This window comes from Phodopus roborovskii, unplaced genomic scaffold (assembly GCF_943737965.1).
Source record: "Phodopus roborovskii unplaced genomic scaffold, PHOROB, whole genome shotgun sequence".
Lineage (NCBI taxonomy): Eukaryota > Metazoa > Chordata > Mammalia > Rodentia > Cricetidae > Phodopus > Phodopus roborovskii.
In genome coordinates this window covers 5485188-5608762 of record NW_026126546.1, presented here as the reverse complement: position 1 = coordinate 5608762, position 123575 = coordinate 5485188, and the positions used below count along the sequence as shown (strand labels likewise).

Sequence of the window (123575 nt, the reverse complement as noted above, 5' to 3'; positions counted from 1 at the left end):
TTAAAGGGCCATGCCCACCTTCCATCCATCTCTCTCTATATATACATATCTTTCTCTATCTCTGTCTATCTCTGTCTCCCTGTCTCTGTCTGTCTCTCTCTGCCTCCTTCCTCTTCCCTGCCGGTCCTGTCTCTGGAGGCCGATCTTGCCCTCCTCCTTCCCCATTTTTACAACCCTTTCCCCCAATAAAAATCTCTGCCACGCCTGCATGGCCAGAGCACCGAGCTGGTGGAGGGTGTCGGGATTGAAACACTTAACAGACCACCACGAGAAGTGAAGAGGAAGCTGCCACCTTTTATTACAGAGAGTAATGGGCTTATATACCCAAGCCAGGGGATGGGCTACGCATAGGAGGAAATCATGCACCACCCACACCTGGGGTCAAGGTACCGGCACTGCACACCGGAAAGTTCTGAGAACAACCTTGTTTGATCAACCTTGAGAGCACAGAGGTTCTACAGCTGGGTGGGGAGGAAGAGAGCTGTAAGGGATAAGTACTTAAATTTCCCAACAATTCTCTGCTTGAACTCTGTTGCATGGTGTCTTTCTCTCTCGAGCAACTTTTCTTAATGACAACACCCTGGACCCATAGGTGGGCTTCTGGGCTGTGCAATGATTGACACAGCTCAGCTCACAGCTGGGACTGCTAAGGAGCTGGGCCACGGAGGACAAAATTGCTCAGTGACTCTCCAAGCTATTCTCCAGAGCCAGGAGAATGCTGTGCATTTCTGTAAGGAGCCACACTTCTCTCCAACCAAGTCAGCTTGGGGTTAAAGAACAGAAAGGCACCCTTGCAAACTGAGGCAGCAGCCTTCCTCTACAGTTCCACAGAGGCTGTATAGGAACCGGCCAGACCAACTTGGCTTCCGGCGAAAGATCCTTATCCAAGTGGCTGTTCATATGAGGGAGAGGCATTGCAGGACTCTGTGACAGTCCAGGGCCTACTTGGGGTTTGCTGTGGATCTCCTGGGCACTCAAGCAGCCCAGCTACTGACTTCAAAGTCTGTTAGCCAGGACTCAAGGTAGCTTGGGTCCCAGCAAGTGCCTGACTGTATAAGGGTCAGCTTACAGGGGCACAGGTCCCACGCTGGGAAGGAGGTTCTGTTCCCACCACACTTCTGTGCATGGGGCTGTGTATCAGCTCCGTAGAAAACTGGAATTTGACCACCCCCTGCCTCCTGAGCAGCTGTGGCCTCCTATCGTGAGCTGAGTGTGGAGTCACGTGGGCAGCTGTCTCTTAGGCCAGTCATCCCCATGCTTAGTGTCCCCAACTACCCTCTGAGCTGCCGTGCCCTGCATGGTCTCCAGAATGCGGGTGAGCTTCTGGTTTTAAAGGGATGAAGGGATTATGGAGAGGAGTTGAGGCTCTGCAACACGTGGCTGGGCTAGAGAGGCTATTGGCGAAGGTGCAGCCCAGATGAGGAGGAGACGCTGGCATTTCGGAGGTGCCAGGACCATGGGACAACCACCGAGGACAGTAGCATGTGTGTGGTGGAGACCGCCTGAGCCCAGGAGACCAGCATGTGTGCTGTGCAGAGCCAGGTAAGTGGAGCCAACCAGGCTCTTCGGAGTCCACAGGAGTGAATGGGTTCCAGACATCTCATGCTGAACTGTTTACTATGCTGAACTTTGGTTTGTTTTGTTCTGATTGTGACTGTGTCCTGGCTCTTCCCTCTTGGAGTAAGGAAGAATTTAACTTGGGTTTTTTTTTTCCTTTCTCTCTTTTATGAGCACCCACCCTCCAGTCCACAGTTAAGAGATGTTGGAGCTTTAGAGACTGGAGATTCTAAAGAAACTTTGGATAGTTTTTAATTAATTAATTTTATATCCTGACCACAGCCTCCCCTCCTTCCTCTCTTCCCACTCCCTTCCAGCCTCCTCCCTTCCAGCCTCCCTCAATCTAACCCTCTTCTGTATTCGCACAGAAAGGAACAGGCCTCCCCTGGGCATCAGCAAAGCATGTCATATCAAGCTCGCATGATATCAAGCAACCCCACCCCCTCTATTCAGGCTGGGCAAGGCAATCCAGCATGAGGAATAGGTTCTCAAGAGCCAGTCAAATCACAGGGACAGCTCCTGCTACCATTGCCAGCAATCCCACAGACAGACCAAGCTACTCAGCTGTCACATATATGCAGAGGGCCTAGGTTGGCCTAGTCCCATGCAGACTCCCTGGTTGTTGGTTCAGACTCTGAGTTCCCATGATCTAGGCTAGCCATTTCTGTGGGTTTTCCTGAGATGTGTACCCTTTGTCCCTGGCTCCTAAAATCCCTCACTTCCTTCCTAAGCATGACCTTGGATATTTTAAAGAGACTAAGGATGGTGGGACTTTTGAAAAACAGATTTATATTGTTTTATATTGTGATACTAATATTAGCATGCCATCTTGTGTACAAATGGGAAAGGAAAGGTTGCAGTTGAGTAATGGTGTGTTTGTGTGTCAAGTTGACAATGTGTTTGTGTGCCAAGATGGCAAGGGGTCAGTTGTGCTGGCTGGTTGTGTTTGTTTGCTTTTCCAATATGGATGCCAGCTGGAGTCATCTGAGAAGAGGGGATCTTAATTGAGACATGCCTCCATAAGACTGGACTGTAGTCAAATCTATAGGACATTTTCTTGGTGATTGATGGGGAAGGGCCCAGCTTAGTGGGGGTGGGGCAACCCCAGGCAGGCGGTCCTGACTGTTATAAAAAAGCAGGCTGAGCAAGCCATGAGGAGAAAACCAGTAAGCAGAAAGCCAGTAAGCATTCTGCCAAGGCCTCTGATTCAGTTCTTATGTTTAGGGTTCCTGCCTTGAGTTTCAACTCTTAGTGATGGACTGGGGCATAGAAGTGCAAGCTGAAATAAACCCTTTCTTCCCTGGGTTGCTTTTGGTCTAGATGTTTTTACCACACAATAGGAACCCTCAGAAACCCTGCTTCCCTGGTCAGTCTTGGTGATGGAGGAAGCGAGGGATGTGATTTTTATTTGCCACATTTCACACCATCAAACCAGAGGACTTAGGTGACAATAGTGATCCCTATGCAAGCAGTTTTCTGGAATTCTGCATGAAGGAAACCAGAGCTTTTCCATATTCCTTGGGTGACATGCTTCATTTGAGCCACCAGAGGGCACTGTGGACTCATGCTGAAAACCTCATTCTGGGCAGGCTGGGAGTTGTTGAAGCTGATTATCTCAGTCCTTAAAGTGCTTGGCTTCTAAGCATTGGGATCTGCTGGCCAGGTAGTCTCTCTTAACTGGTCAATAAGAAGTCTGCCCACCTCCCCCAAAAGTGGATAGAACTAGAGGAACTATACTGGAGGTTGTCCTCTGGCCTCCAAATGCATGTGCGCGCGCGCGTGCGCACACACACACACACACACACACACACACACACACACACACACACACACACACACTCAGAGGGCATGGCTGCTTTTCATGAGGGCCACCTTTCTAACTAGCCGGTTCTAATTTATAGTTTAAGAACCTAAAATTCCCAGATAGTCCAGAAGATCCCTGAGAAGGACCTCTGAGTCACAGAAGCCAGTATGTTCTAGAAATTTATGGTAATGTGTGGCTTTGCAGTGCTGGGCTTGCCCCAGGGAGGCACACACTGACCTATCACTGAGAAACACCAGAGATGAATAGTTGTGTCAGTTGACATCTACTGTTGGTGCCGTTGTCTTACAATGCACAGGAAAGCCTGGGTCTCCACAGGCCTGAAAGAATAAGGACAACTCCTGGCTTAGAGTGTTTATTCAGAATGAGCTAGGGACGGCTCATGTGCAAGGAGGTTAAGGCAAGGGGAGCTGGGAAGGGAAGAAAAGAAGAAGGAAGGTGGGATACTGTGTCACCCAAGTCTTCAGGCAGAAACTCTCCTGGCCTCCGGCATCGCTTTCGGGCACACTGGTGTCCCGTGGGGGTGGGGCGTCCGAAGCAGGGTTTCCACTAAGTGGCAGTTCCCATCTCAAATGCACAGTGTGCACCATTCACAACCTCCTGGCTTCACATGGACCTGAGTCTGACATGAGAGACTGCATCTTTGGCATCAGCGCTTCCACACCCAAACAAAGAGTGATCACACCCACAATGTTGGCAGTGATGGCTGGGAATCCCTGATGCTGATGGGAGAGGTGGTCTCCTGAGTGGGAAAGGCCTCTGGCCTGTGGGCCGCGTGGGTCTAGTTTGGAAGCTTATGTCAGTTCTCACCATCCTTCAGGAGGAGTAGGTGACCTGTGAACCTCTCCTCAGGGGAGGGGAGGGATTGCTGGCTGGTGGAAGGTTTCCCCTTCTTAGTGAAGCCTGAGGGTAGGGACAGCCTCCTTCTTGCCTTCCATGCCCAAAGAGGAGATCTTGTGGCACATGACAGGCACACATGGTCCCCAAGGTTCAAGTGGTTCAGAACAGGCCTTGGCTGTGCCAAGGACATTGACTCTGAGACTCAGACATCCTTGAGTGACCAGGTACCAGGGCTATCTGAGCCCAAAGAGAAATACCAAGGCCAAAAGTTGGTCCTGGTTGGGACACTGGCAGCCAATGCCAGGGACAGGAGATGACTGTGGAGCATTGAAGGCCGAGACAGTGGCTTCAGGCTCAGAAAATACCAGCGATGCTGAGACCCTGACAGGCAGGACTTCATGGAGATGCTGGGAATCAGAGGCCATTGGGCAGCACCAGGACTCTGTGAGGCTGCAGGGCAGGGTAGAGGGACTTCCTGAGGGAGGAAGTAATCAAGAAAAGTGTACCATGGCAGAAGCTGAGGCTCTCCAAGGCATGTCTCCATCACCTCCAGTCACCCCAGGCACTTGGTGCTACTGTCTTCACTAAGGCAGATGACATCCCCCTCTCTCAAGACTGGCCTCCGGCGTCTGTCCCCAAAACACATAGCCTCAGCCACGGATGTAGTGAGGTGCACATCAGGTCCATCTCAGCAGGGCTCCAACTACAGATTGCTTCGTTTCTGCAACATATTCCTTGAGTTCTCTCCATCACCAGCTTCGCTGCTCTGCTGACCCAGCCTTCTGGTGCTGTGGACATGGATGGGAGGTGATGAAAGTTGCACTATGGATGCAGGACCATCCAGCTGGAAGAAGTGAAACTTCCAGGTGGATGTGATATGTAAATGCCAGGCAGAAGACACCCAGCACCAGAGGAGAAGACCCAGTAGCCCCAGAGCTGATCCACATGAGAGTTCCCAGCAACGCAGGCCTGTTATGGTCCCTCCCTGCCCACCGTTGTCAAACTATATTCCCAGTATTTCCTGGGCCTCATGTGAGTACCCTGAGAAAGGTCACTCCCAGACTTCAGGCACTTGCTAGAAAGATAGGAGGAAGGCAGTGGGCTGGGACCCTTCACACCTGAGTGGTCCTTTGGCATGGTCTGTCAAGGCCGGTGATCATTGTTGGGTGGCCCCAGGTCCTCTCTCTCCCGAGGTGGGGGCTTCTTTCTTTTGGTCCTTACTGGCTTCTCTAAAAGACAGACAGGCCCAGGATGACTGTGGTTTCAGATGGTGCTTCCTGCCTCCATGATTTATAAGCAACCTTGGTGGGCAGGTGGGCTTTGTACCCATCTTACCCACATCACTTCTAAACAAGCGGAACATCATGGAGTGAAGTGTTTCCCACAGCCCACAGCCTCTAGAGCTGGGATGGAACTGGGCACACCAGGCTCTGTTTCTGCTTTACCCATAGCATGCAGGATACAGAAAACAGGAGAGGTAGAGGACAGAGAGCAGGCACTGGCCTGAGATTATGTGTGCAACACCTGTCAATCACTGCCAGAACCAGATGACACCAGCTTATGCTGTTCCTAACATATCTCTGGCAGGGGAAGAGGTGTCATTTCCCATTTTACAGATGGGAAAGAAGAGATGAGACTAAGATGAGGCCATTGAGTAGTGGAGCCAGGAACTGGGATGGTGGCATGCTCAGTTACAGAGAGTAGGGAAGCCCAGAGAAGCCATGCAGAACACCCAAGGCTACAGAAGAGTGGGGTCGCATCCACTCTTCTAGATTCAGAGCCCGTCCCGCTACAGCACTACAGTGCAGAAACTTACCTGGAAGTCCTCGCTTGTTGGAGAAGGACTTGCTATCAGTAAGGGGCACTCGGGCCAGTGTTGCCAGCTCTGAGATAAAGGTCTGCTCAGCTTCCTGATAGACAAATGGAAGAGGGTCAGTGTGCCTCCCTGCCCCTCACCTCTGAGCCCCCCCCACACACACACTGAGTTCAAGCTTTACACTGTGGGGGATGGCTGGTGACTACATCCCACATCCCAGTGTGGAAGAAGACTTTCCAAGTAGGTCAGGACCAGAACAGAGGCATGGAGAAGGGTGCTCCTCTAGACACCTGGGTCCTCTCTCCTGTCTCATAGCCCTGTCCGCAAACAAGGACACTTTGGGGCTCAGTCCCTGCCAAGTGCCAGCTCTGCCCCACTCCAGTGTACAGCTGCCAGGAGACCCAGAAGCCATGCTTTTCTAGCCTCAGCCTCCCTATCTGTAGTGAGGAGCATAGCAGCCACCCCCTCGGTTGTTCTGAGAGCATGTTGAGAGCTCTCAGGCCAGCTACCATCAGCAATGGACCCCTGGGAACAAAAGCTCATCATTTACAGGACCCCTGGTCTGATAGACACGGAAAAGGCCAAATCACCGTCACATGCCTTCATTCTGAAGTTTTGATTTTGTTCTTTTATATTTTATTTCTCTGTTTGTAATAGTAGTAGTAGGGGTGTGTGTGTGTGTGTGTGTGTGTGTGTGTGTGTGTGTGTGTGTGTGCATGCTACACTGCACACATGGTGGTCACAGGACAGCTTCTGGAAGTCAGCTCTTTCCCTCCACCATGTGTTCTGGGGATGGGGTGCAGGTCCAGGCGTGAGCAGCAAGCCCTTTGTACCTACTGAGCCATCCTGTCATGCTTTGATTTTGTTTTAAGTCATCTGCCACCCCCTGATATTTTTAAGGAAGATACTTTGGGGTACAATCACACCTCATAGTCCTCCAGGCTGGGACGTGTGTGTGTGTGTGTGTGTGTGTGTGTGTGCTTAAGTGTCCACTTTATACCTGAGAGCAGAGTTTCCCTGAATGCTCTACCTGTAGTGTGAGCCTTAGTTACCATCAGAGGTAGAGATGGCAGCGCCAACACCCTTTACTACTGCCCAGAACCCTTTACTACTTCCAAAGCCATGGGCAGGTGGGCTGCTCCGCTGTGCCCTGCTGTCCCCAAGGAGCTCATGCTTCCCTCAGGAAGGCACACCATGATGGTCGATGGAACTCAGGGAGCCAGAGTTGCCATGGACAGAGAGAGGTGCAGAGGTGGAGGTCTGGAGTGGGGCAAGGGCTTTTCCCCAGTGGCCTGGGCGGCTGGCTGTAAGCCCAGGTATGGCCGCTTCCTTGTACACTATGCCATTGCCTCTAGTAACGCATCTCCCAAACTACCTGCAGCTGGGTCTCAAGCTGGGCTTCGAGCTGGTCGAACTCTTGTGCCTTCTGCTTTTGAGAGTTCAGGCGGCCCTGCTGGTGCTGGGTGAACTGGGCCAGGAACTTCTTCTGCTGCGACAGCATCCTGGTGGTGTGAAGGGATGGGTCAACACCATTGGAATCCTAGGCCAGTAGGTCCCTACAGGACCCTTCTGAAAGAATGCGACACCCAGGACTTGTGGCCCTCCTTTGCACTTGTGCCCCGGAGTCTGGAGAGGAGCCAGGAAAACGTGTGACTTACCACAGCCACACTGTCCTGATAGTCCAGCTCTGACGCCGAGACTACATGCCCATAAAGCATGGGGAAGGTTAAGGAATCTGCGTAGCACTGGACTTAGATTCCTAGGAAAGCTTAGAGACATCAGCAGGACAGAAGCAAAGTCAGAAGATGGCTAGGTGGGGACTTGGAGATGTACACTGGCATCTTCTCATGAGCAGACACTCTTACCTAAGGAGAGAGGTCCCCATGAAAGGACCAGCGGCCACTAAGGAGGCTCATTTCCTGGGGACAGTGTCTGAGAAAACCTTAATAAACCTTAATGTGGCAGCCTATTCATTCTGAGAAGTAGGAAGAGGGGTTGGGCAGAGGCCAGGTCCCTCACTGAGAGCACTCACTGCCTTCTCTCTTGGGGGTAGACCCCTTCCCTCTCTCCCTCTTCAGCAGACCATGCCCTGGCCCTCTGCAAACAGTGACATCTATTCCTGGCCTGTACTCCAAGACTGCTATTTTCCTCCTTTCCATCTTTGGGGGCAATTTTCAGAAAGGCTGACTAGATCCAAAGGCAGAAGTCACTTTTAGCATCAATAGGCAGCTGTCTTGGGGTACATAAGGCATAAGAACATCACCTCGCCTCTGCTTCATGCTCTCTAGGCTGCTGGAATACCTTTCCTTGCTTCATTGCATTTGGCCTGTACATTTCTAGTCATCCTATAAGACAAAATCATCCATCCATGATCCATCTATCCATCCATCCTTCCACTTATCCATCTCCACCTACCCATGATCTATCTAATAAGCCATGGTCCATCAACCCATCTATGACCCATTTATCATCTATCTATCCATGATCCATTTTTCCTATTCATCTCCATTCTGTCCATCAACCCCTCCATATACATCCATCCACGATCCTAACCAGCCATGGTCTATCAACCCATCCATGATCCTTCATCCATTTATCCATTATTCATCTATCCATCTATCCATGTTCCAGCCACTCATGATCTATCTACCCACCCATTATCCATCTATTTATTCTTTTTTTTTTCTTACTAAAGTACTTCTGGCCAGACAGTTACTGATCTAACTTAACATAGTGATCACTTGTAAATGACATGCCATGTCATTTAAAGGGTCAATGATACTTGTTCATGTATACTTATCTCTATTCATCACATTTGCTTCACCCATTTATCCACTGATGGACCTCCGGGCTGATTTTTTACCATGTGCACTGTGGACAGTGTTCTAGTAAGTATAGGTGTGTGAGTACCTCTGCTAAATTTCAAGGTGGGGGGGTGAAGGTATGGAACCTCTACATTTAACAGCAAAGCCAACTATACCTTTGTAACCTGAAATCTAAGAACTGCTGGGCCATGGTCTAATGACTTCAGGAAGGATGGGGCAAGCCTGGACCTCGAAGCTTAGCAGTGGTTACCTGCTGATGGCTGCCAACCCTCAGGCAGGGGACTCTAAGTAGGGCATGGGATTTGGTTCAGTAGGGCTATGGTCCTTGTTGACTCAGATAGCCTACTAAGGCTGGGACCAACTCTGTTATGTGTGAGTGATCCCTCTCCAATGTGACTGCTGGGTTATGTTGCTCTCAGTGGTAGAAGCTCTGGCCATGCCCGGGCTTCTCTGCAGTTGAAGGTGCCATTTCCCAACACAGTAGCATGTGTTTTACAGCCTACTCCGAAGACTCACTTCAAGACAGGCAAGAAGTGTCCCAGGCACAGCTTGTGGCCAGGCACAGAGCAGGTGCCCCCAGGGCCACTTCAGCCCGGCCTCAGCAGCAACTTGGCCCACCTGGATTTAGATGACCTTTGCTGTCAGGAAACCTGGGAGCCACACTCCGCATGGCCCTGCAGGAACAGTCCGGCTGAGTGGCCACTGACTCTAGCCCTGCAGCACTGACAGCAGCCAGATAAGCTAACCCGACTCTGACCCACCGGTCAGCAAGACAGCAGGCGAATGAAGGCTGCTGAGCCTGTGGAAGTGGAGATGGGCATTGCCACAAAATAAGCCTCTCGCACACTCTTCCCCTTCAATCCCCAGGTTAACAACATATAACTGGGGCTGGGGGGTTGGCTCGGTCGGTTAAGTGCTAGCATGAGAGCTTGAGTTTGAGCCTTAAACTCCACATTACGATAAATAAATAAATACAAGGCGGCCTGGTGGTGGTGGTGGTGCATGCCTTAAATCCCAGCACTTGGGAGGTGGAGGCAGGGAGATCTCTGCGGGTTCAAGGCCACCTGCTCTACAGAGGGAGTTTCTTGGAAAACAATGAATGAATAAACGAGTAAATATAAAAGTCGAGTGTGATGGGGCATGCTTGAAATCCCAGTGATGAGGAGGAGAAAGGCGCATCTCTAGGGTTCCCTGGCCAGTTAGCTTCCTTGGCAGGCTCCAGGCCAGTGGGATGCTGGTAAAATCTTGTTCCCGAGGAACAAGAGTTGAGGTTATCCCTGGATTGGCACACATACCTGCACTTACACATACACATACACACATAAACCTCTCTCTCTCTCTCTCTCTCTCTCTCTCTCTCTCTCTCTCTCTCTCTCTCTCTCTCCATCAGTTTCACACAAATTCTCACCTCAAGGCTGGCTCCTAGGGAGCCCAAGATATGAACGAGAGGATTCAGAGCTGTCTGTGAGGCAGAAGACATCTGCATCAACAGGCAAACCATGCAGGATCCCAAGCCCAGCATGTAGAGTGCAGTGCACCCGTGCAGGGACCCCACAGATAACCCTGAGCCCCCCACCTCTGCTGCACGGCCTGGGTTGCTCCATGGGTGTCTGCTGCCTGGCTCCTCGGTGATGCTGTCTGGCTCCCTGATGGTGGTGGGCCATTGAACTCTTGTTTTTTCCACAGCTTGTAAGCGTTGACTCTCTCATCTGGAACCACAGACACAAAGCAATCAAGGTTTGCTTTTGGAAGGTGGACTCTTCTAGGCCTGGGGTGAAGCTGGGGGTCCGGGCAAGGGGTTAGCATGACACACCTGCTCTCATAGCCTGTCCTGAGCACCAGAGCTGGGAAAGCCGATACACAAACACCCATGGCTCCCCTCTAGTCCCCTGTCAGGAGCAAGGAAAAATGGCAAGCAAGCTTCTACAGGAAGAGGGGGCCACAGAGTCAGAGGCACACAGCGGGAGAAAGGCTGGGTGAGCTGAGCTGGGGCTATGTGGGTCTCGGACGCTAGTGTGAGCACTTTTAGGAACGGGCATCTGGCCTTGGTCTCACACTCACTGCCAGCAATTCTTTCTTATTTGCAGAGTTACCTACTCAGAAAAACTGTAACATTATTTATTATTATTATTTAAAGTAAAATGCTGGGCTGCCCCTGGCTGAGAGTGTTGTCTGTTGCATAATTACTATAGTGCCGCTTTTACTTGGGAATCCATGTTTGACCACAGATGACAGGCAACCCTCTTGGAGGTGCCCCTCTGTTAAATAGCCTAACACTCAGGGAGTAGTTTTAGGGGACACAGGTTTCTGCACTTTGCTGGTGGTGTGGTGCCCAGCAGCTGCTGACCTGGCTGGGCCTGAGCTGCCACCATGCACAGAGGGGAATTTATCAGCAAAGCACGAACAGGTTTCCTGCTCCCTGGTCCTTAGGGAAGCAGTCCTTTCCAAAGAGAGGGCTTGCCACAGTGTATAAGAGAAGCCCATGTCCCATTCCCACAGCAAAGCTGAGAGCAGAACGGGCTGCCAGAGCTCAGAGGATAGGAAGAGGGCGAGTCCAGTCCTACCCTGCAGACGGCAAGCCCAGGCCTGGTGTGGGGAGATGACAAGCCCTGGTACTAAGTGCCCTGCAGGGATGTGCAAGCGTCTCCTTCTGAGCAAGCTTCAATCTCTCTGATAAACTGTGATGGGGAACCTACAGCCACTGGTAGATTCCTGAGTCATGCCAGAGAGGGTACTCCAGGACCCTCCTCCCGTTCCTCCACCTGGGGCTCAATCCCAGGCCATCCAGGGGGAATGCAGTAAAGTGTGCGAGCTGACCCTTGTACAAGGAGGCAGGAAATTAGGAAAACCCTGTCGGGGCTTCAGGTGTTATTTAGTGTTGTTGTGGGAAGGGCGGCTGGCAGCCACTGCACCACAGGTGTGGTGGGAGGTGATTAGCTATAGGAGCCCCGAGATGAAAATTCTCGGGGTCTCAGGAGCTCTGCCAGGCATCTGTTACTCATGGTTACCATATCTCTTTGGCTAGCAGGAAGCTCAAAGAGGGATCAACTTCCGTTTCTCAGCAGGCCCTGTAAGCATCCATCTCAGATACTTCCCAGAAACCATTTAGACTTACTGTCTTGTATACACATGATCTTTCAGCACTCTTTACAAAGGCTTTTGAGTCAAAAGGGGAAACATACACATTCACACATGCTCGTGCACATGCACGCGTGCGCACGCGCGTGTATACACACACGCACTCACATACACGTGTGAAAGCGAATTTTAGATTCCTCCAGGTGGGCCACACAGACTCTACTCTTGCAAAGCCAGCACTGGCCTCTAGCTGGGGAGACACCTACCTTGCAGGGTCTTCAGACGCTGCAGTACTTGCTCCTCATGGACTTGCAGAAGCTTCCCGATACGCTGGTAATATGCCTGCACGAGGCGGCTGGCACTGGTGCTGGTCACATACACGCTCTCTACCACCGTCTCCACTAGCGTCCTCTGTGGTAAGCAGGAGAGACGGGGACACCCGAGAAGTCACAGGTAGAGCACCTGCCTGCATCATAGTCCCCACCCTCTCCCAAACACGGAGTGGCCAGGACACAGGCAGGTTGAGCATGGCCAGTTTAAGCCGGTCATGATAATCTTCCTTTCCTTTGACAAGGATGGCCAAGATGATGGCTTTGATCTAGTCCTGGTCAATAAGATGTGACGTCAGCGAAGCCTGCTGGGGTTTGGGTTATTTCCTTCCTGAACATTAGCACAAAGTCTTAATGGGTGAGACACTCTATCACTTCCATCATCCTGCCAGGCTGTACATTGTGTTTGCTGGGCCACAGACACCATGGTCCTCTGCCTCAGTCAGACCTCTCTCACCTCATGGATCCAGTGAGTAATCAAGGATGTATAGGGTGGGCAACTGAGATGAGCTGAGACATGGCTCCAGGTTAATTCCTGCCACTCACTACCCACCATGCTTTTTGTGTGTCTTTTGAACAATAAGAAATCAGGTCTTCCCATCTGTACAACGGGAAAGGGGATCCAGCCTGGGCCGTGTGAAATCTGAGGGAGAAGGCCAGATGTACCATACTCACATGGCTGCTCTCACTATTTTGACCACTGACATTTAGCCTTGGCAACAGAAACAGCAAACTACTGCCAACATAACCAAGTTGAGCTCTGTGGATCAGGAGGCCATCGGGGTCTGTCCACAAAGCCTCATGGAAAGCCACACCTCTCAGCTGGGATCTGGCTTTGCTGTGCAGTGGGCAGTGTCCAGAGAAGCCAGCCAGGTGTGCCTTGGGCTGCCACAGAACCAGGACACAGCTCGGGGCCTCTGTGGTGGGCTGGTTGATTCTTGGCTGGAAGCTCAAAGGGAGGCAGGAAAAACACCATTCTTCCTGCCCCTTGGTGTCAAGGGACAGGGCCTGGCTCTCACCTTGAAGTCTTCCTTGTCCCTGCTCCGGCCCTTGCTGGCCATATTCCTTGCGTGAACCAGCAATGCCTGTCCAATGGCTCGCTCTGAGTGCAACTGTAGCAGCTGCCCTGCTTCCCGAGCCTCTGCAAGCAGCTGCTGCTGGAGTCGCAGGCCCGTCTGCTGTGCCTCATCTTCCAGTCTGGCCACCTCCTCCAGGACCCGTGCCTCCTATAGGGACAGACATGCTACCCCTGTCCAGAATGGCTGGGCCTTGTGCTGGCCTGAGGGTTGGGGAAACTTAAGTGTGGGCAGATTCTAGACTTGAAACACTAGCCCTGAGGATGAGCCTAGGTGTCTGCCCATAGTTCCCGCGCTCATCCAAAGACATTTAATGAGCACCAGCCGGGTGCTCGGTGTGAGCCACAGACCCTCACATGAGGAGGGCCTTGTTCATTCTTCTCAAACACAGTGAGGCCTGAGTACTAGGACTGACAAGGTCTCAGAGGCTCAGAGAAATTGAGGGCTTTCTAAAAGATAAACAGCAGAGCCAGGACGAGATCAGATCCAACCATGGGGACATTATAGAAGCTGTGTCAGGGCACATGGGGCCAGGGACAGAGAGATGGGATCAGGTGAGGGGATCAGGAACTTGGGGCTGTCTCTGCTTAGGGCAGAGAGATGGGGGAGCTGGGAACTGGAGCTAGAGAAGTAACCGGCTTGTTCCCTTTAAGGAGGAGCTAGAGACTGAGGCCGTGTCTCCGGCAGGATGGAAGCCATCGCAGCTCCTGTAGCTTAGGGCTTAGGAGATCCATGAAGGAGATTCATGAAGGGATTCAGCTCTGCTGATTGTCAACTACTCCAACTTGTTCAAATCTCCACAGAGCAAGGACTTCTTCCCACCGCCCATGTGCCGCCTGCCCCGTCCTCCCTGAGACTTCACTCAGATCCCTGGTGGAATCTCCTCCCTGTCACCTTCCCTGGAATCCCTTACATATGTGTGCTTCCTCAGAGTCACTTATGTTCCTGCCTTTATGAGCTGGGCCATGTCCCCTCAATTTAATTTCCAATCTCAAGATTTCAGCATTGAACAGCATGGACATGGGGCACCAGAGATTAATGTAGAAGGCTTGGGAGCTTGGGTTCCCCTCCAGGGTACCTGAAGTCATCCTCAAATGAGGTGAGGATCTGAATACACACAGACAGATGACCATTGTGAGCATACAAGAGTAAATGTGTTTGTAAGCCAAGGGACAAAGTCTTGGGGGAGGCCTGCCCTGCCCTACCTTGACCTCAGCCCTCGGGTTCCCATCCTGGGAGGCAATGAGGCCCTGGGAGTCAGTCCCAAACTGTGCCTCCTGTCACACTCCTCTGTAAACTCCTGGAGTGTTGGGATCCTAATGTGACAAGCAGGACTAATGGAACACTTCTGGGTAGTGTTTTGTGGGGACCACACTGTGTTCTCACCAGGGCTCTGAGCAGCTGCCACTGATGCTCCTCCAGGCACGGGGATGCTCCCTGCTCCAGAGCCAGCTGCTCGCGCAGCTCCTGCAGGAGCCTCTTCTTCCCAGACAGCCTCATATGAGCCAGGACAGTGAGGGTGATACCTCGGAGGGCCAGCCTGCGCAGAGCAGAGTACAGCAGCAGCTCATGGCCCTGCAGGATGCCTCGCGTGGACCTGTGGGAGACAGCAAGGCTGGTCAGAGCTCCAGGACGCCCTGGGCCAGTGAAACACTGAGGGGTCACACCTATAGGAAGAATGGGACGTAATCATCCCACCACCCGCCTGGTGACATCCAACCACATCCTTCACATGCCCTGTTCTTTTTCATACATGAATCCTGAACACATTTAAAGCTTGAGTCCCCACGCCAGTGGGTCAAACACAACCCAAAGCCAGGCAAAGGGGCTGATGCTTTGTTTATAATGTACAGCAGACACACCTGTCCACAAAAACCACATGCCTGCGGCCATGACACATGCTGCCAGAGCCACCCACTTCCTGTACCAAACACTGTCAAAGCCACATACCTGCTCCTGTTCCATCTACCACAACAGCCACACACCTGCAGCCATGCCAACCCACGCTTCTGTGCCCACATCTACCACAGCCACACCCCTGCCTCTGTATCCACCTCTACTATGGCCGAACACCTAATACCTACATAACTCATTTTCTTGGGAAAGGATGGGTAACTAAAAAAAGAATATCTGTCTCTTTTCCCCCAGAAAACAAGGAAAAAAATATTTTCTCCAAACAGAAAAATGGTGCAGCATGGACAATAGAAGTGTGCACAAGGATATACAGTTGATTGATAAACAGTGACTGTAAAAGTACACAAGGGATCTCTGTGATGACAGACGTTTCCAACATCTGGACTGTGTGCAGTCACAGAAATAAAACTGCAAACTTAACCCTACATCTGGAATTGTACTCAAACCCAATGCATATAAATTCACTTCACAAGAGCTATTCCAAAAAGTCCCTACCAAACAGAATGCTGTGAAACAGGTTTCATTGGCACCGCTTTCCAGAGAAGGAAACTGAAATGGTACATTTTTACTATCAAGGGAAGGCAGGGGCCAGCCGGCGCGCCCACGTTGTAGGTTAACACACTGAGGTTAGCCCAGAGTCTCACACAGACAGGGCCCATCCTTCAGGGCTCACACTCACTCTTCAGAGAGGCCAGTGAAGCGGCTCAGGACCTCGTGGATGATGCTCCCCTGGTGATCCTGCAGCTGCCTCTGCAGCACCGTGGACAGCACACACTCCTCCAGCCACACCTGTGCTCAGAGGGCCAGAAACGCAGGAAGCTGCTACACCCCGTTTATTTGTTTTACCAAGTCCCTTTTCTTCCCCATCCTCTTAACATCTTTGCTTGTGCCCACAGTCCTCCTAGGTAATTTCATGTGATCAGAAGGAAGGCTTTCATCTCGGCCAGCAAGACCGTGCTGCAACAAGACCTCCTCCGTCATTAAGAGTCCTTTCTCGGTCTCCTGAATTTTAACAAGCTGTCTCCACCAGCCTGGAGCCTTCAGAGCCTGTACTTAGGGTGCCACCAGATGGAGCACAGGTCTTAACAGAGGCCCTGCAGCTCAGACTTCCATCCCCCTGGCCTGTGATTCGTTGCTTGCTCCAGCTTCCAAAGGCTGCTGTGTGCTCAGGCTCCCCAGCCCACCATTCCAACCTCTGCTCACGCTGTCTACCAGTCTCCTTTAACTCCAGCCCTCCTGCTTCTCCCAGCCCCTCCCTGTTTCTGCAGCCACAGTGCTGCGCTGTCTCCTGTCCTCTGCTTCACTGCCTTCCACCTCATACCTTCCTGACCCTGTGACTGTTGGGGAAGCTTGGCAGTCATGACTTTGTTTCCTTGGGGCACTGGGTATCACCCTGGGGCCTTGAGCATGCTCAGCAAGCACTCTAGCACTGGAAGCATCATCAGATGTTTGAAGCACATCCCTGTAGTGTCTCTAAGAGGTCTGAAACCCCTCACCCTAAGTCTCAAATGCCCAGCACAGCAGGACCCAGGTGACACACCCGCCTGTCCTGTTCCAAGAGGTCACATAGGAGTTCCCATTGCCGTCTGCGAAATCGGTCCACCTGCCCCAGCTGCCTCGCTGCCTGCTCCTGAACCTGTCGCTGCAGAGCCTCACATTCTGCCACAGGGAGACGGCTCACTTCTGGGAGCGTCTTCAGGAACAGAGTGTCCACAAACTTTTGGAAGGTTTCCATGGTGCCACAGTACAGTTCCTGAAATGAAAAGCACACAGGGGTCATGGGTCAGGTTCCACATCCCACACTGCTGGGGTCTAAGGCTGCAGCCCTGAAACAGAGCACACGGGTCTCAGCAAGACAGGCAACAGGAAGAGAACACACACACACATAGCAGGTATCACAAGCAAACCATATGCACTCCACAGTGGTTATAAGAAACGGACCTTAAGTAGTGGCGGCTGCTCTGCTCATGGTGTTATAAGCGACGCTTACACAAGATAAGCAAAGAGCTGCAATGATAAATAGTGTTGCTTAGTTTTAAAGGAACCAACGGGATGTTTTAGAATCCAAACGTTCTAAGAACTCAATGTACTGTTTTAAGGCACCATCATCTAGAAGCGGGTGAAGAGAGACCCAGTGCATTGGAAGGTAAATCAGAAGAAACCCGGGACAAAGCAAGGCGGCTACAGGATGGGTACCATGGAGAAGATGAAGGCACCGGAGAGACCAAGAGGCCCGGCAGGGGTCACTGTTGTCCCCAAGGATGGGTGGCAAGAGTTGGGGTAGAAGTGGTATTTGGAGAAATAACCAACATTTCCAAAAGGAATAAAAGAAGTTTACAGGTAAGGCCACTGAGGCAGCAGAACCGAAGACGCCGATTCGATCCTGGACAGCACGGGTCAGAATGGCTGTGCTTTCCGTCTTGGCACATTCTTTGTAACTCTGGAATCTGGAATGCCCAGTTCTGGTCCACTCAGGGACACTTCCTTTAGACTGACACTTGCCTTTGAGTTCACCTTCACCCTGCACCTCCGTGGGCCACTCACTCTCCTCTCTGTGCTAATGAGTAAGGGCTTGGTGATGGAGTCAATATGGATTGGGGTGTCCCCAGTACCATATGAAGGATGACTGATGTCCTACTACATAGACGGAGAAACAGGGCTAGAAGGACCAGGTAGGTGAGCCAGAGCCTGACGCTGAGCTGGGCACCTGAGCCACCTCTCCCAACAATGCTGCCTAGCGCTGAGGTGTGTGTTACATCTTTCCCTTCCAGCATCTTTCTTTACCCCTTGCTCATCCTCAGCCTGGGCTCAGCTCTTCTCACCAGCGTGCGCTGCGGGCCCTGCACCCGGGTGTCTTCGTGCACATCTTCCTCTCTCCTCAAAGCCAGCTGTGAGGAGCAAAGGGCAGCACCTCTGCCTTGCCAGTGCACAGATTAAAGCCTCCCTGTTTCCAACATGGATTTGAGGAACCCATGGCAGAGAGGCGGTCTGTGGATCCCTCAGGTAGCAAGGAAAATCCCACCTGGCTAGTGTCCCAGCCCAGAGGATAGGAGGGTCGGGCAGTTCTCTCACACATGCAGAGCAGAGCTTTGCTCTGCTGTCTGGCTAAGCCGCTGTGGTTTTCACTGTCAGCTTGACAGGCTTGGAGTTACCTGGGAGACACACCTACGAGTGAGTCTGTGTGGATGCTTAACCGAAGCGGGGAATCGTTCACCCTGAACATGAGCAGTCCCATCCCACGCACAGAGATCCCAGATGGACTAAAGGGAGGCAAGCTGAGCACCAGCATGCACGTTTCTCTGCACCTTGACTGCAGAAAGATGCAACGTGACCAGCCGCTGCAGCGTCTGATGCTGTGCCTCCCCCACCATAACAATGGACTGAGAGCCAGCACCAACCCTCTCTTAACCCATTTTTCTCAGGTATTCTGTCGCAGCAACACAATCACGTACTTGACAGAGTGCAGCCATGGCCTCAGTGACCCTGATGTCCTCCTTCTCCTCCTGGTCACTCCATGTCAGCCGCTGCCTCTCCAGGACCTCATGTAAAGCCTGTAGTTAAAACAGGAACTGAGTCCAGAAAATTGCACTCTTTGGTTTTTCTGCAAATACTCCCCGCCCCCCCCCCACCCCAGAGGACCGACTGACATCTCTATGGGAGTGATGTTCACCCCACTATAATTGTGAGAAAACTGAGTCATAGAGCAGCCACATGGCTCCAGTGGCTTGAAGACTATGCCTGAGGCCATGACTTCAAATCCAACTCCCAGAAAGCCAGTCTGGGCTTCTGTTATAGTGACGTGAGGAGTGTCCACCAGGCCACCCTTGTTAGCTCTCCTATGCCCTGTCACCAGACAACACTTCCTTTGATGGTGACCTACCACACCCAGTGGATCCTACCTGGGGACCTAGGGTAAAGCAGGCAGGTGACTAGAGACATGCTTATCAAGAATCAACCAGGTTCTGACATCCAGAAGTTGGACCTGACCTCTAGGGAGTCAGCAGAATATGCTGGACATGGAGCAGATCAGCAGGTCATCAGAGGTTTCTACATAGCCAGAGGGTAGAGCAGGACACAAGGGCAGAGAGTGGCCTTTTATGGTAAGGGGGAGGTACAGGGGCCACCCTATCCAGAGAAATGTCTAGATAGTCCATGAAAACGAAGAGAGTCAGGGTCAGCCATGCTTGAGCAGCAGCTGCCACACTGGATGCTAAAGAGCCTTCTCTCTGCCTATAGGATGCTGTGGAGCAGGCGTGAGATGTGAATGGAGGGAAGGGGCTAGAAATGGGGTACTGAAGGTGGGGGGTGGCTTGGTGTTCCCTCATTCACCCATTCATCCATTCGTGTGCTTACTCATTCCTTCATTCACCTGGTCCCGTTATCTCTGTCCCCTGGCCACCAGCCATGTTGCCTGGTCTAAACGGGACCTTGGGACACAGTTGCCTGTCATTTCCCCATGTTTGGGGCTCAGGTTGAGCAGAGAGTTATCCGAGGGGTGACATATAAAGAGCTGAGTTCTACCTTCCTCTAACTGTAGTCAATCTTCTCACTCAGAGTAAGTCCCACCCCTTTAGGGCACATTCCTGAGCCCCGAGCATGGCCCTAGCTAGAGCTCATGTGGAGTGGAAAGTGTAACAGGCCTCCGGGTCTGTGAGTCTGCGTGTGCTGTGGGGGCGGGTCCTCGCCCTCACTTGCCTTACTGTGCTGTCCGCCACTGCACTGTCCCCGTGGTCCTGAGCCTGTGCTGTGGGCCCAGCCTACCCCACTGGTTGCCACCTGCTCCTCATCACTTCTTGCCCTCCCACAGGTCCCCTGTCCTCTTCCTATTGAGACCCAGGGTGTTTTCTAGTAGGGCCACCTCCCTGGTCCTGACCATTTGCCCTGCCAAAGTCGAGGGCTGCTCTCCTCCCATGGCGTGGGCCTTACACACTGTGTGCCATAAGTCGTTATTCTGGGATGTTTGCTATAGATTCCCTGCTTTCTCCCAGCAGCCCAGCTTGGGATGCGCGGCACTGACACAGGAAGAGCAAATCAGGAACACAGAGGCTGAAGAACCTGGCTATGGTCACGTTCCTGGCACGGGGAGGCCTGAATTGAAGTCTGGTCTGAGGGAACAGGCTCAACTGGCAAGGGCAAAGTACTGGGGCTAGAACAGGGGGAGAGTCACCTTGAGGAACTCCCCCGGGTCTGAGGTCAGCTGGGAATCAGTCAGGAAACTTTTCCGCTCTTCTTCTTGGATTCGTGTGAGCTCTGATGTCACCTCCGCCTGACGAGCCAGAGAGGCCTGGACCAGGTCTTTGCCCCGCTGCATGAATTCTGGGATTGGAAAGAACCACAGAACAGGAGGTGACTCTCTAGCAGGCCCATGGTGAATTGCTTCTGTGACCTACCAGGCAGTCCCTTCTGTGCAGGTCACAGACCTGCTTTCCTGTGCATGCCTCACTGATGGTGACCCCAAGGATCTTAGTTTACCTCCAGCTGAACCTGTTTAGCTTTCTTCCACCCATGGTGAATGACTCACCCTCACCAGATAGCCCTTTAGCTGGGCCTGGCTGGGGCTGCATGTGGTTAGCACAGATCACCCCTGGGCATTTCTATGTCCATCCTGGTTGACACCCTCTCCCTTCCTCTGCTCCTTTGAATTCCAGGTGGTCCTGCCTTGAGATTAGGGTCTGGCCAGCCTGAGTCACTGAGAACAGACAATGGCCCTGATCTCACACAGACTCCGGTCGCTCTGCTCTACAAGGAGGAAGGCTGGGCAGCAGCAGCCATCCCCAGGACCGGAGGGGAAGGCAGCCGCATACTAGGTCTCTAACTCAGGTTCACTAGCTCACCCCTGCCAAAGCACTCTGCCTCCTCCCAGAAGGCCTTGTGCTGCTGGGTCAGAAGTTCCTCCTTCTGTCTCCCAGACAGTTGTCCCTGGACAGTCAGCAGCTCCAGGCCATGGGAGATGGCAGCTAGCCGACACTTGGTCTCCTCCTGGATCTGGGTCCTCAGGAACTCTACCATTCTTGCCATGTGGGCTCGACCCATTGTTCTCTCAAGGGCATCCTATAAGGAGACATGTGACAATGACTGGTCATCAGGGCTCTGCCTTTGTGGAGAAGGGTAGTGGCTCCAGTTCCACACTCCATTCCAAACATAGTGAGCTCCCTCCCTCCCCATATGCATCTTAGGCAGGGATGGAAGCCTCTCGGTGATTTCAGAGTTTGGGATAAACCACAGGACACTTAGCACCAGTATGCCTGCTTCATTACGGGGTTACTTCAGAGCCCAGCCCTGTCCTGGCCCCAAACCCTTCAACCACTGCCCTTTACCCAAACCCAGATTCTGGGACTGTCTCCCACTCCTCTGCTCCTGGGTGTCAGCATAAGCCTGACCACTGGATGGGAATCCGCCAGGGCCCAAGCATTGGTCTTTGAAGCTCCCCAGAAAGTATCTATGTGCAACCATCATTGAGAATCCTGATCTGATCTGCACCTCCACCATGCGAAGGTGGGTGATGGATGGGTGGGTGTTAAAACAGGCAGATGGCTAGAGAGATGGCTCAGCAGTTAAGAACATGTACAGTTCTCCCAGAAGACTTGAGTTTGATTCCCACCACCCACATCAGGGAGCTAACAACGGCCTGTAACTCTGGCTTGAGGGGGACCCAACACATATGGTCTCTGTAGCCATCTACACTTACATGTACACACACATACACACACACACACACACACACACACACACCAGCATGCACATATACATGTAATTAACAAGGGGCTAGAGAGATGGCTCAGTGGTTAGGAGTACTTGTTGCTCTTGCAAAGGACCATCTGGCTTTGGTTTCCAGTACCCACTTGGTGGTTCACAATCATCCATAACTCCATCTGGCACTCTCTTCTGATCTCCTTAGGTACCGGGTATGTACCTGGTATATATACACACACTCAGGGACAACAGTTGTACACATAGATTTTTTTTAAAGGGTACATGATGGATGGTTGCGTGATACATGGATGACTGATAGTAGGTAGATGGAGCAGATGAGGATAGATGATGGATGGATGGAAGATGGATAGGTGGGGGATGGACAGACAGAGGATGGATGGATGGTAGGTAGATTCACTGCCCTTTTCTGGGGCGCTAATGCCCCTCTACAATATGAAAGTGTTTGATCTCCTGATCCCTAAGGCGTCTGAGTGTCTCCCCCCCTTTCTCAGGCCCTGTGTTACCAGGGCCTGCAGGTCCTGAGAATCACGCAGCATTCCTTCGGCGTCAATCATTCGCCCTGTCAAAGTCATCATGAGTTGCCGTGCCTTGGAGCTGGAACATTTAAACTGGTCCATGAGAATGGGCTGGATGCTTTCCATCTGCTTCCAGAAAGCTCCCATCTGTGAAATGAGCACGAGAAGCAGGCAATGGGGGAATCTTATTCAAGAAAGAGTTCTGGCCAGTGTCTGGGAGTCTTAGCTCATCCCTTACTACCACCAGATTCACAACCCTTCTGCAATTGAAGTGGGTTTATCTTGGCAGTGATTACGCTGGCGGTAGGCCCTCCACTCAGCCCCAGCTACTGTGGCATATTACAGAGGTGTTTTCAGCAAACACAGGGCACCACTGCCAATAAGAAGTTAGGAGCACAGCTCAAGGATTCCAGATAGGTCATGACTACTCCTTCGGAACATGAGAAGTTAGACCATGAGATCCTGTGAGTTACAGGATCTCTCCAAGGGATTAAATATAGACTAAAAATAAAAACTCAGGAGGCCACTAACTATTAGTCATCGTTCCAGAAGTACAAAACAGCCAAATGGCAGAGAAGATGCTGACTGTGAAATCATTCTGCTTTTGAAATCCAGCTTCCCACACCACATCTTATCAGGACCAGAGTCAGTGCATGGCTTGGGATGTTGGGGGCTTCAAAGTGTGATAGCACGGCCTATCTAAACTTCAGCATCACATCAAGGCTGCCAGGGAGTCTGGTGGCTGTCCTTCCTGGCATGCAGGCTGTGTGTCATCTGCATGCCTTTCTTGCTTACTTCTGAGTAGAACATGCCCTGAGGCAGAGTGAAGGAACTAGTCAGAACCCAGATGTCACAGAACACCACTGCTATTGGCTGTATTTAATACATATCCCTTTAGGTCCACACTGATCCTGAATGTGGTATCACCATCCTGTGGGCTGATGTTCCAGAGTCAATAAAAAGGAGAAAGAGGGGAGCTCCAACATTAACTGTTAATACAATGTATCTAGAAGCTTCACTCTCTTGCAATCACACTTTTCCCACTATGGACAATTGGTATCCTTCTGGATTGTAAGCGCCTTAAGGTACTTGGCAGGTATTTGGTCACCAAGACGAGAAAAGTAACTGTGCCCCTTGAATGAATGTCCCCCATAGCCTCAGGAATTTAAACGTTGGGTTCCCAGTTGGCACTGTTTGGGGGAGGCTTAGGAAAGGTATGAACTTGTACTGGAGGAGGGCTTTGAGAGTTTAAAGACTTGTGCCATTTTTAGTTCTCTATCTCTGCTCCATCTTGGGGTTCAGGATGTGATCCCTCAGTTTCCTGCGCCTGCAGCCATGCCTTCGCTTTACCATCAAGGACTCTGACCCTATGAGGCTGGAAGCCCAAATAAACACTTCCTTCTTTAGCCTTCTAGACTCCCAGGTTTCATTGGCTTGTGTCTGCTCACATATGGGTCAACATCCCTTCTCACTGGCCTCTCTATGGCCCTCTAAGGAGCCTTTTCAGATCCTGAAGGGAAAGGATCATGCCCCTCGATCATTCTCAGCCTCCCCTAGCAACTTCCCATAGCAGCACGGGAGCCACGTGGTCCTCCTTGCTCCCTGTAGCTCTCCCCAATTCTCTTGGGCAAGGCCATGCTCAAGCAAACTTCAATCCCCACTGCCCAACACAGGCGGTGTCAAGGACACATCTGCTTCCCACAGATGCATGGCCAGGAGGCCATGGAGTCAAAAAGAGAAATGAGTGTTCTGCGGGAGTCCATTTCTGTGGCATGAGAGGCATGTTTCCTGACGCTGAGGGTTGGAGACACTCAGAAACCACTCTACAGTGGAGTGGTAGCGACACTGAGGATTTATAAGAAGCATTGCTTTCAGTGATAAAAACAGCCAGCTGAAAATGTCAATGGATAAAATCTTCCTTCTGTAAATCTCCACTCTAACTAGACCTTCTCTGCCACTGAACATCAAAAACTGGGTCTCTGCCTAGGGATGGGACAATGACAGTGTCACCTCTTTAGTCTCTCCAATGTCACTGTTGCAGAAACCAAGATTCCCCATGGGAAGAGAGGGCGACACCCACATTGTCTATGAGTTGCTCCGAGAGCTCTCTCTCCTTCCTCTCCACATCTGCCAGGGAGACGTAGCCAGAGTCACCGGTGCCCAGCATTTCTGTGTTCGCCAATCTGGCCTGAAGTCCCTTTTCTAACTCCTCCAAATCCTAGGGTGAGGGAGGAGAATGAATAAACAAAGAAAAAGGCATAAAACTCAAATTCTAGAATAAAGTTTCTTACATTTTTGACAAATATGTTATAAAAATGTATCTTAACAATAATGAGAAGTTCTGGGCACAACCTTATGGTTTAATGCTGGACCAGAGAGATGGCTCTGTGAGGGTAAGCTAGACATCTGAGTTTCTTCACCCACAGGCACACCGTGCATTCATACACATAGAGTTAAAATGCACTTAAGGTGTAAGAGTAAAAATACTTTTACTTTATTAAACATTGGACATCAAGGATGCAGGTTGATTTTCTTCTATATCCTCTGTCTTCCTGAAACTATAGTTAGTACTTAGCAAACAATCAAATCCTGTCTTTCAGCCATTAAAAACTGTTAGAGAATGTTGTGTGTTCTAGGGGCTGGGTGGGAATATTCCCTCTTCACACGGAGAAGGATTAGACACTACACCACAAGGAGGAATTGGCATTTGGTGGGTTCAAGAGTAGGACTTGCAGCTTAGCTTGTCGAGCTTCTTTCTCTCTGGGACACCATCTTCAGGGGAAGCCATTGGTCCAGTGTGGTCTCAGCACCGTGAACAGGTAGCACAGGCCTGTGGGGAGTCTCATGTGGTTCAGCTCTTCTTGTGATGAGATGTGCCAGTTCTTAGATTCAGGGTTAGGAAGCAACATCCTCCAGGCTGGTGGCATTTCTAGATCTCCAGCTCACTCCACATGTAGGAAGGATTGTGGGGTACTTTGTGTGGTTCCTCCAAACCCCAATGTGGAGAGGAAGAATGGTTCTTGCTTCTCTGGAGCTGTATTCCCAGGTAACCAAGCTGTGGGGCCAGCTTCTTCAGGAGATGGTTATAATGCTGCTGAGACTACTCATCTACAGGCATCTCCTACAGAGACTACCAACCTCCCCTCCTCTGCAGTACTCAATAAATATGCTGAGCTTCCAGGCTGCTGGAGGTAGTAGGTGTCCTCCATTTGAGTAAGCATACTCTCATCTGGTCCCAGCTTTCCTGTATGTGTGTCTGTCCTTTCCTCATCCCATCTGCTGGCCTTAGCCAGGGTTCTGGGACCCAAGCTGCAGGTCACTGCAAGTGTCCTTTTTACATATGCACATACATTTTCACATGAGATCAAACTGTGTTCAAATGTCTATCATAAAAAAACATTTTATGCATGGAAGGACACCATTTTGTGCATGCCATGATATGCTTTATTTTAAACAATGTATTGGATTAACGTGAGATACGGGTTAAAGACTTACATGCTCTTGTTTTGAAAGGATCTTCTGGTATAATTCATCATCAGGCTTCTTTTTAGGAAAAAGGTCCAGGAGGCATGCCCTAAGAATCTGAATGAACATCTGTTGGCAGAAGGGAAGTGGTAAGAGAAACATCTGCTCTGAGAAGCGCCCCCTTGCTCTGACAGTTATTGCTGAAGGAAAGGTTCCATACATAAAAAGACTATATATCATGGCAATGGCCTGTCCTGGACCAGGCTTTAGGAAGCGTCTAAAGAATGTTTCCCATCTTCCTTTCTTCCTTCCTTCTCCCCAATTTTCTACCTTCCTGTCTTTCTTCTTTCTCCACTGACCCTCCTGTCCTTACACGATTTCCTCTGTGCCTACACTGTGTAGAGCCCTTCATGACCCCTATTCCCACATGGAGACTTGCTTCCTTGAAAGAGAGTTAGAGATACCTCTAAGGAATTGGGATGTGTGGAGCCCCCCAAGACTCCTGCCTCCACAGAAGGAGATGCTCCATAAACCAAGGAGGGCCCTTCCAGAATTGGGGATTCCCAGGGAATCCTAGAGGGTAGTATCTCCATGGTGTCTAGCCACAACACTACAGGAGTTTATTAGCCAGGTATCATCACGGACCCCAATGTGGTGAACATTCACACAGAGGCTGGTGTCAACATGGTCTCTCTGGGAAGAGCCACTGGTCCTCTGAGCATCATCACAGGCTTGGTTTTCTAGGAAGCAGTCATACAGTTTTCTACTCCCTCGTTGTTGTGTGCAGTGTCTGGCCTCCACACAGCCTCAGCTTGTGTTCTGCTGCTGTTAACGGTAGCTACTGACTTAGTGTCTTTCCCTCACACAGTGTTCTCTATACCCTGTGTCTCAGCAGATGCGTCCTGAGCATGAGCTCATCTCTACATGGCTCCTGCCCCAGAGACGTGAAAGGCCATGTCCTATCAGCGGCAATGGACGCTGCACCACACCCAGTGCCCAGACCTCACCTCCATCACTCCCCTGTTTTTCCACCTGGGTCTGTGCCCTTCACACATCTGAGGCTCTGTGCACACAGGGAGTCCCATAACCCCATCTGGTCCCCAGGTCAGGAAGAGAAAGCAAATGACTCCACCTACCAGGTGCCTCTCCTGCCTCAGCGCTGTGTCCAAATGAAGCAGGTCTTTCAGGTGAAGGCTGCAAACACATAGGTCAACGTCCGCACTGAACCACCAGAGAGAAGCAGACGGGTCGAAGGGTAAGAAGTCAGGATGAGGAAAGGACACTGATCTCAGCTTGGTCTTCGTGGTGTCTCTTTCCCCTAATTCATACGCTCCTCACATACACTCAGGGTTAGAGAAATCTACACTGTTGCTGGAAGCCTCAGCTGAGGGAATAGGGAGTTTAAGGGCCCAGCTCCCAGGGACCCTGGAGACAAATGCATCCAGAGAGAGAAAGCCGAAGAGGCAGGCTCAGCACAGACGATGGGTAAGGAGGTGATTCTGAGAGCAGAGGGCCAGAGCTATCGAGCGCAGACACAGGTAAACTTGAGGACCTTTTTCTTTCTCACAGACAAATGCATTTGAATGAAAATGCCCATCCACACAATTCTGAAGTCTACAAGTGCAAATCCAAGAATGTGGTTCATGCTAGTCTTCCTCAACCCAGGGACATCTCCCTTGGCAACAGGCTCCAAGTCCCTCCTTCATGGGCCAGGGCTGCCCCCTGTTGTGGTGGTTTGTATGAGAATCGCTCTCATAGGCTCACAAGAGAATTTGGACCCCAGCTGGTGGAACTGTTTGTGAAGGATTAGAAGGCGTGGCCTTGTTGGGGGAGGTGTGACGCCAGGTGCACACTTTGAGTTTTCAAAAGCCCACATCACTCTGAGTTACTTCTCTCTCTGCCTCCTACCTGCAGATAAAGGATGCAGACCTCTTGTTCCAGTTGCCATATCTGCCCGGCATGATCCCAACCATAGTGGTCATGGACTTTAACCCTCTGGAACTGTAAGCTCCAATGAACTCTCTCTTCTCTAAGATGCCCTGATCATGTATCACTGAATAATAATAGAAAAGCAACAGCAGCATGCAGAGAATCCTGGAACTTCAGGGCACAGAGACCTGAGGACAGCTGCCAGAGGACCACACAGTGGTCAGAGGACCACACAGTGAGGCTGGTGACAAAGCACCAGAACTTCAGAGATAAGGTGGCTTATCACCCAAACATGGCTTATCACTCACTGTGCTATGAACTTGGGCAAGTTACTCATCCTCTCTGTGTCTTTTTACAAAGTATGGGAAATATTGCCTGATATTTATGGGTCACCAAACCTGATCCAGTACCCTTTGCCATGCCACAGAGCTACAGCAATGAGCAACAGGGATCAGGCCCTCAAGTTCCTTGGACAATTTTTGCAGGAGCTTTGCCCAAACTCCCAGGCTGTTGGCTGCACTATAATTCTCCCTTGCCACCCTTCTCCAGGGCTCAGGCTTGACTCTGTAACCCCAATATTGAGCCACGCCTTGTGGCCAACGGTAAAAGTACCTGGCCCCCAGCTCTGACACTATGCTTCTGTGTGTCCATGGCTGAGTCATTAGACTTTTTCTGGACCTGTTTCCTCATTTGCAACACCCACTGCAGCTTCAGTGTCCCGCGATTGCTCCTTACCTCTCACAGGCCAGAACCTCGGGGAAGCTGCCCACCCTGAGGAAGGCACAGTGAAGGAGCCTGTCGTCACTGTAGGCTGAGTGCATGCTGGAGCAGGAGCTGCTGTCCTCCTTGCCAGCCTGGCTCAGGCTGCCCAAGCTGCTGGCCGCTGAGGCCTCTGCTGGCTGGTGGGGCAGGATGGCTGTAGCCTGGGTCAGGTTTTCATGCAGCGATGGGTGTGAGGATCCATCAGCCAGAGGCTGGGAACAGAAGGAGACCACTGGAGTTGAGTATGCACAGACCAAGCTTCTGCCCCCAGGGCCAAGGTCAAAGCCACACCTGAGGGACTGAATCATGACTCATCTGTTCCCACACTTGTTTCCATGAGGCCAGCCCTCTGTAGCAGACTCCTACTCTAGAGCCACTAGAATCTGTCCCTCCATACTCAGTGCTCCCATCCCTCTAGCCCATGATGACTGCTGGATGCCCTTCCTCCTTTGCGTCTTCTATGGCTGGCTCAGCTCCAGGAGCCCCTTTGACTATGTGTGCTAAGCACCTGCCCCGATGAAGGCCATTCTTGTCACAAGCCGTGATGGCTCCCGCTGTCCTCTCATAGCCCTGTGCCACCTAACTAAGCCCACTGTGACACTGTGACAATTGGAAGTGCTCAGCTCTCCATCGAGCCCTGTCACCTGCTGCCGAGCTTACAGAGACTGAGCTGGCCCCTGCACCAGACCTCCTCATGTCCTGCTTCTGGGCCTTTCTACATTGAACTGTCCTGTTGGGATCTGCCTTTGCTGAGGCTTGTCTTCCTCGAGGTCTGCTGGGTTCCTGAGGTCCCTGGCCATTTCTCTGTGGCTGGCTGCCTGACCATGGGGGCATGGGGGCCGGGGAACCTATAGCAACTCAGCAGCACCTTGGGCTGCTCAGCTGACCGCAGCCATATTGGCATACATGTGCCTTCTATCTACCTGACAGACAACAAGGAGCTGAGTAAGCTTTTCACAATGTGCTGGGGAACAGGCCAGTCAGCCATGATTGCAACTGGCCTAGCAGAGGTTTAGAATCCTCCTAATCCTGTGTGTGTGTGTGTGTCCATGCACACATGCGTGAGAGAGAGAGAAACAAAGAGAGAGAGAGAGAGAGAGAGAGAGAGAGAGAGAGGGAGGGAGAGGGAGAGACTCTCTTTACTTCTCTTCCCAGTGTGACCACGTTGACTATATCTCCTTTCTCTGTTTTTTACCACTGTTGTCTCTTTAACTGGCTTCTTGAGAATGGGTAAGCTCAGTTGTTGGCCTACTAGGGCCCAGGCTCTGACCCTAACAACTCCAGCAGCACAACCAGATGCTGCTCATTATAAGGCTTCCGCAGGGAGAGTCTGGGAACACCCTCTGGTGCAGGAAGTTGCTGACTGAGCAAACCATGGTTCTGAGCCCTGCCACACTGTCTTGCCTGAAACCCAAACAGTTGGTGAGGCAGAAACCCAAACCCCCCTCATCCCCCATTTCACAGCACAGCAAGAAAGAGCCATGCAGGAAAGGCTGAGTCAGGAGTCAGAATGGCACCCGAGACTCAGAGCATATCTTCCTGGGTGTCAGTTTGCTGGTCCTTTCCCAATCACTCTTGGCCAGGACCCTGTCCACGGGACACCTCATGGGTTCAGCTCTTCTCACCGTTATGGCTGCTTTCTACATAGAGACTCCAGTCAATGGTCCCTGCTCCACATGGCCTTGAACAGTCCATTCACCTTCTGGGAATGCCACAAAGTAGAAATGCCAACTATGTGACAATCCCTCAGCCCTGTATAAGTGTCTATGAAGTAATAAGTGTAGCATCTGGCACTAGCTCTGAGCCATATGGATAGAGATAGAAGTTGGGGCCTGAGGCTCCCAGAGGGAGGATAGCATCCGGCTGTCTGGTAGCTGTCATACTTGCAGATCAAGCAGCTGTAATTCCTGACCTTTTTGTGGTCCCCGTGTGCCCACACAGAATGGGTCAGCTTTCATGTTATGATCTATCACACACCAAAGTTTCAGATAGGGTAGAAACCCACATCTGATCCCTGCTCTCCCAGGGAACACAGCACCTTTAGAGTAAACGTCATTGCTAAGATGGAACTTGGAATGCTCACCCGGAACTTCTGGTTGATGGGATAGACAACCCTGGCTTTCAGCGCAAAGGCCGTGATGTTGCCGCTCAAGGATGGCTCACACTCCTGCAAAGAGAAGAGAGTGAGTTTTTGCCACTTTAAGGACAGATGGTCACGAGTCTCCAAAATGTCACATTCCACCTGCAACAGTGGCCACAGGGAAGAAGCAAGACAGGCTGGTTTGGATCCTTGCAAGAAGGATGGATGGGTAGGTGGGTGGACTGGTAAATGGTGGATGCAAGAATTAAGAGAAGAACTGAGGAATGGATGGGTATATGGATGGCTGAATATAATGAAGGATCTACCAGTGGGCAGGCAGAAAATAGGTGAATGAACGGATGGGTGGGTTGACGGAGAACGGATGAATGAAGGTGTGTATGTACATAATGTATGAATTACTGATGAAGAGAGACATGAATATATGTATGTATATATGTGTCATAGTTATTTTTCTTTTACCTCAATGAATGCCATGACCAAAGCAACTTGGAGAGGAAAGGGTCAATTTCACCTCAAATATTACAGCCCATCATTGAGAGAAGTCAGGAAAAGAACTGATGCAGAGGCCACAAAGGATCACTACGTACTGCCTTGCTTTACAAGGCTTGCTCATTCTGCTGCTTTCTCATACACCCCAGGGCCCTGCCAGGATTATTACCACCTGCAATGGGCTTGCCCTCCCACATCAATTACCAATAAAGAAAATGCCCCACAGGCTTGCTCACTGGCCAGTCTGGTAGGGGCATTTTCTCAATGGAGGTTCTAGCTTGTGTCAGGCTAATATAAAACTAGCCAGCATAGTATTTATAGGTAGGTAGGTAAGTGGATGGAGCACAGACTTATGTATAAATATGTGGAGTATGGATGGATGACTAGATGGAATAATTTAATGAATGGATGAATGAGAAGATTTGTAGATGGGTGGATTCATGAAGAGATGAATGAATGAATGAATGGGTGAGTGGGTAAATGGATGTGTGGATGGATGGGCAGATGGACAGACTGATAGATGGGTGGCTGTATATATGTATGTATGTATGTATGCATGCATATATGTGTGGTGGGTGGGTAGATGAACAAATAGATGGATACATAGAAAATGCTTGGACAGACAGACACTGTCATTTAATTCTGATTCTTCAGTTTTGACATAATCAGGCTTTTAATAACTTGAGACAGATTAACAAGCGAGAAGGGCTATGGCCCACTTTCAATGGGAAAAACAACCCCACAAAGTATCCCAGCTTTGAGGAATTAGACCTCACATTTCACAGTGCAGCAGGGTCTCTGTAGCTGACAATTCCTATATTTCAACGCAACTGGATGTGTCTGAACTTTCCCAACTCACAAAGGTGATGACGTGACAGTACCCACACCACATGTTACATGTATATCACACACCATTCCACTGAAGAAGAACATTATATGTGCTCATTAAAATGTTTAAGTGTGGCACTGTAGGGCAAAACACACAGGCAATATTCATACGGGGTTTTGGAATAGAACCTTAAACAACAAGGAATGGCTGGATCAGCCTCAGTCTGTCCATATTACCAACAGATGGAGGGTATAATATTCAAGGATAGCAGGCATGAAGCTTCCAGCTGACTTCCTGGGACTGAGAAGACACTAGAGACTGGACAGCATTAGTGCTGGTGTTCACCAGCCATTCCGAGCCTGGTGGGCATCGGCTCCCTGAGAAGCCACCTCTGATGCAGTGGGAGGGGCCTAAACATTGCCCACTCTGTTCCCTAGCATGCTCCTCACTTCTTCTGAGTGTTTTGCTACGTTGTGCAGGCTGGCCTTGAACTTATGATCCACCTCAGCCTCCAAGCAGTTGGGATAATAGAGCACGCCAGGTCTGGTGGTCCTCTGCAGTTTCAAGCTTCTTGTTACACGAAGGAGGGAAAGGAGGTGGGAGGAAAGGAGAGGAAAGGGGCAAAATGAGAGGAAGGCATGGTTTCTCTACCCAGCAGAAGGCAAACACACAGTACTGAAGCATGAAAGACAATGAAAGGGACACATACGCCTTTCAGGAGCAGGCGAAATTGGGGTGCCTGGGGAGGCAGGCATGATTGCAAAGCCTGGAGTGGGACTGAATAGCCCTGGCTGTGTGAAGCTCTACTTACAAGGATGCCAGTGTGGCCGCCTGTATCCTGCAAGGGTTGACGGAGGCCTGCCCTGCTTTGGCTGAGAGATAGAGGACACGGGAGCCCTTGGTGTGTGGAGGCAAGGGCAGGCAGCTCCTGCCACCTGGGCAGGATCCTGAGACCTCAGCTTTTCATAGCTCTCCTCACTTGGGTCTAGATGCTCCCAATCTGATGGTTCCCCTCAGGAGATACAGTGATCCAGGAAATGGGTTGCTGTGCGAAGTTACAAGGTAGAACTTCAGCCATAAACAAGGCAGTCGTTCAGAAGATTGGTGAAGATCATTGTAGGGAGAGGAAAGAAAGCTGTCTCCCCTCATTCCTAAGGTGTGCTTTTTGGTCCTGCATGGTCTCCTCCATGGGCCACATCCCTCCTCTTCATTAGCAAAGTCAAAAGCAGAAGATGTAGGCTATGGGGCAGCAGGCCTCTGAAACCTGGAAATTTCTGTGTGTTTTAACCAACAGGAGCTATTCATTAAACAGAGATCATCTAAGTAGCAGCAGGACGAGGCTGAGGTTCTCTGTGCACAGAAAGACTCACCAGGCAGAAACATGGCAGCACAGGCAGATATTTAACTCAGCTCTGGACAATCATTAGCCTGGTAATGGGCACCTGCCAGGCACTGAGGGAGGTAGCAGGCTAAACCTCACTAGGCTGAAGAGAAATGAGGTAATCTCCCACCACTGCAGCACTGATGGAGTGCCTTCTGAGGCAGGGGTGCTGGCACCATCCTGGGGACCCTGTGGGGGACCTCGGTGACACTCCCATAGTGAGGCACTGAGGCTCAGACAGGTTATGTTTCCTGCCCAATCCCACACAGCAAATGTACATCGGATCGGAGCTGGGATTGGTCTACACTGGGCCCCAAGGCTAGTGCCGTTTGCATGGGATCCAAAGCCACCTTACATGTGAGTGAGGGTTTTGTTTGTTTTTTAAAACAGTTTTATTGCTCTGAAAGATATTAATTGTATAATATGTATTCTACCGTCTTCAGTGTTTCCTCAATGTCTGAAGTATCACATAGGCAATTTCAGAATGGCTCCTTGCAGCAGAGAAGCCCTGTGCTCTATGATTTCCCACCTGCCTCTTCCATGGCAATCACTCAGCTACTTCCTGTCCACATAAACTTCCCATGCATGGGATCCTACTTGGCTGTGCATGACTGGGTTCCATCACTTTGGGTAACAATGGCCAGGCTTACAGTGCATATCAATACCTCGCTCCTTTTCACAACAAATAGCATTCAGCACAGACAGATCCCTCTTCTCCGTTTATGCTTAGTTTGAGTCTTGGTTTTTCAATATGTAACACAGGTCAGGCTCAAATTCATAATCCTCCTGCCTCAGCCTCAGAGATTATAGGCAGAGCCCATGGTGCCTGGCTGACAGACAACGTTCTGTCCATGCATTTCTTGGGTTGATGGTCATTTATGTTGTTTCCGATCTGGCTGTTGTGGACCGAGCTGGACATCTGTGTACAAGCATTTGTGTGGACATAATTTTCCTGTCTGTGAGTGGAATTTTAATGGTATGTAGGGAGGCACAGAGACACAAACACATGCAGAGATACAGAGAAGCAGAGACATGAGGGCAAGGCTTAGAGATACAGCCTTGTGGAGGAGAGTGCAGCTCCTGGGTCCACAAGCCCTTCAACATCCTGGAATCCCAGCAGGCTTCTCTGTTCACCTCCACAGCCTCCCTGAAACCCCGAGGCTCAGGCTCTGCAGGCTAGGCCCTCCCCCAGGAAAGTAGTGTGGTCACTGGAATCTTTGGGAGCTAGGGGCAGCTTGGGACAACCAGCTGCTACTCTACTTTGTGAACCGAACACGTATGTATGTATGTATGTATGTATGTATGTATGTATGTATGTATATATGTATGTACGTACGTATGCACACGCACGCACACGCGCACACACACACACACACACACACACACAAACACACAAACACACTGGGTTGTGAGCCTAGCCTTTAATGGCTGAGCCATTTCTCCAGCCCAAAACATAGGGTTTTTTGAGACAGGTTTTCTCTGTATTGTTTTGGAGCCTGTCCTGGAACTAGCTCTGTAGACTAGGCTGGCTTTGAACTCACAGAGATCTGCCTGCCTCTGCCTCCCGAGTGCTGGGATTAAAGGCGTGTGCCACCGTTGCCAGACTGCTACTCTGCTTTGTTCCTAGCCTTTGGAGAGGTTTGTGTCCAACCCAAGCACTCCGCCCGGCCAGTGGGGGATCCCAAACAGGGAGGAGCCTGAGGGGCAAGGACAGGTAGAGTCGGGGAGGGCAGCATCACTTGCTCTGCTGGGAGCCAGACAGACCTAGGAACACATCTGAACTTGGCCACTCCCCAGTTTTAGGACTCAGAAAGGACCTGTCTTTGATCCTCAGTTTCCTCATCAGAGTATGAGAACAAAATGGAAAGAGAGAATTAGGAGGACACAAATCCACTAGACCAACGACTCTGACTCTGTCTCGACTTAAAGTATGAAGTATTTCCTGGGGCACAAGGGAATGCCAAGTGATGACCCTGTGTCTCTACTCACCCTAGCCATGCTCTGTGGGCCAACTGAAGCTGGACAGAGAAGACCCTGGAGAATTAATGCTCTAGGATTGGTGCCATGTTCCAAGCTTTCCCTTGGCTGCCTATTTACTTAGAGCAATAAAGTTTAGTGAGAGAATAGAACCGGGACTCGATTGATAGCAGCTGGACCCTGTTAACACTCAGTTCACCAGCCAAACGCTCAGAAAGTGCTGAGTGGCTATCAGTGCTGTGCTCATATTGACTGCCCCACTGGCTGGGACAAAGGAACCGGGTGTGGCTATGCAAATGTTGGTAGCAGGGTGTTGTGGGAACTGAGATACACTAAACTCCAGTCACCCCATGGTCATGAAAACCCTACCAGGGTAGCTTCTTGAATAAGTGTTACCATAGATGATCATTAGAGGGATTTTAATTAAGAGGGAGGGTCCCATACCTCTGTCAAAAACGCATCCACTGCCTTTTACTATTCATACATGACAATCCTGGGGAAATAAGTCAGACAGTGTCTTGGAGCTTGACACCTTGGCTTCCTGGAAGACAGTCCCACACCTAGCATGTGTCCACGAAGCACACAGACCCAGACTAACCTCAGGAGCATCCTCATCCCGGGAGGTTGTCATTTCTCTCTGGCGCCTCCTGACCCGGGAGCCAGTATCTGGCAGGCTCTGTGCAGTGGGCTCTGAACTCCTGAGCAGACGATGAGTGTCATCTTTCTGAAATCCCAAAGGGATGGAGAGAAGCCAGATGCTGAAGTCAGTTAGCCTTGTCCCTCTTCCTGAACTTTAGCCACCAAATCCCCACCCCAAAGTCACCTCGGCTCACCATGTGCCCTTCCTTCACCCATCAGGCATCCTTTACATCCCCTAAGTTGCATGTCTCAGTTGTCCCCAAGTGGAGTCTTGTCCCAGGAGTGGGCACACTGGGAGAAAAGCTTGCATTGCTTGCACTGTTTCTCAGTTTCTGTTCTACGTTCATTTCTGTAGCTGTGATGAGATTCTTGACAGAAGCAACTGCCCCTACATGCATTCATTTCTCTCTGCTCTTAATTGTCAAATGGCTAGCTGCCTCAGGTTCCGGCCTTGACTCCTGCACAGTGTGGGACTGGCCTGGAGTTGTAAGCTAAAATGAGCCTCTTTCTCCTTAAGTTGCTTGCTGTTAGGTTTATCTCATCACAGCAACAGGCATGAAACCAGAAACTGCAGTCCCCAAGGGGCCATCCCTTTGCAGGAGATGTGCAAGTAGTATTTTCCCTCAGTTCTCAGTGATTTTTTAAAAAAAATCTGGGTGATTTTTTTAAAATAATGATCTTGGTTACCTTCAACAGAGGGGTGATTTCTACTATGGACACAACAGTCCGTAGACGTGCAATTTGCAACTCCATCAATTGGCAGATGTCAACATTGATATTCACGTGGTTCATAGCTCTTCATGGACGTGTGAGCAGTGGAAGGCACCCACATGATTATCTGGGTGGATGTGGGCACAGAGAAGCCCACTTTACCCTTCCTACTCTCCTTGTCAAGTCACTTCCCTGTTGTAGCTGTGTGCCCAACTTCATCCAGTTTTGCTTCCTGTATGGGGGGGGGAGGTTGTGGTCCTGAAGTCCTGCCTAGAATTCTGAGGTACTGTAGGGCCATAGTGTACCCAACAGAGGCGAACATGGTTGAGAGAGGACCTGTCTCCGGTTGGAATTCTGAGTCTCTTTGCGGTGAGTCCACAGACAGGATTGACAATATGTAGCCAGTGAGGCTTTTAAACAAACACAGGCCACTCTTGAAGGTGGACTGATAGGAACAAAGGCTCAAGGGGATCCAGGCAGTGTCCTCCAGGCAAAGGGTTAGTGCTCACCGGTTCAGGGCAGGCATGAGGACACAGGTGAATTCCCGGAACCATGTCAAAAAGACAGGGATGCGGATGTACACTTTCATCCCCAGTGCAGGGAGGGAGGACACAGGTGGCCAGCCAGCCTAGCCTACTTGCTAAGTCCTAGGCCAGTAAGAGACCCTAGCACCAAAACACAAGGTGAATAGTGGCTTAGGAATGACACCAAGGTTGACCCCTGGCCTTGACATAAGCACACACATGTGCAAAGACACCTGCATAATACATGTACCTGAGCACACAGTAACATTTACACAAACCACACAGGGACTAGCATGATGGTTCAGTGAGTAAAGGCAGTTGCCACCAAGGTTAATAACCTAAGGACAGTCTTCTGAGCCCACATGGTAGAAGAGGAGAACGGATTTGGGCAAACTGTCCTCTGATCTCTACAGGCATGCTGTGGCATGTGTACATGCTCAAGAATATTACCCTCCTCCACACACAGAAAATAATTGTATTTATGCACTGGTGATCCGTTTATGCACTAAGTTAGACAGGGCTATGATTCAGCATCCACTGGGTACCTAGCGTTGTTCCAGATCCCGGAGAGCAGCCTCTTAGACAAAGTTTATTTGAAAAGAAACTTAAATGGTCTTGGGAGAAAGCATCTGCAAAGGGCTTGTTGCAGACACAGGTATGGCAATGTCAAGATGTCCAGAAGTTCATGTGTCTGGAGCAGGGATAGGTCTCTGGGAAGAAAGGACAGACAATATAGCCCGAAGTTTCAGATGCTTTTTCCCCCCTGATTATTGCTGACTATTTGAGGAGGGACTACCCAGTTAGACTCACTAAAGTCCTTGGGAGAAAACCCACCCACCCCACAGAGGCAGAAGCAGCTTTCTACTTCCATACTTAGATGTAGCCAGGAGGCCAAAGGTCAAAAGAGATCTGAGGACAAACTCTAACAAGAAGGCCAAACCCCAAAACAAAAGGAATGTCTTTGAGAGGGGGGAGTTGGGGTGGTGGGGGGTGGGTGGGTGAGGAAACAAAACCCAGGCAACAGAAGATTACAATGTCTTCAGGAAGTGGAGAGGCATTCTACTCACAAACAGGCAGTTTAGGATAAGAACAGAGGACTTGGGGACAAGAAAAGAACTCTCCAAAATGAAAATATAAAACACTGATTCACAAGACTAAAGCTGAGCAAAGCCCCCCAGCTTCATATGTGTTAACACACATGTATATGTGTGTAACACCCCCCCCCATATCCATCTAACAGTTCAGGACTGCTCACAATCATAGCTGACTAGCACAGAGGGTTATAGGAAAAGAGACTTGACAATGGAGAGAAAGATGATAAGCAGGGGCAGAAATCAATCCAGACATTGATTTCCTTGAAAGAAGTGAGGGACTGAGAAAAATAATCCTTAACCAAAAATGTTTCTAGATGGAGAGAGCCAAATGCCTGGCACAACAGAGGAGATCTGGAAGAAGTCAAAGCTACTAGAGCCCAGAGTGCCCAATGGGTCTCAGTATTGCTAATAAGATGCCTATTCCTCTGTGCCAGGGGTCTCCCCAAAAATCCCACATCATTGAAATAGTTGTCAGGCAGTGTGCCTTAGCCATTCCTGGACATTAGATCATACACTTGCTGCATTGCCAGGCTGCTTAATCCCTTTCCCTGCTTTTCACCTCACAAAAATTCAAAGCTGTTTGGAGAGTTCAGAGCCTGAGAGGGCCCAGTTCAGTGCCTGGAACGGACAGCTCTCTAGAAATGCTAGCCTGATTCTACTCGACCACAGCACCCATCATGTGGGGTTATGACCAAATGAGAACTGGAATTGTGTCTTTCCTGCTTACCCATGTGGCATTCAAGGCTCAGTGTGACCCCTGGCAGAATGTCCTCAGTATATTCCCAGAGGAGGTCCCACAGCTCCACCGCAAGGTAGAGGGATTGGGCATCCGGGTGCGAACACTACCCACCCCTCCCCCATACCGAGCTGGGAGCATCTGCTGGGATTATGCCCAAACTTCTAACTGCACCCGAGGGCACTGAGGCTCAGGACTTGGGAGAGACAGTCTTTCTGAGGACTCCAGGCAAGTGCCTTTAGGTCACTCATTCCATGCCCTTTCTCAGCAAGCTCTGACCCTGGTTTTTCTGGAGCAGTAGGCTGAGCGCAATCGCACTCAGAAGATGCAAAACTGGGATTCAGACCCTACTAGAGGAGGAGGGCGCTCGATCCTCTCCTTGGTACCCACCTGGAGCCGCGCACGCAGGCGGCTGGCGCGGCAGCCTAGCCACAGGCCGAGGCCCAGACCTAGTGCGGCGCCCAGTAGCACCGCGGGGACCAGCAGCGTGGGCGCCGCCTGCAGCGCTTCCCGGCCCAGCTGCAGTCGTGCATCGCTTGTGCAGGCCATGGGGGCTCGGGCGGGTGACCCACCGCATCCCGCCGACCGCCAGCTTTGTGCCTCCGCGCCCTTCCCTGCAGCGCCCAAGCCGGGGGAGGAGCCTGGACCCGCGGCCCCAAACTTTCAGCCATTCCGGGCCATCCCTACCGCACATTGAGCATGCGCAGCTGAGGAGCGCCTTCCAGCTAGAGGACCCAAATGCAGGAGGAAGGGAGCATCCCTCCTCTGATTCCTCGGAGCAGCAACTACTCTGTGGTCACAGAGCACCTAGGCTGCCCCAAACCCTGGCCGGGCAACCACATTAAGCCCAGCAGCAGTTCCTGGGTTGCTGTTGGCCTGTGCCGACCAACTCCCACGCTGTTCCTTGGGACAAGCAGCTACTGCCTCCACACCTGATTGCTTGACTATTCCTTTTAATTCCTTATTTCCCGGAGAAAGATTCTTCTCTAGGAGGATGTGTGGAGTCAGTGTCACATTCGGGTCTCTCTAGAACCCAGATGTCTCTTCATTTTGTCATTCACGGCTCCAGGTGGGCAGGATGGGAGCCAATACTTGGGCCTCTTCAAGGACAGAAATGGACAGGGGAGGTGACTTATCCAAGGTCTGACAGCTCAGAACAAGTTGTTAGTGCCTGTCTGCTCACACCTATAGCTTTAGGTCACACACCTGCTAAGAAACCTTCCTGTTTCCTTGGGGTATCCCTGGGAACGTCCTCCAGGCAATAACCTCATGCTGCAACTCTATGTTTATATGGATGCTCAGGCCTGAGCTTTAAAAACGTAGGAGGCCATGCAGCAGCTATGATCCATGGACCACTCAAACTATATAGTAGGCAGAGGCAAACTGGCTTAAAAAAAAAAAAATAGATGCATTAAAAGCGAATGCTGCTTGTGTTTTGCCCTCTAAAACACTGCTCCCAGCATGCCTGGCAGTTCTCAAGGGTGCAGTACTCGGTGTGAGAGGCATGGCTAGGACACTCTCAAACCTGCAAATTCGTGGCCTTGTCCAGGTCGGGTCAAGAAAGGGGCGTGCGTGTCACTGGATTTGTGGAGAAGCTGGTGCAGGGCTTCCTGGCAGCTGCCCAGCAGTGGGGAAGGCAGGTCACCAGAAAGCCAGAAGACCCACTACTCTCCCAGCTCCTCCCTCTCAGGATACAGCAAAGCTCTATGTCTAGGGGCTTTCACCCCTAGCTTTCTCATTGGCCAAGTGATAGCTTCAGTGTTGAAGGGGAGGCTGGGTAGGTCCAGGGAGATTCCCCCAAGATTCGGAAAATGAGTGCTCCCTGAGACTTAGTTGGATCCCACTGGAGGCGAGGGCCACCCTTTCTTCTTTGCTCCCATCTCTGTTCCTCTGCCCCCTGCGCTGTCTGTCTTGTGGCCTTGGCTTTCTAATGCCTCTCAGGTTTCTAAAGCCGCTGCAGTGTTCGGAAGAGACGGGGAATTCAATGAGCCATCTCTGGGAATTAATGCAGAGACTGAGCTGAGATCTAGAGAGCCAGTGGGCATTGGTGGGGACCCTTGTCACCCTCAGGGAGGGAGAGTTGCGGGTGAACTGGGGGTGGGACGCTAAGGCGCTGCACGGCTCCCTCCCACGCGACTTCAAACTCCAGATGCCAGTGTTCCAGAAAACTTTCCAGGCGGCTCACACTGAGCATGCTCCGTGGCGGGGCGGGCCCGGGGTCCGGAAGCTCGGGGCTCCGCGGGGCCTGTGTGGGGTCTGCGGCCACCAGATGGGGGCGACCGGTCCCACGGGCGCTCGGGGACGAGCCACGTGGGTGCTGGCTGGGGGCGTCCTGGCTTCGGCCCTGGTGCTGGGCGCGGTTCCCCGTGCTTTCTCACCCACTTTCCCGGCACTGGGCCCAGGGTCTCCGTACAGGCCGAGCCCCGCTGGACCCCATCCAAGCTCGCAGGTAAGAAGGCAGGCGCCTGCGTCTGTCTACATCCATTGGGAGAGTCCTGCCCTGTGGGGCACAAGATCAGGTGGAAGGAGAGGCTGGACCCCTGACTGGTGCTGCCTCTAGGTGCATTCTGCATGTACCATGGAACTGAAACTTCCAGACCGGTGGAGCCTCAGGCTCTTAGATAGGGGTTCAAATCCAGATCTGCATCCCAGCAGTTAGGTATCTGAGGGCAAATCACATCAAATGTCTCCCTTTCTCAGGCTACTAGGATCCAGATCATCAGAAGTCACCCCGCATCAGATTAGTTCGTGTATATAGGGGTGCCAGTGTGCTAAGAAAGCTGGCAAGATGGGCTGGGTTTTTACCTGCTTTAGCTTCTGGATAGAGAAGACCACTGGCCCTGTTCGTGGTTTCCAGAATTGGAAAAGCACAGAGTCCTCACTGCCCCATAAGCCCCTCTCCCCAAGCTGGTCCCAAACTGTCCTGCTTTCTGCTCAGAACCACCCCCCCCCCACCCAAATCCGGCCCTTTGCCTCAGCCTATCACCTCTGACTCTTGGCCACTTTTCCCTTGGGTCTCTACCTATTGCCCTATCTTCTGCTGGTCAGCTTTACTTGTCAACCTGACACAACCCAAAATGATCTGGGAAGGCTGTTTTAATGAGGGACTGGTTAGATTAAGCTGGTCTCTGGACATGACCTGTGTTAGAGGTGGAGGGTTATCTTGATAAGGGAAGACCTAGCCCACTGTAGGAAGTGCCATTCCCTGGGGAGGGGGACTTGACCTCAGTAAGATTAGAGAAAGCAAGCTGCATGCTCAGCCTGCATGCATTTATTGCCCTCTGCTCTTGACTGTGGCTGTGATGTGACCAGTTGCTTCAAGCTCTTGGTTTCGAGGCGAGAATAACTTCAACTCAGAATCGCAAGCAGGAACAGACCCCCTTTCCCTGTAAGCTGCTTTTTGTCAGGGTATCTATCATATTCCCTGAAGATCCCTGAGGGATCATCTGCATCTGCGCTCACCATCTCCCTGCCTCCCCAACCACAGCCCAGAGAGCAAATCTAGCTTCGGTCCCCAGGAGGGTCCTGGCCAGTGGTGTGGCCCATTGGCACCGACTCTAGCATCACCTGCCCCACTCTCCCTTCTAGACCCAAGGATTCTCACAAGGCCACTCTTGCTGCAGAGGCTACGGCTTTAAGGGCTATTCTGTTCCCTTTCTGTCACTTGCAGTCTTCGGTTGTCTCTGTATAGGCTGTGGATTGGGCTTTAGGCCCAGTGACTGACATTTTCATTAAGTCCTTTCCCTTACTCCTCCTGGGGGATGTGAGATTCAAGTGGCTTATTTGCAGAGGACAAAATCAAGGCCCGTGAAAGCTGCCGAGACCCTGGCCTGTGCCTTCACTGTGGCCCCCACATCCAGAGCCCAGGTCTTTGCACATCTTGCCCGGGAAGCAGAATGTTCTGGTAGACACTTGACTCTGTCAGGATCAGGTGTGGAGTCGGGAGGAGGGTGACTATTTCAGAGCCAGGGCACTTCACTGTCACAGGTCACTCTGTCCTTGTTGGAGCCTGGAAGGAGCACCTGTCCAGGAGGCCTTGGTGCTCCAAGTGATTGGGTTGCCTGGGGACTGTCTGGAGAGTCAGCACTTTTTCACCATTCTGGGCCATTGCAGACAGTCCTTCTGTGAGCTGAGCCCTGGCTGTTCCTGCCTTGGCCTCTTATCTCTGTGAGGCCTGGGTCTGCACACAGCCCTCAGGGCTGTAAGGTCACTCACTCCCTGACACCCTACTCAGGGTGAGTCTCAGATGCTCCCTCTGTGGTTGTCACAGCCATCACTGGTGCCCCTCTCTGCTTCCTCCTCTCAATATGCACATCTAAGAGCTGTGTTCTGTACAGGGGTTGCAGAGATACATTCCCGATTGCCTGACGATTAAGCACTTTGGAGGGGATGGGGGGGCCTGTGAGGGCTGCTAGAGGAGGAGAGACACTCAGATGGAGAGGCCATGGAGTGAAGACGTTTGGGAGGATAAGTAGAAAGGGCCTTATGGGAAGAGTCCTGGTGGGTGGGGACCTAGGTGGGGAGGGCTCTCTTTGACTTGTCTTTGGCTCAATAGCACCTACACATCCTAGGTCACACCTTTACTTCCTGGTGTGTGTTTCTTGGCTGTCTCCTGGGTGGAAGTTATCTACTGGGCAGGTGCCGTCTTTCATCCCTTCACTGGATGCTCACTAAGGTTAGGTTGCCAATGGTTCTTAAGAGTGGGCTCCAGGAACCCTGGGTTACTGGGTCTTTCCAGGGTCCACAGAGTCAGGGCTATTTTTATGGTGTTCCCGAAGCAGCTTTTCCGTTCCGTTCTGAGAAGTGACATGACATGGGACATTGGGGAAGAATTCACATAGAGGCAGATCTGAGGATTCATGTGCATCTATTAATTCAGACACAGGTGACTTGGCAAAAGTTTAAAACTTTTAATTTGAAAAAGCTAGTGATTTTCATAAAATCTCGTAGTTATGTGGCTATAGGATTCTTATTCCTATTTTAAACATGGATACTTGACTATTCTGCTCTCTTTTAAATACAGTCTTTCTGTAGTGCAGGATAAGTACAGTAAATACTGACAAACAGAATCCATTCAAACCCAGTTCTTCAGTCCTTTCTAACTGTGTGTAAAGAATCACGAAGCCAACACGTTTGGGAGTCACTGTTCCCTTGCAATCCCTGTCTGGTTCCCTAGGGTTTGGGGATGAAACAAGCCAGTTCCTTTTTTAAAGTTAAGTGTGTTTTAGAAGGAGGCCTACTTCTCATATTCATGGTATTACTTGAATATGAAACGATGATTCGGATTGGCTGGAATGATAAACTGGATGTACTGGGTGTGTCTGGGGGGGAGGAGAGAGAAGAGAAAGGGAGAAGAAATGGTAGGAGAAAGAATGAGGCAGAGAGGGGAGAGGGAGGGAGAGATCCAGTAGCAGCCAGACATCATCTGTTAGTCTTTTCTGTGTCTTTGTTGTTACCCTGTATCTTTGTTGTCTTACACGATATCTATGTTCTTATTACACTGTATCTTTGTTGTTTGGTACACTGTATCTTTCATTCTTGTTACACTATCTTTTTTTAATTGTATCTTGATTGTTATCGCATTGTATCTTTGTATTGTTATACTTTATGTTGTGTTACACTTTATCGTTGTTGATACACTATGGCTTTGTTATTGCTACACTGTATCTTTGTTGTTGCACTGAATCTTAGAGTTACTATTGATGTGGTAAAAACACCTTGGCCAAAAGCAACTTTGGGAAGAAAGGGTTTATTTGGCTTATGCTTCCACATCATAATTGTAAGGATTCAGGCATTATGCTGGCCTGCCCCTGTCACCTGGCAGAATGCACTCAGGCAGCCCATGAGTTCTAGTCTGCAGGCAGGTGTAAAGGACCCTTTAAAAGCCAGACCTCTGCCCATGTAAGCTCTCTTTTGTTCTCTCTCTCTCTCCAGCTTTCAGTTGGCCACCAGCTACCCCCCTCTTCTCTCCCCCTCTCTCCTCTTCTGTTCCCAGTGCCTCTGTCTCTTCCCTTCCCCCTCACTCCCCTCTCTAAATAAACTCCTCATTCAAGCTCTGTCTGCCTGGCGTGTTATTCCCTCCGCCTCGCCGCCTCGGTCACCCTCACCTGCTATGGAACCTGCTATGCTCTCCCACGTGCTCCCTGACCTTGGGACCCCACTCACTTGGGACCCTCACTCGGGACCACCCCTCCCCCTTCTCTAGCGTTTATTCTTATAACTGTAACTAAAGAACAACAATAATCCCTCACAGAAAGAAGTCAGGGCAGGAATTCAAGCAGGGCAGGGACCTGGAGGCAGGTGCTGCTGCAGAGTCTATAGAGGGATGCTGCTTACTGGCTTGCTCATCATGGCTTGCTCTGCTTGCTTTTGTTGTCCCCAGGTTATAGTGAATTCAAGTTCAGCCTGGGCTACATAAGCCCCTGTCTCAATTTTTTTTTTTCCTATTCTGTCCTGTCATTCTTTACTCCTCTCCCCACCTGTGCTGGTTAGTTTTAACTATCAACTTGCCAACTCTTTGAGTCACCTGAGGAGGGAGTGAGTCTCAGTTGAGGAATTAACTACATCAGGGTGGCCCTAAGGGCATCTGAGGGGGATTGTCTTAGTTAACATGGGAAGACCCATGAATACGAATATAAGCAGCACTGTTCTGTGGGCTGGCCACTAAGCTGTGTAAGAGTGAAGAGAGTAAGCTGAGTGGCGGCAGCTGCAGCAGCAGCAGCAGCAGCTGCAGCAGGAGGGAGGCCACACTACAGCTGCACTTTGGCTCCGGATTATTTCTAAAGGTCTATGTATTGAAGGCCCGCTCCCAGATCTGTGGCACCATTGGCAGGGGAGGTGAACTGTTCAAAGCTTCCAGACCTCAGCCTATATCCTCAGAAGGGATCTGTTTGCTGTCTTCTTTCTTTCAGTTCCATACCATAATAAGCTAAGCTGTTCCACGTCACCACACACCGCTATCATGCTATGTCACCCAATGCAACAGGTCCTGAAACATCTAGAACTCTGAGCCAAAATGAACCTCTCCCCTTTATAAGACACTTAGCTCATATTTTGTACCAGTAATGGGAATATAGTAACACATCAATGACCAACATGCTTACACATTGGTGGCCATGCCTAACTATTCCATGATTATCCTTTTGAGACTGACAACAATCTACCTTTGTCTTTGTGCAGCACAGCTCAGAATTATCCGTTCATCTTTCTGACCAGCAGTAACTCTGGTCAACTGGGTCGGGGGCCACAAGCATACTCACTTTTCTATGCTCCTAACTGTGATGTACTGTGGCTACTGCTTGGGGCCCTGTTTTTACTTTCCTGAAGTGATGTATTGTAACCTAGAGTTCATTGTAAGCCAGATTTGTCAGGGTGTTTATTGCAGCAACAGAAAAGAAACTAGGAAATCCCGTCTATATAGTGTAGGTTCCAAGTAGTGTATTGTATATGCAGGGTACAAAATATGTATAAGTAATATAATATAAACAATGCTGTTGATAAAATGTGATGGAAATGGCTTTATGATGTTTATGTTACTGTAGTTAACAGAACAAAAGAAAGTCCTAAATCAAGGCAGTTTTCAAATACATTACTGGGAACATCTGACTGGCAGGTTATAGCAAAGAGGGGGACTCTTGTGCTATCTGATGACCTTCTTAGGTTTTGGGTTTCGAAAGCTTGAGGTCTGCTAAGTTAGAACATTCCAGAGGGTTTTACCTGAGAATGCTAGGTCAGATAGAGGTGGGAGATTAAATGGCTGCTAAAGGGAGTAATGGTGGCTCCAGAGCATTTGGTTCTGAACCTGCACTATTCCAACTCTCCACAACCATGGACCTGCAGATAGATCAGTCAGAGGCTAGTTTTTTTTTCCCTGCTGGGAACTTCAGTGCCACGACACTGGAGAGTGAATGCATGGGCGGGGGGGGGGGGGGGAGGCTGTCCCAATGAAGTCCTAGACAGAAAGGAACAAGTAATGTGAACTGGAGGAAAGACCATCCATATTCAGAAGTGGCAAAGAATTGTGTTGCTTTTGATGGTGCTACTCAAGTAATCCCGGAGAAGACTCCATCCCAGTATTCCCTCCACTTCATCTCTGAGCTCATTGCAGCCCAGTTGGTACCCATTACTCAGTCCAAAGGCAACCTGAAGCTTTCATGGATTCATTGTAGCATCTTACACTGGCTCCTTCTTGATAAGTCACCTAGACCCAGGCATTCTGTTACAGTAGCAATCTGGCAACTACCAGAACCAGACCCTGCCTTGGGTGCACCTAGGTCTGGTATATTCCCTTCTTCTCTAGTGCATAGCAAGCAACCAATGAGCAGTGTGTGTGTGTGTGTGTGTGTGTGTGTGTGTGTGTGTGTGTGTGTGTGGCACAGATCAGGATCACTACCAGGCACAAAGGACCTATAAAGTTTGAGGCGAGGTCCTGATTACCCTGGTCTAGGAGCCCTGGGTTCATGGAAGAGAGGGTCAATGTGAAGTCTGCTTGGATCATCACTTGGTGTATGTGGTACCCAGCCTGGCACACTGAAGGGATCCATCCAGCATTGCTGTACATCATCATTATTACCACCAACATCACCAGCACCACCACTTGGTGGGAAGACTGGAACTTTCTAGGGCCCAGTGGAGTACATGGGTTCAACTGGACTCAGCCAGGACCAGATTTCTCCCCTAATTTCTCCTTAGCAAGCTTCCAGTAAGTTTTGAGATGGTCAGTTTTTAGAGAGGGACTTGAGGCTTGGAGAGGCTGGGCGACCTGTCTAAGGATACACAGTGAATGGATGTCTGGTTTTATCTCCCAGGCTGATAACTGGCTGGATCTGCCCAGACTGGGAATGAGCTGTGATTCATGTGCCACCTCTTTCCTCAGAGGCTTGGATTCATGACCCTTCGGCGCTTTTTAAATGAAATATTCAAGTTCCTGAAAACCGGGATCAGCAGAAATGTTCCCCCTGGCATCCTTTAGAGAGTTTCCATCTGACATTTACATCAGACACTTGGTTTTTCTCATGTTCTAATGAGTTTTGTGTTTTATTGTAGTACAGAGATACTTCGAGAGAAGCCCAAGGTCCCTCAGAGAATGGAGTGATATTTCAGAAATGCTCACTGGTAAGTTTCCAGGGGAGAAAATAACTGGAGTTTTCCCAAATCTCTGAAGTCATCATGTATTTAGGAACTATCAAAGAGTGTGCCTGTGTGTTCACTCTGAGACCCGGGCAATGAAGAGAACAAGAAACCTGAGCTCATGTGGATGTGCTAGGTTTGCTGGGGTTATTTCATTATGTCATTGTTAGGAAAAACCTAGTAGTCCTTTAGAGAAGGGTTAGAAGTGTGGTATGTTTATCCCACATCTACAGTGACATGGTACTTGATGTTTTTTAAAAAATGTGTATGGGCCAGCAAGATGGTAAGGATACTCAATGCCCAGTCTGACAACCTAAGTTTGACATCTGGGACCCTCAAGGTGGAAGGAGAGAACCAACTCCTGCGAGTTGCCCTCTGATGTCCATATGCACACTGAGAAATGAGTGCGCTCCTCCCCTTAATTTAAAAAAATGTGAAAAAAGTTTTTAATTTGTCGAATGCTCTATAGCTATTTGACCTTCTCAACGGCCTGGGGTGGTGGCCATTATCACCCGTGTGATGGGCTCCCAGCATCACCTTTAGCTCCAGTGGCTGCTGGAAGGGCTCACAGGACCCAGAAGGATGGTGCTCACATTTACAGGTGATTACTGTGGAAGGTGGAGAGAGGGGGAAGCAAGGTGAACGTGGCGGAGGCGGGGAGGGAGCAAGTCAGAGGAGCAGGAGCGAGCTCCCGGGTGTGTGGACATCTCACCCAGCAGAGTGCGTAGAGAGAGCCAGCTCTCTGGCATCTGGGCAGGGACATCCTGCACTGACATCTGGTCCAGCTGTGGCATCAGTGTTACCCTCAGGGCTCTCATCTAGGTGTGGAGCACTTGAGACTGTCAGCTTTATAAGGAGAGACTTTTTTTTTCCTCTTCACAACTCTATTTCGGTCTGCAGCTGGTTAGTTCTATTGCTCTGGCCTGTTAGTGTGTCACAGCTGGGGCTGTGCCAGGAAAGGCCTGGTCAACTCATGGTGGCCAGAAAGTGAACAAAGGAAGAAGAGAAAGACACGCTGGTCCTGAAATCCCCCCTTCCAGGCCTTGTCGCCTAGTGATGTAAAACTGCAAAACTTCCCATCAGGCTGTATAGCTTAAAGTTTACAGTGCTCCCCACTCCTCCTCCTCCTTGGTGTGCGTGCGTGCGTGCGTGCGTGCGTGCGTGCGTGTGTGTGTGTGTGTGTGTGTGTGTGTGTGTGTGTGTAGGTGTTTGCACATAGAGGCTGAGCGGATATCAGAGGCCATCATTAATCATTCCCCACACTCGTCTGTTGATAGAGCCTCATCACTTGAACCAGACTCATCAGGGCAGCTAGCTGGCTAACTAGTTTGCTCCAGGCATCTGGTCTCTTCTTGGTATCTTACATGGGTTCTAAGGATTTACATTTGCACATCTAGCGTTTGACCCACTGAGGAGCCATCTTCCCGGTCCAGGTGATACTACTGTCAAACAATGCTATGAACTGGGCCAGATTCAAACATGGCATGTCACTTATGGTGAGGCAGAATTGGGGTGGAGAAGACCAGCCAGGAAGAGGGGATCTGCTGGAAGGCAAATGTCCCTCAGAGATCTGACTGTCCCTAAGCCACGGCTTCACAAGTGAGGGTCAGCCCCTCCCCTCAACTCTCATATGAGGAGCCTCTGGAGCCTCAGGCTTGTGGGTGACCATGGGAAGCCTGGCCGACAGGCTTTGCCCTCACTCCCTTTCCTCCTGTCCTAGGTGTCTGGGCAGAGCGAATCCCAGGCCATGCACGTGCAGCTGTCAGTGAACAACACCAGGACTCCCTTGTCAGCCAACCTTTCGGACCTGCTTGTGCTAGACGAGATCACTAGCCTCACTGTGAAGGAGTCCCCTGGAAATAAGACTCGGGACGGAATCCAGACTTTCAGAAAGAGCTTTCTGCAAGGTAACCACAGACGTTGCAGGCCACTGTGGGACATGTGTTAGAATGCCTTCCCGTGTTCACTTAGGGAGGGCCACAGCGGAGCTTGCTTACCGTGGCAAGCCGGGAGCCCCCAGGAACCTCCAGTGTCTGCCATTAAAACCCTGGGTTTTCTGCTTGCTTTAGACAGAGGTGGGGTTGGTTAAGAAGTGCCACATGTTTTTAAAATACAGTCCCAGTTTTATTTTCGTCAGCTTCAGTTGGATACAATGGTAGATCTGTGAATTATAGCGAACCAATGACATATGTAGTTTAATGAATTAATGACATATGTAGTTTATAGTGAATCAACGACACGTAGGTAGCATATAGTGACCCCCTGACCCTGTTGACCAGAGTTACTGCTGGTCAGGAAGATGGACGGATATTTTTGAGTTGTGCTTCACAAAGACAAAGGTGGATTGTTGTCAGTCTCAGAAGGACCATTATGAAATGTTTAGGCATGGCCACCAATGTGTAAGCATGTTGTTCATGTGTTACTAAGCATGTTGGTGCCTCAGAGCACAGCTACAGCGGGATGAGTGAGGTCATGTGACATGGTCCTTGGTCTGATCAGGGCCTGGTTTTGCCGGTTCCCTTTCAACGCCCTTCCCAGCTGTTCCCAGCCGTGGGCCCGGCTCCCTTTTCTTTCTAGTATCTTTCATGGCTCTCACTCCTGTTGGATCATGCCTGTCTCAACCCCGTTCCTTGGCTGGTGCTGAGAGGCCCCTCTGTCATACTCAGAACATACACATCCCTGAGGAGTGGTCTCAGTCTTGCCTTTTCAGGAATTCTAACCTGATTCCCAACTCTGAGCCCTCCTCCTCCCTCCAAGTGCCCATGGGGCCATCTCCTGAATATCTCTGCTCATGCCATGCTTCACTCTAGGTACTCACTAAATTCTGCCCCCCCCCCACAAGGTACACTCTCCTTGCCTGTACCAAGCATGCCACTGGGTGAGGTCAAGGCCATAGTGATGTGAGAGGGTACCAACACCGCCCAGCACAGGCCTGTGGGAAGTGCCCTGGGTTGGAGCTATTTTACCCTGCTTACATCAGGCCTTCGCTCCATCCAAGAGGCGGAGTTTTCTGAGGACATAATCCAAGTAACCTGTTCCTGACCCTACCACACCGGCCCACAACGGTGGCTCTCAAGTTAAGAGACAGGCTACCCCTCACCCAATGAATGATTCTAAAAATCAAATGGCCAATCATATGCTGCTTTCCTGCCTCTCTGACCCATGACCCTATCATCATCATCATCGTTTGCCACCTCCCATTGAAAACAAATGTGTAAGATGGAGGCCTGAGACCTGAGTGGTTTTTATTTACCACCTGGCTAATCCTATCTATCCCCACAGTGCAGTGTCTGGGCTCTCTGTAGATGAGAATGGCTTCTTTATGTTAAACCTCAGCATCCTCTTGTGGGTGTGTGCAAGGATGATCAGGGTGTGGGGACTGTGGTCTTGGGAGGTGGCTGTGAACGCCTTCCCCTTCTCACCCCTTTTGTCCTTGTAAGACAGCAAAGGGGGTACGCTGATTTTTCTAGACAAACTGGTTCCCAGGCTGCATCTTCCCTGCTTTCTACACAGCGTTCTTACTGGCTCTAGGTGTAGTGTCTCAGCTCTGTCTCATCCACCTGCTGGACTGGACTCCTGCAGGAGCTGAGGGTCCTGTTTTCTGTGGGTGGAGTTCCTGTGAGGACCCAGACTAGTGTGCTACAGAGGGATGAAGGGGCCAAGAGACCAGCCCTGTTTCCAGCAGGGTGTGCCTGCTTCTGGCAAGGAGACTTAGAGCAAATTCTAATGTATTCTCCCCACTGGACCACTCCCAGAATCCCCTGGAGTGAATGAAACACACTCCCAGAATCCCCTGGGGTGAATGAAACCCAGATGTTTTTTTGCTGTGGGCCTGTATTGGTGCACAGCTGTGGTAGGTAGAAGGTTGCAGGGGCCAGGGATGTGGCTAGGCCAGGGACAGGGGCTACTTAGGGGCGTGGCTTAGTGTGAGGAGGCCTGCCCCCTTCTTGACCTATGCTTGTTCTCTCCGAGCAGTGGGAGAGTGTTACTCTGTCAGCTACATGGCCTCGCTGGACCCCACAGCTCTTGGGATAGGAGAGAGCCTGGACCTTCCAGCCTTGCTCGTCTTTCAGAGCTCCTCACAGGTAACCAACCCTGTCACTTTCACTTGGGACCTGTCACTGCCCTGGATGGGTGCTTGGGAATAATGACCCCAAGGGCACAGGTGCCATCCTTCCTCCTGCCCTCCCTCCCTCCTCCCTCCCTCCCTCCTTCCCCCTTCTACCCTCCCTCCTCCCTCCTTCCCCCTCCCTTCTTCTCTCCCTTCCCCTATTTTCTTTCTTTTTTCTCCCTCCCTTCCTCCCTCCCTGCCTCCCCCTCCTTCCCCCTCCCTTCTTCTCTCCCTTCCCCTATTTTCTTTCTTTTTTCTCCCTCCCTCCCTCCCTCCCTCCCTTCTTTCTTCTTTGCTTCCTCCCTTCCCTGGGAGATGTCACCTACTGACAAGGACAGCTTCCCTCTTGAAAGCCTCCTCTCCCTCCCTTCTCTGCCATGTTCCATGTTAGTCTTATTCCCCAGTCACCTTTAAGTTCAACAAGGCTCCCATTTCACAGATGAGACAGCTGCGTCACATGGAATGAATGAACACCTTGCCTAAGTTTAGCCAGGCAAGTTCATCACAGAGAGCTGTGTCCCTTCCTAGCCCTCAGGACATGGGGTTTGGGTTTCCAACAGTCTCCATCCCCACTGTTTCCTGAAGAGGGTTTAGGAGTTGGACAAACCCTGCGCTACCCAGCAGCCAGGGGCTAGTTCCCAGGTGTGTGTGTTAGACATAGAGCCAGATGCTCCCTGTGGGTCAGACTCCATTGACTGAAGCATTTCTTTTCTCTCTCTTCCAGAACAGAACCCGGCTAAAAGCCCACTTTACCGTCGCAGTGGAAGAAAAGATAACGGTAAGATGATGTTCAGACACATCCCATACTCATGATCCCCTAGGCCCGTGCTATACCACCACTGGGTGGCCTGAGCTCAGAGCCAAGGGGAGGTGCTGGCCACTGGCCTTGACATACCTGATGCGCATGGTCTTAGGCCCTGGTTCTCTTGGTGACCTTCTGTGATGGTTGATTTTGAGCGCCAACCTGATGGAACTTTGAATCGCCATGGAAACTGGCATATAGAAGGAAGAATTCATTTGGTCTTACTGTTTCAGAGGCATGAGAGTCCATCATTGCAGGAAGGCCTGGCTGCAGAAACAGGAAGCTGAATAGAGACAGGCTCAAAGCTCAACCGCACTATGTGCTTCCTCCAGGAAGGTCATACCCCCTAAAGGTTCCATAACGTTGATCAAACGCACCATTTGACTGGGGACCAAATGCTCAAAAACAAGAACCTGTGAGGAAAATTCTTATTCACACTGCCACAGAAATAAGCCTCGGGGCATGTCTGTGAGGAAGTTTCTAGACTGAGTTAACTGAGGTGAAAAAAACAAATCCATTTTAAATGTGGGCACCGTCCCATGGCTGGGGTGTGGAGCAGACTCTAAAGGAGGAAGTTGCTGAACATCAGTAGTCACCTCTCTCTGCTCCCAGACTGTGGGTAGAGTGTGAGCATCCACTTCACACTCCTGAGGCCATGCCTTTCCCACCACAATAGACTGAACCCCGAACAGGCACCCTCTACCCTGTGAGCTGAAATAAACCATTCCTAAGTGTCTTGTCAGGTGTTTGGTCATGGAAGCAAGGAAAGTGAGCGCTGCCTTCTCTCCCTGAGCAGGATGTGGCAGCCATTGTCTGGCAGGCTGAAATACCACTCTCCACAAATGCTGCTGGTCTTCTGCAGTGGGGCTTTCTTTGGACTTCCAGCTCCTGAATAATGACAACGGAGACCTTTTTTTTTTTTTTTTTTTTTTTTTTTTTTTTAATTATGAAAGCTTGGCCTTAGCTTAGGCTTGTTCCCAACTAGCTCTTTAAACTTAAATTAACCCGTTTATATTAATATACATTTTGCCACATGGCTCGTTACTTCTGCTCAGTACTGGGTGTTCCACTTCCTCTGTATCTGGCTGCCGAATCCCTGTTTCTTTCTGATTCTTTCCCCGAGTTCCTGTCTCTCCCCAGAAGTCCCGCCTATCCTCCCCTGCCTAGCTATTGGCCACCCAGCTGTTTATTAAATCAATCAGGAGGCGCCTCAGGTAGGTGAGGTAAGCGGAGACGTTGTCACACAGTGTGATCAAATATCCTGCAACAGTCATCCCTTTCTTTCCTGTCCTCAAGGTTGCCACCTGGCCCAGCTGCTGGGGGTGGGTTTTATTCTCAGATTACACCTGGACACTGGCTCTGAAGGCAGTGTCGCTGCGTCTACTGTTCACCGGGACTCTGTTTCCCTTTTTGTTTGGCAGTGAGGTTCTTCCTAGCACACACACTCACTTTCCTGTGTCTAACAAGTGTGACTCACTCTGTGAGGGGGGCAGGGAGTCAGTCTGTAGTGTGTACTGGCTCACATAGTGAGGCGGGCCAAGACGTTTCTGCATACCAGCCCTGTGGCGTGGTCCAGGTTGGAAGTCCTTGGGCCTGGGATACTGATGGTGTGACTCATCTGAGGATGGAAGTCTGAGAACCTAGGCCTACAGTCTTAGGCAGAGGAGTCTTGGATTCTGTGACTCATGAACCAGACAAGAGGAATGTGTCCCTGCACTAGGAAGACAGACACATTCATCTTGCCCCTGGATTGGTTCCATTTTGATCCAGCCAAAGATGTGGCATCAGCACATACTCACATGGAATGAATCTGGTGTTGTTCAAGTGCACCCATAGGTATGGTGGGTCTGGGCTACCTGTCTACGTTCACGTTCTGAGTAAGTTTTTTTCCTTGGTCTGTTCGGCTCACCTGCTGATCTTTAATAGGCAAACCCAAAGTCAGGATTTCCCCTGGTGTCCCTTAACTCCATCAAGCTGACTCTTGCATGTGACCAAACCCTGCCACAATGCTCCACACTCCCTCCGAATCTCAGGGGCCAGATCTCCCGAGCAACTCACAACTTCCCAGTCATGTCGTCTTTGACACAGATGGGTGTGAGAGATTCCATTATTAGATCACCTTCATTTCACAGATGGGAAAACCAAGGTCCAGTAGTTTGCCCAATATTCAATGGCTAGAATGGCATGGCCTCTGAGGATCCCTGCCCCCCCCCCCCAGAGCTGGTGACCTCAGAGGCTAGCAGTGGTTCTCATGGCTGACTGAACTAGTGAAGGATTGCTTGAATGTCAACTTGTTAGGACCTAGCATCACTTAAAAGACACCCTCCTGGGCATGTCCAAGAGGTCATGTCCCGAGAGGTGTAACTAACTGAGGGCTGAATACCTACCCTGAATATAGCTGGGGCCTTAGACTGAATAAAAAGGAGGAGGCAAGCCGAATAGCAGTGCTCTCCACTTCCTGACTGGGCGTGATGTGAGCTGCTGCCTCGCGCTCCTGCTGTGTCTTCCCTGCTGTGATTGACTATAACCTGGAGGAAACCTGCCCTCCCTTAAGTTGCTTTCATCCGGTGTTTTGTCATAGCAAGGAGGAAGTCTGGAGAGAGCCCCCTGTGACCTTCAGGTCCTCTCCCAGGGGACTCCCCTGCAGTGCGTCAGAGGAGCATCTGTGAATGTCCTTTAGGGAATGGATGTCACACAGGTATCCTCTGCTTGGCTCACACCAATTTCTGACTCCAAGAGGAGGTAGATGTTCAGTGGCTGTTTCTACAAGATAAGTGAATGGTGGGCTCCCTTCCAGATGTCGGTCCCCAGATGCTGGCCAAGGCCTAGCTCACAGGCTGGCCTTTAGAGAACAGTAGGGAACAAAGCCAGGCATGTTAACTCTTGCTTGCAGGTCTAGCAGGCAGTTGTTTGGCCTTTGATCCCACCCCGCAGCTATGTGAGTGAGACTCAGCATATTGTAGGTGCCAAGGCCCTCAACAAGAGAGATGGGAAGAAAGCCGGGCCCGGCTTTTAGCAAGCCTGCAGTCAGGGAGACGGTCCAAGTCGTGCATCACCATTGTCTTTGTTGGTCCAAAGGAAGTAGCCTGATCTGGTTCATTCTGCGTTCCTTTTCCTCCCTCACCCGGTAGGTGACAATCAGTCAGTAAATATCCCTTGATTGAGCTCATTGTCACCAGTGATGATTGCCAGTCAGCTGAGGAGGTGGCAGGTAGCTTTGTGATTGAGACGGCCCCATTCTCTTAATAGATGTGCCCTGCCTCCCACAAGGATGGCAAGGGGCCTTCTCCAGGGCTCAGGCTGCCTCTCACCTACACACTGTGTCTGGGAGAGCAGGAAGAGGGGCTGTGCAGGATGCAGGCCATCCCTCACCACATACCCTCTGCATAAGGATCCCTAATAGGGGAGACAAGAGGCATGTGAATACAAGAGGCTCCACGGTGTTGCGGGTGTAGCAGGCTCTAAGATCACATGCCCCACTTTGAATCCTGACCATGTGTGAACTTTAGCATGTCCTAGCCTGTCTGGACCTCACGTTTCCTAGACATCAAACGAGAACCATGATGTCACGGGTGTCTATCCAGGCAAACGAGTGAGTCTGCACAGGGCTGTGTGGTTCTTAAAGTCTCTGTGCACATCAGCACCTGTAGCTGGTGTCATCTTTACGTAGGAGGAACGCAACACCAACCTGCCAGTGTTCTGTGATCAGTGCGGATGACCATCATTATGGTATTAGGCTCAGATATCCTGAGGAGCCACTATGGCACTAGGAACATATGTGAGGCCCAGTACAGTATTCTTGGGGGCTGGAGTCTGCTGTGCATAGCTTCGGGGTTAAGCTGATGCTGACTGTAGGATGGACATAACCCCAGGTGTCGTGAGGGGAGATCCATGCCAGTGAGGCTGGACCCTTGGCAGTGGGTATGTTCGGCAGGTCTAACCTGGGCACTTGAAGAAGTCACAGGGTTATATTGGTGTGAGAGTGGTGGCTGGAGGAATTGTTGCCAGACGGAACCGTGACATGCATCCACGTGCTGTGTGGCTGGCATGCCCGAGCATGTGCAAACTACCCCAGTGCCTCTTTAATTTTCCGCCTCAAGCTAACAAGCCAGTTAAGGAAAACAAGGCCTTAAGGAGTTTCCTCTCATTTTACCGCCCATGTCCCAGTCATTGTCTGCCCTTCTGGTGAAGAGCGTCTCAGAGTGTCCCATAGTGCCAGACACGGACTGGAGGTCTCAGATTCCTCCAGATCCACCTGCTGCCTGTGGATTGGGCACTTCTGGCTGGCAAGCACCAGGATGGCAGGTTGTGATGCTCTCTAGGGAGGGTCCCAGGGCCCATGAAGATAGACAGAGAATTCTACCCATGGTCTCAGTAGTCATAATCATCCACTGCCAGCAGTCCTACCAGAGAGATAGAGAGCTTATGTGTATGTGTCCATGCAGTAAAGTGGTTTATTAAATGGGGAGAAGAGGGTGTCCCGTGTGAATTAGGGCTAATGACAGGATCTCTTGAAAGAACGGCAGAGGTAAATGTTCTAATCGGACCAAATCTAAATAGGAAAAGCAATGTATAGAAAGTTAATGTGAGTAATAATCTGGAGAATTAAACGGTCAGACGTTTTACTTTTAAACCCCATAGCAGGAAGGATAACTGAGAAGCTTGAAGAGGTATACATAGCCCACTGTGGAAAGAGCATGTGTTAACCAACAGGAGGAATGCCATACCAGACGCCTAGCTATGAGGTCAGAATTCTCCAACGCATGGCTTTACAGAGAAGCCTTTGAGGCCCGCTGGATGTAACATTACTAGCGAAGCCATGAGCCTCTGAGTTGAGGTGGTGGTGTGCAGGTGATGATGTCATCACTGTTTGCTTTTTCTGCCACACCGCTCTCCAGCCCGCTGACCATTATCCTGACCTCAGCTCCCGAGTGTCCCTCCTGCCTCTAGTACTCTTCAACAACTTAACACAGGACTTTAATGGTCTTCCTTAGAACACAGCCCTTCCTGCATTCCTTCCGTAGGGGCTTCTATTGATGTTTCCTCAGAAAAGTTAACCCCCTTGGCTCCCCCAGGGGCCACTGGGACCCTCTGTTTTCCACGTGGTACCACAGCCTTTTTGTCTTTTTGTCAAGTATCCCTCAGACCAGCATCTCTGCCTGTGGTTACCCTGTACTCCCCAGGCCGGCTGTTTGCCCCCTGCTGGAGGGTCCATGCTACTGCAGCATCAGGCTTACTCCTGGATGGCACTTGACATTTGTTGACGTGAGAGACTGCCTGGGAGAGGCCTTAAGACAATCTGGCCCCATGTGTGTTCATTTTATTGGGAAAGAAGTGGGTGCAGAGGTGCTGGGAACTGATCACATGAACACAATGCTGTACACCACCATGGCTGTGAGGAGTCTTCTGTGATGTGTTCCCTGAGCCAAGCTCTGCCCTGTTGGTGAATTAGCAAGTGTATTAGTCAGGGTTCTCTGGACCAATAAAATGAATTTGTTTGAAGGGGCTTCTTAGATGGGTTCACACAAGATGGTCTAGCTCAGTGGTTCTTAACTTTCCTAATGCTACAACCCTCTAATATAGTTCCTCATGTTGTGGGGACCCCTAGCCATAAAACTATATTCATTACTACTTCATGACAGTAATTTTGCTACTGATATGAATTGTAATGTAAATGTCTGATTGCAGGCTATATGATATGCGACCCCTGTGAAAGGGTGATTTGACCCCCACAGGGTCTTGGTCCACAGGTTGAGAACTGCTTGTCCAGATAGCCCAGCAGCAGTCATCTTCACACAGGAGAGGCTGGGAAACCAGTAGCTTCTCTGCCCACCAAACTGGGTCCCCCAGTCATTCCGGAGTAGCTGCAAAGGCCTAGCGGATTCCTGGAGAGCCTCTGGTCCTCAGCCCACCCTGGAAGGCAGAAAAAGCTGGGCTCCGGGTCAGTGGCGTGTGAAGGTAGCAGCAGCATCAGGGCCAGCAGCAGCAGCAGCAGCAGGGTGGGTGAGCTTTCAGAGTAATAAACTCACCATCAAGAAGGGGGAGAGTGAAGCTTCCTGCACCGCATCTCCTTCTATCTGGGCCGCCACTGGAAGGGACCAACCATACTTATCCTGGGCCTTCCCATCCAAATGACCTGATCAAGAAAATCCCTCAAGGCTGTGCCCAGCACCTATCTCCTAGATGATTCCAGATCTAGTCAAGTTGACAACTAAGATGAGCCGTCATTTCGAGGCTTCATCAGGACGTGTGATGTAGGATTGATGCTTGCTTCAGTCAATCCGAACATTCACTCTTCAGCTGGAGGTCAAGAGTCTTTTTACTGTCGCCACCACTCCTCCAGGCCACCATCCTCCTTGCTCCTTGGATATGGAGCGTCAAGAGAAAGATTTCAACAAAACCTGCTGAAACCTCTTCTGGGAAAGTTGTGTGTGTGTGTGTGTGAGTGTGTGTGTCCCCTTTTCCCGTGTTGGGGGGAGTGGGTGAGCATGGAAAGTCAGTGTGTGTGTGTTCTTTCCTGTGTTCGGGAGGGTGAGCGAGTATGGAAAGTCATCATGTGTGTGTGTGTGTGTGTGTGTGTGTGTGTGTGTGTGTGTATGTGTGTGTGTGTGTGTGTGTATGTGTGTGCCTGTGTGCATGTGTATGTTCTTTACTGTGTTTGGGAGGGTGAGTGAGTATGGAAAGTCATCATGTGTATCCCCCTTTTCCTGAGTTTGGGAGAGTAGGTGGGCAGGATTACTATGTGGCTACTGGGCATGCTGAGATTCCCTCTGCACCAGCCTCTTCACACACAGAAAAGCTGAACAATGACAGCAGTCCCACCACCCGGGAAAACTACTGCTAGCGTGTTAGCTCCCTGCCTTCCAAGCCTTATACATATATTTATCACATAATTGAAACCGAACTTTCTAAACAAGCCTTCATTGTGTCTTTGTAACCCAGTATTGAATTCCTATCTTTTCAAGTCTTCTTTGAAAGGCCTTTTTGTGCGGTATCACTCCTCACAAATGCTGTGAAGAATCTATCAAAGGCGAGGTTGCAGTGAATGTGTGATTAAAGGGATGGGCACGATGAGCGATGATTCTTTGCAAGAGGCAGGGAGGGAAGTCAGTGTGTCCTGGGGGTGGAGGCCACCGCAGCCTCCTCCTTTGCTTTCTGCCTGGATCACAGCATAGGTTCCCTTGTGTACCAGCATCTCTGCTGACAGAGGTTAGCGGTGGAATCTGGCTCTGCCGTCTGTGGGGACGTTTATGGATGAGGACTTGAGGCTGGACCTGATACTGTAACAGCCCCAGTTTTGGTTCCTGCCTCCCTAGTGGAGGGGTGTCACTGGTCTAGTCACCAAGCAGGTCAGCCAAGGCCACTGTCAGCTTTTGTTTCCTCACACTCATTCTGTCATTCAGTCCTACATCCACTTTCTGTTGCCCAAGTTTTCCTCTATCCCTAGCCCTTCTCTGCTTGCAGTAGTAATGGAAGCTCGGGTGTCTTGAGATGCTCTGCAGGTAAGAGCACTGCCCGCCCTTCCAGAGGACCCGGGTTCAATTTCCAGTACCTACACGGTAGGTAGCTCACAACTGTCTGTAATTCCAATTCCAGGGCACTTGACACCCTCACTCAGACATACATGCAATGCACCTGAAATAAAATTAAACCAGGTTACTAAAACGAAATCTAAAACAGATGACCTGACACATGGTGATATGCTTCAGCTTTTGTAATGTGGATGGTGTGTGTGTGTGTGTGTGTGTGCATGTGAATGTGTATGTATGTATGTGCCTATGTGTGTGTGTGAATGTGTGTATACGTACATGTGTGTGCATATTCGCGTATGTGTGTACACGTAATAACAAAATAGGAAGTTTATTGCATTGACATTGTGTGAATTAAGTATTGTGCGCCCATTACTGCTACATAGTTCCCAAACATTCACATCACTCCCAGGGGAAATTCAGTACCTATAAGCCATCGCTCTCGTCCATTCCCTCCCAGCCTGGCAGCCACTCCCCTGCCTTCAGTCTCTGAGGTTTGTAGACTCTGGGTATTTCTCAGCACCTGTCTTTTGTGTTTGTCTTATGCTACCTTGGGTCACCTACCTGACTGGGAATCACAGCGATTAGCATGAGGAAACCTCAAAGTCCCTTCTCTCCATGCAGGTCCTGCCTAACCATGGTCTCCATGCACTAGGCTTCTTCACGGCCTTCCTCATCGCTCTCGTGCTGACCCTCGTGGCCCTGTTCTTCCTGGCGAAGGGTCGGTGTCTGCAGGGAAGTGTGCTGGCCAGATGCTGGGTAAGTCTCCTTCCTGGGGATGCTTTAGTAGGCAGTGGTGTAAGGTGGGCATTCAATCCTGATGCGCCTCAACTCTGGACCATGTCAGACCCACTGGAGATCTAAAGATAGATACTCAGGTCTGCCTTTTCTGTGACAGAACCCTATCCTTAACCCTGGGGCTGGGGATGCATCTCAGTGGTAGAGCAGTTGCCTAGCCTGTGCCCAGGACAATCCACAGCATTGTCAGTAAATAAGGGAATTCATTCATTCATTCATTCATTCATTCATTAAGCAAAAGTTCCTCGGATGATTCCTTAAAATTTTTATTCTTAATTAACACACAGCTGTGTGGATTTACCAGGTAGAATGTGATAGGTTGACACAGTGTGTCGTGATCACTTGAGCACGGCACACCAGGCACCTCAGGCGTTCGTCATTTCCTTTTGTGAGGAAATGTTCAGACTGTCTTCCAGCTAGTGTAAAATACATGGCACCTTCTTGGTGATCAGGCTGCTGCCCTGTACAATGGAACTGTCCAGCGTTTCCCTTCTGCCTACTCTAGCCAGCTTCCCCCCCCCCCCCCGTCTCCTTCCCTGTACCCTCCCCAACCCTGCTAACCATCACTATGCCCAACCTCTAAGGGATCGCCTTTTTCAGATTCTGCTTGTGATGGAAATCAGTGCTTGGCTCATTCCAGATGTAACATCCTCCAGGTCCACACATGTTTTGGCAGTGTGGTGCTTTGAATGAGAATGGTCCTGTTAGGCTCATATATTTGAATATTAGGTCTCTCTCTCTCCCTTCCTCCCTCCCTCCCTCCCTCGCTCGCTCCCTCCATCCCTCCCTCCCTCCCTTTCTCTCTCTCTCTCTCTCTCTCTCTCTCTCTCTCTCTCTCTCTCTCTCTCTCTCTCTCTCTCCCCCCTGTGGATCAGGTTGTAAAGTTCTCAGCTACTTCTCCAGCACCATGCTTATCCTTTTGTATAATGATGATTGTGGACTACCCTTCTCAAATTGTAAGCAAGCTCCCAATTTTATACTTTATTTTTAAGAGCTGCTTTGGTCATGGTGTCTCTTCACAGCAATAGAACAATAACTAAGGCAGACAGGATGGTACCTTTTTAATGGCTAAATAACATTCTCTCATGTGTTTATGTGTGATGGACACTTACGTTGATTTCATATTTGGCTGACGGGTGATTTAAATGTTGTCAGGTGTAAGAATCTTAACATTTTAGCGCTCCACGTGTAGGGCGGGTGTATTCTTGCTACTCCCAATTCATGCTCTAGTCTATACCACCTGCTGAGGCACTTTGGGAGGTTCACTGTTCTGGGGGTGGATCCAGACCCCTTGATCTGGCTTGTGAGTCCCCCATGACCCAACTTTTGCCTGATTTCCTCCCACTCCTCACCTCACCCTCCGGATGTGCCCAGTGACTGGCTTTCCTTGGGCAGCTGAGCTCTTCTTGCTCACACTATTGGGCTTTTCCAGTCCCTTCCTCCATCTTCCCCTCGTGTGTCTCCATCCTCTTTTTAAAATATAAACCAAGCATCCACTTGTCCAGGAATCTTTGTGGGTACTTTCTGGTAGTCTGGGGTCTTGCTGGATTCTCCACTTGCTTTGAGACAAACACCATCTGGACCTTTTAGATCTTTTAGCTCCCGGTCTCCATTTCCACTGGCGTACACCCTGAAGCCAGACTCAAAGTCACTCCATTCAGTAAATAATGCTTCCAGGGCATGGCAGGAGGAGAGGGTCATCAACAATGTCAGGTGTGTCCTTAAGTGCCACCAGAGACACCTGTAGCCAACATGGCTGAGATACTGGAGATGGCAAAACCAGCCTCTGAGCCTGCCCTCCGCCTCACATGCCTGTGTGCTCCTCAGGAAGCAGCCACGACGTCGCGCCCAGGTTTCCCTCTGATGGAGGGTGATGATGAAGGATTTTAAAAGCTATTTCTCAGGCATTTTAAATATATATTTTATTAATTCTTTGGGGATTTCACATAATGTATTTCGATCATATCCATCCCCCAGTCCTCCTCCTAACTTTTCACGAGTCCATCCCCGACTTAAAAAAAAAAAAAATCCACCTTGTCAGGTTTGTGCTTCCAGTACACTCCTAGGTGTGGGAGCATTCACTGGGGCAGAGTCAGCCTATCAGAAAGAAACTGCCTCCCCCAACACCATCAACTGTCAGTAATGCCTTAGTTAGGGGTTAGGGCTCATGAGCCCCTCCCTCCTCTATGGTGAAATGGTCACCAGCTTGATCTTGTGAGGGTCTTGTATAGGTAGCATAGTTGCTGTAAATATATGAATGCATGGATCCTGTCATTTCCAGAAAAAACTGTTTCGCTGTGGTCCTCCTTGACCTCTGCTGGTGTGTGTGTGTGTGTGTGTGTGTGTGTGTGTGTGTGTGTGTGTGTATGCAGTTCATACACTCACTTGTTCATGTGTTCTTCCTAGGTGCCTCCCACCTTGCTTTTTGACACAGGGTCTCTCATTAACCTAGAACTCACCAGTTAGTCTGGCTGGCTAGCTGGCTGTGAGACCCTGTGAGACCCAGGGGTTTGCCTTTCTCTGCCTCTGTGCCCAGCTTTCTAAAACTGTGGGTTTTAGGGCTCCAACTCAGGTACCTCACATTTTTTGTGGCAAGCACTTTTCTGAGTTGTCCCCCAGTCTCAGTAGCAGAGTACTTAGGGCACTTGTGTGAGCTGTTGAAATTGGCATCATTTTCATGTGGTAGAATGGGGGCTGGTCTGAGGCGGGAGGAGGTCCGCCCCTCTGACTGCGCAGCCCTGCCTACCCTTCTAGCATGCAATGTTCCCAGCAGTCCAACTCAGCTGTCTCTCTGCTTCTATAGGTTCAGCACCCTGAGAACAAGCTGGAGCTCTCGCCCTTCACCTCTGCTAATGGTGTGAGCCAGGATCTTTCCTTCAATGACCAAGTGATTGACATCCTGACCTCTGAGGACCCTGGGACCATGCTTCAAGCCTTAGAAGAGTAAGGATTCTCAGTCTTTTCTGCTCTCAGGAGGAGATGGGGTGGGGGCAGCAGGCACGGAGTATCCTTGTGTTCACTTGGTCATCTGTTCACCACTTGGTGGTCAGAACCAAAGTGCTGCTAGGCACTGAATACTATTGCGCCGGCTGGATGCAGAAGAAGGAGGAGCTCCTGGAGCCCTGGAAATGGAGGTGGTATCATCACTCCTGTTTGATGCTGAGATGGAAGAGTCTAAGTGGAGTAAGGGGAAGTACTTCAGGCAGAAGGAAGGGAGGGAGACATAAGGAAGGAGCAGGGGGCATTTGTGAAGTTATGCTGAGTGTGCTGGGTGTTTGTTTACTGAGTACAGACAGCCGGGAAGAAACATCTGTGTGAAAAAGAGACCAGCACCGTGCCCGCTGTGGTTTGCCAGGTGGAACTCTGTTTTGTTGATAAAGACTTAATGGTGTTGTGTGCACAACAGAACATCCTGCCAAACCCCGGATAAAAACGATGCAGACTAACCCAGGTCTTCAGAAACACCTCAGGAGTGGGGTGGCATAGGGTGGGCAGGGGGAGTGGTGTTTTCCACTCACATGAGGACTTGGAGGTTAGGAAGCCTTTCCAGGGACACAGCTGGTCAGCAGTCAATAGGGTTCCAGCTGTTTTAACCCCAGAACCAGGGAGGTGGGGACAGACAGATCTCTAAAGCTCAGTGGCCAGCCAGCCTAGCCTAAGCAGTGTGAGCTTCAGGCTAAGGAGAAAGCCCGTCTCTTAAAGCAACGTAGATGGCTCCTGTGAAATGACACTCGATGTCCTCGGTGTGCACACACACACTCTCTGTTCTACTCTCTCTCCCTCGCTCCCTCTCTCTCCCTCGCTCCCTCTCTCTCCGTCCCCCCCTCAGAAATAGCACTGAGCAGGGGAGGGCCTAGAAGCAGAGCCAACCAAGCACTGCCAGGCCTGTGTCCCTGGGTTTAAGAACGTGCATCCCATGGCACATAGAGTGAGTCTAAGGTAGAGAGCAGTTCAGTTATAACTCCTCCTAGGTCAAAAGCTGTACTGAGTGTGACTCATGGTCCTTTGTGATCTACTTCTTGTCCTTGGCAATGGGGACTCTGCCCTACTTGAAGGACGTTGCTCTCTTGTTCAGTAGCTCTGTGAGCAGCCAGGCCAGGAGCCTTGGGTACACAGGATCAACCTCACACAGTGGTGGGGCTCAGGTCTCTGTCTATTTCTGGCTTCCAGGGTAGTGTGCATGGTTTGGGTAATTAGGCTTTGCACAGCTGTTCACAAGCCCGTCTTCATTTTTGCTCAATTCTCTAATTGGAATGCCAAGGATGGCAATTAAAATTTGTCACCCTGTCTTAGGAAGGCAGCGATTGGGTGGGCAGATGCGAAGCAAGCGCCTGGCAGGAACTCAAGAATACCACCTCGTATATTGTGATATGAACACTGGCAATTATCAAAGCATTTCCTAGCCAGAAATCAGACCCTGCCCCCAATATGAGAATGAAGAGTTGAGTAGGGTGATTTGATTTGAGTAGTTGTTTAATTTGCACATACACATGACTCTGCTTGCTCCTGACTCGGTGAAGTAGTCCTCTTAAGCAGGAGCGAGGCCCCTTCTGCATCTGCTTTTGATTCCAGATGTGAAGGCTGTAAGGAGCCCAGCGCTCCTCCATCCCTGTCACAGGAAACTCTCCAGGGTGTTGCAACTTGCTAATTCTGCTGTAGGGGTGTTGACATTCTGAGTGACTCTCCGGCTCTGGAAGTGTCTTTTCGTTTCTCTTTGGCTGCTGATCTTATTTCATCTGAAGGGTGCTTCACATCGATTAGCAAGCATGGCTTGTGAGAGCTCACCCTAAGAGTGGAACCCATCTGTCCTCTTGGCACCTCACCTTCCTGCCCAGCTCAGTTGTGAAAATTACTTTAGCATTATGGGTGTTCTGCCGGCATGTATGTCTGAGCAGCATGCATGTGTCTGGTGCCCACAGAGGCCGGAAGAAGATGTTGAATCCCATGCGATGGAGTTACATGGCTGTGAGTGAGCTGCTATGTGGGTGCTGGGAATTGGATCCAAGTCCTCTAGAAGAGCAGGCTTAACCTCTCTTCATCCCCACTCCCAGTGCACTCTTAAAATTTATTGACACAACTGTGTTTCAGACTTAGTGGTTGGATACTGGTTTGGGTATCTACCTAGTCTTCCTGCCTGCCTGCCTGCCTGCCTAGAGCTGTCAGTTACCTTTCAGCTTTCTATGTTGACCTCTCAAGGTTTAGGAGCTCCCACATGGAAACGGCAGGGGCTCAGTTTGTATGGAAGTCAGTCTCTCATGGTCTCTTTACTAAGAATAGTCCTTTTCTCTGGTAAGTCATTTGTCCTGCTTGTAATTCTCACTGGAGGGTTAGCTGGGCTTCTCACCCAGCAAGCGGGCAGCTTGATTGCTGCCACATTTCCAGTGCCAGGCAGCACTGTGCCCTTTTCTCCATGCTGACTTATTCCTGAAAGGCTTGCCTATGTGTTCAGCTTTGCATCACAGACCACGTTTCACTAAGAGGGTTGGAGAGGGGTTTGTGTCCTTTGGTTTTGATCAGTTTCCCCGGAAGTGGACTTGGTACCAACGCATGCTGGGACCTGCTATGAGGGAGGAGAAACTGGGTAGGATTGGCTCACCACAGAAGGTTCTAGAAGCATGGTGCACTTCCAGTAATTTAGTTCTACCCTAGCCAGAAACCTGCTCACGCTAAGCATCTGGCATCATACGAAATTTTCATGGGCACTCAGTTTTCAGCCCAGGGAGCTGCCATTCAGAGAGGCTCACTGGCTTGCCTGAGATCAAAGTGGGTGGTGGGGGACTTGCACACAGGCTAGAGCCCTTTCACATGCACTGTGTGACTGAAGAACAGTCTTTTATGAATACTGAGTGCAGATGGTCCAGAGACAAGAGAGCATACAGGAAGAAGTTCAGAGCTGTGCTACTTTCTCTGGTATTTCCCTTACTGCCAGCTCTGAGCCAGCTCTATGCTGTCTGCAAATTATTCTGTATATAGTAGGCGTGTAGGGAGCATTTGTTGTGTTGAAGTTGTAAATACACATATTGAGTATTTACATACTTCTTTCTTGCTAACCATATGGTATGTTTGTTTTTACAGATCCCATCTTTATTTTTAGTCTTTCCAAACATGCTGCAAAGTAGCTAAGTGCTCCTCCTCTGTAAAAGTCCACAGCGCGGGAAGATGGAGCTGTTCACGGGCTTCTTTGGGTCATTTATTCTCTGGGGTTGCTTCTTCATACTTGGAACACTTTAAAATTAATTAGTTGATGGGTGTTTTGGCAGATCCTGGCTGAGGTCCAATGCTGTGCCCAGCATAGCGGTGGTCACTGCCTGACTCCTGGGTTTTCTCTTTGTACTCTATACAGGGGCAGAACATGAATGCCTCGGTGTGGGGACTCAAGGCTCCTCATCCTGATTATCGTCCTCCTCCTCCCTATCCTCCTCCTCCTCTTAGAGACTGGGTCTCATGTAACCCAGGCTAGCCTCAGAATTTGCTAGGTGACCATAGAGGAACTTGAACTACTGATCCTCCAGCCTCCATAACCACAGTGCAGGGGTTATGGGCATGGCGCCATTACTCCTGGCCCGGGAGTTCTGAGAGAAGACTCACTGAGTGGTGTGGCAGCACACATAGGGGTGGGGTGGGTTATGCGGATCTGAGAGTCAGAAAGGGTAGGTAGGTCAAAGTAGCAGCTACATGAGCACAGGGGATTGGAGAGTCACGCAGACCTAGGCAAAAGGCTCTCCACAGCAGCAGCACCTCCGTCTTGTATCCTCAAACTGCTTTTCTTCACATTCTCTGGCTGCTAGAAGGGACTGACTGACTCCACATACAGGATGGGGCTGTGTTACGAGTAAGGTTTTTCTGCCAGCCCTGGTCCCAGAACCTCACCAGCCCCAAATAACACACAGAGACGCTGTATTTGATATAAATGCTGTTGGCCAGTTACTTGTTTCTTATCAGCTAGCTCTATCTTAATTAGTAACCCATTTCTATTAATCTAAGTACTTCCACGTGGTCTCATCTTACCGGAGAGAGGGGATGGCGTTCTACCCTGTAGTCCTCCATCTTGAATCTCCTCCTTACTACTTCCTCTCTCCTCCTTGTTTCCTAGTCCCGCCTATCTTGCTTTCCTATTGGCTAACAGTGCTTTATTCATTAACCAATAAGAGAAACGTATTTACAGAATGACATCTCCCATCAGGGCTGGGTATTGTACTCTGTCTTACCCACTTAGGCAGGAAGTTACTGAGTGCAGGGGCATTCTGCTTTGTTCCTAGGGTTTCCCTCCATGCCTCAGCATGGAAAGAGTGAACATTTCCATGTACAGAGGCCCAAATACTCAGTGAAAGAGGGTCCAGGAGAAAAGATGCTAAGGACCCACCCTGTGGCTTTTGCTGTATTTAGCTTCATAACAAGCCGCTGAGTCAAAGGAAATGTTGGTTTTCTGATACTTCCCTCACATGCTGTGGCTCCCACTTAGTGAAGATTCTCGGGATGTTTCGCCCATTCCTCACTGCCCAGTCCCCATGTTGACAGGGTACAAGTATGATGTTTGGCCCCTACATGGAATCTTGCAATATTATTTCAATGGAAATTGGCTTCTGTTGAGGACCACTTCTCTTTCTAATACCGAGCTGTGTTTTGTGGGTCAGTGGTTACATTAGCTGACTTGAAGATACCAGACATATTCTAAAAGAGGTGGAGACTGCTCAGATTCCTTCTGAATTACTGTTCCTCGTGTTGCTTTATGAGTACTTCCCCCCATTCAGAAAAATGTTCGCTGCTGCGTGTATCAATTGCATATTCTGACTTTATTCTGTTACCTTGCCTCATTGTGTGGTCAGAATGGTTAATTTTTGAAAGAACTAAATAAGAAAGAAGGCCTGGATATCGTTCTCATTTTTATCATCAGTAGCCTATCAAAGTATTAATTGTAATTGGCTCTTGGAAATTCTAAACAGTGGTGTTTCTGAGATGTTACGGCAGAAGTACCAGTTCAGGGAGCAGTACAGGAGTTACAGCGGCAGAACCTCATCCCGTTTGGCCCCAAGTGCCTGTCTTCTTGATGTCATGAAGGATTTCCCAGGGATAATGAAGACATATGTGCAGTTTATTGTTCTGTAAATGATTACAGGTAAATAAAAGGTGACGGGAGTGTGTCCCTTCCCAGTGGGCCTAATGCTATGCATGAGTGAGGAATTTGTCCTATTTATCTTTTTCTGAAGCCATTGGTCAATTGACAATGAGAGTTAATGTTATTAATAGCTTGGAGATTTAACTGATTTAAAGGTACTCTTTTTTTTGACAGTTTTTTCTTGTTGCCACTTCTGACAGTCTATTAAGCGCTCGCGGTGAAAAGGCTACAACCAAAGTGTCTCTGAGCTAGGTGCCTGTTAAGCGATCTGCTCTAACCCCCCAGCAGATAGTATCCCTAGGGAAGGAGGAGCCACAGAGGGGCGAGCAAAGTATTCAGGGCCAACAAGATGCTAGGAAATTGTGCTGTGAACAAAAAAAAAAAAAAAACATTTTTTTTTTTTTTTTTGCTTGATATAAATTTGAACAGCAATCCAAGGCCATCCCCATTATGCAGGTGGGAAAACCAAGTCCTTTACTGAGTTTCTCTGGTTAGTAAGTGGCTTGTTAGACAGCTATGTTAAAGAGTGGGCAATTTGCCTAGCCCAGGCCTCCATGTTTTCTGAGTTAAAGAATGAGTGGTGGATGCAAGACACCTGGCATTGTGTTTTTGAGCTTGCTGTTTGCTGGTAACAGAGCATTGCAAGCTTGGCAGCTCCTGGTAGAGATGCATTATCCTCAGATTCTGGGGTTCAGAGTCTGAGGGGTTCACTAGACAAAAGTCAAGTTTTGAAGCTTCCAGAGGCAGCCTCACTCGGTGCTCAGCCCTTCCTAGGTCTTCAGAGCTGTCAATCTTAGCTTGCAATCTTTCTGTCCTCCTATTGCCTCCTCTGACCCTGATTCCTCCTCCACCTCTCTCTCCCAAGTTGAAAGCCCTCCTTATTGATGTCTTGGTGCTAGAGTCAGCTGCTGAGCAATGGCTCCGTCTGCAGCCTCAGCTCCTTTGCCTTGTGAATTGCCGTCACGTGTTCAGGACTGAAGACATGGCAGGGAAGCCATCCTTCCTTCTGTCCCACCAGGCTTCATTAAAGGTGTGAAGTCTGTTTTGTCTGTCTCGAAGCAGAACACTGCTTTTCTTTCAGAACTTGTGAGGTTCTGTCTGGCTCATTTAGCATTTAGCCGTGTACACACCTCTTTAAGGCATCTTCTGTGATTCTTTCTGGATCCAACAGAGTTTTCCTTGCAGTTAAGTACTTGCTGAGACAATGAAGGAAGCAAATGTATGGGTTATCCTTTAAAAAGAGACCAATGGGCACTGGGGTGATGGTTCAGGGTTAAGAGCACTGGCCGTTCTTCTAAAGGAAGTGCCATGGACTCAAGGTAGTATTTTGCTACAGCTTTTCAGATGTATATATGTATGTATGTACGTACGTATGTACGTCCTGGACATATGCATGTATGTAAATAACCAGGTATCCATTTCTCTGTCTGTCTTTGTATCTGTTTATCTTTTTGACACTTATAGATTCATGTTGAAGGGTTTCCAGATAAGATGGCTTGTCTAAGATTTGCTTTCAGTGCTCAAACACACATGGCAAGGAATAGAACTAATGGGGTTGGTGAAAAGTGACAAAATTGAAGCCCACTGATATGGGCCACAGTGTGTTTTCTACTTTCAAATGCTTGGAATTTTCTGTGATGGTTCCCTTTTATATTGCTACACCCCCATGAAATGACAGACGATGTCTACCACTGCAGAGCATGGGTAGAGGAAGGGTCTCTACACATTTCTGGGTTGGACCTTTGGAAACCAGTTGGGTAGATGTTCTGAGAGGCTTAACCATCCTTCAACATTCTACAATTTAAAGGAAGAAAGGCTGATTTTGGTTCACGGGCAGAGGGAATGCTCCATCATGACAGAGAAGGTGTGGCAGCAGGAATAGCTCAAGGCTGGTAGCAGAAATGTGAGGCTGTTTGCTCACATCTGGGGGATCAGGAAGCAGAGACCAGACAGGAAGCAGGGTGGGGCTATAATCCTCAAGGCCCAGGTTCTGTCATGTAATGGAGTCCATTTGCTTCCGTTTCTAAGGTTGGAGATTGCGACTCTGAATCAGGCAGATGCGGATCTGGAGGCGTGTCGAAACCAAATTAGTAAGGACATCATTGCTCTCCTGATTAAGAACTTGACCAGTGGTGGTCACCTCTCTCCACAAACAGAGAGGAAGGTGACAGCTGCTCTCAAAGAGCAGTTTCTGCTGCTGGAAAAGGAAATACAAGAGGAGTATGAACGGAAGATGTTGGCACTGACAGCAGAGTGTGACCTAGAAGCAAGGAAGAAGACAGAAAGCCAATACCAGAGGGAGATGGTGGCCATGGAGGAAGCAGAAGAGGTGTTGAAGCGAGTTAGTGAAAGGGTAAGGTAGCCCTGAAGGCTGACAAATTCCTCTTTCCTCCTCAAGGTCTCATTAGTTGTCAGTGCTTCAACCAACCCATCCATCCACCCATGCATCCATCCACTTACCCATCCATCCATCCTCCTATCAATTGACATATACATCCACATATCTACCCATTTATTCACCTACCCACCCATCTATTCACCTATTCACCGATTGTTTCATTGATCCATTCATCAATCCATCCACCTATATCCACCTATCTAGCCACCTATCTACCCATCCATCCATCCATGCATGCATCTATTCATCTATCTATGCATCTACCCCTTCATCTACCCATCAATTCAATATATATATATATCCATACACCTATTCACCTAGCCATTCATGTATGCTTCCATCCTCCCATCCATGCAACTTTTCTTTTACTCGCCCATTTATTCATGCATTTATTCACACATCTTCTCTTCCAGCCACCCACTCATTCACCCACCCACCTATCTATTTATGCACCCACCCACACATGATTGTATCTATCTATTGATCTACCACCTACTTGTGTATCTATCTGTATACCCACTCACACATATTCCTATCATCTACATCCATCCATCAGTTTGCCCTTCCTGTTCACCTACACTTCCATCCATTCACACATCTATCCACAAGCCCTGTACCCTGCACCTGTCCATCCATAAGAGCTCACTAGGATTTATGGGTATCTTACTGCCTCTCTCCTTTAGGCTAGAAACTTCGGACACCACGTTGAATCCAACCTCTTGCATTCATTCAAGAAGCTCATGTTATAATGAAATAGTCTCATATTTGAAAAAAAAAAAAAAGGACATGAATCAGCCATGTTATAATACAGCTCTGTTCATGGTGCTGTAGTGGTCACGGGGAGAGTAGAAAGGCTTCTTTAGCAGAGGGTGTGGCCATTCATGGTTGGTTGTGATGTCAGAGTAAGTACATGTGTCCTTGGGAGACTACTGTTTGCTAAATCACAGCTCCGTCCTGCACATGTCTGGAGCCAAGCATGCCTGGACTTACAATTGTTGTGAGACTTTTCCTGTGGAGACCTAAACAAATGTCTACTCCCTCTTGACATGGCATCAATGACAGACCAGGAAAACGATGCCCCCTGAGTCTGGCTTAGTGAACCATCGAGCTTGTTGAAGTTATTATGGGGCATGGGAGACTCGAAGCAGTTGCATTACCTTTAAAGCCCACCACGGCATGACTAATGAATGGGGCTGGAGAGATGGCTCAGCAGTCAAAAACACTGTCTGTTCTTCCAGAGGATCTGGGTTCAATTCCCAGCCCCCATATGGCAGCTCATAACTAGCTCTCACACCTTCACACAGATACACATGCAGGCAAAACATGAGTGAACATGAACCAAAGATTAACTTAAAATGAATGCCTCACAGAGGCTGCGTCCCTTGAGTTCCCTGCTCTATTTGCAGGTAGCCATGGGTCCCCTCCACAGAACAATTATTGGGGAGGAGCCTTCAGAGTTCCCTTTACTTTCTGACTTTAGTTCATTTTGTTTACTTCTTGAGTCTACGAGCCTCTCTCCTCCCTCTAGGAGGGAGTGTTAATTTGGAAGACATTGTTACACAAATTATCCTGGGTCTGCATCTGGTGCCCTATATATATCCTAAGTCCTCTGAGCGCCCCTCAGAGTGGATGGGCTAAGCAACGAAAGAGAGATAGTTAAGATGCCAGTTGCCAAACTGAGAGATGCGGTCTCCCAGGCACAGCTGAGCAAGTCTGAATTGTCTTCCCTCAAGAGAGGAGGGTGTCCAGACCATGTGACCTATACCTGCACAGGTGTGACCACCCGTGTGCTCTGGAGGCAGCTTGGAGGAACTGCCTGACAGTTGCCTCCAGGCCCCACCTGCCAGGCAAACATAGTATGTCTCAGGGAGTGAATGAAAGCTCTCAGTTGGTGGCTCAGGGTCACTCAGTCTTCAGCAGTCAGCGCTGCAGTGGAGGACAAGCAGGGTTCACTTGTGAGCCACCTGTCCCCCTGATCCAGGGGTCTGCTGCTTCAGTCCTCTCTTGTTTGGGGTGGGGCTTTGTGGCCTGTGTAGATGCTATACTAGCTTCCTGTGGCTGCTAGAACAAGGTGCCACACACACACACACATACATACATACACACACACACACACACACACACACACGCGCACGCACGCACGCACACACGCGAGTGTGTGTGTGTGTGTGTGTGTGAGAGAGAGAGAGAGAGACAGAGAGAGAGAGAGAGGGAGAGAGAGAGAGAGGGAGAGAGAGAGAGATAATGAATGAATTCTTTTGTGGTTCTGAAAGCCAGTTCAGGTTATCAGCGGGACCCAGCTACCTCTGGGGTCTTTAGGGAGGGCCTTCCTGGTTTGACGAATTTGCTGGTGGTTCCTTGTGTGTTTGGAGTTGTAGCTAAGTTGATTTAACCCTGCTCCATCCTCTCGTGGCCTCTTCCTGGAACCCTGACGCTCTTCTCTGTCTCCTGTAAGGAAACTTGTCATTTGATTCAGGACCCTGGATGTACATATGAGATCCTTCACTTGGTTTGACTTGCAAAAACCCTTAGAAGTTCAAATTTATTTGTTTCCCAAGTTATGAGGTCAGGATCTAGACTTGTGCATGTATTTGGGGGTGGATGCCATTCTGCCCACTCTCGATTCTCTGGTGAGCTCCTCCCCCCCACCCCCCACCCCTGTCCTTCTCTAATGCTTGATCTACCACTGTGGTTCAGCCCTCCCTCACCTGCCCAAGCCAGGCTCTTAGGGAGAGTGCATTTAATAACTTGGAATGTAGTGATTCAACCCCAACATCACCTCATCAGAATTTGTTCTGAGTTTTGGGTATTGATTTTCCCTACAAAAATAGTACAAGCCAGCTTGGACAACAAAGTGAGTTCCCTATCAGTTTAGTCACATGGGAGACCCCAAATAAAATAAATCCAAAGCAACAGTTTGTAGACTGAGCCTTGGACACTAGTCCAGCCTGGACTGTTTTCATGTAGCCCATGAATTCAGTATAGTCTTTGCACCATAATTGAATTGCAGAAAACCCAACCATACCTCACATGGCCTGCAAAGTGTGAATTTTTCTTCTGGTTCTCCACAGAAAAGTTTTCCCATTCTATTAGAAAAGCCCTCTGCAAAACCCACAGTGGAACAGAGAGCCATTTGCTTATCATTGATTGCCTACTTTTATTAAATGCCTGCTGTGTGCCTCACCTAGAGACACAGTGATGGCTTTAAAGTCCCATGATCTCTCCAGACAGCACCATGAGCTGGGGACCAAGTCAGTCACTGGGGGGGGGGAGATACATTTTGTATTCAGATCACCACACCCCTTCTGTTGCTATGATGAAGTACTCTGACAGAAGAAAAGAAGAAAAGGATTCATTTTAGCTCACAGTTCCAGGTTACTCATGGTCCAGCACGACTGGGAAGTCGAGGCAGCAGACACTGAGAGCAACTTGTCATATCATACCCACGATCAAGAGCAGAGAGAAACGCACACAGCATGCTAGTGCTCAGTTTGCTCCCTCGGCTCTTGCGTAGTTTAATATCCAAGCCTAGGGAATGGTGCTGTCCACTCTTAGCATTGATTACATTAATTAAAGTAACCCAGACAGGCCCCGTCGATGTGCCCACAGGCCATCCTGCTCAAGGCGTTTCCTCACTGAGACTCTTCCCCAGGTGACTGTAGATGCTGCCAAGTTGAGGTTTGCGGATTATTGCCTTCTTTAAGGAAACCTCGCACATAAAACACATGAAGTATTTACTCTTGAAGACGGGGAAACCGATGCCCAGGAAAGCAGAGCTTCACAGCTCAGCTCTCTGAGGCTGCCTGAGTTCCTGACCTGACCTTCCTTCTCCTCCTCCTCACCCATTATAAATAGCACCCTGAACAGAGGTAGCAGAACACTGGAGGGCTACAGATGCCCACAAAATGTGTGTGTGGTGCAACACAGCAAGGCTGGTCCCTCTCTTTTACCTAGGCACTTTTTGCCATTTAAGGACCTGTGTCCTGCCTGGGTCCAGGGAGACTTCCTAACTCCTTCTTAAGCTTCTGAAAGAGAAAGATTCCTTCTGTGTGAGAACTTGACATTGCATGTCTGATAGACATATTTTTACAAAACAGTTTTACATTCTGCCAGTCTCGATGAATGGAGTACAAGGAGCGTAACCAAGGAAATCGTAGTTTCACATTTTGAACGGTGTAGAGCTCTGGGACAGCTCAAAGCCAGCCTTTGGTTGGCTGAAGCACCTTGCTGGTCACACCTCCTTTCTGTGAAAAGCCCCTTTCACTGGGAAGTTCAGTAGGGATTTGGTGCAGACTGCTAGGTGGGGGGGGGAATTTCTAATGATATCTTACTTACAGTGCACATTTACTGACAGCATCTAAAATAGAAACCCTTATATTAAAACTGTGGGTTTCTTCAAGCAGGGTGGCTTATGACCGTAATCCCAGCGTTTGGGAGATAGAGGCAGGAAGATCAGGAGTTCAGAGTTACCCTCAGCCATCTGGTAAGCTCAGAAACAGTCCAGGCTACTTAAGACCTTCCTTCTTTCTCTAAACAAAACAAGGGCTCAGCAGTTAAGAGCACTGACTTCTCTTCCAGAGGACTTGGGTTTGATCCCCAGCACCCACATGGCAGCTCACAACCAAGGGGTATGATACCCTTTTCTGGTCTCCGAGGTGCTAGACATGCATGAGATGGTACCAGGCCCACATGTTGCGCACATCCATACATGCAGGCAAAACAGTCACAACACAGAAAATAAAAAGTATTAAAACTCGTGAAACAACAAGAACTCTGGTGGGTTTAGTGTTTCTCTGAAGGAGTGGGCAGATCAGACCATGCTCTGCTCCATGCGCATGCTCACTGGTCTTGCAGGGGTAGTGTGCTGCCTTCTCTCTGTGTGGCTTCAGAACCCACACCTTAAAGTTTTGTTGATGGAGAACTTAGGCAAAGGGCCAGAATGTCTCTAAGCCTATGGCTCTGACCCTGCAAATGGGAAGATGTCCATTTTTGATGGCTGTGTAATGAGCCACTCACGTCCAGGCACTTACAACAGCAGAATCTCCCAGCTTCCATGACAAAAGACCTAGAGCTCAGCTGGGTCCTGTGCTCAGGATGTCTGAAGCTTGCAACCGAAGTCTCCTCTGTACTTTAGCATGTGTAGGGCTAACTCTCAGCTTCTGGAAGCTTCCTTTGACACTCCACAGTCACTTTTGGGTTTATGGCCAACAGAAGAGAGACTGTCTCTCTTTTTAGTGAGTACTCCTCTATAAAGGCTCACCTGTGACATAGCCATTTCCACCGATGATGGAGCCTTCCCTCAACCCCATCTTATCCATAGGCCATGAAAGAAGGACCTAATTCATCAAGACACTGGGGTGGGGTAAGGAGATCAGTGGGTAAAGAGCCTGCTATGCAAATGTGAGTGTCTGAGTTTGGATTCCTAGTACCCATGTAAAAGCAGGCATGGTGACACATAACTAACTCCGCCTCTGAGAGGGCGGAGACAGAGCCCAGGGGCTCACTGGTGAGCCAGCCTAGCCGAAATGAAGAGCTCCAGGTTCAGTGACAGACCTTGTCTCAATGAGTAAGTTGGACAATGGAAGAGGAAGGCACTAAATGTTAACCTCTGGCCTTCATGTAGGTATGAGCGCGCACATGCATACACACACACACACACACACACACACACACACACACAGAGAGAGAGAGAGAGAGAGAGAGAGAGAGAGAGAGAGAGAGAAGTGGACAGCCCATCATGTTCCAGGTTACACCCTCACACATGGAAGTGTCACCAGACATTTCCACTGGGGTTGTATGATCCCACCTACCCAAAAGTGATAGAGGAGCTCCAGGTGGAAGTCCTGCCCGTGGGGTGCAGCCACCCCAGATCTCAGCACAGGCAGCCAGATACCATTTCTCAGCAGCTCTTTCCCCCTTCCTGGAGAAGCTGAGCTCAGGACTGATTACTGGCATTTTTCTCATCATCGGTGATGGGAGTCATCTTGGGAGTCTAACTGTGCGATTCGGAGGTTTCCATTTCTTGAAGACACTTTTCAAGCAATCAGATTTGCAAATTGGCACATGCCCGCCCACTGTGAACTTTCTGTTTTATAGCTGCTCTGGCAGAAAATTCAGATAACAGGGAAGGATGCGTTGGAATAGCACCTTCCTAGGACTCACACTCAGCAGGCTCACACTGTCAGCTTGGGGCAGTGTGTGTGTGTGTGTGTGTGTTTGTTTGTGCATGCATGCATGCCTGTGTGCATGCTATGTGTGTATGCCTGGGTGCACTGTATTTATACGCAAGTGTTTTTGTGTGTCTGTGTGAGTATCATGTATACACACACACACACACACACACACTTGTCTATCTTAGGATGTACTGCTGTGTGAACACACATACGTGTACATAATGAAGATGTGTATATCTGTACATGCACATACGCCTATGTACATTGCACATGGTTCATATGTGGTTACATGTGCACATTGTGCCTATATATGACATGTGGATGCAATACAATGTGGGCGTGCATTGTTTGTCTGTTTTGAGTGTGCTTCCGTGTCCATTGCTTATGTGTGTTATCTGTGTGTATATTGCACACATGGGTGCACGTAGGTGCACATTCACATCTGTTTGTCTGTCTCTCACAGATTCTTCTTCTCTCCACAGTCTGCTGCAGAGTGCAGCAACCTTCTGCGGACCCTCCATGGCCTGGAGCAGGAGGAAATGCAGAGGTCCCTCGCCCTGCACCAAGCAGAGGACTTTGCCCAAGCACTCAGGCAGCTGGTTGTTTTCCAGAGAAATGAATTACACAGCATCGTCTATACCCAGATACAGAGTGCTGTGGCCAAAGGGGAACTGAGGCCTGAGGTGGCTAAAATGCTGCTGCAAGACTATTCTAAAACACAGGTAACGTCTGTGCTCAGGCTTGCCCCATAGAGGCATTTCTAAGCCCTGAGTGACTTTCCCTCCTAGAGCTGAGCCCTGTTTTCTTTCTGTTCTGGGCACCGATGAGCTCTCTATTCCTTCTTCCTTCTGATAAAGGAATGAGTTTCAGGTGTGCAGGGCAGAAGGCGGCCCATAGTGCAAGCGGTGTGCTCACACTTCCGTGGGCTGGATTCTGCCTCTATCTGTGTCAGCTGTTGGGCCTGGTGTAGTGAAGGTTTAATGAGCTGATCCCTGGCAAATCATTTAAAGCTTCATATAAAATGTTACACACACACACACACACACACACACACACACACACACAGGCACATACAGTAGTACAAACATCATTAAATGTTAGATAACGCACCTACATGTGCATGTATATCTAGGACAGAGAGGGTCTATACCCAGATGGTCCCGGAAACACGAGTGTAAAGGTTGTTTGTGTAGGCTGAATTGGTTCCTAGTTGGTAGTGACGGTAGTTTCCTGAGCGTGTCAGTATTGCAGGCAATTTCCCCACGTCGAAATGACGGAGAACAACAGAGGAGCAGCCAGGAGGCCACAGGACTCAGCCTTCATCTAATCTTTAGCAATGGCAACTGAGGGTGGCCATCCAACTCTAGCTTCAGATTTGGGGTTCTGGCAGATGCTGAGTGGGCAAGAGAGGAGAAGTCATCACCCCAAGACTGTAGGAAGGAAGACTCCCAGAGAGAACACACCACCTCTCCACGTGGAACTGGGGTTTCCCCCATGAGCACACTGTGATGGCAGCTGTTCATGTATAACATCCCTGACCTTGAGTTTACTTCATTCCCATGATGCACGGCACTGATGCCTAGTACCCAACACTGAGAAAGAGCATGTCACTGACATTGGTACTGTGTATACACTGCACTGCTCAGGTGTTAGAGCTGGCTGTGAACTTCCCGATGGCGCGTGGATCTGGCTTTACAGAAACCAATGGAGTGTTGCCGCAAAAATCCCAGCTTTGGGAGCTCTGGAGCCCCGAAGGCCCAGGGAAGGCCGGCTTTGCTTCACACTCCTGACCATGCAGCATCTCACCGAACAGTGCAGATCCTCAGATGCTCAGACACGGTCAGGCCTCAGCTTATGTGAGAGGGGCCTGTCCAGGCATCTTTTCTCTCAGTGGGTCACCAGAGTCTCCACAAAGAGAAGCAACCCTGGCTCATGGGATGGCCACTGGTGCAGCTGCTCTGAATGGACCACTATTGTCACTGGTTTGCTGGTGACATCTGGGTTTGGAGGACAGGCCCCCCTCACCTGAACCATAGAGTCCGGAACCCAGACCCAGGTTGCTGACCTCAGAAATCTGCCTAGGTGCTTCCAGTCTCATGGTATGAACTGGATTTCCTCATCTGTGCTCAACCATGTCCAGCAGTGTAATGTGTGATGTGAACTTGGTTTCCTTATCTGTAAATTGGAAATAATAATTCTCTCCTCCAGGTAAAATGGGGGGAGGCCCAGAGCACTCTTACTCAGAGGGCACAGACTTGAGACAGCAATTGTTACTGTGACTCCCCAATGCTGCCCTTTGCATCCGCCCTGTCTGTCCCATCTCCTCAGCCACCATGGGGCTGAGGAAGTGGTTGATTCACCCCAGAACATCGACATTGACTCAAAGTGCAAGGCTATGGGACATCCCAAGCTGGGCTGTGTGGTGACATTTTGTTTATGATCTAACAAATAATGCTTGCCTGAATATCAGAGTGCAAAGCTAGCCACACTAGTTAGCCATAGAGGCCAGGCAGTGGTGGCACACACCTTTAATCCCAGCACTTGGGGAGACAGACGCAAATGCATCTCTATTAGTTCAAGGCCACCTTGAGCTACACAAAGATGATCTCCTCACTTGGGATCCCATACCTTTAATTCCAGCACTTGAGAGAAATATAAAGCAGGAGGAGATAGGAGCTGAAGGGAGTCGGAGGTTTGATGGAGAGCAGTGCAGTCTGGGGGTTGGTGGATCGCCTCTTTGGTCTCCACATTGGTAGAGGTGAGAACTCTGTAGTGGCTGCCCGCTTTGCTTCCCTGATCTTAGGCAAGCTTTATTTGTTAGATCATCAACAAATTATCACCACAGGGCTGTGCTTGGTGGGTGCAGGCTGAATGATGGTAATACATGCCATCTTTGGTGGTGCAGGCACATTGCTGAGGGGGAGATGGCTTACATCTGGTCACCAGGGCAGGCCTCAGAGCCTTGTTATTTGCCCTCCCCCACTTCCTCATAGCCTTTGCTACGGCAGGGAAGGTCAAGGTGTTCACCTCGATGCCAGCCTGTAGACTGCCTTCCAAAAGGAAAGGTCGTGCTTTAAATGTTCACAGATGCTTCCCGACGTTCTAATGAGGCATATGTCTCATCCTGTAAAACAGGAGAGTGTAGAGGAGCTGACGGACTTCTTCCAGGCCACCAAGAGGTACCATCTCAGCAAGAGGTTTGGTCATAGGGAGTACCTGGTCCAGAGCCTGCAGGCCATGGAGACCCGCGTGCAAGGCCTGCTGAGCACTGCAGCCACTCAGCTGACAAGCCTCATCCACAAACACGAGAGGTTTGTGTGTAGCCGTGGGGGGAGAGGGGGCAGAGAAGCTGCCCCAGCCTTCCCATTCAACAGCAGAAGGAGGCTGACCCACTCCCAAGACCAGTCCCTCCTGTCCACTCAGCTCTGCCCGAGTGCTGTTGCCTGGTTCATCGAGGGGATTCTTTTGTTGTGAAATTCCCTCGCAGTAGACATTTCAAAAGCATACGTGGTAGTCAAGACAATTTTACGATGACCCCCTACCCCCACCCCATGTCCAAACCACTCAGCCTCTGCTAGCTTTATATTCCTGTTTTGGACCATTCAGAGGAGCAAAATCTGAGCCACATTTTCTGGATAAATCCATGAAGAAGGCTGTCATTGACTGTGTGGTGGGTCAGCCCACTACTGTTCAGGCTTAAGCACCTGAAACACTAGCATTGGCCCTCGCCAGTGAGAGAAATAGACACGGAGGTTTGGCTTGGGCCCACATGGTTTTTCTCAGCAGTTCTGGGGTGGTGTCAGGTGAACAGTGTCAGGCAGGGCTCTAGAAGTGCCACTCATTGCCTCTTGTCACAGTCCCTGCCCAGGTGTGCCGTGAGGCAGCTTCCTTGTAAACAGTGAGATGTGCTGTCTCAGTATAAAACACCAGGGACCTAGCTGTCTGTGTAGTTGGCCCTGCTTGTGACCAAACTAATTCTACGCTTCAGGTCATAGTATGGGGACTTTTCAGTTTCATAAAGATTCAGTAAGATGCAGACTGTGTAGGCTTTTCCCGTCTTAAGATGTTAACGGATTCATCTCTGCAGTCTGCTTGGCATTTCTAATTAATTTTCACTGAAGTGAAAGGAGGGAAGAAGGGCCCCTCATTTTTCTCCGAAGAAATGGCAGCTGCTTGGCTACCCCGAGCAGTGTCCAGGGAAGGCCATCTTACCTCTTATTTTGAGTTTTGATTTGAATAATGGGCACAGACTTAACATTCCTCCTCACCGCCTTCCCTCCCTCCTCCCACCCTCCCTCCCTCCCTCCCTCTCTCTTGCTCCCTCTCCCTCCCTCCTTCCCTCTCTCTCCCCTCTCTCTCTCTCTCTCTCTCTCTCTCTGTGTGTCTTTGCATGCTTACCTATGTACACATGTGGAGGCCAGGGGTTGACAGGGTGTTTTATTCTCTGGTTTTCTACTTTACTAATTAAGACAGGATTTCTTCACTGACTCTGGAGCTCAGAGATGGGCTATCCTGGGTGTCCAGTAGGCTCCTGGGATCTGCCTGTCTCTGCCCTGTCCACCGCCACCACCATTATTACCCCCTTTCCTGCCTGGGGTGACAGAAGCATGCTACTATGCCCACTTCGCACATCGATGCTGCGACCTGAGCTGAAGTCCTTGTGTTTACACAGCGACTGTTTTAGCCACTTAAGTGTTTCCCCAGCCACAGACTGACAACCCTAAAGCCCCTGTTTCCTTCCCATCCTATCCCGTTCAACCAGGAGTGTCTGGGCTGGGCTGAGCTGGAGGACACATACAGGGGATGCAAACAGACTGGGAGACATGATAGCAGGAGAAGAACATACTTGCCAAGGCTCTAGGACAAATAGAAACACCGGGACCGACATTGGGAGAGATAGTATTGGGACTGGCTCGCATAGTCACAGACACGGGGAAGTCCCGCTACCTGTCCAAATGGTTTTTGTGAGTCAGTTCCTGTTAGAAGGCCACAGGACCCAACTGCTGGCACGTGAATCCCCATCTGAGGGCAGAGATGGTGTGGCTGACACACAGTAAGCCGTGGCGCTTAAAGAATGGTGTCTGTCCTTCATACTCTAAGTTTGCTCTTCTTGGGACTTCACAAATTGGGTGACAGCAGGCTTCAATGCCAATTCATTTGGTGCATAGTCTGTCTGGAGCCTGGGAAGGCTGAAACTGAACCTGCTGAGGGGTCCTGCTGTGCCAGACCATGCATAAGGAAGGCACTGCATGGTGACCGTGCTTAAGAGAGGGCGCAAGGGGACGAGACTCCCTTTCACAGTTAGCCCACACCTGCAGTGACAGCACTGATCATCTCTTTAGATTAAAATTTAACTTAGCATATGAAGTCATGCGTTCCATGTGGAATTTTCATAAATGCATACCACTACATTTTGTTCACACACACACACACACACACACACACACACACACACACACAACACACACACCTGTCCCTTCTCTTGCTCTCTTGCCGGCCTCCTCCTCTCTCACAAATCATTCCCCTTTTCCTTCTTAGCTCAAGCGTTTTGAAGGGAACATTCAAACTGTAGCATGAGTCCCTTGTTCGCATGCTGGTGTCATCGGAATGTCACCCAGGCGTCCTTAGACGTCTCCACAGCCCTTCTCTGCCTTTCCCTCCGCTTGACCCAGGATTCTTGGTCCCCCCTCCTTTCTTGGGAAGCACTCTTCATACCCAGTGATCATTGCAGACATCTTTTTCTCCTGTTCTACCTATGTCTGATCCACCCGACCGCTGGGGCTGAGCGTTTTCCTTCCATCTTCAAGTACCCTGGCCTCACTCTGCTGGTGTGATAACTTGTGTCCCAGTGGCATGTAGCATTCTAGCCTACAGAGGGAAGGAGCCTGCATTCCCTGACTCATCTTCTCCATGTAGGGCCGGGTACTTGGACGAAGATCAGATGGAAATGCTGTTGGAGCGTGCACAGACAGAAACCTTTTCAATAAAACAGAAGCTGGACAATGACTTAAAGCAAGAAAAGAAAAGGCTCCACCAAAAATTGATAACTAAGAGAAGGCGGGAACTTCTTCAAAAGGTATGTGAGGCACTGTGGTCTTTATCTTGGCAGAGTCCTTCCTACCCACGGGATGGGTAACAGGCATTGATATCAGCACCGGATGACCAGAGCGGGTGGCATGAGGTGCTGTCTGTGGTTGATTAGTAGTGACTTCTCAGCACAGCAGAGTTTGCGGTGGACTATTAATGTCTGCATTGGAAAAGAATTGGAGGATGGTGATCCGTGCTGACCTTTATGTTTAATCAGTATTGAGTGTTAGATAAGACAGTGTCTTTAATCCTTATGAGATGCAAAAGTGGCAGTGGGGAAGGCTTTCCAGAGCACATAGAATAGATGGGGCCTGAGGACAAATAGCCATTTGAGGCAGGCAAGAGGGATGAGCACAAAGTTGCGGGCAGCGCGACAGCACTGTGTGCCGGGTTTAAGCGCTAAGACCAGAGTGCACTGCTGAATTTAGCAAGCTCCGAGTGCAGAATGGGGCTGGAATATGTGGAGGGGTGAGGTCAAGGCTGGAGGAGAGCTGGCCAAGTCAAGGAGGTGTGGAATGCTAGCCTGAGGGCTGGACCTACAGTTCAGACCCAGAAGGTTGAAAAGCTTTTAAGACGAAAAGATGATTTAACTTGCTGGAAGACAGAACCATAGAAAGCTGGCAACTACCCAAATTGACACAGCCCCTTGAGCTTTGTGAGAAGTTAGAGCAGATTTGGAAGTCACATGCAACCTCAGGGACTCCAGGGTGACATGAGGTAGCTGTCGGTCCAGCTGGGTGGAGAGGAGAGAAGGTCCAGCCAGGAGGTTTTCAGCTAAATCATTAGAAAGTGTTTTTTTATTTTAATTCTTTGTTAATCTCATTCATGAGTACTATGCAATTTGATCTTATCCACCCCTAACTTCCCCCTCTAACCCCTCCCAGATGTGTGTATGATGATTCTGCCTGTGTGTGTGTGTGTGTGTGTGTGTGTGTGTGAGTGAGTGTGAGTGTGTGTGTGTTTGCCATATGCCTACCTACTGGTTATCCCGAGAGCCCCTGGAACTGGAATTATAGATGGTTATGAACTACCATGGTGGTGCTGGGAATCAAACCCAGGTCCTCTGGAAGAGCAGCCATCTCTGTGGCCCCTTTCTCTCTCTCTCTACCTCTCTCTCTCTAATATATATATTTTGTAATATGTAATCTATCAAGTCTAACTAGTGGTTCCCGTAGTCACATGGGAGTAAGGCAGATCACTGGAGCATGGGCAACACACCGGGGGGAGAGGTGGTCACATCTCTGAATAAGCCCGACTGTCACCTGACGCAGTTAACTGCTGTAGTTCCTTGGCCAGGAGTGGGGCATTGTGAGCCTTTCCTCGTCATGCCAGTATGTTCACTGGTTTGACTTAACGCAGGCCTTGTGCATGTCACCACAGTAGCTGAGAGTTCATCCTTGTCATGTCTGGGTACCACTCTCTTAGGGCCGGCCACTCTCTAAGTCCTCCAGCTCTTACAGTGCTCTCTGACTGTCCCATGTGCCTCTGGGGGAGGAGGTGTGATGTAGATGTCCCATCTGAGGAAGACACGACACAGTTCTTGTCCTCTGCACTTTGAGCAATTGAGAGTCCGTGTATGAACCACCGTCAGCTGCAAGTAGAAGCTTCTCTGGCCCAGGCTGAGATCAGCACTGATAAGAAAGCCTAGAGACTGCTTTTTAGTATCATGTCATGTCCAGCAGAAAGTCAAGCTTCCGACTAATAACCGAAGAACATCTCATCACGAACCGCCCCTTCCAGTTCTGAGGGACTAACATGGGAAAAACAGAGTCACACTCCCTAGACGGTCTGGCCCCATCCAAGGTTAATTCTGGAAGGAGGGCTTCCACACTCCATACAGATTTTGGCAGTGTCCCGCAAGCATTATTTCTAGCAGTCACCTTGATAAATATTCTGAGTGACACAGAGGTAATAGCTCCATGAAGGCTATATGTGATATCCACAATGCAAAGGATATGGCCGGACACAGGCAGTCAGTAACTCAAAAACTACTGAAGGACTGAAGGAATGGCTGAGTTATCACAGTGTGAATGGATGGAAGAGCAGCACCTCATGTTCTTAAATGGAATGGATGTTCTGGGCCTGCAGTTACAGGTGATGCCATCATGGGCATGCCCCTGCAGGGCAGGTCTTTTCTACTGCAGACCCTAGCTGCTCATCACTCAGGAGGTCCTTTCTCCAGGACTTGTTTGGACTCTTCAGAGGATCTTAAGAGGATCCAGTGACTTCCTTGTTACGTTGTCTCTCACAGGCATCAGCAACATTGGCCAGGCACATAGTAGGGCTAACAGCAAGTGTGCGTTGCAGCAGACTTTGCCGTAGGCATTTCCCCAAGGGCTGAGCATGTATTGAGCAACTCACGAGGGTCCCCATTGTAGTGTAGGTACTGTTATTAATTGAGTACCATTTGACAGATGGAGAATTAGAGGCAGAGGGAGAGCCAGACTTGTGGACGAGAGAGTCAGGATAGAACCCTGGTGGGCTTTACCTAGTCAATAAATAGCTTCTTGTCAAGCCTCAATGTTAAACGTGTGTGTGTGTGTGTGTGTGTGTGTGTGTGTGTGTGTGCGTGTGCACGCGCGCGCTCAGCTCTGAACTGAGGGTCTTGCACAGGCTAGGAAAGCACTCAGCCACTGAGCTACATCCCCAGCCCTGTTTTAACCTTTACTCTTTACTTTGATACAGGATTCACCATTTCCCAGGCTGGGCCCTGAATTTGCAATCCTCCTGCTTCAGTCTCCCAAACTACTTGGGGGTCTATGCCACAAGAGCCTGGGGTTTGGTTGTGCCAAGGACAGTTTTCTAAATGTGAGATTGTTGGGGACAAGGCTGTGCATACATACCTTTCATGTCCCCTTAAGTTTCTACAGAAAGCATTGTCCCTCATCACCCCTGAATCCCTGTGCTGTTGCGCCCATGGGCCCTGTCCCATCCGGTTTCCCTTTCTCCCATTTCTGCCAGCACAAGGAGCAGCAGAAGGAGCAGGTGTCCCTTGGAGAGGCCTCCAGCACTGCAGAGGATGCAGTCCAGTACCTGTGCCAGTGGAGGAGTGTGATGGCTGAGCACATTGCTGCCCTGGAGGAGCTGCAGGAGCGTCTGGACCAGTCTGCCCTGGATGACCTCCGGGTCCTGACGGTGTCACTGTCTGAGAAAGCCACGGAGGAGCTGAGGCGCCTGCAGAGCACAGCCATGACGCAGGAGCTGCTGAAACGTAGTGCGCCCTGGCTCTTCCTGCAGCAGATCTTAGAGGAGCACAGTCGGGAGTCTGCCACTCGCACTGCGCAGCTGGAGGCAGAGGAGAGAGAGCGTGGCCAGGAGCTGGTGCAGGGTGTGAGGCAGCGGCTACAGCAGGATTTGCCAGAGGCCTGCACCGAGGAGCAGGCAGAGCTGAGGCATTGGGAGCACTTGGTGTTCACGTGAGTGATGATGTGTGGGTGCTTCAGCATCCTTACCCATCACACTGGGAAGGGAGTGGTCCATGCGGGAGGGAGAGACAGGATGACTGACCATGTGACGCCATCGCCGGACAGACAGTATCTGCAGTGTTTATTAGCTATACATACTGGGCCTACAAGTCACAGGAGTACATATGACCTGCAGGGCTGTCATGGGATGGGTGCTATAGGCCAGGTGGGTACCCAGCTTCTCTGGGGGACATATATTTATGTGGGTCATCCAGTGTGTTGTCAGGGAGTAAAGTGTGCCTGATCCCTCCATAGGAAGTGTGGTATGAGTTGGGTTGGGTAGTCAGGCCTGGAATTTCAGCACTTGGGAAGTAGAGGCAGGGACATGGGCCAATACGCGGCGCCAGCCTGGGCTATGTGATGCCATGCTGCAAAAAAAAATGCTAGGGAGATAGCTCAGTTGATTAAGTGCTTGCTGCACTAACATGATGACCTGAGTCAGGATCCTGGAACCCAATAAAAGAGCTGAATGCAGAGTCTGTAATCCCAACGCTGGGGAGGCAGAGACAGGAGGGTCCATACAGTGTCACCGAATTGGCAAACTCCAGGCTCAATAAGAGACTAAGAGACTCTCTCAAAAGAATAAGGTAGGGAACGATTGAGGAAGACACCTAACACTGACCTCTGGTCTCCACATTCATGTGCATGCACGTGTACATATACCTGTACACCTGTGCATGCACACACAAACACAGATCTGTACTTGCATTCACAACATAAAGCAGCAAGTAAATGAAAACGAAATGCTACCTTGCCAAGCATGGTGGCACACTCCTGTAACCCAGGCATTCACAGGCAGGAAGAGATCATGAGCTTGAGGCTAGCCTGGGCTACATAGTGAGACCCTACCTCCCAGAACTAAACCAAAAGAGTTGTGCTGTCTGGTTCAGGGACTTGAAGAGTATTTGAGGCTTGCATGAGGTAGTTGAGGCCCTCTCAACCCACGCAGTGTCACCAGGAATCCAGGCAACACATGGTGTAGCCACAGCCTCACTGATTTTGCCTGGCATGCCTCCCACTCACTCGTGATTTTACTGTCCACACAGAATCCTGCAATGGCTACTCCTATAGGACGCAGCCATCCATGGTGACCAGGTGCTGCATATGATGTGTTAGACACAGCTGGGGGAGCAGTGGGACAGTCAGTGGCAGAATCCAGAGAGGGCTCTGTCTGACAATTGCACTTCCTGGGACACTTGCCAGTTACTTGTGCCAGCCAAGATGTGGCTTGACCCACAAAGAGGACCTTTGGAGTATAATAACGGCAGTCCACAAAGCATGGAGGGCTTGCGGGAGGGAAAGGGGAGGAGCTCCAGCCATGGCCAGTGTGGAATGAGCAGGGCTGTGTAGACAGAGAGACACCCTCTGTGTGAATGTGGGAGAGATGCTAAGCCACTCCTGGCCTTCCTTTCTTGCCTGTAAAATGAGGTGATGATACCAAATCATTTGGGGTGCTTTCTGCAGTCACGATGCTGTCTGAAGCGTGTGATGCAAGCGCCTGGGTTGCCCTTGGGATCCTGTGAGTAGACACTGAGTCACGCAGTGTCTATCTGAGCCCTGGAGGAAGTTACTCCAGTTTTGCTGGCTCTGATGGTTTAATACCTCTCCCAGAACAGTGCTCTTCCCAGGAACCAGCCTTGCTGCCAGGAGAACTGGCCAGGTGTGTTCAGAATGTGGTATTGACTTTTTATGTGTGTGTGGTATGTGTGCAGTGCTTGTGTGATATGCATATGTGGTGTGTGTGTGCGCGTGTGGTTTGTGTGATATATGAATGTGTACATGTATGTACATGTGTATGTATGCATGTGCATGAGTGGGTGGATGTACCCATGTGACATCTGAAGAAGCTGGGTGTTGTCCTCCATCGCTGTCCACCTTATTAACTTAAAACGGGGTCCCTTACTGAACTGGAAGCTTCACCATTTCTGGTGGGCTGGCTGGGTGGCAACCTCTCAGGATTTGCCCGTGACTGTTCCTCAAATCCGTGGTTACAGGTACACACAGCCATACCTGGCCTTTTATGTGAGTGCTGGGGATTTGAACTCAAGTCCTCATGACTGCACAGCAAGTGTTCTTATCCACTGAGCCACTTCCCAGTGATGTTGTCTTGCTTGCATTCAGCAGTCTCCTGGTCAGTCCCACCGCCTTTGTAAGTCTGGCTTCCCTTGTCTTCCAATGTCTGGTTAGTTGTTGCTTTCTTGCCCAGGAGTACAAGATGCTGTCTCCCTAGCACAGTAAGAACCAAATCCACTTCTTAAAACCACCATCTGTCTTTAGTCAACTCAGGCGATGCTCAGCCCAAACCTTCCCACAGTCCCATTGGTTCAGGACTCTCTGCTGTGTTTGAATTCTATCTGACATTCTCATTATCCAATGACCATTTCCTTCTGCTTCGTTTGAACACTTATTGCGGGAAATGTTTCCAAAGCCACTGTTGAGTTAGCCATTTAGAGAATAATGGGACATCTCAATTGGCCATCAGCAAGCTCTTATGATTTCTCCAGGGGTTGAGGAGGGTTAACTCCCAGGCTCACACTGCCAGCTGCTTCCACGCTTTGATGATTTGAGACCCTGAAGATTGTGACCTGCATTTCTGAGGCATTAAGTAGAAATAGTTCTTCACTATGGTTCTGAAATCCACATTTGTAAGCTGGATGGGCTACAGCAAACCCACTAAGCAAAGTGGGAAACCGATGCAGAGAAATAACAGTGTCTTTAAACCTCACCCATAGAATCCAAACCAAGTGTCTGGCTTAATGCTGAGCCCCACCAGGCAGGATCCTGTCTCCCACATACCTGCTTTCTGATGGTCAATGATAGGGCTGGGACCCGGCCATAGGGCCAGTCTATTAGAAGGCTAATGAGAGTAATGACTATTCATATCAGAAACCTTGTAGCTCGGGAGTCCTTGTTACGAGAGGGTAACAGGAAGAGGCTGTCCTGGGAAGAGGGTCCAGGAAGAGGCACCCAAAATCTGGGAGGTGTCTTAGGATGTCAGCTGAGGGGATCCTGGGCATCCCTGGAAGTCAGACTCTATTTCCATCAGAAAACATTCTAGAACTTTTCAGTCCCACATTCTACACTCAGATCTGACCATGCGGAGCCCCACCCCTAACTTCCCAGGGCAGGTATTTTGCCAATATTTCTCAGTTTCAAAGCCTTTACAGTGCTCGGTTTATGCAGCTTCTGTTGATAGAGACCTGCCAGGAAAATCAGGCAAACCTTGCTTGTGTGCTCAGAAAAATGTTCCAGGAACATAGATATATGCACACCGTCCAAAGTGGGAGCAAGGAGGTATCACTTCCAGCACCGCTCATTCCCCCAGGTTCAAGGCTGGAGGAAGGCTTCTCCGCGAGGCAGCCAGTGTCTGCTCTGGGGGCTGCCACAACCAAGCAGCACCAAGTTTTCTCCTGAAATCCAAACGAGGACCTGGGCGTGGCCGTGTCCCCTCTAGCTGCTCAGGGATGCTCTGCTCCTTGTTTTTCTTAGTTTTGGCCATCGTTGCCAATCCTTGGCTCTTGTTGACTCACAGACATACCACTTCTTTCCTCCGCCTTTAGATTCCCTAGCTGGAACTCACCCTGTGCCCATGTCTCCCATGCTGATTAAGGACACCACTTATACTCTGAGCCTTCTCTTTTCTAGTGCCATCTAATCTTAACTTCTCTTATTTGTAGCAACTCTCATCCCTAGTGTGGCGTGGGGTTGACCTTGAACAGATAATCAGGGGGACCCAGTTCAGTTCCCAGCAGTCCACCATCCAGCCTGGTGCCCAGCATGGACTGGGGTGTTAAATGAGTCATTGGTCACCATCCTTTATGCAAGACTCAGTGCTGTGCTCTGTGGTGGTGTGTCTTGCTTGTCTGGTAGTGGTGGTACACTGCATTGTACACACTAGGTACTCAAGAAATACCCAGGATGGCATGGGTAAGTATCTAAAAAGCTCTTTGCTCTAGAGATTTAGCTCATAGATGTTTCGTCTACAGCCTCCCTGCCCACCCCTTGCCATGTTGTCTCTGACCGTGTCCGTGGTCATTGTCCCCTCTCAGGAGGCTCTGCTGTGCGGCCATCTCGTTGTCTGAAGAAGACCTGCTCAGGATGAGGCAGGAGGCCCAGGGCTGCTTCACTCAGCTGGACCGGAGTTTGGCTCTCCCCAGAGTCCGGGCACGGATGCTGCAGCAGCAGGTACAGATGGCCTGGCGGGAAGCAGAGTTCCGGAAACTGGACCAGGCTCTGGCTGCGCCTGAGCTGCAGGTAGGGACCATGTCTGGAATGCCCATTGCAGAAATAACTGGGGACCCGTGGGGACTTGTTCCTCCATTGCCTCTGAGCTCATCATCTCCCTGTCCCCCATTCACTACTCTGGGCATGGTGGCCTCTCAGTTTGCCCCGATCTTAAGGTCTGCAGTAGACCGTGATGGTACCAGTCCCAGCAGGAACAGTGACCACCAGCATCCATGAGTGTCAGCCTTCTCCCAGCTCATAGCCACATTCTTGTGTTTCTCCTGAGCGTGGTATAGGGTGTCTGGGAGTCACCTAGTTAACTCCTGCCTCCAGCTCATACCACTTTCTGATTCAGGGGTCCAAAGGGCCCTTTGCATGTGGCACAGATGTCGGTGGTGGTCTTCTCAACTCGGCTGAGCCATGAAAAGGGGCTCTCACACTGTCCTAGAGGCTGACATCAGACAGCCACCTTTCGTGGCACCTCTTACGTGCATTCATCTTCAAGATCCCCGTGGACCAGTGTAGGATAGACCTGACCCAAGGCTGCAGCGCTGCTTGGCCTTTTCACATCTTGCCATGTGCCCTTGTTCCGCCTAGGCCATTCCTTAGACCTTTGCACCACCCATGCTAGGCTCAGCCTCTGATTCCGAGAGCCCAGCATAAGAGGAAGCCCTTGAACTCTCATCTTCCTCTGCCTGCTATATGCTCTGTAGTCTAGCAAGTGTCAGCCCAGGGTGGCCTCTGCAGAGGAGCCTGCCCTGAATGCCTGTCTAAACCCACTTCTCATGTAGAAGTTGTCACAAAACTGTCTCTCCACCACCATGGCCTGAGGTGGGAGCTTGCAGTTTCAGCCATGCACATACCTCCCTTAGGCTTGGGAAGAAGCCACTGCCTTCTCTGAACTGTTGTTTCCCACAGTCCAAGGCGAGAAAGCTGCGTTCCAAGGGCAGAGGCAAGGCAGATCTTCTGAAGAAGAGCCTGGAGGATAAGATCCGTCTGTTCGAGGAGCGGGCCCCTGAAGACCTGGCCGACAAGGTAGGACTGAGCTCTGACTGTCTTCAATGTGCAGAGCTTAGAGAAGAGAGGCCACCCATCGCCCCCCAAGCCTCAGGCCAGAGAGGGTCCAGTCCTCCAAAGTGCACTGAGGGAAACCCTCTTCCTCCCCCTCTCTGCCTGGAGATCCTCCATCATTCCTTAGCTTCTTCTTTCTTGGTAGCTACCATATTTGTGTGTGAAATTTTCTGTACATCTCTGGGAGGGGGGGTGCGTGCGTGCGTGTGTGCGTGTGTGTGTGTATGTGTATGTGTGTGTGTGTGTGTGTGTGTATGTGTGTGTGTGTATGTGTGTGTGTATGTGTGTGTGTGTATGTGTGTATGTATGTGTGTGTGTGTATGTGTGTGTGTATGTATGTGTGTGTGTATGTGTGTGTGTGTATGTGTGTGTGTGTGTGTGTGTGTGCACATGTCTGGAGGACTAGAAGTTAACCTAACATGCCATTCCTCAGGAGCCATCCACCTGGTTCTTTGAGAGAGCATGTCTCACTGGGACCTAGGGTTCAACAGCTAGGTTAGGCTGGTTGGACAGTGAACCCCAGGGGCTCTTTCCTTCTCCCCAGATTCTGTGTGAACCAGGATACATGGCGTTTGTCATGGGTTCTTCAGGCTGAACTCAGGACCTCATGTTTTGGGGGCAAGCACTTTACAACTGAGCCATCCTCCCTGCCCCCGCCCCACGGCATCTGCATTGCCTTTTCTTGCTTGTCCCTTATTTGCCCGGGTGCTCAGTGCGGCACAGTGTGCCCAGCCTGGGTTCCTCTTTACCAGGACAAGTAGCTTTGCCCTCTGCTCTCCCTGGGTGCTGTCTCCATCTTCACAGATCCTCCCTTCCAAGAAGCAAGCACTATGCTGCTCCCCTCACCTCTCCGCCGCCTCTTTCTTAACTTCATACCCGGCACACTGTCCATCAGCAGGGGGAGTCTGCCCGCGTGGCATGCTCTGCAGATGGGACATGAGGTTCCTGGGAGGAGCCGTGCTAGAATGAGCACTGTGTCATAACTGCTGGGGTGCTCATGTGCTCCCTGTTCCATAGAGGGAGTGTGTCCAGGGGGAATGTGGCCACACGGCAGAGATGCTGGTTTTTCATGCTCTATGCTTAGGTTTTGGTGGCTTTTAAAATTAAAATGTCAATACCTTTTGATTTTTTTTTTGAAACAAGATCTCACTACGTTGCCTAGGCTGGCCTTGAACTCATGATCCTGCTGTCTTGGTCTCCTGAAGACTAGGATTTCAGGTGTGTGCCACCACACTTGGTGTAATTTGGTGATTTTTAGCATGGGTGTTTCAGGACACATGTATGTAGCCTGGATCTGAGTTCTAGGATTTGCTCTGGGTCTGGCCAACTGCTCCTTTTGGGTATAGTCATGGGGTTAACATCTCCAGGGACCTGAGACTCATGCCCTTCTCATGTAGACATTAACTATTGTTGAAGAATGAGACAAAGACAGGGCAGAGACGATGAACCACTACCTTCTTAGTGTTACGGCCAATTCAGAAGACACAGATCAGTCCATCATGGAGACACCAAGACTTCCTGGGGGCATTTCTCAGGCACTGTCCATCTTTTGTTCTTGTGAGAAAGTGTCCCTTGGCCTGAAGCTTGCCAAGCAGGTGAGGCTGGCAGGCCAATGAGCCCCAGGGGTCTGTCTGTGTCCATCATCCCAGCCCAGGGATTTCAAATGCATGCATACCACCATGCCTGGGGGTTTGTTTGCTTGTTTTAGTTTCTTTGTTATTCTCTTTCTATTTAAAAAAAAAAAAAAAATTCATTTTACATACCAATCCCCGTTCCCACTCCCTCCCTTTCTCCCCTTCTTCCCCTCCACCTCTCTCCCTTGCCACCCCCATCCACTCCTCAGAGGGAGTAAGGCCTTCCTTGGGGAGTCAACAAAGTCTGGCACACCAAGTTGAGGCAGGGCCAAGCCCCTCCCCACTGTGTCAAGGCTGAGCAGGGTGTCCCGTCATAGACAATGGGCTCCAGAAAGTCTGTTCACACCCCTGAGGTGGGTCCCGGTGCCACTGCCAGCCCCCTCCAAAAGATCAAGTCACATAACTGGCACCCACATTCAGAGGGCCTGGTTTAGTCCCATGCAGGGTCCTCGGCTGTCAGTTCATACTCTGTGAGCTCCCACTAGCTCGGGTCAGCTGCCTCTGGGGTTTTCCCCATGATGGCCTTGACCCCGCCTTGTTTATAAGATCCCTCCTCCCTCTCTTCAGCTGAACTCCTGGAGTTCATCCCAGTGCTTGGCTGTGGGTGACTGCATTTGCCTCCATCAGTTACTGGATGTAGGTTCTGTGGGTCACTAACCTGATTAAAGAGGAAGACCGGTTCAGGAACCCTCTCCACTATTGCTAGGAGTCTTAGCTGGGTCATCTTCTAGCACCAGGATTCTCTCTAGCCCCATAATGGCTCCCTCTATCAAGATATCTCTTTTATTGTTCTCTCCCTCCATTCCTTCCCCAACTCAGTCTTCATGATCCTTCACATTCCCATCCCCCATCCCCTCCTTTTAAACCCCCTCCCAGTTTTCCCAGGAGATCTTAACTATTTTCCCTTTTTAGGGCCTTCTCTGTGTATCTCTCTTAAGGCCCCTCTTTTTACCTAGCTTCTCTGGGGCTGTGGACTGTAGCCTGGTTGTCCTTTGCTTTACATCGAATATCCACTTATGAGTGACTACATACCGTGATTGTCTTCCTGGTTCTGGGTTACCTCACTCAGGATAGCTTTTTCTAGTTCCATCCATTTTCCTGCAAATTTCAAGATGTCACATTCTTCACTGCTGAGTAATACTCCATTGTGTAAATGTCCCACATGGTCTTTATCCATTCTTCAGTTGATGGCGTGCCTGGGTTTTAACATTTGTTTTTAATGAGGATTCTAGGCCTCGAACGCTGATTTTCATGTGTGCAAGGCAATCACTTTGCCAACTCCCTACTCTACCTGTGGCCTTACGTAACAGGTTAATCTCAAAAAGATCTGTTGCACTCTGGCAGGTGCCCATAGCAAAGGCATCCTTGTGACTCAGACAGCATTGCTGCTCCTCCAGCATAGAGATAGATGTCCTCGCTCTGTGCTTGTGTGGTTTGTGTTTCTTCTGGGTAATTGTGAAGGTGATGGCAGCTCCCCCCGATAGAGATGAGGGCCACACTGAGTTTACTCTCTCACTATAGTTCTCCAGAGAACCACAGTCAATGCGATATACATACAAAGGCAGCTAGACTGGAAAAAAAAATTGCAGGTCGGGAACCCTGAGCTGGAGGAGTAATTCATGTGGTCCAAAGCCCAAGGCTGGGGATGATGCACTGAGTCTTGGCGTCTGAAGCTGGATGTGCAGTAGAACTAATGCATGCGCAGGAGAAGGGTGGTCCAGCTTGAGAGGAGAGTGACTTCCCCCTTCCTCAGCTTCTGGCTCTCTTCAGAATCTTGGGGGTGCCTGATGCTCATCCAGGTAGGTGAGGGGATATTCTATCCCGTTCAGCATTCATCTCCCCAACATGCAGAACCCTGGGTACCCCTCAGCTCAGCCAGTAAATACCTGTAGTGAACACAAGGGTCCCATTTCAGGGCTGGGATGTCCTCTCTCCTGCCACTGTATGGACCCCTGTGTTGAGGAAGCAGAGAGTATCCACGGCTCTGGTTGTTATGTGGCATGATCAGAAGTGGATGCCTGTCTTCATCATGCTCTTACTGTTGTTTGATGTATATATATGTTCATGTGTACACGTGTGTGCAGGTCAGCATGCTCCTGTGTGCACATGGCTGTCTGTGCAGTAGAGGACAGGATGATGACCTGTGCCTTCCTTATGTATTTTCTACTTTAAAAACAAGCAAACAAGCTCTCCTTCTGAACCTGGAGTTCACTAGCTGGCTAGGTCAGCCTTGGGAATCTTCCTGCTCTGCCTCTCCAACACTAGGGTTCTGGACATACACTGTCCTGCCCAGCTTTAATGTGGGTGCTGGGGATGTGGAGTCAGGTCTCTGGCTTGTATCTCAAGCACTGGGGCCACTGAGTCCTGTGCTTCCCATTATCCATCTAATACATACCTATCTGTAGATCTGTCAAGCATCTCTTTGTACATTTCCCCTTAACACTGAAACTTGGAAGGCCCCCATGCCAAAACATGGAAATCATCATTGCCTTTCACCCCAGTATAATGTCTCACCACATGTGGGAGTGTTAAACCCATTTAACCCCCTCAATAATTGGACACATAGGTTCTGAACTTGATGTTTCAAGCACTGTGGATTCTCCGCATGAACTGCTCACCTGCTGTACTGGGTACACAGCAGCTGCCACTGTGCACCTCACATTGAGAAGATGGGGGGGGGGCGAATGATCTCCCAGCTCCTGTCACAGAGCTGGGAGCAGCAGAGCAGAACATGAAATGTTGTACTGTGCATCCTTGCTCATTAGTGGGTCCATTTGATGGACACCTCAGCTCACCCTTGGCATGCTTCTGCTGCTGCTTTTGATCAGCAGACATGAGAATACTCATAAATATTCCTCAGGAGCATGTAAAGCTCAATGAAGACGGCATGACCACGGTTCCCTTCTCCCATTGTTTCTCAGTTTGTTTTAATGACACACACCTCCCCCATCCTCACTCCCCCATTCATTATTCATTGACTGTCTCCAGTTTTCATGATGTGCCACACACATACCTTTCCTCAGGAGTGTCACAGCTGGGGAGTAACTTCATCCCTGCCCCTCAGCAGCATGTCCCATTGTACATCTGCAGCTGCCCGGCCTTTGTGCCAAGGTGGCTGGTGTTTGCTCGAACACCTCCTCGAGGTCCTCTTGACTTCGCAGGCTGTTACTGTTCAAGTGAGAGTGTTGTGCTCATCTTTGGGTGGCCTGACTAGAGAGAGTGGATGGCATGGGTCCTTACAAATGTCTGTCTTAGGGAGGGCAGAAATGCTCACATGGCCACAAAGCCCAGGAAGACTCCAGCTAGTTCTTTTGTCTGTCCTTAAGCCTATTATATAGGCAGCTGATGCCTCTCCATTTCCCTGAACCACTGAGGGAGAAGTGTTTTAGCTTCCTACAACCAACCCCCAAACAAAATCCAGGCTCCGTTATTTATATTCATGGAACTGGGAATGGAATCCAGGTCTTTCTTTGTGTATGGCAAGTGCTGCTCCACTAAGCTAGCCCTAGCCCATCAGCTAATGCTTCAGATTACCGTGTGTGTGTATGTGTGCGTGTGCATGTGTGTGTGTGCATGTGTGTGCGTGCATGCGTGCCTGTGTGTGCCTGTGTGTGTGTGTGTGTGTGTGTGTGTGTGCATGTGTGTGTGCTTGTGCATGTGCATGTGTGTTGAGAGGCCAGAATTCAAACACAGGTGTTCTTCAAACACAGTCACTGTCCACCTAGCTTGTTGAGATAAGGTCTCACCTGGAACTTGTCATATAAGCCTGGCTGACCAGAGTCCCAGGGATCTGCCTGTCTCCCCTGCCTCTCAACTGTGGGATTATAAGTCTGTGCCACTGCACACTGCTGTTTTACATGGGTTCTGGGAAGTAAAGTCATGTTTTTATAATTATGCAGGCAGAACTTAAGGTCTGGGTCATCCCCCAGCCCCACAATGGATTTGGATGCTTGGGGGAAAAAAATCTTCTCCTTTTTTACACTGTTATTTTAAAATTTTATCTTCATAATTTTTGTCTAATTTATACATACATTCTTTTTAAAGAGTCAAATACTTATAGAAAGATTGTGCTAAAATGAAAGAAAGGAAGGGAGGAAGGAAGGAAGAAAAGAAAGCAAGCTGGAGTAGCCCTCCCTCCCAGCCACACACACACACACACATTCTAACTTTGAGTCAGGTCATTTGAATTTCAGTCATGGATCTCTAAACTCATGCAACTCACGCTCACCTTACTATTTCTTGATTTCTCTGCTTTGGAGTATTGCTTTTCTCTATGAAAAGTGGGAATCTCATTTTCGGTCCACATAGTTAAATGATTTCTATTATTGATACCACAGAGTTATCCACAGATGAATCATGGAGTAAACCAAGGTTGGTTTTCATCCTACATAACCTTTTGTTTTTCCTGGAGTTAATATTGTCCATTTCTTTTCGTTTTTGTTTTTCCTTTTTTTGTGTTCACAACTGACCTATTCTTCCTGACCAAATGTGCTCTATCAGAACCATCTTCCCACAGTCACCTCCCTCTGTGCCCCTGACACCTGCCAGGTTACTACTGAACATGGGTGCATGGGCCTCGCACACAGCTCCTTTTGCGGCCTCCTTTTGGGTTCTTATTTTCCTTCCTCCCTCCCTCCTTCCTTCCTCTCTCCTTCCCTCCCTCCTTCCCTTCCTCTTTCCCTCCTTCCCTCCCTCCTTCCCTTCCTCTTTCCCTCCTTCCCTTCCTCCTTCCCTCTCTCTTTCCCTCCCTCTCTCCCTTCCTTCCTTCCTTCCTTTTACTTTCTTTTTATCATTTTGTCTCATTTGTGAACAGCAGCCTAGGTTTCATCGTTCAATCCTTTGAATTTTTCATTTCCATTTCTGCCTCTAAGTTTTTGAGAACTCTTCTGCCCCATGGTCTCTTCCTAGAGTAAGAGTATTCTTTTATTGTTAATAGCTGCTATGGCCCCCCATCTTTCTCTAAGAATGTGATTAATTTTTAAAGGTTTGTATTGTAGGGGGGTATATGTGTTTATGCCTACCTTTATTTATTTATTTATTTATTTATTTAGTTAGTTAGTTAGTTAGTTAGTTAGTTAGTTAGTTAGTTAGTTAGTTTTCGAGGCAGGGTTTCTCTGTATCCTGTCCTGGAACTGGCTCTGTAGACCAGGTTAGATTGGAACTTACAGAGATCCACTTGCCTCTGTCTCCTGAGTGCTGGGATTAAAGGCATGCCTGCTTGTCTGTATGTGCACTACAAGCGTGCAGGAACCTGAGGAGGCTAGAAAATGGCATTGGATCCTCTTGGAGATATAGGTGGTTTTGAGATACCTGATGTGGATGCTGGGAACCAAACCCAGGTCCTCTGCTGGAACTTTGAGTGCTCTTAGCCACTGAGCCATCCCTGCAGCCACCAAAATTGACTTTTTAAATTCCTGAGTACTCAGCCTCCTGTGTGCTTGCTAGGAGCTCTCCTAGGATTGTGGTTCTCCTTAGTGAGTTAGTATGCAAATTTGCATTCAAACTTTCTCTTTTCAGTGTAGAGCCTTTAGGTGCAGCTGGCTTCCTTCTCCAAGCTGAGATGTTCCCATAGAATAAGCCCTGAGTCATCTGCTGGTAGAAAGGGTCCGCGGGAGTGACCTTCGAATAGAGGTCAGGCGGGGGCATCTTCGCAGCTTTCTTATGAGATGCTCAGCCTTTTCTTTTCTTCAGGCTCATGTTGCTGATGCTTTTTCTCTAGGGTTTGGCTCATTCTGCCCAATACAGTATCTTGTTTATGGTGTCCTCTACTCTGCCTGGCTGAGATTTCAGCTTGGAGAATCCAAGTCATTTATTGTTCCGTCATTCCCGTTCGTGCTTTGACTCATATCCTCTGCAAACAGAAATGTTTTGACTTTCTTCCTTTGCTGTTTGTACCCTTTTTATTTGCTTCTTTTCTCTTGCTGCTCTGATAAGACCTCCAGTCTTATATTGAATCAGGGTGGAGAAAGTGGGTGCCTTTGTCTTGATACTGATCTTAGTGGAAATGCTTCAAGATTTTCCCCCACTGAATATAATGTTGGCTATAGGTTCATCATATTTAGCATGCTTTGATTTGAAATATGTTTCTCCTACTCTGAGTCTCTTCAGGACTTCTAGCAAGAAGGGATATTAGATTTTGTTAAATGCCTTTTCTGTTTCTGTTGAAATGGCTATGTGATTTCTATCCTTGGAACCATTCATGTAAGTTAGGACAATTATTGACTTATATATATTGAACCATCCCTTTGTCCCTGGTATAAAGCCAACATATTTATGATGAATGATTTTTTTAAATGCATTCTTGAATGCAGTTATCAAGTGTTTTGTTGCGGAGCTTTGTATCTAAGTTCATTGGGGGAGATTGTTCAGGACTTTTCCTATTTTTGCATCTTTGGTCTTGGTATCAGGACAACACTAACTTCATAAAGACTTTGGTCATATTCCTCCCTTTTTATTTTGAGGAGGATTGGTAATAGTTCCTCGAAGGCCTGGTGAAACTCACCAGCAAATGCACTGGAGCCTGGACTTGTTTTTAGTTTTAACTTCTTCAACTTCACTAATTGGTTATCTCATCTTGGTATGATTCTGGCACATCATATAGGTCTAGAAATTTATCCATTTCTTTTAGATTTTTCCAATTTAGTGGAGTGTATGTTTTCAAGGTTAGCTGTAATGATTTTTGGAATTTCACAGGTGTCTGTTTTTGTCTCTAATTTTATTTATCTGAGTTTTCCAACACATTTGGTTCATTTTTTGTCTATTTCATTTATCTTTTTATTTTTATTTTTTTTAACAACCAGGTATTTGTTTTGTTGATTTTTTTTTATTTTGTGTTTGCTTGTTTATTTCCATTTCATTATTTTCTGCTACAAAATTAATGTTTTCTTTTGGGCTAGTGATTTGAGGTTTACTTGGGCTTTTTTCCCCAGAACTTTGCTAAGTTATTCATCTGAGATCTCTCTGATATCTTACTTGGATCCATAAAATTCTTACTTAAGACTGCTTTCATTGTATCACATAGATTTTCATATTTTTTTTCATTTTTCTTTGATTATAGAAAAGCTTTTATTTCCTTCTTGATTTCTTCAAGGGCCTACCCACCATCCGGTGGTGTGTCTTTAAATCCCTGGTCTTATGTATGTTCTTGGGTTTCTCATGCTGTTGATTTGTTCTGTTCATATTCTATTATGATCAGAGAGAAGACAAGGAATTATTTCAAATTTCCTAATATTTGTTGAGACTTGATTTGTGTCATAAATACATTACCTATTTTGGAGGAAGTTACATGAACTAGTGAAAAAAAAATGGATATTCTGCAGTATTGAGGTGGAATATTCTGGAGTTGTCTGTTATGTCCATTTGATCTATGATGTCACCTAATTCATATATTTATCTATTTTTGTTGGGATAACCTGTCAGTTGGTGATAGTGAGGTAAGAAAATCACCTTTGATACTGTTGTGCTGGGGTTAATCTGTGACGTCACATTTGTTTTATGGAATTGAATGGACCTGTGTTCAGGGGGTCCATGTTTGGAATCTTAATGCCCTCCTGAAGGACTGTTGCTTTTATCAGTGTGAACTCACCACCTTTATCTTTTCTCATCAGTTTTGGTTTGAGTCTGTCTTGTCAGATACTAGAACAACGAGACCTGCTTGTTCCTTAGGTCCATTTGCTTGGACCACCTTTCTTCATCCTTTCACCTTAAGGTAATGTCTGTCTTTTACAGTTAGGTGTGTCTCTTAGAGGCAACAAGTGGATGCAGTACACCCGTCTGTGCCTTTTTAGTAGCGAACTGAGACCATTAATAGTCAAAGCTATTTGAAAGGTGCGTGTTGGTTCTTGCCTTTGTGGTGTTTGGTTTTGTTCTTGTGGATAGAATTGTTTTCTCTTCAGCTCAAAGGATTTCCCCCAAGCACCTCTTGTAGAGCAGGCTTCCTGATCACAAATTCCTTTAGCTTTATCTTATTTTATCTTTCATTCAGCTGTGGCGGATAACTTTGCTGGGCAGCGTTCTCTCAGTTACTGCCTTTCAGAACTTGAAATAATCCTTTTAGGCCTCCCGGATTTTAAAGTTTCAGTTGAGTAATTCCCTCTTGTTCTAATGCCATGCATGTGGGCTGCTGCTTCTGTCCTGCAGCTTCCGGTATGCTCTCTGTTCTGTAGTGTTTGTTACAACACAGTGAGGGGAGCTCTTGAAATCCCCGTTATAGTCATAGCTGTCGCCATGCTTGTCAAATGGCTCTCCCATCTTGTCTTCGGGCTTGATATTCTACTCTGTTGGTGATCCAATGTGTTGCTGAGATTTTCCAGAGTTCTTCATTTGACTTATTGATTTTTTTTTCTACCATTTGAGATTGTTTTTTTTCCTCAGATTTCTGTCCCTGTTGAATTCGTGTTTCGTGTCATACCACCGCCACCTTTGTTATGTTGTTCGGCTGTTGGATTTTGTTCCCCATTAGCAGTTCATTTTCCTCTCTGATTTCTTTGAACGTACTTATCAGCATTTTGAGTTCTGATTTCCCTGCCTTGGATTTCCTTTACCTCACTCTCCTTAGGGGCCATTTCTGTAGGGTTAATACTTTCTGGAGGAGCTACGACGTTGTCTTAGTTCTGTGTGGTTATTTTTGGGGGTCACTGTTGCTTTTTCTCACATCAGCTGTTTCTGTTCCAGGGAAGTACTCAGAGTGCTCAAGTGTGGGGGCCAGGTAGAGTTGAGTGTGTGGGTCGCAAAATAATTGCTCAGTCCGTGCACTCTGGGTGCCTGTTATAAGCCCTATATCGTTCCCTGGACAGGTTGCTAACTGTGGGATATTTTCACTGTGCACATGTGACAACCGGCTACCAACAGTGACAGTGGGGAGTGCACTACAAGTTTAGTAAATTAGACTAGGAGTAAAAGGAAGGTAGGAGGAGAAGGACTGAGTACTGGAGGGACTTTGGAGAGAAAGGGAAAGGGAGGTAGGTGTAGAAGCTGGGAGGCCAAAGTTGGGCCCCTGTTAGGGCGTTCCGATTTTAGAGCGGTTAAAGCTGAAGATGGTTATAGTTGAGAAGTAAAACGAAGAGGGGATAAAGATGAGAGAAGAAAGGGAAGGCGCAAGAATAAGAGGAGCATATCGGAGGCGTGGCTGAGGGGCATGAAGAACAGGAGGCTGGTGAAGGCGCTGAGACAGTCCCGCAGCCCAACTGAGCAGCTTACAAGCAGGAGCACACACGTTCTGAGGCACGTAGGTGAGACTAGGCGGTAAGTCACGGAAAGGAGTGAGCTGCTGGCACCGGTGGGCTAAATTGAAAGGTGAAGTCCTTATGTCCCTCTGGCTCTGGTGTGATTCACCCAGCGCTGTGCAAGCATGGGGCAGGAGCTTTGTTCTCTGCAGCCTGTGTGTAGGTCCTTTTGTGGTAGATCTCTGCCCTCCTGTGTCCCTCTTCTGGTCCTGGAGAGCCTGTGTACTTAAGGAAGTACACCCACCGGAACCTTAAAGGGCATCTTAGGACCCAGAAGGGGCTTCCTTGATCTTCTAGTCCTATTAGGGAAAACTAGGAAGGAAGTTATTTGAACTTCCCATTTAAAATAAGAACATTTAGCAAGGCTTTGTTCTCAAATGAGTGTTATTATTTGAGATGCATGAATATGTAAGGAAGCCAGCCATTAATACAGCATAGATATGCAAATCGGTCTTTACCCGGGATTCTCTCTCCAGGAATCGGAACTGATCTAGAGACACAACTCACCAGGTGCTGGAATTAACAATAACGCTTTCCAAAGAAAGAAAGGGGGATTGTGGAAAACCCTTTTTAAACATCCCCTGTCCTCATTGTTCTTAGGGTACATTCAAAAGGCTTTTGCTTTCCTCACTTTGAAGGTATTCACTCACAGTATTGTGGAGCTATCACCTCTCTCTGGCAGGGCACTGTACCTTCAGCATCAACCCAGGAGGGAAGGCTGAGGCTCGAGGAGCTCACGAGGTCTACAAAGGAACCATTGACTCAAGGGCAGCACAGGGGTCTAGTGTAAGGAACCAGAGGTTGCTGCCCGATTACAGGCTGGAGGATGTGGGAGGGAAAGGGGCATTTTCCCTCTTAGGCTCATGGCCACTCATTGTTAGGGACACTAGGGAAATAAGGGAGTGGGTTAAGCATGGATGAACATCTCTCCTGGTCAGCTGTTAGTGGAGGCTGGTTGAGATGGGAGATCAAACATCTAGAAACACAACAGCAGCAGCAACAAAACAAACCAACTTACTTCTGTTTCAGTATTTGCCATCGGTCTAAATGGGAATGGAGGAGCTTTACAAATGGCAGGACCATGGCTAACCTCCTGCTGTGTTTCGGGTAGTCGGGGAAGGAGGTGGAGCTTTCTTTTCTCTAGTTAGCTTCGTCTTTGACTTCTGAGTTCTGGAAATATTGGGCCATGTTCCTTTAGGAGCGAGTCTTACCTTTCCCGTCTAACCCTGTCCTTCTCCTTCCCACCGTCTACCCTCTTCTTGTCCTACTTTTACTTTGTCATGGTTGATCCTCTCTCTTTTCCTTTTTACCATTTCTATTTTTTCATACAATACAATTTGATCATATTCTTTCCCAACCCCTAACTCCTCCCCAACTCCCTACTCCCCTCATCTCCACGGAGAGAGAGGAAAAATGAAAACAAACAAAAACTCAGTAATACAAAAGGATCTAACCAAACAAAAACAAAAAGCACACTCTCAAGAAAACATGGAGTTCCTTTTGCGTCGGCAGTATCGCGAGGCATAGCAGCATTAGCAGATTTCCCAGTGCACGTGAACTCTTACTGCTCAGTCCAAGGATATCCGTGTAGACCCAGAACACAGGCTCTCTCTGCCCTGCATGGATTTGTTCAGATGGGACTTGCCTGTCGTTTGTGCTTTGGAAGCAAGGATTACTGAGAAGGGGGGGGGTCTTTCTCCCCTAAGAGTGCAGGAGAGGGGCCATCCTACGATGTTTTCCATGGCTGTGGGGACACCTGACAGCTCGTGAAACATGATTACATGGGAGGATTTTTTAATCTTCTATACGCAGTTTCCTAAGTCTGTCTTCAGAGGAGTTTATTTGGGAGACAGAAATGATAGTTGTAGGACTGAAGACAGGTTTTGCCTGAGGTTGCCATCACTAGGGAAGCTAAGGGATTAAGGTAAGTGGTAGGTAAAAGATGTCAGGAGATGAAAAAGCATCTGGATGAAAAACAATCTGGAAAAACAAGTTACTTGTTTCAGGAATTCTCATTGTTTAGTGAAGGTGGGCCATTGCAAGGTGGTGTGACCACAGCCAACATTCCTGACTTTAGTTTCTATCAGACAAGTTAAATTTGGCATGACTGTCATTCTTGTGACTACTTTCTGCTGGTCAAGGGCAGGGCAACAAGGTTCGGGACAGTTTTTGGTATTGGAAACTTTGGAGGAGGGACATACTATCAATGGCAACTTCTTGATAAGGACTTTACCCCATGATGCAAAGCATATTGGTTAATTAAAAAGACAGGATAGAAATCTGTGCCCTTTAAATTAGGGTCCAAGGAAGCAAGTAGGTTCAGTAGTGGAGGTCAGCAGACAGCCACATGATGATAGAAGGTGGGAAGGGACCTCAGAGACAGAGAAGCCCAAAGTTTCAGGGAAAGCTTTCCAGACTCTGGCAGAGCAGTCCGTCTTCTTTGGTTGGCTATTGGCCTCTACCTATTTAGTTTCAGTTACCTTGGAAACCCATCCATGATGGATACCTGGTTCTCTAGACTGTATAGAGATTGGGTCTAGTGTACGATCCTGAGAACCTGGGAGTGTTGTGTTTGCCTTGGTGCTCTGACAATACACAGAGACAATGAAAGGCATTGAACCTGGTGTCTTCAACAGCCCAGACCTTGCCTTGCTCCCAGCAGAGACTCAGGCTGCTGTCTTCTGGCCAGGGTCTCTGGGATCCTCAGCACGCATGTCTAGGCGGCAGTGGACTCTCGTCTCCCACAGCCCCTCAGATCCTCTGGTTCTGTTTCCTTCACCAGGTTCGAGGGGAATTGCTCCATGAGCGAGTGCAGAGGCTGGAGGCCCAGGAGGCCCACTTTGCTGAGTCACTTGTGGCCCTGCAGTTCCAGAAGGTGGCCCGGGCTGCTGAGACCCTCTCTGTCTACACGGCCTTGCTTACCATTCAAGACCTGCTGCTGGAGGAGCTCAGTGAATCCGAGACACTGACCAAGTCAGCCTGTGTGCAGATCCTGGAGTCCCACAGCCCGGTGAGTGGGTTAGGGTAGGAGAGGGTACCTACACCATCGGCTCCCTGAGGTGCATGGTGTTTTGTTTGCCATGGAATAGGTTTCTACCACATGTCCTGTGTGTGAAGTGGGGACCAAGTGAGGTGACTTACTAATTATACAAGGGCACTATGCCCTAACCAGCCCTGCCCCAGCTCTGGCTCTTGTCTCTGAGCAGACACCCTCTGAATCCCCACACTCTGGGGAAAGATTGCCTCTTACATCCCAGACGTGAGTCCTAGTTGGGAGCATTTCTTTGTGTTCTGTGGAAACTCATCATGCATCTTTCAGTTAGGGCACATCAAATGCAGCCGTGTCTCGGGCTGGGTGTTTGATTTTTAATAATGCAGTCACTCCCACACACTATGTTCTTTCAGGCTGAAGAACTGTCTCCATGGACCAAAAGCTCTGGTAAAGCTGTTCTGGGGACCAATATTAGGTCCTTTATATGCAGGTTTATGAAATATATTTTATTCTATTTTTTAACTATATGTTTTGTGTGAGTCTGTGCACATGAGGTGAGCGTAGAGGCCTGACGGGTATTGTCTCACCGGAAGCTAGAGTTTCAGACAGTTGTGAGCTGCCAGAAGTAGGCGCTGGGAACTGAACTCAGATCCTCACAGAGCAGTACATGCTCTAGCACCTACATGTAGACTTTCCCCTCATATTTTATTAATCCTTTGAGAATTTCATACAGTGTCTTTTGATCATCTTCACCACCCCTCCAACTCCTCCCTTCTCTACTCTCCCAAATTTGTGTCCTTTTTTTTTTTTTTTTTTTTTTAAACTCCCAAGTATAGTTTGTGCTTCCCATATACTCTTAGATGTGTGGCTCTCTACTGCAGTATGGTCAACTTACCAGGGGCCACACCTTTAAGAAGAGAGATTCCCCTTCTCTCTGCAGCTATTCATTGCAATAGCTACTCTGCTAGGGATGGGACTTCTGGCAAATTCTTCTGCCCACGACAGGATTTCATCTAGTTTGAGTTTTCTTGGGCCTTATGAGTGTCGCCACGATCATTGTGAGGTCATGCGTGCAGCTTCCCTATTGTGTGTGGAGTATTCTGTCCTTGTATTTATCTACCACTTTCCTGGGACTTGCAGTCTCGCAGCCTCCTCTTCCGAAATGGTCCCAGAGTCTCTGGAGGATGGGTATGATACAGATGTCCCATTTAGGCTGGAGAATTCTAGAATCTCTCTTTCAATGCCAATTGCGGGTCTCATCGTGAATCACCATCTACAGGGAAAGGCAGCTCCTTTCTCTGTTGAGGGTTGAGAGTATGTGTGGGGTTTGTTTTTAAGTCTATGGATTACCATAACAGCTTCCAGGGAGGGAAAATCTTTCTCTTACTGAGGCCCTGGGCAGGCAGGCGAGTGCTAAGATGTGACCGCTGTGGTCCTGCTGACAGTTCCTTACCTAATTGTGCTTCCTAATGTTATCCTTTAGGCAGGATCGGTCACAGATTGTAGTCTTGCACTGTCCTATGGTTCAGCTCTCAGTCACACACTGTCTCGGGTGACTGCTGAGCTGTGCTGCTGTTAGTCTCAATTCCCAGGCAAAGAGAGTGTGCACTTGGCAGATGTCTCCTTGTGGGTCAGAATGGCCATTGAATGAGGCCGGAAGCCAAATCTGTTTCTGACCTTGACAGACATGTCAGGTTCATAGATCTTAGGCAAGCCCTGTTGAGTTTGCGAAGGTCGTCAACCGTGATTTCTTTAAAGTGGTGCAAATGGCCATGGACGCCAAAGGACCCGGGACTATTTTCAGTAGATCTGTGTGTATCCTGTCCTGTAAGATTTAATTAATCAAGGTTAGTATGGAAGTGGGTTTATTATAGATATTCTAGCCCCACACATAAAATGCACATGCTTTCTCCTGCTTCATGACCTCCTGGAGGTATTCCATGAGCTGAGCTGTCCTAGAGCAGGCTGGGCTCACAGAGAAGTCAGATAGCCAACCAGAGGCTGACACTGCTGCTGAGCCTCAGACCCAGCAATTTAAGGAGCAACTTTGTTGGAGGGGATGAAGAAATGAGACTGTGGATTTCCGGTGAGGTAATACACCAAGGGAGGGATGTGTTCAGCCTGCTATAGGGATAGGGCAGACCGTAACTGTGAAGTTTAAACCCATGCTCTACTACCATGTGGAAGGTATCCAGAAGGACCACAGTGAACTCATGAAGGGTATCTTCAGGGTGATAAACAAAGTTGAAACTGTTCTAGGTCACTTGACTGTCCCTGCCCAAAGGCATCATCTCCAGGCAAGAACATTCTCTATGGGACCTTAGGATTTCCACAGGCTAAGTTCAGATGATCACAAACCCTTGAGGGAAAAATAAATAGAAGTCACACATGAGCCAGTCAAGATGACTTAGGCACAGGAGAAGCCCAAATAATGACATTAAGATCACCGAATACACTAAAATGCATTCAGATTTTCAGCCAGGATGTAAAGTAAATCTGACATACAGAATTACATAAGAAATTACATAAATTTGTTAAAGAAATTAAAGCTAATGTAAAAGTGATTCTTAGTTTAATTTACCTACTTGGAGCAAATGCACAATTCTAAACTTGCATGTACTTCATAAAAGACTCAAAATAACAAAAATAAACTTGCTAGACCATGATCTTAGTTTGGGATTCTATTGCTGTGAAGAGACACTATGACCATAGCAACTCTTATAAAGGAAAACATTTAATTGGGGCTGACTTACAGTTCAGAGCTTTGGTCCATTATTGTCCTATAGGAAGCTTAGCAACATATAGGCAGACATGGTGCTAGAGAGGTAGCTGGAAGCTCTAAACATGGATTGGTAGGCATCAGGAAGAGAGTGAGTCTCTATGTCTGCCTTGAGCATCTGGGACCTCAAACCCTGCCCTCAGTAACACACTTCCTCCAACAAGGCCATACCTCCTGAGAGTGCCATTCCCTATGAGACTCTAAAGTCCATTTTCATTCAAATTGCCACAGTCATCGAAGTGGAAAACTTCGGTTCTGAGAGGCAGCATGACAGGCTGAGCTTCCAAAGCACAGTGATGGTGTAGATAGACTGTTGAGGCTGAGGGGGCTCTCTGACACACACATATAAACCACAGCCAGCAAGTAGCAGATACACTTTACAGCACACTTCATAGATGTTCCAGTACCTGACCATGGGATGTCAATAGTGACCTCTTTTGACCAAGGGACAACTAAACTCAAATCTGTTAAGAGAAAACTATTAAAAAAAATCCAAACTTTGAAAAATTTAAAATATATCTCTAAATAGTTCCATAGTCAAAGAAGTAAAAGAGTTCAAAATATATAGAGTTTTTTTAATAAAGATGTATCTATGATGTATCAAAATGTGCTCATTTTGTGAAAGTTTTAGAAAGAAATTTATGTCTTAAATTTGTATCAGAGAAAAAATGATCATAACTAAGGATATGTATGTATGTATGTATGTATGTATGTATGTATGTATATTTAAAGGGCCTGAAGCTGAGAAAAAGACGATGTGGGGGGCACTAAGGGGAATTGGAGAGAGGTAGGTGGTGGATGGATATGATCAAAATATATATACACAAATAAGGGCATGAAATTTTGAGAGAATAAAACCCTTTTGTGATGGGTGATGTCATTCTGTAAATATGTTTCTCATACTGGTTAATGAAAAAAGCATCATTGGCCAATAGGAAAGCAAGATAGGTGGGACTAGGAGACAAGGAGGAGAGAGGAAGTAGTAAGGAGGAGTCAACATGGAGAGATTGGAGAGAGCAGACCCGCCGCCCCCCCACCCCCTCCGGTAAGATAAGACCACAGACGGATAATATATAAACTCTAGAAATGACAGAGACATCTTGCCTGGTCAGCCACTGGAAGTTCTTCTGTAATGTTCCACTTTTGTCTTTTTAAATTTAGGGTAGAAAGAAGTGAACCTGTATGTTACAGGGTCCCAATGGGTGTCCCTAGCGGGTGGGGGAAAGTAGACATGACACTAACAACACAGACACCAGGAACAAGTTGTAACAACGAGCTTACTTTATTTCAGGAAGGGGTAACCCTTATACTCCTCCCCCTGCCCCAGGCGAGGATCCACTGAGCTGAGCTAGTCTACAGCTGAGGTCACTGTCCATAGGTCCACGTCATCTCTCATCAGACTGGGCTGCTGTTGTATGAGTCTTTGGAAACCCCAAAGCCTACCTCTCCTCTGACAAGGCCATGCCTCCTAATCCTTCCTCTACAGTTCCATCAGACAAGGATCAAGTGTTCATCATATGAGCCTTTGAGGGCCTTTCTTACTGAAGACATCACCAGGCTTGTGCTCCCATCATCCCCGACACTAGAACGTTCACCTTGTTTTGTCATCCTCATATCACAGGAGACCCAGGTGGTACCTGACAGAACTGCAGTTGTGAACACAGTTGTAAACTTTGTGTGCAAAATAGCAGCTAACTTAACCAATCCATCTATTAGAATAATTAATCTATCATGGACAGGCAGGGTTTTTTGTTTTTGTTTTGTTTTGTTTTTGCTTCCCCAGGAATATAAGGACTTCCCAGGAGTTTAACACGAGGACATTGGTTTACAAAACTCCCTTGCTTAACAGGTTAAAGGGGAGGAAACAGCTCACGTGACCATTTAGTCACAGACAGAGATAGCGCCCATTCCAGATGCTCAGAATGTTAGTGGCAGGAGGAAGCCTCCCCAGAGCGTCTATCAAAACATTCAACGAGTGCTTCACTTGGAGGTGACTGTCATGGAGATGGACCAGTGCCCCAAATTCCAGTTATAGGAAATGAGCCTTTAAGATGGGAAGGCAGCCAGGCATGCTGGCACCCACCTTTAATCCCAGCATCTGGAAGGCAGAGGCAGTCCTATCTCTGTGAGATCAAGGCCAGCCTAGTCTACATAAGTAGTTCCAGGACAATGAGGCTACTCAGTGAGAATCTGTGTCAAAAAAAACAAAAGTCCAAAACCTAGCCCCCTATAAAATGGAAAGCCAAGGTCTTTCAGGGAGTCTAGACATTGAGACACTGAGACATCTGAGTGTCTGAGATGCTCCTTTGGGCCAGAACTATTCCCCTCAGATGCCGCTCTTCTACTATCCTACTATCCCTGGGACACACCTGCCCTTCCCATTTCATCTCAGAGCTCTTGAGCAACGTCAGAGCGTCACATCACAGTTGCCTGCAAGGGGAGAGCCCACATGCCCTACATTAGAATCAGATCACACATTCTTGAGCTGACGGTGAGATGGTGGATGAGCTGCACCTGCCTGGGTTGCATGGGAACAGAAGGCAGCCTGCTCCGCTCTCTTCAAGGCTCTTCATTCTGTAGCATGATCGCTCTGTGCCAAGCACTTTCCCGTTGGTAATGAGCTTCTAAGCTGTTGAGCATTTGGAGAATTTAAAAAGCATGAAATGAAAAGCTTTGGAAGAAACAATTCCTAAGGAGAGTCCTTGGCGGGCATCTCATTCAGTGAACAATTTAGACTCCTTTTGTGAAATTGGATTATAGGAAGGTGCAGCGGGACCGCATGGCAAGGCTGAGCAAGTTTAAACAGGATGGGGTTGCTCAGAAGAGGAGTAACCCCAGACTAAGGCCCCTGCTGTATTTGCAGCTCAGTGTCACTTGCCGAGTCTTCCTATGCTTTACTGTCCTGGTGCCCCAGTCACTCTGGTGGATGATTCTGCCTGAGTTGTCACACTTCCAACCCTGCCACTCAGAATCACTGCTCTAAGGCACCGTGAGATCAAAAGCAAAAGTGGTGTTTCAATCAGCCAACATTCACTGAGCTGTCACTAAGTCTAGGGCACTTTGTGCAGTGTCTGAAGCTTAGAGCCACCCCGTGACATTTATATGACCAGGTGAGAGGCACAGAAGCAGCCACTTATGAAACACTGTTACTGAGGTCCCCAAGTCTTAACTTCCTGAAGGAATTCAATCCAGAGGCTCAGAAGGTTAAGCAGAAATGCATTTAACAAAGCAAAGCACGAACTCAAAAGAGATTAGAGTAGGCTATTCCAAAGCTGGGAATAGCATCTCTGAGGATTCTGGGTTGTGGGTTTAAAAGATATTTTTATGAACACTTATGAGGTGGGTGGTGTAGTCATAGCATGCGATGTCTCAAAATACAGTGGATCAGATTTCCCATGCTCTTCTAGAAAAGTCTCGGGATGGTGGGGAGGCACAAATCCGCAACAAAAATGATATCATACTTGTCATACTCCTGAGAACGCAGGCCCTTCATAAGCACACATAGGTGGCCATTGGGAAAGTAGACTGTCCTTTCCTTTCTGATCTGACAAGATCCTAACTTCAGCTTCAGGGATGTTCAACCACAGAGGGTCAGCCATCCTGACTTCTCTGAGACACAGCTACAAAGATACTTATAATGTTGCCTCAGTGACCTCTGTGACTCTTGCCAATCTGGCATTAGTGGGACTCAGCCCTTCTCCTTCATCTGCAGGAGCTGCAGGAACTGGAGAGGAAGCTGGAGGAGCGGCTGGTGCAGCAGGAAACTTCTGAGCAACAGCAGGTCCTGGAGAGCTGGCAGCGGTGGACGACGGCTGAGGGCCCCGGGCTGGGCGAACCTGGGGAGATGGATCCTGAAAGGCAAGTCTCTGCCATGCTGCGGCAGGCCCTGAACAAGGGCCAGAAGCTACTGGAACAGCAACAGCAGAGGTAGGTGGATGGTTTACACTCTGGGTGTGGCGGAGGGGTCTGATTGCCTCTCATCTTCCTGCCTTAGATGACATCCCCATGCTCCGTACAAGCTGCTGTTGTTGAAGGATGCCAGCTTTCTCCTCTGATCTCTTCTATATAATTTATTGTTTTTTTAATATCATTGAGGTTTACTCACAATATTTTGAACTTTTAAAAAGCATTTTATTTAATCTTTTGAGTGCGTGTATGCACGATGTGTGGGCCACTGCACTTGTGTGGAGAACAGAGGACAGCTTTCTGGAGCTGGTTCTCTGCTTCTGCCTTGTAGGTCCTGGGGATTGAACTTGGGTCTCCAGGGTTGGTGCCTTTACCTGCTAAGCCACTATCTCAATAGGCCCTTTTTAACTTTTTTTTATTTTCAAATAATTATAAGCTTACAAGAAACGGTGAGGCTGTTAGAGGTCCCACGAGTCCCTACCCCGCGTCCCCACCTGGTAACTAACACCTCAGTGTCATGGCACAGCAGCAAAGCCAGGAATAGTGCTGTCACAGAAAGGTGTCTGTCCGCATCCCCGGAGCTACAGTTTTAACCCTGCTTCTGTGGCGCTACAAAACAGACAGCTCTCCACCTTGTTTTTCTTTGCTCTTTCACAATTAACATCAGACAATTAGCTTTTGCCCGTGGCATTCCGTGCTCCCGGAGTAACACCATTTCCTACAGCTCTCTAACTCCCCACTGAGACGATGCTATCTATGTGTAAAGCGGCAGATAGAGACTGTATACAGCACACATTGACTGGTTTGTAGAAGTATACAAATTAACAGGAGGAAGCACTCCACTTGGTTTCTGGGTGGGGAGATTACACCGATTTTGTTTGAGTTTGTCTCCCCGGTAAACTCGACATCAAAGTGCAGATTCATCGCCTGGAATTAACAGACAAAGGGGCTGAGCGTCTGCCAGGGAGGCATAAGTTGATTTATCTAGGGGCTTTTAAATGTTTTATTATTATTGTCATGTTCTCTCTTCCCTGTGGGAATCTGCACAAGTCAGGGTTTGAGTTGTGCCTGCTCAAGCCTTGGGTTGTGATAGCCGCTAAGATTGTGGGGCCAATCAGTGGCCTCACCTTTGACACTGAACCCACATTGGGGGTACAGCAAGCTCTTGTCACAAGGTGGCAGACGGCCTTGCCACCAAAGTAGGGATGTCTGTGGCCATCTGTGACTTTGGCTTTGCTTCAGTAAAGGGCAGAAGCAGGTGTGGACCCCAGGTGCTTTAGTGTGAGGTGTGGACCCCAGGTGCTTTAGTGTCAGGTGTGGACCCAGGTGCTTTAGTGTCAGGTGTGGACCCCAGGTGCTTTAGTGTCAGGTGTGGACCCAGGTGCTTTAGTGTCAGGTGTGGACCCAGGTGCTTTAGTGTGAGGTGTGGACCCAGGTGCTTTAGTGTGAGGCATGGACCCCAGGTGCTTTAGTGTCAGGTGTGGACCCAGGTGCTTTAGTGTGAGGTGTGGACCCAGGTGCTTTAGTGTGAGGTGTGGACCCCAGGTGCCTTAGTGTCAGGTGTGGACCCCAGGTGCTTTAGTGTCAGGTGTGGGCCCCAGGTGCTTTAGTGTCAGGTGTGGACCCCAGGTGCTTTAGTGTCAGGTGTGAACCCAGGTGCTTTAGTGTCAGGTGTGGACCCAGGTGCTTTAGTGTCAGGTGTGGACCCCAGGTGCTTTAGTGTCAGGTGTGGACCCCAGGTGCTTTAGTGTGAGGTGTGGACCCCAGGTGCTTTAGTGTCAGGTGTGGACCCAGGTGCTTTAGTGTGAGGTGTGGACCCCAGGTGCTTTAGTGTCAGGTGTGGACCCAGGTGCTTTAGTGTGAGGTGTGGACCCAGGTGCTTTAGTGTGAGGTGTGGACCCAGGTGCTTTAGTGTCAGGTGTGGACCCCAGGTGCTTTAGTGTCAGGTGTGGACCCAGGTGCTTTAGTGTGAGGTGTGGACCCAGGTGCTTTAGTGTCAGGTGTGGACCCAGGTGCTTTAGTGTCAGGTGTGGACCCAGGTGCTTTAGTGTCAGGTGTGGACCCAGGTGCTTTAGTGTCAGGTGTGGGCCCCAGGTGCTTTAGTGTCAGGTGTGGGCCCCAGGTGCTTTAGTGTCAGGTGTGGACCCATCAGGTCCCCTTGGCTTGGCTGAACCTCTGGACTTTCTCTACACTCTAGGGTGAGAGACGAGCGTCAGAACAGTGCGGTGCTGGAAGATTCTCTGGAAAGCATGGAGGCTGACACCATGGCCAGTCTGTGCAGCCAGGTGAGAGGGCCTGCCCCTATTGGTGGACATTTTTCCTTTCTCAGAACAGACATCTTCCCTATGTCTGATGGGGATTGGCCTTGATGCAGGTTCATGTCAGCCCAGGTCCAGAAGGCATGCTAATGATGACAGCTATGATGTTAAGCCTTTTGTCCCCAGGACAAGACAAAGTCCCCTTACTGCCAAACATGTCCCGTTTATAGTGAAGCCTCAGATGGCTGTGTCTGCCTGGTGTGTACAGACGTCTTTTGTTAATGTTGTCTACACACTACGTTATAACAGTGGCTCTCATAACAGCCACAGTCCTTCCCCACAGCAGAGCAGACACAGTGGACCCTCCGTCTTCTCCTTTCTTCATTCTGCCCTCTCGTGAACGTTCTCCACACATAGATCAGGCTCTGGCAGCCCTGACCTCAGACTCCCCACATCCCTACCCTGCTTTGCTGGACACTGAAATCCCCACCTCACCCCCCCCCCAGGTATTGCCATGTAAAATCCCAGGGAAGGGCACTGATTGGCCAAGGGCTAACAATGGCCACCCTGCAAGAGAGGAGAGACTTTTATTTGGGTCTTGGTGGCTTTCACTCTTTTTTTGTTTTTGTTTTTTTTTTGAGTGGGGGCAAGACATTACTCAAACTTAAACTCATGGCAACCCCGTCTCATCTCACCTCCTGAGTGCTGGGAGTATAGTGATGTGCCACCTCACTGGACAAAGCCCAGCTGTCTGTGTCCTCACTGAACCCTTTGCAACAACAGTATTGGCAGTCTCACAGTCTCATTTTACAGATGAGGGATTTGAGGCATAAGGAGGAATGAACATATGGCCCAAGAACTTAGCATCCGGTTCGGTGAGGCTGGGCACTCGGCAAAGGGCTTGACCGGTACAGAGTTGGTACATTTTTAAGCCTTTCATTTTGAAATCGTTTGGACATGTTAGGGTATAGAAAGTTACACCATCCATCTTTCATTTCTTGTTTCCTTGGGTTTGCCCGGAACCATATTAAACCTGGTATGAACTGTTCGTGCGGCTTTCTGTCCTGTTATCACAGAGATTTCTTGTCACCACAACAAGGATGCAGAATGGTCCGACCCAGCTGAGACCCTCCCTATGTGTTATTTCACAGCCACCACCTCCTCACTCACCATTCCCCACCTCAGCAGCCATGGCTCCATTCTGCACCTTTCCTCCACGTCCAGCTACGGTGATCCCTGTATGGTACTGCACCGCCTGCATCCTGTGGAAATATACCATTTCAACCCATCGTGTAGCCCTTGAGCTCAGTAGCCCTTCCTTTTCATGGCTGAGTGTCATTTCACGTGCTAGTGCATCAGTAGCTCTAATCATCCACTGGCATAGGGACACTCAGCTATTCCCAGAGCTTACACCATCCAAAGGGCCTCCCAGAAGTGGAGCAGGGAATGGAAAAACATGCCTGATTGTCCTGATATATGCTCGGCCTCTTGTGCCGTGGTTCTGGCTTGCTTCAGTGAGCTAACCTGGGAGGGGTGGGTGAGCTGTTAGGGACATTGTGGATGCCAAGGCTGCTGCTGACCACAGACATTCTTTTGACAGCTTTGTGAATTCAGAATGTTTACTGGGCTGAGCCACTGAAATATTTATTGCCCCAGGACAACAAAAACCTTGAGATTGTCATGAATTAGATATTGCTGCCCTGCAGGTCTGGAGAGAGCCAGGGCTTTAGTTCTTCCCTGTTGTGTTCCCATAGGGACTGAGGCTGGTGTCGTACCTCTCAAAGATGACAATGGTGCCAGGGAGCACGCTGCTCCGACTCCTGAGTGTGGTGCTCCCAGTGGCTTCGCAACCTCCGCTACTGGCCCTGCTGGACACAGTCAGGGAAAAGCACTCAGACCACGCAGCAGAGCACAGCAGCAGCGGGGAGCAGGCTGAGCAGAGCAAGAAGAGGTGAGCTCCGGGTGGGAGGTTGGTCTGGGAAAGCCAGGCGTGACCAGGTAAGAGGCAGAGGGAAAGGATGTCACCCATGGACCATCCCAGCAGTCCCTCACCACTCAGAGCCCAAATCTTAGTAGACCCGAGTAGTCGGTCCCCAACTTCAAGTGAGTCTTTGGGCCGTACATTTCTCCGCAGACCAGAATGTTTATTATACATACCATTAAGGAGACATTAAGAGTGCATAGAGAGGAAAAGAAGAAAGTGTGCTGTGCGTGTTAGCATTTGGTTATCTTTCTTCCCTGGCAGCGTGTTTCTCTGCTGTGCTTTGTGAATGTGTATATGTATACATGTATGTTTCGGTGCGTACTGAGGTGTGTTGGTGTGCGCGCTTGCATGCATGCATGTATATTTTGCCCACATTAATGTGAACAGGCTGTTCATCAATTCATAATGGGGTTATGTTCTGATAAATGGATTGTAAATTGAAGGTGTTGTTAGTGGAGAATGTGGTTAACATGCCTCACGTGTCCAGTGTCTGGGCCCAGCTGCAGGGCTCCTCACAGTGTCTCCTGGGGCTGACAGAGAAGGTTGCCCCTCCTGTAGCCTGTACCCCAAAGATGCCTGGAGAAGACGCAAGTTCACATTTCAAAGCACCATTTCTGCTGAATGTCTCTTGTCTTCCCACCTTTACGGAGTGAAAGTGAGTGGAACCGTCTTAGGTCTTATGCCTGGGCTTGGTGAGGATGCCAAGTACTTATCCTCACTGTCAGCTTTTATGGCCTTGGAACACAGCAAACTTCCTTATTCCTGCCCAGTTCTTGTGCCACTAGAATGCATTTCCTGCTGTTCTTATGGGTTTAAACATAATGTCGCTCACTGACATTGTTATGTTTGGTGACTGCAATATGTTACCAACAGTGTGCCATAATGCGCGTGACTGTCCCCTGTTCTGGGATATGCTGTTGGGGCCCATTGCCCTCTCACCACAGACCTACCCACAAGGGCTTTTGTTTAGAGTTATGGTCCATGTCTGAATCGAGTCAGGAAAGGCTCATCAAAAGACAAGGTTCCCAGCCAAGTCTGAAAACCTATGTTCCATCCCTGGAATGGAAGGAAAGAACCAACTCCTGCAAAGTTGTCCTCTGACCTCCACATGCACGCCTTAGCATGCACACACACACACACACACACACACACACACACACACACACACGCACGCACGCACGCACGCACGCACGCACACTTTTAAACAAGGAAAAGCAGGAAGCATGCTGTGAAGGCAGGAGGTTTGGGGAGCTCTCAGCAGTGACACTGGAAAGTAGAGTCTATGGGAACCAGAACATAAGGTGAATAAACAGATTGAAAGTTGTGGAAGACCCAGCCCCAAACTCAATCACGATCCTTAGGCAGCTAGGATGGGCAGCTAGAGAACTATTGACATGGCCCTAGTGTTACTGGAGCAGGTGTCCTGAGGGACATTACTTTCCTGGTAAAAGGGACAGTCTTTCCATCAGTCATAAACTTTGATCAAAGGCTTACGTTTGCAGAAGACAAAAAGAGAGGTCAGAGTGAGCGAAGGCGGGGTCGGGGCAGGCGTTTCAGAGACTAGACGCACTCACCGTCCTAGTGCCTGTGGGTCCGACACAGTTATCCAAGTCAGATTTGAGTGGACTAAGAAGACTGGATATGGGTATAGCTGGAGGATTGGGTGTGGCTCAAGGTCTACTGGGAGTGTGTTCTGAAGTCTGGGTGTGGATGTGAGCAGAAGGCTAGATGTGAGCTTGTCAGAAGCCTGGGTGTGGGAGTGGCCTTGGCTCCTGATTCCTCCGTAGCTGTGGTGTCTACACACTGCATTCTGAGACAACTTATCTCCAAGGCTGTGTGAGGGGTTGACAGGGCTGGGCTCTGAAGAAGACTATGCACCTTCCCTCTCTTAGCCCAACTTCTGGTCAGGCCGGGGGGTGGAGCAGTCTCTCTTGGGACCGTGGTGCCTGGACATCACATCAGCTCAGAGTCTTGAGTTTTCAGTAGAATCTGGCAACTAGGAGAGACCAGGTGACCTGAGGGACATGTGGGATTCAGGGAAGTCGCAATGTGCAACGGGAGTCAGTAAACACCTTTAAATACCCCCACGGGACTCTCTTCTTTACACAGCTTGCCTCCACCTGATTTATGTTGTCTGTGGCCTCCTCCAGGTAGGGAGTGTTTGTGGACCAGGCTTGAGATTGAGACCCAGCGAGTCTGTCAGTGCTCCCGGTGGCAGTCAGAGGCCACCTGAAGGGATGGAGCTCCACAGGTTTTTTTTTTTTTTTTTTTTTTTTTTTTTTTTTTGAGAATCTGATTTAATTCATTTATAAACTCTGACACCCTCCTCCTGCATCAGAAAACACCAGGGCTGGTGGCAAGCTTTGGACAGCAGACTGAGAACAGATTTGGTGAGTCGAGGATTGGAAAGGATGCTCTGGGCCCGCCGAAAGAAGGAGAGGTGAGGAGCTGGGGCAGTGTGGGGGCTGAGGGGGCTGCAGGAGCATGGCCAAATTGCCAGGGAGGGTGTGGGAAGGTGGGAAAGTTCTTTCCCTGAAGAAAACACACCTTTGTTCTTGGCCTTGGTTTAAAAGCTGAAAACAAGCCTGGAGCTCCCAGTAGGAGCATGTTCTCCTAACATTCATTAGCCTTTTAATTACTATATTTATTTTAGCTAATAGCGGGTTTTAATGAGATATAATTAGAAAAAAAAAATTCCTTAGAGTTCATCAGACTTTACTGTTCTCAAAGCCTTTTTACTGATTGTTACTCTGAACCTTCCAGAAGGTGGAGTTGATAAAATCAGAGTTTAGGGAGGTCCAATGTAGAGCAGCTAGGGAGGGGAACGCTGGCCGTGGGCTGTCAAACTCACTCTCCACTTCTACGAACCTCCAGGCTTGCCTCTTCCTGCCTAGTGCCTGTCTCTTTTAGCTGTGATCCTTGCACACTTAGATCTCAGAGGGGAGGAGGAGGCCATTTTGCATTGCCACAGAACCACAGAACACGAGTCTCCTGCAGTTCTAAATAGAGGAGATCGGAAATATGTCACATTAGGTGGCGCATAGCTGCTTAAAAGCAATGACAGTCTCAGGCTGGGGCAGTAACTCGGTTGGTACGGTGCCTGTCATGCAGGCATGAGGACCTGGGTTCATATCCCCACCTCCCAGATGCAGGCAAGGGCCTACAATCCCAGTACTGGGGAGGCAGGGACAAGAGGATTGCTGGAACCCAGTGGCCAGCAAACCTAGCCAATAGGTGAGTTCCATGTTCAATGAGGGACCCTACCTAAAAAAAGCAAGGTGGAAAGTAGGTGAGTACGCCATTGTAGGCCTCCACATACATATACACATGTGTACACACCCAGAGAAACATGCACATATACCACACACGTGCACACACAAAGTAACATAAGCTGGACACATAATGACTTAAAGATTATCACTCTGGAATTGGTGGGTGTCCAATCCATGCCCTTTATAGTTTCTCAGCGATGAATGCCCTGTGACTCGGTGTCATGAATTGTCTGCTATGGAAAGCATGGAACCATTGACAATAGATTGGTGTCTTAGGGTTTTTTTGTTTTGTGTTTTGTTTTGGTGTGGTTTGGTTTGGTTTTGCTGTGAAGAGACACCATGACCACGGTAACTCTTATAAAGAAAAAAATTTAGTTGTGGTGGCAGCTTACAGTTTCAACAGTTCAGTCCATTATCATCATGGTGGGGAGCAGCGCAGTGTACATGCAGGTTTGGTGCTGGAATATCTGCAAGACCTACATCTTGAAGGCAACAGGAAGTCAACTGACTGTCACACTGAGGGAAGCTTGAGCAAGTGAGACCTCAAAGCCCGCCCCCACAGTTGCACTCTTCCTCCAAGGCCACACCTTCTAATTGTGTCCCTCCCTTTGGGGGCCATTTTCTTTCAAACCACCTCAGTTGGATATCGGAACACAGTACCCACGAAATAAGATCAGGATATTCAGTAGGAGACGTCAACTCAAGTCCAGACCAGAAATGACTTTGGATCTGCTTAGTTGTAAGGTGTTCTCCCTGCATTCATACTTTCCTGTACTGATGTGTACAGAGTGGGCAGCAGTCATGAAAGGCCTTGGTCTCAGTTTTCAGCAACAGACAGTGTAAGAGAGAACTGATTCCCAGGCTACAGAGCAGGGGTGTGTGATGTCAGTGGAGCCAATCTTGCACAGCACCTCCTGGAGAGGTAAGAGCTTCCCAGGTGAACCCTACTGAAACAGCCTTACACCGAACTGCTAGGGGCCAGGGCAGAGTCCTGTGGCTTTAAGGCCACATGTGGCTCTCGGGAGCAGTTGTAATGGCAACAGTGGCAACCAGGGCTCCAGGGACAGGATTCCAGCAGACCTGTCCTGGGGTAATTTCGAAGCCTGCTGCATTCTGTCTCAGTTGCATTCTATCCAGCTTCTCGCAGTTTTCTGTGGGGTGGGTTTTTAAGTGTTTAATAGGGAGCTGGTAGATGAATCGTGGAGATGGAGGGAACTCTGCCTGTTTCCATGGTGTAATATTCCTGGGCAACAAGCTAACAGTGTACACTGGGCTCACCAGACTTCTGAACCTTTCACACTATGAGCTGGTGAAGGTGGCCAGCAGTACATGTCACTGTAGCTCTCATCTGATTTTATGGACAATCAGTGGTCGAAGGGGAGGAAAACTGTTTTAAATATAGTACATAATGATGGGGAAATGACTCAGTGGGTGAAGTGTGGTCTCTGTGGTTGACTGAATGAGAATGGCCCCCATAGACTCTTAGGCTTGAATGTTTAGTCACAGGGAGTGACGTTATTAAACACCTTCTTTTATAAGAATTGTCTTGGTCATGGCGTCTCATCACAGCAACAGAACAGTGGCTGAGATATTGCTCTTCACAGGACTAGAGTTTGATTCCCAGCCCCCACATCAAGCAGTTCACAACAGCCTGTAACCCCAGCTCCAGGGGACCTGTCACCCTTTTCTGATCTCTGTGGGCAGCACACAAACATGGCACATGCAGACACACAAAACAAAAATGATTCCTTAAAAAAATAAAATGAAATGACATTTATTTGGGATCTGAGGACCAAAAGGGGAGTTCTCTGGGAAAGTGCCAGAACACTTAGGAGGGTCAGAATGGCCCAGAATACAGGATCTAACTGTCTCTTCTCTCTGCAGCATATTGAAGACGGTATACACGCCTGTCCAGGAGAGGGTGATGTTCCCTGGAAAAGGAAGCTGGCCACACCTGTCCCTAGAGCCCATGGGGGAACTGGCACCCATGCCAATCACAGGGCTGGACACCATGGACATATTAAACACCGGAGAAAAGATCTTTGTATTCAGGAGCCCAAAGGAGCCAGAAATCTCCTTGCGTGTTCCTCCTAGAAGGAAAAAGAACTTCCTGAATGCCAAGAAGGCCAGCAGGGCCTTGGGCTTGGACTGACCCCAGGGGAAGCTCCAGGGATTATCTTGTCAGGTGCATCTTTCCTCCAGCTCCACTTTGTCTGTCTGTCTGTCTGTATCGTACAGCTTGCAATATATACATACTTGCAGCATAGACACAGTACCACAGACATTGGCTTTCCAGTGCTCAGGAGCTCTGGTCCCCTGAGTCTCTGTTTGGTTCATTCTCTTTTGTGTCACAGGACACAAGCACACCTTTCTTCCAGGTCCACATGACCAAGATCTAGAGGAGACCGCCTCACCCCACCTTCCTCATACAGACTGCTGCTTGTTGTTGGGGTGGGTCCCTACCAGTTTATGTGAGAAAGGTACAGCTCTCTATAGTTACA

The 123575-nt window shown here is 49.3% G+C and overlaps 2 protein-coding genes across 3 annotated transcripts; one reads left to right on the top strand and one right to left on the bottom strand.

Moving 5' to 3' along the window:
- Window positions 1-5343: 5343 nt before the first annotated feature.
- Evc (EvC ciliary complex subunit 1) lies at window positions 5344-39805 on the bottom strand. Of its 2 annotated transcripts, XM_051200255.1 has the most exons (20): window positions 39514-39805; window positions 36018-36143; window positions 30726-30809; window positions 28616-28854; window positions 27088-27172; window positions 25982-26080; window positions 24567-24704; window positions 22475-22633; window positions 21092-21308; window positions 20425-20573; window positions 18710-18808; window positions 16798-17010; window positions 15937-16046; window positions 14730-14940; window positions 13287-13493; window positions 12205-12349; window positions 10437-10569; window positions 7411-7537; window positions 6036-6129; window positions 5344-5448 (listed from the first exon to the last, which is right to left on the bottom strand). In XM_051200255.1, exons 1-20 carry the CDS (start codon window positions 39670-39672, stop codon window positions 5363-5365), a joined length of 2880 nt encoding a protein of 959 aa, XP_051056212.1. In that variant the 5' UTR covers window positions 39673-39805; the 3' UTR covers window positions 5344-5362. The 2 variants fall into 2 exon arrangements, with proteins under 2 accessions (XP_051056212.1, XP_051056213.1); XM_051200256.1 differs by lacking the exon at window positions 36018-36143.
- A 1555-nt stretch (window positions 39806-41360) lies between these two features.
- Evc2 (EvC ciliary complex subunit 2) lies at window positions 41361-123337 on the top strand. The gene is made up of 20 exons (XM_051200259.1): window positions 41361-41572; window positions 48169-48237; window positions 49973-50159; window positions 52228-52337; window positions 53088-53141; window positions 61319-61453; window positions 64296-64435; window positions 71637-71961; window positions 78662-78901; window positions 81315-81490; window positions 84096-84255; window positions 87228-87682; window positions 91780-91984; window positions 92873-92989; window positions 106666-106893; window positions 113367-113581; window positions 115758-115845; window positions 117573-117769; window positions 120141-120242; window positions 122959-123337. The coding sequence occupies exons 1-20, from the start codon at window positions 41393-41395 to the stop codon at window positions 123224-123226; spliced, it is 3651 nt and encodes a 1216-aa protein (XP_051056216.1). The 5' UTR covers window positions 41361-41392; the 3' UTR covers window positions 123227-123337.
- Window positions 123338-123575: the final 238 nt, after the last annotated feature.

Bases quoted from the DNA above. Each gene is read 5' to 3' on its own strand.
- Evc (XM_051200255.1), bottom strand. From the start codon at position 39,672: ATGGCCTGCACAAGCGATGCACGACTGCAGCTGGGCCGGGAAGCGCTG. The intron at 36,144-39,513 runs GTGGGTACCAAG...TTGGGATTTCAG, and splicing joins GCCTGCGTGCGCGGCTCCAG to AAAGATGACACTCATCGTCT. The intron at 18,809-20,424 runs GTGACTCTCCCC...TTTTAACTACAG, and splicing joins ACCCGGGGGAGTTCCTCAAG to GCTTTACATGAGGTCCTGGA.
- Evc2 (XM_051200259.1), top strand. From the start codon at position 41,393: ATGGGGGCGACCGGTCCCACGGGCGCTCGGGGACGAGCCACGTGGGTG. The intron at 64,436-71,636 runs GTAAGGATTCTC...TCCGTTTCTAAG, and splicing joins ATGCTTCAAGCCTTAGAAGA to GTTGGAGATTGCGACTCTGA. The intron at 81,491-84,095 runs GTTTGTGTGTAG...TTCTCCATGTAG, and splicing joins CTCATCCACAAACACGAGAG to GGCCGGGTACTTGGACGAAG.